The sequence below is a fragment of the Nycticebus coucang genome, chromosome 4 (genome assembly GCF_027406575.1).
Source record: "Nycticebus coucang isolate mNycCou1 chromosome 4, mNycCou1.pri, whole genome shotgun sequence".
NCBI classification, from domain to species: domain Eukaryota; kingdom Metazoa; phylum Chordata; class Mammalia; order Primates; family Lorisidae; genus Nycticebus; species Nycticebus coucang.
In genome coordinates this window covers 118,359,777-118,503,955 of record NC_069783.1, presented here as the reverse complement: position 1 = coordinate 118,503,955, position 144,179 = coordinate 118,359,777, and the positions used below count along the sequence as shown (strand labels likewise).

Here is a 144,179-nt window from a genome sequence, read left to right as displayed (position 1 = left end):
GATTAGGGATATTAGAACACATTCCATTTAGTGGATGTATAATCCTTTATTTAATCCATCCTAAATCTGGAGATTGGCTAGACATTGCCCATCATTGCAGAATTACAACTGCTCTGTGGCAAATAAAAAAAGGCATTTTCAACTGTGCAATTAATTGAATGTGAAATATTAGAACAGTGAATCAAGATGTGTGTACCACTAAATCAAGGCACCATGGAACCTAAAAAGAATGATTAAAATCCAGGCTAAAGAGTTAGTATATATATATATATATATATTTTTTTTTTTTTTTTTTTTTGGTAATCAATAAAAATATGAGAGACATTTTTTAACGATTGTTTTCCTCCAATAAGGATTCGGTGTTTCAACTCATCCTGTGCAAATAAATTATTTATAAATTGCATTCCTCTCTTTTAAAATAAACACCATTCCTCCAGAAATTTAGATAAATAAAATGTCATCTATTATCAAATTGACTCTTCATGCTTAATAACCCTCGGCCTCGCTAAAGGAATTGTTATCTAACAGCTAGGTCAAAAGTGCAAGAGTCCAGACTTATTAATGCTAAGCCTAACCAGGCCATTGATTAGCGCTGTTGAGGGAAGAGGGGGAGGAGGGGTCTGTGGATATTTCAATTCCCTGAGTCTTCTCCCCTCCTTAGATGATACAATTTCCCCTGGCCTCAGCTTGTGTGTTTAACAATGTTTGTGTAGCACTCAGATAAAAGGCACAGGGTGAGACTTAAGTGGTTGTTAAAATTGTCAGCCCCAAAGTCATCAGAATTCCGATTGATAACCCGCACTTACAGTGAGAGGAGAATTTGTTTTCTTAGGGAGGTTGATTTTCCCTTTTTAATGACTTGGGAAAAGTTTGAGTCCACTTGCACTTTGGAGCATTTTTCTCCAAAATATTAATTCTTTTTTTTTTTTTTTGAGACAGTCTTACTCTGTTGTCCAGGCTAGAGTGGTGGGCATCAGTCTAACCCATAGAAACCTCAAACTCCTGGATTCAAGTGATCCTCCTGCCTCAGCCTCCTGAGTGGCTGGGATTACAGGTTCCTACCATCACACCCTGCTAATTTCTCTTTCTATTTTTAGCAGAGATGGTGTCTCACTGTTGCTCAGGCTGGTCTTGAACTCCTGAGCTCAAGGCATCCTCCCACCTTGGCCTCCCAGAGGATGGGATTACAGGGTTAGCCACTGTGCCAGGCCTTTAATTCTTTTTTCTGTAAGTGCCTTCTGAGCTAATGGAAAGCGCTCATATTCCAAAATGAGAGATCATGAAAAGTAGGCTTCAGGAACATAGGATGCACATCTCAGAGTGATGTGGAAACTGAGGCCTGGGAAGAGGGACTGGATTGCCCAGGCTGCAGAATGAGTTGGCGTCAGCTCTGGGATTAGAACCCAGGCTTCCTGGCTCTTGTCCACTCCCCTTCCCCTTAGTGATTTCTTGAATCATCTCCTATTTAACCCTTGCTGTACCACTCTCAAAGGTCCATCTCCCCATTCTACAGGTAGGTAAACTGAGTAAGGAACGACTGCACACAAATTCAAGTGTAATATCCAGAATGCCTGCTTTTATTCTCCATCATCTCTGGAGTCCATTTCCACATACTGCTGGACTAAAAGCCAATCAAGGGTTTAAAAATATCTGGCTACATGAAAGAAATAATACAGAGTTTTGGGCTAGAGCCGGAAAACAGCCTCAGCCCTTACATTATTTCCTGGAGCATTTAGAGGTTAAGACATGGGGTCACTTCCTGCCATCCCTATTTCTGAACTCTGTAACCATGAAAAGTGAATTCTCCAGGATTCATCTTCCTAGTCTATAAAATGGAGAGAATAGTGACACTTTGCCTTACAAAATTATGAGAATGAAATTTAAAAATCTGTGTGAAGGTAAACTACATGGATTACGTGTCATTTTATAAAAAGCCATGCCTAGCACACTGGCTGACTCTGAAGGTGCCCTCAATAAACAGCAACTGTTGATGCGATTGCTGCTGCCACTGTTGTGATGTTGTTGTTAAAAGGAACATGACTTTGGGAAAGTCATTTCACCTAAGCTCCACGTCTCCTCCTGTAAAATGCACATACTGTCCACATGAAGGAGTCATTCCGAGAATGAAATGAGGTTATGTATATAATTCCCAGCACAGCATCTGACACATCATAAACCTGAGATAAATAATAGACACAATATTTATCTGTGATATCACAAAATGAGTGGCAAAAAATATTTGTATTTATAGGACTTTCTAAAATTTACACCCTCTGCCCCCCACTGTGGTCTCGCACAGGTTAGCAAGGTGTAAGGTGGGCTTAGAAGCCTCTAGAATCTAAAATCCTTGTTGCTCTAGTGGGAGCTCTAAAACAAGAGCCCTGAAGGGGAAATGAATTTGAACTATGTCTTTTTCACTTAATGATATAGCCATACTCCAATTGTGGGAGGGAGGCATGAGAATGACCTGAGGTGATTGTTAAAATTATACAAGCTGCAGATCAGAATCCTGATTTGATGAGGTTGGAATGGGGCCTGGGAATCAGAGTTTGTAACCACTAAGTCAGCTGATAGGGAAGTCAGGTGGTTATAGACCAGTTATGTCATAAAGGTGGGCCAGATTGCATGAAGCCAAAAATGTTAATGAATTAACTAATTTCTTCCTGCACAAAGTAGTTATTATTGATATCTACTGTGTTCCAGGCACTGCAAAGGAGATGATCACCCAGAGTCAGTGGGAGGCCCTTCTTAATAGCTGATGGGCTGTGGCTCTGGTGACTAAGCCAGCAGGCTCTGGGGCTAGGTAGCCACTGTTTTCCATCTCATCTGTCTTCTCTCAATAGCCAGCATGTAGGTTGGCTGCAAGCTAGTAGGCAAAAACATCTCCTAGGGGTTCCTTTAAAGATTTGGACAAGAGATGGCAATAATTAACTTTCTCTAAAGGGACTCAGTGCCTAGAACCTCAGCCCTTTTGTTATGGGAACTTCTATCTCCACCCAACCCCACTGCCCTAGAGTCTCAGTGGCCTGGCTGAAGGGTTTCAAAGACCATTTGAAATGACTTAGCCCCAGGGTCATTGGGCTTCTCTCTAAACTGAATTGCCCAACTTTCTCATTTTCATGCAGCTTGGCTGGGTTTGTTCATTTATAATAGTAACCAAATGTCCCCCATGTCTCCACTAGCCTAAAAGGCACTCCTTCCAGCTCCCTTGGGTGGGAAACCTCTTTGTGTTAACTCCTGGCCTCGCAGGATAACTTCCTATTACAAACTTTCTTCTTTGACTTCATCGGATGACACCCCCTTTCTGGTCTTTGCTGAGTCTTCCTGGCCTACTCATTGCAGAAAGTGGAAGTTTGAGTGGGCAGCACCCTCGCCCTCCCGCTGTGGTCCTGCTCAGGTTAGCAAGGTATAAGCTGGGCTCATAAGTCCCTGGAATGTAGAATTCTTACTGGGTTTGGTGGGAGCTCTAAAACAAGAGCCTTGAAAGGTAAATAAACTTGAACTATGTCTTTTTCACTTAATGACATTTACAAAAAAATTGTGCTTAATTGTAAACATTAAAAATATCTTATTACAGAAAAGTCCCAAACATACCTGTATACAGAAGCAGAAAGAACAATATAATAAACCACCATAATTGCATCATTCAGCTTCAAATGTAGACATTTGGGTGAAGAATATGGAAAGGTATGAACCCTACAAGATTCTGTATTTCTACTTTCTAGTGTTAATATATTGATGTGTATACACCAACTTTTTAATGTCTATGCAATATACACACAGGCATACACATCTGTACACACAGTACTTTCTTCAATCTACTTCACTCACTTAAAATTGGATATTTAATGCCTATATAGCATTCTATTTCTAGATAAAATGTAATTTTGCCAACCTATTTTTGCTCATCTGAATTCTTAACTTTTTTGTTGTATATATTTCACGGTCATAAACATCGATATGGATAAATATTTGCCCAAACCTCTTTCTTTATTATTCCTTTAGAAAACTTTTTCGGAAGTGAAACCAGCCACAAATGAATGTTAATAAACTGCAAAGTGCCTCCAGTGAGGTTGTTTCTATTTACAGTCCCTCCCCCCATGTTGTAAAAGGGACTTGATGTTTCAGTTAAGATTCAGTCCCCCCAAACCCTTGATTGGAAGGTTCTGGAGACCTGACATGCCAGTTTTCATTATAGAGTTCCCTCCCCAAATAAGAGAGCTCTGCAGAGAGAGAAAAAGAGGAAATGAGAAAGGGGACCCATGGCTGCAGTGAGACCGGAGAAGAGGTAGAAAAATGACAGAAAGGAGAGAGGAAAGAAGAGAGGAAGGGAAGAAGGAAGAAAATGCGGAAGGGAGAGAGGGAAGAGAGGAAGGCAGGGATAAGGGAAGAAAGAAAGGAGGGAAGGAAAAAAAGGAAGGAGTGGAGGAGAGAGGGAGGGAGAAAGGAAGGCTCACACGGGGCAGAGAAAGAGATAGTAAGAGTCAGAGAAAGTGGGAAATGGAAGAGACCAAGAGAAAGGGCAGGTTGTTACCCTTTGCTAAGAGAACAGAACACTGGGAGACCAAGAGACACCGAGAAGTGGTCATTATTCTTCTGAACAAGGAACCACACAGCTACCCTCTGCCTTGTGTTCTGGCCACTCCAATTTCTCTGAATGGATTCCACAGGTCCCAGGGAGAGCTATACTGGCCATTCTCACCTGTTCCTGGGGGGACAGCCAGGGCGCCTTCACTCTGGAGCTGCACAGGTATTTCTAGAAGGCACTGCGCTTAAAAAACCATATGAAGGACAAGACAAATACCAGTGGGGAAAATACCTTAGTGTCAATTATTTGAACTAAAAGGGGGAATTTTAAAAAATGTAAGTGGAGACTGTTGAAAGCAAGGAATGGACAAGATGATCCCTTGAATTTACTCCACCCTGGCAGGGAAGATCACGTGCAAAGCCAGGACGAAAATAGGTAAGGTGCATCCCCCAGTTCCTGTTGTCCAGGGAGTCTGGTGTTGCTCAAGCCACCGCCCCCAAAGAGTCCCTGCCCCTCAGCACAAAATGGAAAATGAACATGGCTCTGCCCCATCTCTGAGAGACCATTTAAGGCTTTGAAAATCTCCTGCAAGTTGAGTGACACCCCTGTGCCAAGAGCAGATGAGCATGTTTTGTTCCTGGGACATCTGCTATCTCTGATTGGAATGTCAGAGATGTCTGAGCTTCCCCGACTTCCTCTCTCTCCACCCCAACTCCCTCCCCCCGTCTCCCTCCCCCTCTCTTTCTTCCTGCCCACCCCAGTTTTGTCCTTACACCACTACCATGACCCTGAGCAAAACTTGACCCTGCACCATCCTTAAAAAACCCAGCCCCAAACAATGCCCACTTATTTTGTTTGGGAAAATCTCCTTTTATGCACAATACTTGGGGATCAAAAGTCCATACTTCAAAAATGTTATCATCAAGTTAACCAAATAATAAAACTGCAAAGCAGTTGGTATTATGAGCTCCACTTGCAATTTAAATGGGATGGCATATATATTCTATATATATTTATACACACATATGTAGAATATAAACAGATACACAAAACACAATCTTTGATATCAGTGGCTGGGGGAGGGGAAATGAGAAGCATGGAAGGCAAAGATCACCACATATTCTTTTCCTGTTTGATTATTTTTTTTCGGTCGTGTCATGAATACCACATGATGTTTTTTTAGGCTTTACTTTTTAAATCCTGTGAGTATTATATGTAAGCTGGTGGATTTAAATCAAATCTTGCTCTCCCACCTACCAGCTCTGGGGGTGTGGGTATATGTGTTGTAAAAAGAAGTGATTGTATTATCTGCCTTCTAGGGTTGTTGCAAAGATCAGATGAGTCAGCTGAGTGAGCGCATGCCAAGCTCTTAGCACAAAACCAGACAAGTGTGGTCCATAAATCTAGGCCCCATCATCATGATCATCATCATCATCATCATTAGTGTTATTGTCTGTGGCTGTCAGCCTGACCTAAAGAACTTGGATGATTGTTTGTTTGTTTCCTGAAAGTCAGGAAACCCTGCAATATCACTAACCAGGCTGTTCTTTGAAGTAGGGGCTGCTCCGCTCTACCCAGGGAGGGAGGGAGCCATGTGCTTCAGTCCTGAAGGATATAGATCTTTCCCCAAAGATCATTAGGCTCACGTTTGTCACATTTATTTTAAGGAAACTGGTAGGGAGAGAGTGGACGAGGTAATTGCTCTATGGATTCTGGCAGCCCTGTTCTCCAGATGGGGAGAGGTTCAACAAAGCCTGGTGTGACCCCAGAGGCCTGGCTGAGGCTCCAGCTCCTAGGCCTTTCTTTACAGAACAGAGAAACACAGGACTTGCAAAGAGGAAAGGAGGGGCGGCTGGAGCTTAGGCTTTCGCCTCTGGGACTCTGGCAGGAAAACCCAAATCGTTTGGTTGCAATGTTTACCAAAGTTTGGGGAAGCACCAGACTTCACCTACTCTGGACCAGGTCCAGCCAAGTCCCCCTCCCAGGGCCAGTTAAGAGTCATTCTGTTTGGAATTTTTCTCTGGCATGAATCATTTATTTCACAAGGCAAGGAAGAAGCAGTGGAGGGCAACTTGGTTCTGACTCCTTATTTCTAGGGTGGCAGACTGCTCTCCAAGACCAGCTAGTGGGGGCCCCTTCTCTTTCCTTCATCAAGCTTCAGTCTTCCCATAAACCTTTACCACAGACCTACTGTGCACCTGGGTGATGTCCCCATGGCTATGCAACTTAGGGCATCACTTTCCCCTTTGAAGCCTCCAGTTATTCATCTGCAGAAAGAGGAAAATAATAGTTTCATCTCCTAGATTGTTCTGAAGGATTAAGACACATAAACACACCGTAGCTACTATACGATTATTGTTGCTGATTTTCAGGCTAAGAGTCAAAATTATCTTTTAAGAAGCCATAAGACCTTCATTTTCTGAAAAAGAGAAAGCAAATCAGCCCGCTCCACCATATGCTTCATTCCTTCCAGAAAATAATCAGGAAGACACAGAGGTCCCTGGCGGACGGGGCGGGGGAGATACACCTAACTCAAGGTTGATTTTTCTGACCACCGAAAGTATTCCTTTTTACGGACCTGCTGGGGCTCCATACATAGATTAACAGCCTCGCCGGCACTCATCGCCTGCACCCCGGCAAATCTCCCCAGCCAGGGAGAAGGTGTGACTTCAGACTTAGTGGTAAGGATGAGGGGGTGGGGGGCGGAATGCAGGCCGTTGTGTGAGGTGATTGTAACCAGAAACGCCCCGGCAGGCATCTCGCTTCTGTCCTGAGCCGCCCGCTGGCAGGCAGCCGGGCGGGAGCTGGGAGCCGGTCCGAGGTGCCCGGGCTCTCCGATGACCGCCCCTCCTGGGCCCGGTGATAGCTTATCGGGCCCACTTGGGTGCCGCCCAGCACTACAACCGGAAACGCGGCTGGAGGCCAGTGGATGCCTGCGGAGTCTACTCGTCACCCGGTGCGCTCCAGCGAGTGCAGGCCTCCATCCTTTCTCCAGGTAAGGCATCAGGTGGTGGGGGGCGGTTGAGGCGCCTTCTCCCACGGTTCGTGAAAGGCTGGTATTTCATGGACACTACGGGGGCAGAAGGGGAATGAAGATGGGGGCCAATGCAAGGTTGCGGGGGGGGGTAGTGTCACCTCTAGGCGCGAGGACCTCGGTGACAAGAGCGCAGGCTCAAGGGAGGAGATTCTGGGGCGCAAGCTGTGCACCCCAAGTTGTCGGTAAGGGTGCGCAGTGCCTGTAGAGGTGTGTCTGACCTTCAGCGCACGTTTTCACTTTCCCACAGCTCAGCCTGCTAAACCCCGGGGCTCAGGTGAGGTGAGGCGAGGCGTGCGCTCTTGGTTCTCCACGACGCCAGGACGCCAGTACGCATGCATAGGGTTGCCTTGTGTTGGGTTGAGAGAACCTGTTGTAAGAAGCTGTTTATGGTGCAGTGAAAACAAAAAAAAAAACAGAAATGTGAAGTCTGAAAGACTGAGCTGAGTCCAGGCTTTCCACTTCTTACTACTGTGCACTCCTGGCCTGGTTGTTTAACCTCTCTGGGCCTAGCCTCATAGTGAAGGGAAAGAGTCTAATAACAACTAACTGGGTTGCTGGAGTTCAGTAAGATGAAGAGTTGAAAGACTGTTGTAGAAAGAGCCTTGTTTGGAGGTGGTCTATTATTATTAGACAATTTCTGGAGTGGAAAGGAAGCCCAGGTGGGGTCAAACAGGTTGAAGCATGACTCTCTCTTACCTGAATCAGTGACCCAAGGCTAAGGAAGGACAACTGGGAGGAACCGCAGAGGGAGTCACTGATCAACCAAGGGTTGCACGCATCGGCCACGTGCTCCTTCCAGGACTTTCATCTCAGGATCCCAAACAAGTGGCTCAGGACTGGGAGAGCTCCCTGGGAGATGGCAGCCAGTTTGTCTCTTCTAGGGTGTGCCCTCACAGGGGTCCAGCCAGTGCAGAGTATATATAAGGTTCACTCTAGCATCTGGGTACCCGTGAGCAGAGGCTCAGACACAACAACGCCCTGGTGCCAGGTGGTTTCCGGAGACTGAGAATCAAAGGAGGAGCACACTTCTCTTGCCCTCTCTCCGTGCTCTGCTCATCCCTCTGGGAACACTGAGCCCAGTGGAGCCCCCCAGCTCACAAGGCCTGGAGCCCTGAGATTTCCTGGGGCTCTTTCCTGAGTCATTGTCTTGGGTTTATGAGGCATCTCTTGCTCTTTGAAAACAGGGCCAGGGAGCGTCACTTGGTTAGGGACCCAGAAACATTGTATGCAAAAATCACTTATTTAAGTGTTGTTGTGTTTTTTTTTTTATGTTAGGAGTAGACTGATTTTTTTATCAGCTTCTCAATGTGATCTGTATTTCCTCAAAGGTTAAGAACCATCCACCTCCACCAGGAGTATAGGGAGTCACCCTTGGTGCAAGGTGGACCATTACAAGACCGTATGATCTTCTACATGTACCCCTACACAGTTGGCTGAAAGCACACATACTCTTCAAAAATGCACCTTTCACAAGGGAAACTGAGGCCCAGTGAGGAGATGCTACTGGCTCAAAGTCATTCAGCCTGCTAGAGGCTGAAAAATTACTTTCACAAATGCAAAACCAGTGTGAAGAGCTTGAGTGGAGTGTGCAGGCTGCAAACGGCATGGAAAAATGAGAGATTCTGTTCAGCTCTCTCCTTAATTAGTGGGTTTTTAACCTTTTGAATGGCAAGGTAGCCACGGAGAAGCTGATGAAAACTGTAGACTTGTCTCCAGAGGGTACGTCCAACAGATAGTACAATTCTGAGACTAGCATCAGGGCCCTGAAGACCTTTGACAGCCATTCACATAGCCACGATAAAAAAAAAATCTCCACTCGATCTGACCTTAACATCATATCCTGAGGCCAGTTAGGAGGCTCTGATCTTGGACCTGTGACTCTGAAGAGTATTGTCCCAGGTAGTACATGGAACCCTCGTCCACACATGCACACACATAAGCCCTCAGCAAACACACACAGGCACACCTCCCAGTATCCTCTGATTCTGGCAACTCCCTGGCAAAGTATCTCCAGCCCAGCTGAGAGTAGCCAGGAGAAAAGTTCAAGTCTCCAGCTGTAGTGGTCTTTAACACCCCCTCCGCCCTCTCAGCCTCACTGTTTATCCATTTGAATGGCTCCCCTTCCTCAGCCTACTCCCACCTTCACTCCCACCTTCCCGGGTTGGCTATAAAAATAAACTATTTTTCCTTGTTAATAAATCTCCACCCGGCGCCCTCTTTTAAAGAACTCAAAAAAAAAAAAAAAGGAAAAAAATCCCTGCGTAGTGAGCAGGGAGATTAATCTCAAAGCAGGATTTATGTGGCGCGGGCATCCTCAAACAATTGGAGTCATAAAGTGAAATGAGATTCAGAGGAGGGTGGGGGGGAGGGCCTCGAGAACCACAAACACGTTTGTGTAGCTAAACAATGTGGAAACTCTTAAAGACCCTTTTCTGCAGACATCTTGCAGCAACGGGCGCTTCCCTGTCAGCTCGCGGGAAAGGGAGAGAGATATATTAACTGAAGACACAATCTAAAATTACTTAGGGGTTTTAAACATGCGGGCAATGGGGGCGGGGGTGCTGATAAACTGTTGTCCATATTTCCTTCTCTCGGTGTATTATTTCCAAAATATTTCACCCCCTTCTCAATGTCTCCTTCCTCCTCGCCCCTTCTTTTCTCTCTCCATTCATTACTTTGACTAGGGAGCAGTGGCCGAAGCTGGGCGGGACTAGAAACCGGAGGGCAGGCTCTGGGTTTGCGTCCACGCGACTGGGGAGCAATTGAAGCTGTGCGTAAAGACGCTGGTGGGACGCGAGGTCTAGGGTCTTACGATGATCACATCCGCCTCTGGAGTGACCTTTCTCAGGACCCTTCCTGTCCTCTATGTGCTGATACGCTAGGTTTGATAGGTTCTTAGGACCGTTGGGAATTCTAAGCAGTCTTTTTCATGCATAGCCTTGGGCAGGAAAATGGGCAAACCCTTTTCCTCAAGAGTGAGTGCACAGGAACACAGGTGCCCAGCAGGTCCTGGACCCATCCTGGTGATCTGGCTGAAGAGCGAGGCTCCAGGTACACAGTTAGGGAGAAGTGGGCTAAGGCTGCTCCTTCTTGCTGTTGGGAGGACATGGTGTACGAATTCTCCTTACGTCTGGCGATTTTGAGACCACGGACTTGGCACACATAGTGCCCCTTTGCAAGGCTGCCACTGACAGAGGACAGGATTCACAAAGTCATCAAATGCCCGGCAGGAGCTGTGTGATCTGAGTCAGCCTTGTCTGTAAAATGGGAGTATAGTGGTCCCTGCCCCTAATGATAGTGGGAAATTAAATGACTAAAGCTTGCACGTAGAAGAATGTAGGTAGTCAGTTATAGTCAGATGTTTTTGTAGTTATCACTTATTATAGTTGAGTCGTAAGAGCATAGCAGAAGCTGAAAGACTGCCTCGTTATTCTAGAGATGGGGCCCGCGGGCCAAAGGGAGACATTTGGGGTCCCACAGTGAATAAGGCTCATATTAAGATTGAAGGCCTGATCTCTGGGTTCATTCATTGATTCTATGAATATTCCATTAGTTTCAGGCTCTATGCTGAGCCTTGGAGACCCAGCTGTGATCAGGAAGGTCCTCTGCCCCGTGGAGCCCGCCGGTCAGCGGGAGAGACTGATGTTGAAAACCTACAGAACCTCATTCGGTGCCAAATTCCTGCCCTCGCGTTTCCTTAATGCCTCTCTGGTCACAGCTGGGGTGCTGCACGCTGCAGGCAGACCTCTGCCCCTGGAGGCACACAAAAGTGCAGGGGGATGGGGGATAGGGAAGAGAGAAATCCGGAAAGAGTAAAGACCGAGATTCTACTCCACCAAGAACGCCCTGAGAGCGCCGCTCCGCGCCAGCCTGAGACCAGCGGCGTGGCTTCGCCAGGCTGCCGGCTGCCGCTGCCGCTGTCGCCCTCGCGGGGCACACGTCCAGCAAAACACTTCTGAACGTGTCTGGGCCCGATTCTGGAGTGTGAAGCAATCCCCTCGGCCCACGCTGCCGGCGGACCCTTTATTTAGTTGCGTTTCAGCCGCGCAGCCCTCGTCAGCGCCACTTATGTCACCGTTTCTGGGCGCGCGGGCAAATTTGCTCCTTGCAAGCCTACCGACCCTCCCCTCAGAGTGAGCGGTCTCACTGTGGGCCCGCTGAGAGCCCAGAGATTTGCTTGGGGTGGGCCCCCAAAAGTGGCCACCAGGATGGGCTGGTTTCAGTGGCTTCCTGAGTGTGGCCCAGGCAAAAATTCTAGCCTCGAACTGTCCATTTTGAACGAAAACGGAACGGAAACACGCAGCTAAACTAAGCCCCTTTATAGTGGCTTGAATTCGCTCCCTAGTTACAGATTGCCCCATCGTATGTCTCTTGAATCATGCAGGCAAAATTGCCAATCACCCAGATGTTATACTGACTTGTCCAGATAGTCCTGGATTTGCCAGGCAGTCAAAATCTACTTTCATGGGACAAAGGTCCAGATTGTATTGGCACAAGTGAAACGATTACTTCTTCAGCTAAATCTCGGAAAGATCCCCATTTCCTAAGTTTTTCAGATGCAGTACTTCTGCGTTTGTTTTTCCTGCCAAATTCTTGGTGCTCCTGAGGTGGGAATGAGAAAGATGGGTGGGGTGAGCGGGTGTGATGGTAAGGGTTACCTTGGTCTTTGTGTGCTTCTGGGGCACTCGTGGCCTGAGGAAGTGCTTCAAAGTTTGCTCACCATGTTTTCCAAGTGTACGTGTACTCCCCTCCCATACACACCACCCCTGAATATACACAGAGATGGGGAATTAAACTTTCCTCAAATACACAAGTAGTTAAGTGTATATGGGAGAGAGGGAGCTAGGCCAAAATTTCCAAGTAATTTTCTAATTTTCTTTCCTCTCCATTCTCTCATGAAAGGTGTAGACTCCTTCCTTTTATCTAGAAAGACCAAAGAAAGAAAGAGAAAGAAAACAAAACTAAACAAAATCCTGTATCTGTTTATTTTAAACTCTCTTCAGCTCGGCTTTGTATTTCTCAGTCTGAGCCCAGGTCACTGGACAGCAGCAGTTGTCTTTGGGACAACTTCGTCAAATTTTTAGTTTAGAAAACGTCTTGCCCCAGAGGTATCCTATTTTCTTGAAACCTAGGACAGAGCTCAAGGATAGAGGCTGGCTCTATACTAACAAATTCCTGTGAATTTATCCACAAAGTTTGCCTCAACCACTTGGGTATTTGGAAAGAAAAGGGTTTGGTCATCTGGGACAGGAGTCTGAATAATCCAGCTGGGCTGGCTTTTCTTTTCCTCTCCATTAAAAAGTGGGCAAAGACATGAACAGAAACTTTTCAAATGAAGATGGCCAACAAACACGTGGAAAAATGCTGTTATCAGGGAAATGCAAATCAAAACCACAATGAGCTATTGCCTAACTCCAGTGAAAATGGCATTAGGAAAAGTCCCCAAACAGCAGATGCTAGTCTGGATTCAGAGAAAAAGGAAGGTTTATACACTGTTGGTGAAATTGCAAACTAGTACAACTTCTATGGAAGTAGCTGGGGCTGGACCTTCATCCCTTGCCCTTACTCTCACCAGTGTAGTTCACTACGTAGGGGTGGGAAAGTCTGACAGGAGATCCAGAATTCCTATCCCTGAGAGTTCCTTGAGGATTGTGGTTGACAACTGTCCTCCAGTTGTTGGGGATATTTGTGAGGGCACAGTGACCCCTGACCTTTGCAGCTGGAGAAGGAATTAAACCGCCGTCCTGTGGTTGTGTCCAGTATGTGCAAACTCTTCTTCCTCCTGCAGCACCCAGGGGAGGGAAGATTGGATTATGTGAAGGATTCATCTTTTGCCCTCTTATCCAGGAGGAAGCCTGAAGATCTCCAGCCAAGTTGCAGGTCTTGGACCTTGATCTTGATTCTAAAGACTTTAACTGGGGTTTACAAACTGCCTCCCCTTTGGAGAGTAGATCCAGAGATTTTGTTGCATGCCAAGGATGTTCCAGACTTTCAAACATGAAGACTATGCTCATCCAAACTATTCCCCACCAGTGGACGGTCTCCCACCAACTTTCTGACTCTAATTAAACTGGAGATGGACACTTCACGGTGGGGTCAAGAAGGTAGTTTGCAAAATCCAGGGCTCTGAAGTCTGTAAGACTGAGGCAAATCTCTCTCTGTCTTCACTTTGCTGAGTGATGCTGGGCAAGCAATTTGACCTCTCTAAACCTGGGTCTCATCTGAGAACTGTGAGGAGAACAGTACTTCCTTCATAAGGTTGCTAGGAGAAACTCATAGAGTGGATAGAAGGAGGGAACGGTGGATCAAGATGGGGCTCAACTCCTGGGTAGAACTGGAGGCCTGTCCACTCTGGAGTTCTCAGTTAGGGAATTGCAGAGTGCAGGCTGGTGGAGCTCCTCTTAGCCAGATGGGGAGAATGTAATCAAACAAATATTATGTATATAGTTGTACTATTCCCGAAACAGCGGAGTGTGGTGTAGGAGACCCTCCTACTAGAGTTGTGTAAGTGGATGTCTTCTTTTCCGCCATTAGGGCTGTAGGTTCCAGTCCAAATCACTGTCCCTTTCTAGTTGGACAACTTTGGGCAGGTGCCTTCTCCTCTCTCTGCGGCTAGTAGCAGTGGCAGAGTCAAATCCTGCTTTACTGAGTCCTTGTGAGGATGAAATAAGTGAGTAGGTGCCTTGCACGTGGGAGTGGATGGAGAGATACAGTATCACATCACACGGTAACAAACACATAAGCACAGCCTAACACAGTATGCACGTCCTAATGGAAGGTAAACTCGGTATAATACCCTCTATTACGATGTGTTATATTGTATTATAATTCTGGGCACACGTGTGCATGCTGGGAGAGAGTGCCTCAGCCAGGACAGGCTTCCCCACTTCAGTGCCCGTGGGGAATACAGGGTGTGCTATCCCACTGACTGAGGTTCCGAAGTGCGAGCCAGCGATTAGCAAAACACAAGTGTATCCCTGTGGCGCTGCTCCGGGCCCACTGAACCGAGCCAGGGAAGGGTCTTGGTGGCACCCGGGCACTGAGAGATCTCGGCAGGCTCCAGCTGCCCTGTGGCAGCAGCTAGAAGCCTTCAGGCACCAAAGAAATTGTGGGTCTGGGGGAATTTGCAACTGAGCGGGAGAAGTGCTGCGCCGGAGGGATGGACTCTGTAATCGGAATGTGGGGAACCTCCGTATGAAGCTTGGGGGAGGCCAAGAGAACACCTACCCCTCATTTCCCGCTCAGCTCTCCCTTCAGCCGGGGCGATCAGGCCAGGCGGTTCCGCAGGGAGGCCGCGTGGTTGGGAGCCAGGCATCTTTTGCTTTTGTCCGGCTACTTCCCGGGATTCAGCCAGGGCCACAGATGCGTGAGCTGACCAGCCATAGAGAAATGACTCCTCGAAGCCCTTTCTTCAGCCCTCTAAAGGAACCCACGTAATTGTTTTCAGAGGTAGAATCATTGAAGCTCACCCCAAACCACTTGCGCAAGGAACAGTTTGTCCACAGAATTATATGCACACGGAAGTACAAGCGCACAATTACCAAATCGCACGTGGGCACACAATTATTTGCGCATAGATAATCGTTTGTGTATGTTGTTTGCACTTTCTGGGCCACGGGGAAGTTACAGATAGCTATCTGTAGACAGAAGCATTATTTGCAGCCGCATACACTTCATTTACATACACGTAAATTAAGGATACCACCCTGGCAATGCTCCGGAGCGGCTCCTCACACACCCACAGGCGCAGACATTGGGGTGTAAAGAGGAGTTCTGCTTTTTTCATCTTCTGGGGAGAGTCCTTGAATTTAAAGGAGAAAGCTTTCCTGAGTCCGCATTTGTTCTTTGTTGTTGAAATTTGAATTTTGTTTGTCGTTTTTGTTTTGGCATAGATCGGATTCCCGACAATTTTCCTGCTAAGAAAGGCAGAGAGGACAAAGGCCAGCAGGTCGTTCTGTTTTGAAAAGAGGTCCAGAAACAGTTTTTCCAGGGTTAAGGGCAGCGCGGTAAGCAGCAGAGTTCCCGGTGCGGTCTCCCCGCCTCCCCCAGGCCCCGAGAGCCAGGTGGGGCCGGAGAGACCCGCAGCCTGCGCTCAGAGAGCCTGGGGAGCTGTGTTTATTTTCTAGTTATTCTTGGCCGCCTTCCACGCGATTATTTGTAGCAGCGTAGGGAACTTCAGGGAGAGCTGGGGCCTTGGGGGTGGGGTGGGGGTCCCTTTGCCAGGCCCCACGGATTTTATGGCATCGGAGCTCGAAGGGCAAATTACAGGCGGAATCAAAATGTGCAAATTCCAATATAATATATAATATAATTATATATAAAATATATAATATAATTTAATGTGTAAATTATAGGTTAGTGTCGTAAAGAAGATTAAGGCTGGTCGCTCCAAAGGCGCGGGTTGTGGGTTTCTAAGCTGACTCGCAACCTGGGCGCCTTGCGCGCGCCAATGCGCCCTGGGCGTTTGCAGCTCCTTCCCCGGGCTTGGGCGGCCGGGCGCTGGGAAGGCGGCGGAGACGCAGGCCTGCGGCTCTGGCCCAAACCCTGTGGTCGCACCAGCCGTCTAGAAAGGGAACTAGGCTGAGCCTCCTGGCCTCGGGCTGAGCTGGGACCCCGACAACCTCCAGTACCTCGCAGAATCCTCCGGAGCGGGGCCTTTCCTCCACTCCCTCCGCCGCCCGCCTTGACCTCCTCTTAGTTCTCTCTCCCTAATTAGGCTTAATCGAAAATACCTTTATATACGTAGCCAAGAGCTAAAGCTTAAGAGGTATATTCTGCCACTAAAGCGTGACACAGAGGTGCCTTGGAAAGAATTTCGGAAACATTACGGTCCAAAAAGCTCCCTTGCCTTTCATTTCTCATCATTTAGCTTTTCCTCCGTGTCTTTTTTTTCCATCTTTTTCATTTCTTTCTTTCCTCTGTTCTCTCCTCCTCCCCTTCCTCTCCCTCACACCTTGCTTCCTTCTTTCCTTTCTTCTTTCTAGGTTTTCCTTCCCTCCCTTTTCCAATTTTAGACCCAATTTTCTTTCTTCCTTTCTCTCCATATTTGCAATATTTTTAAATCTCTCCTCCTTTCTAGTGTCTTCCCCCGCCCTTGTTTACACTATTTTGAAATCTTTGCCCTCCCTTTCCTCAAATTCTCTTCTTTTTAAAATTTCTTTCCTCCTTCCTTTCCCTATTCTACCGTTAGTTTTCCACTTCTTGGCTCACAACGTGGTGCAGCTGAACTAAATTTTTTATTATGGCAAATCCAACTAAAACCAGGTCACATTTACCTAAAGATAATCAGAAAGGGACAACATTGTGATAACAGCATGACAAAGTCCTGCATTCAGTTAGCATGAGCCTCTCCAGGACTGGATATGTATTTGAGAGGTGAGGGAACTGAAAGACTAATAAGAGTTCAAACTTTCCATGGCCCAGGACTTCAGTATACATGTACGCAAAAAAAAAAAAAAAAAAAAAAAGAAAAGAAAAGACAAACTTTCCACGGCCAATAGGACTTCCCTTTTGAAGGGGTGGCATATCCAGATGTGGAAGTTTCACCTATATATTGTCATTCATGTGCGCATACCAAGTTCTGCACCTATCAGCTGCCCATGTGACTCCATCTTTATCTGTTCTGGGAGCTCAGGAGAAAACTTTGCCAAGAGTTAGCAAGAATTTCCAGAATACAAACAAACCACCCAAGATTAAAATCCTTTTTCAGACCACCTAGCTCCCTTTCTAGATGACAGATTTCTATTCCTTACCCCTGCCCCCTTCCAGTCCAGGTCTCCCCTTCTCAACAGCTGTTCATCCATTGTTATATTTATTAGGTAAATATAAACCCATAAATACACCTGAATGAAAAGCTTCATGTTCCATAATATGCTGTTCAGAGCCAACGACATTCATCTTCCAACCATTTCACTTCTTTGGTTTGACAAAGAGTGAAGGAATTCTACACTCTTGCCCCTTTTCCTAAGTGATGAGAATATTAACATCTGACTACCCTGCCCCCAGGAGTAGCCTCTGGCTCTATCCACCTTTCCAAAACTTCCTTATTAATAAGAGGTCATTTCCTTCAAGGCCTTCAGCTCAGCCTGCAACTCAGGAGACAGGGGGAAAATGTTGACACACCTGAGCCAGTGGCAATATGGGGTGATTATCCTTATAAAAGGGAACAGCTACCTGAGGATCCCTGCTGGGGACCTGCTTCTAGAGATGGGAGAAAGAGGCAACCCTGTGTGGAGATGTGGGGCGTGGCCTCAGGAAAGAAATCTTGGCTGCCTCACAGCTCATTTTCCCCCAGTATATGCACGTAAAGTCTAGAATGACCCAAGCAGATAGCTTCTGAGCCCTCTCTTCTAGCCTTGGGCTGCCCAGTTCTTTTGAAGCTTGGAAGAAGATTAGTACAGAAGAAAATCTTTAATGAACACACAGTGCTGGAGAGGACCTGAGAATCAGGCATTCTCAAACATAGGTGATCAGTGAGTACATGGTTACAACCTTTATGGGGGGAGGGATGTATTGTAGCCATCAAATGAGGAAAGTCAACCTTTTGACACAGCAGTTTTCATTCAAGGTGTTTATCCTGCAGATGTGCTCACACATTTGCAAAATCACATGTACAAGGATGCTCCACACAGCACTGCTGTAATAACAAACGTTCAAAAATGAATTGATGGGTATAAAGGGAATTTGGTTATAATAAAGTGAGCAGAGATATATTATGCAATGATAGAAAAGATTGAAGGGGCTCTGTATGTACAGATAAGAAAAGATCTCTAGATAAAATTGGATAATAAAAGCAGCAGACAGGGTGGTTTGTAGAGCATGCAACCATTTGTGTGTGTGTTAATGCAGAAACTTCCAGAAGGGTATACAAGACATTGCCACCCTCCAGAAAGAGCTAACTGAATGGTTGAGAGAGGAAAATTTACTTTTCATTGTACACATGTACTCTTTTGCATTTTAAAGGTCCTTTTGCCTTTGCATGCCCTGTGTGTGCTGGGCATCATTTTTCAATGAATTTTAAAAATAACAAAAAATGGTTGCTGTCCCCAGGGTCTTTTTCTCTGCAGCTCCCATATTGTTACCATCTGATAAACACTTAGCACACGCAAAGGTTCTGCTGCCACCTTAAAAACAACATCTCACTTCATCCTCACACCACTTCTGCAAAAGAGGCGTCCTTAGTCCCATTTTACAGGTGTGTAAACTGAGGTGGAAATCTCCTGCCTAAACTCCCATGTCTAGTAAGAAGCTTTCAACCTAGAAAGTCTGTTTTCTAAACCACATAATTACAATCAAACTGACTCAGATGACTTCAGCATCCTCCTCCTCTTCTCCATTTCTTCCTCCAATTCTTCCAGCCCTTCTCACATCCTTAATTTCCAAATCATCTCCTACTACTCGCACTTGAATAAATGAAAATACAATGCTGGGAAGAGAATGACTAAGTCCAGACCAAAGCAAGGCAACTGGTTCTAATGCAGATTCAAAGATAATTTGCTGGAGCACATAGCATGAAAAGGTGGACTTGATGGGGACAGAAGTAAGTCAGGCACATCGCTCGGCTGTGCCTCAAGACAAATTTGGTCCCAAGTCCTGTCCCTTTCTCCAGCTCCTGCAGCAGTTAATCCTAGCAGGTCTCCGTTTCTGTGGCCGGCTATAAGCCTGAAAGGTAATAGGGTGTGAGAATTTGGCTTTGGAAAAATCCTCGGTTAGGATCCGGATGTGGGGCCAAGATTCCTGCAGAAAGCCCTTAAACTTAGGAGCGGGGCTGTTAACCAAATTTCCTCTTATCTGAGCATTGGGCTACTGCAGGTGATGACTTCAAACTTCAAATGCATTCCTCACTACCAGAGCAACACCCCAGGAAGATACAAGGAATCTTATTTTTTGACATGTGCAACTAACTCAGGGCCAAGTCAGCAAATTGCTCTTGAGCACCTAGGATGTCCAAGGCACTGCACATCCAAAATATTAAAAACGCGTGTTTTACATACACTTGTATATTATAAAAATACGATTCCAAATCTATTTTTAAATATGTCTCCATCTCAGCCCCTTTTCCCAGTCCTCCAATTTCTTTTTTTCTGAGGCAATTCATCAGAAATTGTGAACACTTTCTTGGACATTTTCTGGATAGAATCTATGTGTGATTAGTTTTTTTTTTATTTGAACTGTAATCTTTTAGACTCCACATATAGCCACAGCCTAGTGTATAAGAGCCCAGGTGGCTGGTCCCACATACTGCTCCATGATTTTTGATCTCTGTGAACTTGGACAAGAGTTCCTTACCTTCTCTGCTTTAATTTCTTAACCTGTAAAAGGGGAATGATACTATTGCTTGCCTGAGAGATTTCCTATGAGGATTAAATGTGACCAAATATGTGAAGTATCTAAGGTTGTACTTGGCACAAAGAAAACACTCAATGAACAATGAATGTTAGCTGTTACTATTTTAATAAATAGTTGTGCCCTCTTACCTCCATGTTGCTGTAAATTTTCCCTCATCAGGTTCCCTCCTGATGCAGCACAGGTGACAATGTCTTAGACCTTTGCTAGAAAAATAACTGAGGAATTAAGTTTCCACCATTGGTAGAAGTGCTTTGCAACTTCAGTGTCTGAAAAGGGAAAATTTATTGAAATTCTCTCATCTTAGCTTCTTCCAAATAGAGGGATTGAAGGTCATGCTCCACAAAATAGAATTGTTACTACTCTGTGTGAGCATGCATGTGTGTTTATGCCTAAACCCAGAACCTGGCCACTCTGTATGTGGGTAGACCTCAATAAGGAAGGAAATTTGCATTAAACTTGAAAACGTTTGTGGTCATCTTAAAAAGTAAGGTGGCATTTACAAATTGAAGGCTACGCGCAAACTGTAAAATATTTATCGACTTTTGAAATGGATTCTTCTGGATAAAAATTCATTCCCTTTTAGAAGTGTGTTCAAATATTTTTTTTACTCAAATTGAATCCTCACTTTGTATGAAATATTGGGTGGCCCTTGGAAGATGATATTTCCCCTGCATTCTTCTGTGGTCTCCTTGGTGATGGAGGACTTTTGGACACTCTGGGTCGATGGTTTAGGGTGTGGAATGAAGGCTCTTGTACCTTATGGATGCAACAATGAAAGCTGGCCTCTTCCCTTTCTTGGAGATGGGTTTTGACAATGACTTCATAGCTCTTTGCAAAGATCATTGTACAGTTACACAGTAAATGATGATTTTTCTTTTTTCTTTCTTGGTCATAAGCAAATGAAATCTATCGCTCCTCCCTGCCAGGAAAAAAAGCCAAAAAAATAGATAGCAAGATCACAGATATGCTGAGTGTGAGCTTCTCATAGCAACATAAACATAAACTTTGTGGGTTTTCTTTATACTTGAAAAAATTGTTTAAATATAGAAAGGTACATAGATTAATATGTCAAATGCTTATGCACTCAAATGCAGAAAAAACATATTAACCTGTGGTCATAGTAACTTCAAAAATATGTTTTTAATAACTGAAGCAAAATATTATAAATCGAAGTGCTTTTCCTTTCCTGCCCTCATCCTGCTGTCTTTTCCGCCATCCTAATTTTGATAATTATTTTCAGTCCACTTTCTTATACTTTTGTAAAATCTGCACTTGTTCATAAGCAATACACAGTCTTGGTTTGTGGTTTTAAACTTGCACAAACACACTCTATATTCAGCTCTGCAGTTTGCTTTTTTCACTCGACATTCTGAGTTTTATATGCATTGGCACATAGATAACACCTAATTGCAAATATTATGTAAATATATTTAATTCATTCAAATTGCTACATGGTAATGAATTATGTAAGAGTAGCTAATACTTGCATACCGCTTTCCGTGTGTCCTGCATAGTTCTAACCATTTTATAGAATTAACTCACCAAGTCCTCACATCTTTGAGCTAGTTGTTATTGTTACTCTCATTATCCCTTAAGAAGACTGAGGCACACAGAGTTAAATAACTAGGCTATACTCACTTTCTCTGCTTTTAGAGCTTTACCTTGGTTTGTTTACCTATAACAACCCCAAACAATGGTACTGTGAGCTTCTTTGTGTTTGCTTCTCCAGATACATCATTGATTATGCCATGTGCAAGAGTTTTGAGTAGGTACCCCAAAAGTAGAATTGCTGGAAGTTGGAGTATGCACACTGTTAACTTTACTAAACATTTTCAATGCTGATATTTGCATGTGTGATTTGGGGCAACCTTCACTTTGCTGAAACTCAGTTTCTGTTCCTTTGTAACATGAAAACACAAGGGCCAGCTCAGAAAGGTTAAGGTGGAGATTAAAGATTAAAGATTAGACATGGTAAATGTGCCGTAACTAGTAGCTGTTCTGTGTTGTCATAAGAACATTATTGTTGCATTATACTGTGACAACGTTGGTCTGACCCTCATCAAGGATAAACATTCTAAAGTTGAAAGATGATCTTTTGGACTGAATTGAATGATTCTTTGTAGTTGTTGTCACATTTTATAGCCTTGAAAATAAGCAAAAGGAACCTCTGTTAAGTTTTTATATCAAACCACTCCAAACAACCCAGAGGAGGTAGAAGGAAGCAGAGAGTTGAAATATAGAACTGAGCCACCCTGAACCGCTGACAACTGCTGAGTCTCGGCAGATCCTTTAGACTTTCTAGGTATCTCAAGGAAAAATAATGACACTTTCTTGCCTTGCAAGATAAAGCTGTTATGAAGAAAAAGATGGGGGAACTAGGTGAATCTTTTTGAATTATTGAAAATAAAAGTTCTAAAGCAGGTTTAGAGATATTACTTTTTTTCTGGCCAGACACCCAGCAACTATTTTTTCTGTTGCATGCATACCTGAAACATTTCAGAAAATGTTAGTCTTAACTTGAAATTAGTTTGGTTTAGGAAGGAAAGAAACATATCAGATTATTGTGTTAATGGAATATTTCTCATTGGTGTGCCAGAGTCATGTTTCTGAAAATATTAAGGCTTTGTTTACTTGCCTGAACTGATTTAGCTGACCTAATGATGGGAGAGAGGGGGAAACACACAGATGCAACTCCAAGAAACAGTTGTTTTGCAAATAGTTGGTTACTTCATGGGATTGAATTAGTTGTTTTCAAAATAACTTGCATGAACAAATCCAGGGTCTTTTCTTTGTCCCTCTGCCACCACTGCCAAGATATTAAAGCCCAAACTAACTGTGTTTAAAATTTCTTTAATCAGTTATCAGTTAAATTCAACTTCTTTTTATGTCAAAAATAGCTCACTGGTAGCTTGAGAAAAGTCAACTGGCTTCTCTTCAAACTGGTTTGTCTGAAGCTGGGGCCACAGGAAATGCTCTGGTCCTGCTCCTAGCTGAGACCCCATTGATGTCAGCTGGAGTTGGGCCATTTTCATTTGCTAATAAAGCCCCAGAATCCATGGTGAAGAACTGATGAAAGATGTTGGCTGCTGTTGGTGGCAGGGAAACAATGCAACATATCCTGGGGGAAGAGAAATAAGTGGTTCGAACCTGCACTTTCAGCCAAGTCCTAATGGTATAATGGCTGGCTTACTTTTGCAAAGGTTGACGGTATGGGAATAATAGGGCTGGAGAGACAGAGAGAGGTAAATGATGAAATAGGTACTATATATTATATGTATAGCTGATATATATCAGCTAGGAGGAATGAGCATTACTCAAAGGCATTACTAATCTTTGAAAAGATTAATAAAATTGATAAACCCTTGGACAGACTAGCAAGAAATAGAAAAGTAAGATCTCTAATAATTTCAGTCAGAAATGAAAAAGGAGAAATAACAACAGGTACCACAGAAATACCAGAGGTCTCAATGATTACTACAAAAAATTCTATGGCCAGAAATAAAATGTAGAGGAAATGGACCAATACCTAGAATCATGCCACCTTCCTAAACTCAACCAAAAAGAATTAGAAGGGAGTTTATCTTGTCTAGCTATTTTTGTTAAGAAAAGGTTTACCACATTTTCAGCTGTATGTTGGGTAGTTGTACCACACTGGGGAGAAGTATGATCTTGTTATTGTCTTTAGTCAGAAATTAAATAGAGTTTGAGGAGATGAGTTTGTTTGTATAGTTGACACAGGGTAGACTGCAATGGCTTTTGTAAGGTGGCTGTATGAGTTTGTATATTATGGAAGTCGTTGCTTCCCCAAGTTCTGTTTTTATTAAACTTGATTGATAATTTTTTGTCATATCCAAGCATCATCTATTCCATTTTCTCTTTTCTCATAGACCTAAATATCTACTTTGGCTTCATCTGAAGCCATTATCAGTTCAGGAGGTTGTTATTCTTTTTTAAAAATATTATGCACTGAAATAAATATATAAATATGAATATTTTCTTCCAAACTTCATCTGGTTACATTTAAAATCATCTTAAGAATGGCCAGAGAATGGGAGATGTCAGGGTGATTGTTAAGAATGTAGGGTCTGGTGTCAATCAGATCCAATTTAAATCTCAGCTCTAACACTGAGCAACTGTGAAGCTGGGTTCAAGCAACTTTACCCCTTTAAGCCTCAGTTTACCCACCAGTTAAAATGAGAGTGACAGTGACATCTTCATGGGGCTGCTGTGAGAATGAAATGAGATCAGGCACATAAAGTGTTCAGCACAGGTCTGGCATATATTAAGCGCTTCAACAAGTAAGTCAAGCTTGTTATGGGCTGACTTGCTCCCCCCCAAAATTCATATTTTGAAGTCCTTACCCGCAGTACCTCAGCACATAACTGTGTTTAGAGACAGGGCCTTTAAAGAGGTAATTAAAGCAAAATGAGTTCATTAGGGTGGGTCCTGATTCAATATGACTGGTGTCCTTATGAGAAGAGGTGTTGAGGACTCTGACAAAATCACAGACAGAGGAAAGACAACATAAGGACATGGGGAAAAGTCAGACATCTGCACTCCCAAGTGAGAGGTCTCAGCACGAAACCAACCCTGCCAACATCTTGATTTTGGACCTCTAGCCTCCAGAATCCTGAGAAAATAAATTTCTATTGTTTATGCACTCATCACCCACCCTTGAGTTTGTTGTATTTTGTTATTTCCTTTGCCCTGGGAAATAAGGCAAAGTATATAGAGTCCATATCCAGAGACTCTTGTGCATGCCCCTAGTGGTCAGCCACGTGCAGGCATGGGCTTGGGCACTATTTAGATCCCAGTTTCAGATGATGACACAAACCATTAAAAAAAACAGTGGAAACTCAATTGAAGCAGGGCCTCCTTGACGCCTTTTTGGCAAAATCACAGAAATGTTGTCATCCAAGAATAGAGCTATCACATGGGAAGGGTGACTAATCCCAATGAGTCTGACCCATTGTAATTTTGACATAAGGATTCTAGGATTCTGTGAAATGCTGTCATTTTTTTTTTTTTAATGAAGCTAAAATGTTCTACATTCATGGTTTCAGATGCAGTTAACATTGTCAGATGTTTAAGGGTCTATTAGGCCTGAGAAATTAATGTTCATCTAAGAATTTGTTTTCAACTATTCCTTCTTGGAGAAGTCATTCACCTCCCACCTCACTACCACACACACTCATGCACAGCTTTTATCCAACCACCAGCGCCATTATTGATAAGGTTTAATGCATTCCCCAAATAATTTTTAATTATTATGATATACCAGTCTCAATACACTGTATTCTGAATGAACTACGAGTACAGTTGGCACAGTAGGGCGTGCAGAGTTGTTTACCATGTCTCACATAAGTGGATATTTGATGGTTTAGTTTCTATGAAAACAGTGGTTTATGATGCTCATAAAGGAGTATTCACCTGGGTTGGCCCCTGAAGGATGAGAATGTAGATAAGCAGAGAAAAGGGAGATTATTTCAAGCAAGGATGAGAGGTTGAGAAAACTCAGATGATGCTGCATGGGTTGAATATCCCTTATCAGAAATGCTTAGGGCCAGAAGTGCTTTGGAGTTTGAATTATTTGTTGATTTTGGAATATTTGCAAATGTATAATGAGATGTCTTGCGGTAGGACCATCAATTGCCCCAATAATAAATTGTCTTCGTAGCTATCCCACTCCCCTACCCCAACCAACTCAGCATCTAAACTCAGAATCATGAATTTGATATTTACTTAAAATGTTTTCTACTTTAACCTGGAAATGTTTCTCAGTTTTTCTCTTTCTTGACTTTGACATTTTTGAAGATTATTTTGGAAAACATCCCTCTGTTTGAGTTTATCTCATGTTTCTGCATGCACTTTTTTTGTAGACATGATATTTAATTCTCTGGAAGGTGACTTCTGATTCACTAGACACTTAATATGGAATTCTGTCAGTCTGGTCTCTGGAGGAAGCCTGTCCAGTTTCCTGTGTCCACTGGCTTGCAGTTCTATGAGGTTCATTGGCCAGGCCTTTGTGGGCACTATGGTTTTCATGGGCATGTGATTGTTCAAAGCTACCTCAAGATCACAGTCCTTTTTTTTGTTTTGTTTTTTTTTAAGACAAAGTCTCATTATGTCGCCTTGGTAGAGTGCCATGGTGTCACAGCTCACAGCAACCTACAATTCTTGGGCTTAAGCGATTCTCTTGCCTTAGTCTCCTGAGTAGCTGGGACTACAGGCATCTGCCACAATGCCTGGCTCTTTTTTTGTTGCAGTTGTCATTGTTGTTTAGCAGGCCCAGGCTGGGCTCAAACCCTCCAGCTTCAGTGTATGTGGCCGGTGCCCTACTCACTGAGCTACAGGCGCCAAGCCCATAGTCCATTTTAAGTCATTTTCAGCTAGGCGTATGTCCATAGTTTGCTTCCAGATTGAGTCATTCTTTTAAAATTTATTCAGGAAGGCAGCCTTCCCATAAAAACATAAAGGCTGGTGATTTCCCTCATCTCACCATTTATACTCAAGCCACTCCCAGTGCCCCATATTCTAATAAGTCTGAATTTATTTCACACCTTTAATACATTTCAATGATTGAGATTTTTTTTTTTTTCGTTTTTGGCCAGGGCTGGGTTTGAACCTGCCACCTCTGGCATATGGGGCCGGCACCCTAATCCTTTGAGCCACAGGTGCTGCCCTCAATGATTGAGATTTTTCTCGCAAGCTGCACTTACACACACCAAATGTAGAGGCATTCTAAAGCATTTCTTTATGAAATCAAATCACTTGTATTCTCCAGCCTTCTGTGTTCTCATCCATAAACAGCACTCAAGAAGAGTATCTATTTTATACTCACGTTGTGAGGATTAAATTTCAGTTCAAGTAAATTGAATATTTAATAAAATGTTTGATATAATATCAGTGCTCACAAATTATTTTCTGTATCACGAGCTATGTATTTGTATATATCTCTATGTATTTCTTACTGTGGGTAGATTCCACCCTTTGTATAGCAAATGAAGATCTACAGGCCTGGTCCTTTCCAGAATGACATTTGAAAGAAAGTGAGGGATGATGTAGTTGATAATTGAATTGTATAAGCCTTTTATTTATTGGTGGCTAGGCTGGGCATTAGAATATTCCCTTCTCGAGGGCAGAGGTGTTTATTTGTTTTGGTTGCTGCTATAACTTCAATGCCAAGAATAGCTTTGAGCATATAGTAAGTAGATAGTCAATATTTATTTAAATTACAAGACCCTGCTTGGTAGCCTTAGCAATTGATTTTAAAATAAGATCTTAGGGCATTAAATTAAGTGCAAGTATAGCTCAGACCTATGTCCGCTAAATCTCTTTGAGTTGGTCCAGAGAAACGGAGTGGAAAAGATGCTCTCAGCCTTAGACCAGTAGTGCATTAACTAAGTGCCCATGTTTGAGCTGAAAGGGAGCGTTGGGGGAATAGCAGTGAATTAAGGCTGGCAACTTCAGTCCCATGGGTTCCTTGATCTGATTCACCATTTACGATTGAAGTTATGCCTGATGCCCGGTTACTGTGTTTGTCTACTGTGCCAGGCTCTCTGCAAACCTAACCCCTAATTCTTGCAATACGCCATGGTGGATGTCCACAGCTTTAACTTTTTCAGGTTGAAGAGAGACGAGGAGCAACCTATTCAGGATCAGCTTTTTTTCCCCCATAAAAAAACCTAAAGTTTTTTTTTGTGGGTTACATTTTCTTAGTTCTTCACATAGAGCCCACAAAAGGATAGCAGTTTTAGTACAATGGGTAACCTTCCATTGGGAGTGTGTTAAGTGGTATACACGAGTGTCTTATTTAATCCTCTTAGCAATTCTTTTTTTTTTTTTTGTAGAGACAGAGTCTCATTGTACCGCCCTCGGGTAGAGTGCCGTGGTGTCACACGGCTCACAGCAACCTCTAACTCTTGGGTTTATGCGATTCGCTTGCCTCAGCCTCCCGAGCAGCTGGGACTACAGGCGCCTGCCACAACGCCCGGCTATTTTTTTGTTGCAGTTTGGCCGGGGCTGGGTTTGAACCCGCCACCCTCGGCATATGGGGCCAGCACTCCCTCTTAGCAATTGTATAAGGTAGGTCTTGTAATGGCCATTGTACAGAAGACAAAACTGAGGCTTGGAGACATTAAATAACTTACCCACAGTGACTCAAGTCTGCCCGTCTATGCTCAGCAAAGGACAATCCAAATACAAAGTTTCATTTAAAATGTGCTTTAGTATTGAAGACTCTTTCTCTACCTACCCTTCCCCCAAAGACCAAGGGGAATTCGGCTGTTTTTACATCAGCCTAGAGCAGTGGTTCTCAACCTTGCTAATGCCGCGACCCTTTAATACAGTTCCTCATGTTGTGGTGACCCCCAACCATAAAATTATTTTTGCTGCTACTTTATAACTGTAATTTTGCTTCTGTTATGGATCGTGATGTAAATATCTTATATGCAGGGCGTATTTAGGCGACCCCTGTGAAAGGGTCGTTCGACCCCCCAAAGGGGTTGCAACCTGCAGGTTGAGAACTGCTGCCCTAGAGCTTGCTAAAAGCTTCACCATTTCTTTCCTCCACTTTGATGAAATGAGACATTGGACAATGCATAAGCCCCAAAGTGTTGCAATTTGGATTCCAAACAAATACTCACTGAATGCAGGAGTGGCCTTGAGAACGTGCTTCCAGGCAACTCTGCCCAGGGCTGAGAGGTGTGGGAACTGGGCTGTAGCTGGGATGAGTGACCACCAGCTCAATCCTCCAGCAGCCCAGCTCCAAGCAGATGATAATGACTTTCAGCCAGGATGTGGACACAAAGATGAAAAGCCCCTTTTCAAACTTCCCAAACCTTGAGCAAGCCACTTTGGGTTTAGGACCACCCTTTGAACTCCTTTCATGATCCAGCAGGAGAGAAACTCTTGGTTAGCTCTGAGCAAGACCATCCTTCATTACTGCTTAATAACCCCCCAGGGGTTTCCTGGTATACTGCAGCCCTGTACTGGTTGATTTCCCTCCTGGCGGATGTGGAAGAGGAAATAAGGCTTTGACATAAATAAATGGAGACTGACATTCCTGGGAGAACAGGATGTTGTCCTGTGGCCCATGTGGGCTACACTAACTTCTTTGATTGGAATGTGAGTTGTTCCAGGTAAATGGCCGAGAGCTCTCGTAAGAGATGGGTCAAGGCACATCCATTCATTGTTTCTTCACATACATTGAGACATGACTACTTTGTGAGCTATGGGGGTGGAGCAAGGGTGGGGAAAAACTGGACTGAAGTAGCCTACAGCTGTATTCTCATGAAACAGTGGTAGCTCTACCTCCAAGTGTTTGAACCAACGCCCTTTTTGGATGGCTTTGAGCCTCTGAAGACATTTTACAATCTCAATTTCTGTCACTGCTACTTTGCAGACACTTTCTTGGGAAGGCATCAGGAGCTGACATGTTATCTGGAAGCTTCTTCTTTCCAAAAATCATGCCCCATCTTTCCCCGGAGACTTGAATCCAGTTATCCATAGCAGAAGTTTTGGGTGATTTGTTTTGTTTCACCAGTTTCAGCTCCAAGGATGTGCACTATATTGCATATGCCCTCATCCATTCTTTAAATTTGGGATTTAATGCAAATATTAAGAAAAAAAATGAAGGAGAAATCAGTAACATTTATTGAGCACTCACTATATGCCAGGCACTGTACCTGACACATATTACTGCCATTCAACTATTTTCTTATGATGTGAATCTTGTAATTATCTTGATTTCAGACATGGTGGGAATGAGGTTCAGAGAGCTTGCTAGTCTACCAAGGTCCCACAGTGTGTAATTGTCAACACTGGGGCGTAAACCCAGATTTATGGATGCTCCAGATACACTTACTACTATCCATATGAACATGTAAAACATCACACACACATATGCTCATTTTTAGTTATAAGCTAAATATAGATGCTGGTCTAGATCAATGGTTGCACCAAATGGATCAAAATAGCTAACATGTATGGGTCGCTTCTTGGTACTTTTTATTTATTATCTCACTCAAACCTTCACAACAATTCAAATAATTATGAGGGGACATAATTATTTCATCTGTAAAAAGAGGGAACATCCTCTTTTACAAATGCTAGAAGTGATCCCTAGAGATGTCAGTTCACCTGCCTGTTTGGGCAGGCTCTCCCCTTGTTGTAAGATGGGGACCAGTTCCTTTCTGTACTTAAAATTCTAAGACCAGGAGAGAGAGGCCTTTTCTTCCAGTATTTCTGATAATGATCCCGCAATAGCCTCTGATTGGACTCATGCTTTCTGTTCAACCAATCGTTGCAGCCTGGGGATAGAATATGCTAATTGGCAATCTACTGGGTAATGAAAATGAGGAAGGAAAAATCAGGGTGCTGTAACCAGAGGAGGAAATGGATGCTTCTTTATGGCATGACAGAACCTACAGAAAAACCCACCATAGATTTCAGAAGGGGTTCGCCTTTATTCTGCCTCTCTAAGCCCAGGTTTACATATTTTAGATTAATAAAGAAAGTGCTTCAGTATAGACCTGGCCTTACTGGAATTCTTTTCTTCTTTTTTATTTAATAGAGACAGGGTCTTGCTCTATCGCCCAGGCTGGATTTCAGTGCACGAGCACATCTCACTGCAGCCTTGAACTTGTGGGCTCAAGGGATCCTTTCACCTCACCCTCTTGTAAAATTCTTGTCAGCTCCAGTTTCTATGGGTTTGAAGCCAGAAGCTCTAATCTGTTTCTGATGCTTTAAACAGCCAACACTTGACATTAAAGTCAGGGCCTGAAGTTTGCGATTGGAACGTCAAAATTCCCCTCCTTGCCCCAAACAGGAATGGGGGGCCAGTCAGGGCTAGATTTAGCTCAAGGCTTTACTAGTTACCTCTATTATTGTAATAATGCCACATAACAAATAACCAACAACACCAGTTGAATCATAGTAAAATTTGCTTTTGCTTATTAGTCTGTGGGTTAACTGGATGTGTCTGCCAGTTGGGGCTTATCAGGTGTTTGTGGTCAGCCGCAGTTGACCCAAGTGGGTGGCTTTGCTGATCTTAGCTGGGATTTCTTACTTATCTAGGGCCTTGGCCATAACAACAAGGTGACCTTAGCCGTGTGTCTCATCCTCTAGCAGGCTAACCCAGAATCATTCACATGGAGAAATCAGAGGGACAAAAGAGTAGACACATACAAGGTGTTGAGGTTGTTGCTGTCTCCCAAAACAAGTTACAGAGGTCATGTCCAGAGTCAGCCAGGGAGGGGGTTGCTGAAGGGCATGGGTGTAAGGTGGTATGTAATCTTGGGTTGCTAAGTGCAATCAATCTTCCATAGGCTTCTAATGTATATTCTTTATGATGCCATAACTAGGAGGAAAACTGAACCCTTTCATGCCAGGCTGCTGCTCTGGCCTCATCAAAAAAGCCAGAGGCTCAAAGTCTGTCATTGGGATGTTTACTCAGTGAGCATTTCTTGATGATCTGAGAGTCAGGAGACAACCATCATACAGTTCCTGCCCACGCCAAGGGCCGTCTGTTATGGGAAGTCAGTGGTTACAACGGAGGTTCTTTAGCGCTGAGCAGAGGTATGGGAGAGGGCCACAGCATCCCATGGAGGCCCCTGCCCCAGGATTATGAGGCTACAGAACAGCCCCTCCTCTCCCTCCGCTCCCACCTCGGGCCTGGGGTCAGGGGTCTGTAGACCCTTCAGATGAGGCTATGGGCATTTCTTGCCTCCTCTTTCTGGATTCAGAGTCCAGAGTGCTAACCATCATATCACAGTCTTGTCTCCACTCTGTCTTTACCCTGCCTCCTCCTCCTCAAAAGTCTTGATCAGAAGAGGCTCAGCTCCTCCTTCCAGATCAGGTGTGCTCAAACGGCGGCCCGCGGGCTACTTGAAGTGGTGTGAATTGTATTTGTTCCCATTTTGTTTTTTACTTCAAAGTAAGATACGTTCAGTGTGCATAGGAATTTGTTCATAGATTTTTTTTTTTTTAAACTATAGTCCGGCCCTCCAACGGTCTGAGGGACAGTGAATTTAAAAAGTTTGCGGATGCCTGTTCCAGATACTAGTAAGTTGGTACTAATGCTTTCCAGGGGACCAGTTACACATCAGGCTGCTGAGTCCTGCCCTACCCTCTTCTCCTGCCATGGGCTGGGCCCTACCTCTGCTTGTCTTAAGAGAAATGGCATTTTTTAGAAGTGTTAAGACCTACTGTAAGCCTGTGCCAGATGTTTCACATATACAAGCACGAGTCACTTGATGCTGGAGATGTGTTCTGAAAAGAGTGTACTTATTGCGATGCAAACATTGCAGGGTGTAAGTGCATAAAGCTAGATGATAGAGCCTAATACACACATTCAATGCACACTACAGACTATTGCTTCTGGGCTATAAATGTGTATAGTATGTTGTACTGAACTCAGTAGGCAGATACAACACAATGCTAGGTATTTGTGCATCAAAACCTGGAGAAGGGGCAGTGCCTATGGCTAAAGGAGTAGGGCGCTGGTCCCATATACCGCAGGTGGCAGGTTCAAACCTGGCCCCAGCCAAAAAAAAAAAAAAAAAAACCTAGAAAAGGTATAAATACGTTATTATAATCTTGTGGGACTCCTGTTGTACATGTGGCCTGTGGCCTGTCATTGACTGAAATTTTGTTATGTGGCACATGATTGTGCTATGCCATGGTTTATTCCTTCACAACAAGCACCTGGGGCTGATACACACATTCTTATGAGGCCCATTCTACAGATTGAGAAACTGAGGTTGAAAAAGGTTAAAAAGGCTTGCTCAGTTCATACAACTAGGAAGTGACAGGCTGAATGCGTGGCAATGTCTAAGAGCTTCACCGCAGTGCCCAGCTTTCTCTCTGAGCTTTTTCCACTTCAGTTATCTGCTTTCTTTGCAATTACCAGGCACAAAGTGGGTTTAGAGTAGGCTCAGGCTATAATACAAAAACATCCTTCTCCATGAGCCCAAGAGAAGGAAGTGGAGAGACTGTATTTAGAAAAAATTGGCTTGAGAAGAGCCTGGCCGACCGATGCTCCTTGTAAGTCGACTTTTCTCTCGCTTCCCTAAATCTTTCCTCCGACCAGGAACCCAGTTCTTCTCCCTACTCCTGGGAGCCTCCACCCTGGGAAAACAGGAGGTCAGAGTGTGGGCAATCAGCCAGCAAAATCAGCTAGAAACAGCTCTTTCTTTTCTGCCAGCGACGAGTCCACACCCTGGATGCATAAATCCTGTATTTTATTTTTATTATTATTACAGCTCAGGGTCTAGCATGGGCCATAAACGGATTTAAGAGGCTGCTAGAGTGTAGAATTTAATATAGTTAGCATCATTAAATAGTGGCACAGTGAGCCCACTTGGGGAAGTCCGGACCCCTCCTTCCCCACTGTCCCTCTCCCCATCTCCTCTCACCTCCTTCCTGGTTCCTCAGATCCTCCTGGCAAACGATTTTTGGGGGGGCCAGGGGAGAGCAGCTCTCCCCAAGGGGAAAGGGCAGAAGGAGAACTGAGCAGAGGCGGGAGGCCAGGGTGGGCTGAGTCACCTTTCCCAGGGTGTCTGCAGCCCTGGTAGAGAAGGCATTGGGCAAATGACCAATTAGGGACACTTGGGGAGATGGGACAGAGCTTCCTTGATAAGGATGGGTTTTATCAGCCTATAAAAATACCACTTTCACTTATCTGCTGGCTCCTTCTGCAGGCTCCTGGGAAGAGGCAGAAGAGTGGACAAAAGAAAGACCCAGAGGACAAGGGGAGGGACCGCAGGGACAGAGAAAGCACCTCCAGGCAGTGAGGCTCAGAAAGCTAAAAATATGCTGCCAAGAGGTTTATTTCCCCTCCAAACTTATCGCCACTCTTCTATTCTTATTTTTATTGCATGGAGGGAGGAGGACTCTATCGTTCTGTGCACTTTATTGATTCCTTATGCAGATGGTTCCCAACTAACGATAGTTTGATTTATAGTTTTTTGACTTTACAATGGGTTTATCCCTGTGTTAAGTGCATTTTTTTTTTTTTTTTTAGACAGGCTCTTGCTCTGCCACCCAGGCTGGAGTGCAGTAGCATCAGCACAGCTTGCTGTAGCCTTAAACTCCTGGGCTCAATCCTCCCAAGTGACTGAGATTATAGGCATGCACTACCATGCTTGGCCAATTTTTCCATTGTTTGTAGAGATGGGGTCTTGCTATGTTGTTCAGGCTGGTATGGAACTCCTGGCCTCAAGAGATCCTCCCTCCTTGGCCTCCCAAAGTACTGGGATTACAGCCGTGAGCCACTGTGCCCCACTTACATTTTTGACTTAATATTTTAGACTTATGATGAGCTTATTGGAATTTGGCCTCATCGTAAATGGAGAAATGTTTATGTAAGTTTTGTATACCTTGGTTCTGAGTCTGTCTGTTACAATACCATCATATGTTTCATTTAATACATGAGTCTTGAGTGTGGATTACATGAAAGACTCAGCCCTAGATACTTGGGATGCTGTAATGAATAAGACAGCCATGGGCGGCGCCTGTGGCTCAGTGAGTAGGGCGCTGGCCCCATATACCGAGGGTGGCGGGTTCAAACCCAGCCCCGGCCAAACTGCAACAAAAAAATAGCCGGGCGTTGTGGTGGGCGCCTGTAGTCCCAGCTACTCGGGAGGCTGAGGCAGGAGAATCGCCTAAGCCCAGGAGTTGGAGGTTGCTGTGAGCTGTGTGACGCCACGGCACTCTACCGAGGGCCATAAAGTAAGACTCTGTCTCTACAAAAAAAAAAAAAAAAAAAGACAGCCATGACCTCTGTTTTCAGCAGCTCAGAAGAATCTGGGGTCAAAACATAATAAACAAAATAACAACTAATGTTTTATGTCACCTGCAAAGCAAGTGTTCTTCTAAGGGCTTTACCTCTAGAAACTCACTTAATCCTCACAAAAACCCTACAGGGGGAGCACAGTTAGCCCCATTTCATAAGTGAGAAAATGAACTAACACACGAGCAAAATAACTTCTGATAGTGCTCAATGCTATGAAGGAAATAAAACAGGGTGATGGTATAGAGAGAAGGGATTTTGATGGTCAGTGGTCAGGACTGGCCTTGCTAAAGTAGCCACAGGGGAGGCAGCAGTGACAGCTGGGAGCAGGGGCAATGGCATGTGCAAAGGCCCTGAGGTAGAAACAAAGGCTGGTACAAATGCGGACTAGAGAAAGAGTCAGGTGGAAGGGAGAGGCAAAAAGGGGGGCAGGATGTAAGGGGGGAGAGGTAGGCAGGAGCCAGCTCCTATGAGGTCATGATGATATGGGAAGGAACTGAGATTTTATTCTAAGACTTTTAAGTAGCCCTTTAGTGGGTAGTCAGCAGGGATGGGACATGCTCTGATGCTGCATTTTTGGTCAGTGGCAGGTAGCTCACAAGGATGTGGGCCAGATGGGAAGGACGGTGGTGATGACAGTGGTGGCGGTGCATCAAGGAATCCCCCAGAAGTCACCAGAGTGAGGTTTGCATTGAAGGCAGAAGATGGGGTCCTGCTGTCAGCTCTGCTCTGAAGTCCTAGGGAACATTAGCAATTCCCTTGTTTTCCTTTGCACTTCTCAATTTTAGTTTCCCCATACATAAAATTAAAGAGTATTGTTAAGGGCCCACTCAAGTCCCACTCCCTGGGATAGGTCTGTGTCAAAGCCCTGGAACTTGACAGGTGCCTATGGAGAGAGTGGGCTGAGGGTTGAGGCTGCAGGTGGAGACAGGCTTTTCTTCTGTCTGCCCAAACCCACATGTCCCTTACCCTCCTGAACTGATGGGTCCTAGTCTGGATGGGAACTTTTGAATCAAGTGGTGAACCTCACCATGCCACTGGTGTCTCACCCAAGTACTTCTGCTGGGCTGGGCAGGGGCTGCCTGCCTCTGAGTGTGAGTGTCTTGGGGCTCACGCCACAGAAGAGGAGACACCAAGGACCAAGGCTGGTGTGCAGTGGATCCTGGTTTGACACAGCGACTGAGGGAAAATCACCCGTGTGTGTGCATGAGCTAATGTGTGTGACTCAGGGAGAGGAATCATGAGTGTGGCTGGTTTGTGAGTGAGTGCGATCTTGTATACTGTGCGCACAGCTAACTATGGGTGAACATGAGCTGCTCCAGGGGGCCCTGCTTGTGTGGCTGTGTGTGGCTGTGTGTGACAGTGGGCCACTGGGAAAATAAGTATGACTGCTCGTGAGTATGAGTATGTGTCTGAGTTGATATCCACATGTACATAGGTGTGATCCTATGGGTGGTTGTGTACGACCAAGATTATGTGTCCAACTTGGTGTGCATCCATGGGAGTGAGTCTTTCTGCGATGATGAGTGTGAGAGTATGTGTATGTGACTACTTATTTGCCTGTGTGAGCTTGTGTGAAGCTGAGTATGGGAGTGTGGATGTGTGTTTGTGGGTGTGACTGCACCAGTGTGTTCCCTGGTGTGCTGCTTAGATGACCAAGATGAGGGAGCAATGTGACTGGGCCACTGTGTGTGTATGTGAGAGAGACAGAATTGCTGCGCCTGTATATGCAGTGTGCACCGTGTGTGGCTGTGTGTACTAAAAGTCACTCCCAAGTGGCTGGGTCTGGGGTATCTTGTTACTTGACCACTTGGGGACAGAGGGCCAGGGCAGCAGCATCAGTGAGGGGTCAGCCCAGCCAAGGCAAGGGAGCCACTTTCCTTCCAGTGCCACCAGGGCATAGATGGCCAAGCCAGACATTGCTGCCACTTTCTGCCACTGGCTGGCAAAGGGACCAGCTCAGCAGAGCAGAGAAAGATTCTTCAACCCAGGAAAGATTTGCTGCAAGCAGATGTCTTCGACCATGCCAGCCTTGGCGCTGTCACTCCAGCATCTACCAAGCAGCAGGTGCAGGCCCTCCCTGCAGCCCACCAGGTCTGGGAAGTTGAGGGACAAAGTCAAATGCTGCCTGGGGGTGAGACCCTGTGAGCAGTTAGGCTGGTGAATCTGATCCCTTGGAACTGACTTCCAGGAAGTAAACATAGTTAAGGCTTAGAGTCAACACTCCTGTCCTCTAGGACTGGGGGACAATGTGCACAAAATGGGTGGGGGTGCTCTGTGGGCCCACAGGTGAGCAGTGCTTGTGCACAGTGACCCGCATCCTTAACTCTGTCCGTACAAGAAACTGATGTGTCCGCGACACTGTAAGGTGTGCATTTCTGTCGTGTTCGTGCTCCAGCACAGATCGTGCCCCGATACTACAACTTACCAAGAGTGTGGGGATTTCCCCTGAGTGCTGGGGGACAGAAACACTGTCCCCTCCACTCCTAGGAGCCTTTCACCCAGTTCCCAGGAAGTGAGTGTGGAATTTGTTTCTAAATATAGAGTAGTCGCAAGGCCCAGGCTGCCTATAGATTGTCCCTCTGGCTTCCCAGGCTGAATGGCAACCTGCAGTTGCCTTCCAGGAGGCCGAGGCCTCTGCTTGGAGCTGTGGGTAAAATAATAATCATAAAAGTGGCCAATAAAGGGGGGTGGGTGCTGAGCCCTAGGTTATGAGCCCAGGAAACCATCTGACCTACCGTGATGTTTGGATGGTGGCTGCCCTCCAAGCTAATTCCCTGCACACACACACACACACACACACACACACACAGTGCCTTCCACAATGACACAGAGACCCACACAAGGTCACACCACACACACGTAAGCTCCCTCCTCAAGAGGCACACAGGCAAGCAGCAATGAATACTCAAGGATAAGGTCATATTCAGCCACAGGGACAGCAGACACACAAGCTCATGTCTCCAGGTGGGTAGTCTGAAACCTCTAGCTTTGTGGGAAGATAGGGACTGGGAGGGGACAGGGCCACAGTAGGACTGGCCCTTGTTTCTAAGAGCTGGGCTCCTGGGGCCTGGGCACTCTCCAAGAAGCCCTGAAGAGTCTTGGGCCTGAACCAGCATGCGAGACCCTGAGAATTCTGCTGTCTAGCTGCTGGCACCAGGTTGGGTTGAAGGGGGCCTAGCTGGGGGTCCCAGAGATGCGGCAGGATCATGTGATGATGCCTCAGAGAGTGCGGTTTGCAGGGGTGGGGTGGAGTGGGGGGTAGGAGGACCCAGTCCCTGGAAAGATCCCTCCCCATGCAGGGGGGACGGGGCAGAGAAACTTGAAGGGAAGGAAGTGAGAAAGTGGGGTCCCCACTTCAGGCATTACCTGAGGGCTTTGTATCTCAGAGTCCCCCACATTTCTAAAGAAGTCCTTCCCTTCCCAACTTGGTGTTGCGGCAGCCAGCGCGGCTGCCAGGACCAATCGGCGGAGGAAGGAAGAGTAAGAACCAGGGAAGCGCAGGGCTGGCCTGCGCCTGCGGAGGCCGCAGGACCCGCGCCAGAGGCAGGTCCCTCCCGGCCAAGAGTCTCGGGGAGCCTCGGTGAGGTCTGGGACCATCCTGTGACTGCCCCCATTCCCCAGCACACAAACGCATGCTGGGACCTTGAGGCAGCGGGACTCCTGGTGTGCGCTCTTCTGCCGCTGAGAACCGAGGGCGTGGGAGACCCACGGGCCCGTGGCGAGCTCCACCACGCTGAGAAAGCCGCTGGGTTGGTTGGTTGGTTGGTTTGTTTTTCGGCTCTACCTAAAGGCACCCGAGACCAGGGAAGGGCGAGGAGCAGGGTACGTTTCCAGAAGGGGCTGTTTGACCACTTCCCGAGAGCCCTCACCCTCGCTGAGCCTATTTGTTTAAAAAAAAAAAAAAAAATGGAGCCGGGCACATCTTCTCCTGCCCCTCCAACCCACCCATCTCCCTCCCTCCAGGGGACAGTGTGTGCAGGCTTTGAGGCTGTGATGACCAGGGGCCAGGATTTGAGGAGAGACCTGGAAGGCTCCGCGTCTTCCTGTCCTCCCGCCAGTCCCGATAAACCTGCGAGGCGGGCCGTTTGCCCCAGGTCCTCTTCTGCGTCCCTCTGCTTCCTCCGTGGGAGAGGACAGGGGACGAATCGGGAAGAAACCCGAGCCTTTGCCCCAGGACTTGGAGGTGCTTTTACAAGTTTAGAAAGTGCCCTTTACACCCACACCTCAACAGGCCTGTTCCCCATTCCCAGTCCCTGGCTTGGAAGAGAAGCCCTGGCCAAGAGAGAGGAGCTTCTGGGCTCCGTAGTCAGATATCTGGGTTCAAATCCCATCAAAGCTCCAGAAACCTCTTCTGTAAAGGTGGGGAGAATTGAGCCTCCTCCTCATTGAGCTATTTACAGCTACATGTGTGAGTGGAACCATGTTACACCAGCTCTTGCGGGGCCTGCCGTAAATGTTATTAAACGTTAGCGATTATTGTGCCTCAAATGCTAACAGGTTTGTGAGCCTAACATGCCCACATTTCTCTCCTGGTGGCTGTGTAGACAGAAGCAGGACTCTTCTGAAAAGGTCAGTGCAAAAATGTACAGGAAAGAAGAAGATGGGGGCTTGGGTTAGGGAAGGGGACCTCTGCAGGCTGCTTTCCGGCTCTCCAAAGGCAGAGGAATGGATGAGAGCACCACAGAACCAGCCAGGAGCTTTGGGGACATTATATGCCACATGGGAAGTGAGGTGAGAGAAGCTAAGTTTTGTCTTCCCTGATCAGTTCTGAGATGAGTATGGTTGGGATTGGCCGCAGAGTGGAACAAAGCTGGGGGGACCCAGAAGAGAAGTTGCTTCCAGCCCGTGCCCACAAGCCTCTGCCAGCACCCCAGGGGCAAGGACACCTTCTCTCAATTGCCCTCTGTCCTCACCCCCTTGGTCTGCCAAGCTGGGCAGTGCCCTGATGCTTTCTCAGAGCTTGCTGTCTCCAAATTGGATAAACTGTATGCAAAAATATATACATATATCAGCCTATATTGTCATCCTCCTGTCCAAATGCCAAAAGAAAAACCGGGCACTTTCCCACCCATGTAGAGTAAAAAGAAAGCAATGCTCCAAAAAAATACTAGTTTAATGTTATTTCTATTGTATCTACAATGAACAATTTGCATCTAAAAGAAGAAGAAGTGTGTATTTATTCTTTCCCTCAGTAAGCCCTTGCAGACATCAATGTCATAAGTTCTAGTGCCCAACTTTCCTCTTTCCTTTTATAAGAACTTAGTCCAGACAAGCTAAGATTGCTTGGATAGTGAACGGCTCCACCTACACAGATGGAGTAGGGACCAGATTTGAACAGACTTGCCACATCTAGGCTCAGATGTTCCCCTGAAGAGGCTGCAGGTTGCAATTCAGGTGCCCCTTTGCTGGCACACACATTTCTAAGATCATCCTTATGACTCCAAAAGGCAGCTTGAGACCAGAACCTACCTGGTACTAACCCTCAGCTTTCTCTCTGTGTATAAAGAGGGGATGTTTTAAAATCCCTGCTCTGTTAAACTCTCTGAGAAGGCTTACGAAGGGCAAGAGTGTCTGGCGGAAGTGCTTTCCAGGCTTCAGAACGTGCAGCAAAATTTGAGATTGTCTTCAGGCGGGTGCCCCATTGTTGAGAGCCTTGACTGGTGCCAGGAATTGCTGTAGTGACCAGGAAATTCTGGGCTTTTGGAAACAATTGCCATGAATTTTTCTACCACTAACCCTCTGTCACTTGTTTCTCCCAGCAGTTTTTTGTTTTTTTTTTAAATGTGATTTGGGGTGGCGGAGTGAGGCTCTGGGGTCCAAGATTTAAAACTCTTCTATCCCTCTGCCCCCAAAGGCCAGAAATCCAGCACCAAAGGGCCAGAGGAGTCTGGATGAAGGGGAAGAAAAATTAGAGGTCTCGACCATGCAATCCTTTCGGTGACAGATCTTTCCAGTTTGGGGTTTGTTTGCCCTCATCACCCACACCCCCACCCACCACCCTTCACCTCCTCCAGGTCATTACCAGAGTTTTCACTTGCAGCTCCAAGTGGGGTGGCCTCCTCTGACCCCTCCCATGCAGCCAGAACACCTCTGGAAGCCGGCCTGTAGCTTTCTTTCCAGAAAATAACTCCCCAAAAGAGAGGTGTGAAGGATGCACAGATTAGCCCCGCAGATTAGGCTGGCAATTCTGGCATCAATAAAAACAGTGTTTTCGGTGCTTTTGACCCAGGCAGGCCCAAGTCTGAAAGCCTAACCAGATTTAGGAATTTCCAAAAACAATGGCCTGACTCAGTTTGACCATAGCCTGAATGTTGCCCGAATTACTGGGTAGATTCAGAAGATCTCAAGCTGAGTTTTCACAGAGGGGGCAGTTATTATCATAATTGCCATCTTCTTGGTTTTTGTTGCAGCTATGAGTTTTGAATCTCCGTAGCATAGACTCTGAAAGAGACCTACGCAGAGACCTACGCCCCTGCACCTTAAATAAAAGGCTTTATAAAACATGGGATCTAATTTTCTCCGGTGGGGATGCCTTGCTCTGCAAGGCTGGACTGGCTGGAAAGAGGCCCATGGGCAGCCAGAACTGGAGTCACAGTTTTAGTCTCTGGTTTTGAATCTGGCCCTTTGAACGCGCTTAACACGTGTGGATTTAATTTCCCTTTCTTTCTTGCTTTCTTTCCCCCCCCCCGCCCCCCAGGAGGGAACAAGAAAAATAGTCTGCCCTGTCGACAGTGCGACACCGTTCTGTTTGCCAAAGAAAATTTGTCTTTCCAGAGACTTGGAAAGCGGCAGCTCCCAAGTTTCCAATGCACCCTTTGGTTGAGGGAGAGTTTGTCCAGACAAGTCCCTCACCTGCACCCCAGATTTAAAAGTATTAGTCTAAGTCTCTATCTTACAGGCTTAGAGCCCTGGAATTTGATATATTTTTAGTTTATATTTTGGGGGAACACTGATGGTGTAGACTTGGGGACTACATGGGGAGGCCTATCAGTGGGTTCTGGGCCACTGACTTGGTGGCAATTCCCAGGCACAGTGTGGCTCACAGTGACTCCAGGTTTTCCCAGCTAGAACCCTCACTGGTCTACACAGGGTCTTCCAAAATTGCAGGCGGCGAGAGCAGTCGCTTTGCTATCTCCTACCGCCACTCTCTCCCGGCTTTCTAGACTGTACAAATCCTTAGCATTGGTATCCTCTCACCTGGGTCTCTAGAATGCCACTCCTTCCATTTCTTATTTTATTACCCTGAACAGAAAAAAAGAATTCTGATTCACCAAACTCGGGGAGTGTGGCAGGAATAGTTCCCACACGTGAAACAACACCAACATGAATAAGGATAAAGAGTGATAATAATTCTTGTTGGAAGTATTGGAGTAGGATTTGGGATATTCAACAATGATAATAATAACACCAGTAATTATCTCACATACTTTCATCAAAAAAGGAGGGGGGACTGGGAGCTAAATGAAATATTGGAAACAGAGATACTGTGTCCCTGGAAAAAACATAATCATGCCAGATTTAACTAGATGAGAGGGAAAGTGACCCCCTGAGGAAGGAGAGACTTTCTCAGCCTCAGATTGACCTTTTTCTTTCTTTTTTTTTTTGAATCTGAGTTGGTCGGAGTTTAGTTTTGTCATCATTACTATTGTCATTATAATTCTTATTAATTTTCTCAGCCACCTCCACACTTCTCTCTACGTTTTGCCCCCTTTCCCCCCCCCCCAAGTAGCACCCAGGTCAAGTGGGGACAGACACATCGAAAGAGAAACAGGTGTATTTTTAAGCGAGTTCTCTTTTGGAAAAAAAAAAAAAAAGCAGTAAGGTAGTCTTGAATGTGACTGTTTTAAAAAACGGAAGGAGAAAGTGAAAAATAAGAAAGATCAACAGCAATAGCTCTTTTAATTTGGTTTTGACTTTAAAAAATAGGAACCTCTACTCCCTCCTCTTGGCGGTAATAAAATTAGAGTAGGAATTTTGCAAAAATGAGAAAAATACACTTTGAGAGAAAACTGAACTGGGAGCCAGTCGGGGAAAGCGGCAGTTCTCAGAAAGGACTTCGGTGGTGTGAGTTGTAGCCAGCTCTGGGGGTTACTGCCCGAATTATTAGGGAAAAGAATGGGGAATCTGAAATGGAGGAGAGGTCTTTAGCTTATTCATGAGTGGTGTGGGCTCTGGAACGTCTGGAGAAGCTGGGTTTGCAAAACCCTTTGTCAGCTGGTCCAGGTGGTGGAGGGGCCGGGACCGGGATTCGAGAGAAGGGAGCCAAATGGAAACAAAACGGCTGCGCTGGGAGGTTTGTCTTTCCTTTCCAGCCCCGGCGGGGCGATCAGGCTCAGGCCTCGGTTTTCTGGCCCACGTCAGCCCAGAGGTCATCTAGGAACCCAACTCTTCAAACCCGGGTTTGGGCGAACAAACCAACTTGGATCTGGGAGGCGCTGTCTTGACAGAGGCTGGAAGAAAGCCTGGCCTACAGGGGTCTCTTTTGGGGGCTCCTTTTCAAAGACTTCCTTGACATCTGGGAACAAACTCTACAATGAACTTGAGACTCACTTTTAAGGGGGAAGATAATTATTAATAACCTGGGAAACGAAAGCGAAGCTCAGGGAAGCCACTGCGGCCTGGCAGAGAGGAAGGACGCGGGTTCTGCGCTCTGAAAACAGCGGGGTCAGCGGCCCGTCTGGCCCTGGCGCCCAAGGCCGGCGCTGAGAGCCACTGCCCGCGCTCTCCCCGCGGGCCTGACCTTGGCTCCTACAGCTGCTCTGCTGATTGAGTCCCTGCGCGTTTCGCTGCCGCTCCAGTCCAGGCCTGGAGCCAGGCCATGCTCCGGAAAGCCCTGGGGGCTAGGGGATCGAGAAACCCTGAATCAAACCCGGAAGCAGGGGGCAAGTCCAGATTCGAATGTCCAGCTCCCCCTGGACCCCTTGCCGAGGAACTTACCCTTCCCGAAGGCCGGGTGCTCTCTGCCTCTGCGCCGGGCAGGCCTAGCTCTTCTCTTGGCGCCGCCAGGGGCGTCTATGCCGTTATGTTTTGCAATCGAACCTACTGGGCTCCCAGCTGCGCGCCAAAGGTTGCTTAGAAATTATGCCCATTGATGAGACTGAAAATAATAGTTGTCTTATTAGGAAATAAAACCAAGTACCTCTCTCTCTCTGCGGGCCGCCGTGCTGTAATTTTTCTCCGAAGAAATCAGCCTTTCCCACCCCCACTCCCACTCCACCACCCACTAGCACCCCGCCCCCACGCCGGGCCACTCTGGGACGCATTGTATTCCTGGACCTAGTTTCAGGAGCATTCGCAGAATGGTCTTTCCCTCAGCAAGAAACATTGAGAACAACTTTCTCTCCCTCTGAATGTCTGTCTCGTTTCCCCTTCACGACGGCCCAGTAATTATTTCTATGCAGGTCTGAGAACAGAGCACTGAGTTGTTCTGTCCCACACAAAACCGGCTAACGTGGAGCCTCGATATTCATCTGCTAAGACCTGCTCCTCGGAGGGGGAAATAATTTTAAAATACTAAGAATCCCATGCCTCCTGCAAGAGATCTCATTTCCCCCAGAACAACTTGGTTTCCTTCCAATCGGGGTCTGGGACAGACGGCGGCTAGCTGCTCCCTCCTTTCCCCCTCCCTAAGAAAATCGATCTTGGCTTTATTTGTGTCTTACGTTCTCCACCCCCATTCTCCCTCGAGAGTCCTGGGTTTGTTTATCTCTTTATTTATTTCCTGGGCCGAGGCGTCCCGGACTTGAGCCTGCTCAGACCAGGGACTGATAGGCGAAGATGGAGAGAAATTAACCTCCTGCCGCTGCCCCCCAGTCAAGCGTGACAGCTTGCGGCCGGGTTGCGTGACTCGTGACGTCTCCAAGTCCTATAGGTGCAGCGGCTGGTGAGACAGTCGGTATCGCCTGGTTGCCTCTTTATTTTATTGGGGTATGCCTGGTCATAAACAGTAATATTTAATTTGACGGAGACCACAAACCAACTTCGAGCTGGGAGGCACTGTCTTAACAGAGGCTGGAAGAAAGCCTGGACTACAGGGGTCTCTTTTGGGGGCTCCTTTTCAAAGTCTTCACCTGAACCCTCCTCCCCGCCAGGAGCACTCCTGGCTTCTACACTGGAAAGAAGAGGTGGGATTTTTGGAGGTGAGTGTGGCTCTGGAGAAATAAGTGGTGGGGGGGAGGATAAGTTTCTCTTTGCACTTTCCCTGCCCACCACTCCTTTGCTTCCCACCCCATCTTGGTCCTGCTGACCCCCCACCCTGGGGTGTCTACTTTTCAAGCAAAATAAGAATGCCTTCGTGAGTCACCTGGCAGAAATGGATTCTCATCAAAGGTTTAAAAATCCAGATCTGTGGTTGTCCTTCGACCATCTCAGCTCCCTGAACTAAGTAAATTTGGCTGGGCTGTTACTTGGAGGAGTCCAGATTGTCTCTCTCTGGAGGGTTCTGCAGGTTATTTATGGGAATTAATTTTATCCACAAATCTCAGAGAATTTAAAGGGATTGGAGAGGTCTTTCTGGATTTCCCCTTCCTTCTACCAGAGATACAGAGATTCAAGCCTATCCTGATGCCATATTTGTTTTTCTGTCTTTGCCCTGGGGTGGCCTTGTTAGTAAACCCAAAGTCTTTCTGAGCTCACTTGGAGGGTGAGGGTGTTTTTACAAATAAATAAATTGACTTGACAAAGGTCTGTCTGAAAACAAACCTGGAAGGTGGAGTGAGAACTGTAGCAAAGGAGGTTTGGTTTTCTCCCTGGTTGCTTCACATTTACCTTTGGACAATCCACTTTGGCATACTGCAGGTGGCCTGGCCAGGGATTTTAGCCGAGCAGCTGTACAGGGTTAGGTGGTTGCTGGGACATTTCTCCTCCCTTCATTCATCTCTCCAAATCTTGGTTTGCAGGCCCAAGTCTCTAATCACAGCCCCAGAAAAGATCAGGGTGAAGGGATACAGGAGGTGAAACTGGGAAACAGAGGGGGACCCCTGACATTTATTCTAAGCACCAATACGTTGATATCCCAATCTGGGTCTACTCAAACTGAGACCTGCTGACTGTGTTTATGCTTTTATTGACCTCTTCAACCCACCCTCAAAATAACACATTTCAGAGAGGGGAAGGGCAGGGAAAGGAGCGAGTGGAGAAAACTCTCGCCAGTCCCCAATGACTGTTTGATTATTTTAATAAACTGGGCACTGCCTCGTGTACACCTGGAGCAAGGGAGGTCTGGTGGCTCGAGTGGGTGGGGGCTGGGGCCCCACAGCGATTTCTTGGCAACTTTGATCTCAGCCCTCATCCTGACCCACCTTCATCCTGCCTTCATCCTAGACAACTTGAGAGTGGGAGAGTGGGGGGGCGAAGAGTGGGGGACGAGGGGAGATGTCAGGGCAGTGAGCGCTGGCCAGGCGGGGTCATGAAGCTCTCTGGCTGGAGGTCAGCATTGGAGGGAGAATGAGGGAGACTTAGAGGCTGCAGGGGCCCTGGGGGTGTGTGCTCGCCTAGTGCATTCAGGCTCCGTTCTTTGCACTGCCCTGCCTGAGTCACGGAGATTAGGTTATGGGCAAAAGTACTGAGCACGTTTACCATGATTTGTACTGATTTGTACTGGAGTTTTTGCAGCCATCGCTTGCTCAGAGGAGCAGAGATAGATGGAGGTTGGAAGCGAGGTGGAGAGGAGGGGGTGATCACAGGTCTAGGTTTCTGAGTTGGAGATTCACTGTTGGGATTTGAGTGTTTGGGAAAATCTATTGGAAAAAATGGGGGGGAAGGGAGAAAAGGGGAGAGAGAGAGGTGTGCAGAGTGCAGTCAGAGCTAACTGGATAGGCGATTTCAATACTTTGTGAGCATCAAGGCAACCTAACTCACTGTGCTCAGCAGAGTTGGCTTGTATTTCAGAGAGAGAGAGAGAGAGGCTGAGACTCTTACCTCAAATTCAGGAAGTGTAACCCGAAAGCAACGCTCAGAAAGGACTTCCACCATTCACAGGGCTCCTCTTGTATTCCAATTTACCCTCTCTGGGGGTGCTAGGGAGGAACGGGGCACTGAGATTATATGGTGGCGGTGCACCCAGAGGCTGCTGTTTTTTGTTCTTTGGAGCCCTTCTGGCGCCTGCCAACTTGGAAATATTTAGGAAGAGGAGCGCAAAGCGGAGGAGGTGTGTGTTGGAGGTGGGCAGTCGCAGCCGAGGCTCCAGCGGTGGGTGCGCCCCTGTAGGCAGCAGTAGCCGCTAGTCTGGGCAAGCAGTCCCCCACCTAAACCCGAAGCCACCATGCCTGCACCGCCGCCTCGCCGCCAGCTTCCCTGCTAGGAGCAAGAGGGTGGTGAATGCACCGGCTTCACGGAGCGAGGTAACCGGCCCCGCGCACGGCCCGGGAATCTCGGGAGGGACCGGCTGGCCGAGTTGGCCGAGGGCGGCGCGAATGGCGGGCTCCAGCCGAGCCTTGAGCTCTGCAGAGCCCGGCTTGCAGAGATTTTGCGCGGCCCGGAGCTCCTCAGCAAGTGGAGTCCGGGAGGTGGCCCTGGCAGGGGAAGCGGCGCTGAGGTATGCAGGACACACGGCCTGGTTCTGTCAAACCGCATCTTGTTCGCCTCCGCCAGCCCGGACTCCCGGGGACTCAGGCGAGGGAGCCGGATGAGCTTCTCCCCGTGGCCGGCGGTGAATGGGAGCATATGGGGGCGCCAGCCCTGCTTTCTTTTGTTGTGAGTAGGCTGCGAGGCTCACATCACTGCCTCCCCGAAACCCCAAGGGCGACGTGAAGAAAGCTGCTTAGGAGTCGGGCCTCAGAAGCTGTCCTTTCGGCTTCACTTCTAGATCTCCAGTCACTGCAGACCAGAGTGGGATCCAGCTTTTTGCTTAATCGGCAAATTTTGGGGACTACAGCTTGCGCCCGTTTCTTAAATCCTTCTGAATTATTTTTGGGGGGGTTCCTGTGTGAAAACTGTGAGGACATTGGAAGGAGATCGGAGAGCAGGAGACAGGCTCCCTGGACCTGCCTTGAATCATTCTGCAGCTGTTTGCATGTTACTACCTCACACCTTGCGGACCTGGGTGGCTCTGAGTATTGCGGGGCACCCAGGTGGTCGATTAGGTGCCTGTAGCTGAGGTTTTGTCTGAGCCTGGTTTTGTCCTCTCCAAGCCCTAGCCTGGGCCTTCAGTTTTAGCGAGTCAGGCCTGACTGAAGCTCGGAGAAGCTCCCCTCGGCCTGGTCGCTAGACAAAATGCCTGTCACCCCAGCCAGCCGCTGAATATTTGCCGGGTGGGGGGCACCCAGTCTCGAACCTCCCTCAAGACCGTTGCACGGCTGCTTTCCTCATTGTGTCTTCTGTTCAGCTGTTTTTATTTTGTAAAAAATCATGTTTACGGTTGGAGTAAAGGAAAGGACTTTTAATTTTAAGGCCTGTAACTGGTAAAAGATATACACGAATTCTCTTTTGAACCTAGAGTCCCAATCTGCAAATTTTTCCCAACCTATGTTTTTGATTTTGCAAGAGGCGGGTTATTTCAGACATTGGCCTGCTGCAGGAAACGATTCCTCTGCTGAGGCTTAAGAAAAGACACTCTAATATTCCTCTGTAATTTGACTAAGAAAAAAAATTCTCCAAAGGACACTAGGTTTTTGTTTTGTTTTGTTTTTGGTTTCTACCCAATGACTTCCAAAAATACCAACGCCTTATCTTTATTGGCTCTTCCAGAAGTCCAGACAAATTTGACTGGCAGCTTGCTTATCACAGAGAGCCTGAGCAGAGGAGATGTGGGCTTCACTCCTCAGGGTCTGAGTCGGGTCTTTTGCAAGAGGTTGCCTTGGTCGTAAAGTAACAGTAATGACAATAATAATAGAACCTTCAGCAGCCTCCTTCATTGGGGCACGGAGGTGCTGGCAGCTGGAAATTGGGGGCCAAACAGCTCCCTCTCATTAGAACTGAGCTCGCCAACCTTTCTCTCTGTCTCTCACTCCCTGCTTCTCCTCTTCAGAGCAGAACTTCGCCTGGGCACAGGGCGCCTGGTGCACCATGGCCGACGCAGACGAGGGCTTTGGCCTGGCCCACACGCCTCTGGAGCCTGACTCAAAAGACCTGCCCTGTGATTCAAAACCTGAGAGCGCACTAGGGGCCCCCAGCAAGTCCCCGTCCTCTCCACAGGCTGCCTTCACCCAGCAGGTAAGGCGACATGGGAGGGGGCCCTTTGCAGAGACTCTGGGATCAAGAAAAAAAAAAGCCCACTCCCCCTGCCCATTATTATCTCCTTTCCTTTTTATTCCCACCCAATTCCATCTTTCTCTGACCTGTTTCCCCCAATACTAGTATATTCACATCCACTTTATTGTGATGATTATCTTTATGGCCAGAGGATTTTTGAAATTTATTTAAATGGTGGGAGAAACCTCAATTATCTGACTGTTCGGGGTCAGCTAATGCTCAAATAATTCCTTTCCTGCGGCACTAGGTGTAGCATCGGCCCCAAGCGTCTTAATAAGGGTCGGGTCAGCGGCCGCTTCAGGCGGGCATGAGCGATGGCTTGACCCCTCTTCAGATCTTTCCTAGCCTCCGCCTCCGCCTGCCTCCTCCGCGCCGCCGCCTGGACCCGCGCGCCGCACCATTTGTCTTGCAGTCGGCTGAGGCCTGGAGGGCTGGCGCGCCGGCTCTCACCGGCCGCTGGGAGCGCACAGGGCTGTTCCGAGAGGGCACGATGGGCCCGGGCTCGCCTGGCTACCAGCTGTGCCTGAGCAGAGGGAGGAGCCTCTCCTTGGGCTCTGAGACCTAAACGCGGCGGGCACATTGGGTGCTCAAAGAGGCCCTTGTTGACTCTGATCATTTTAAAATAGGGTGACACATGATTCAGAACCGGGTGACTTGACCCGAAGAGATACTTGAACTTAGCTAAGACCTTTCCTTGGGGTTTCAACGTCCTTCTTGACTTTTTCATAGCTTCTCTCCTTTGCCTTCGTGTTTCCAGAAAATGTGTGGATATTTGTACAGAAGCAGAGAGCATAAGCCCAGTCTGGGCAACTTACAGAAATCTTTTTTTTTCTTTTAAGAAAAAGCAAATCCACTTTCTAGATGGTTGCAAATCATTTCAAAGTGAAGACTTGGTGTGTGTGAGTGTGTGTGTGTGTATATATATATAAATATATTGCATCGGTTTTGTGAAATAACTTTTAGTAGAAAGCAGAAAGAAAGGTTAAACGGCTTCTGCCCTGCCTCGTGATCAAAATAACTCAAAGGTAACAGAGCTAAGTGTAGGGAGAGTCAGGAAAGTTTATTAATATAACCGTTGAGAATTACTTCATTTTTGTTCTGGACTATGAGAACATACGATCATATAAACATTCTTAAGTTTAAAATTTCACGTATGTTCATATTTGAAACCGCCATGATCAAGAATAAGCCAGCACATGTACGGTATTTGCACATCTGTATGTTTTGTGTGTGAGCATCCAGGTGTCCACATAAGAGTATCTTGAGTGGGTTTTTCTAGATCGAGTTGGGTTTTCTTTTCCAACTATACTTTGGTTAAAGTGGATTGAAATTGGCCCCATGTTTCCTAAGCGTGGTCCTTGCTACTGACGTTCTGTAGCACTCTGAAAACTGGTGATTATTCTTTAGCCTTGCATTGGTGGTTGGTGGCATTAGGAGACACCATACCACTGTGAGATCAAGTGGCTGCTAGAAACCTCCTCTGGGACTGTGCCTACAGAGGGATTCCTTGCAGAGAGCTCTGCAGTGGGCTGGGGCACTTTCCCACCCTGAGCCCACAGAATTCAGGAGAATGTGTTTTACAGGCATTTAGGGAAGGAATAACCACGGCTGCCAGAGCTTGGTGTGACTTTTGTCTCTTTACTGCAGGGCATGGAAGGAATCAAGGTGTTTCTCCATGAAAGAGAACTGTGGCTGAAATTCCATGAAGTGGGCACGGAGATGATCATAACCAAGGCTGGAAGGTGAGGCCATTAGTTGTGTAGAAGGAGTGCAGGGAAATTGTGGGAAACACGAAGAAGAAAAGGTGGTTTCAGAGTGCAAAGAGAAAGGACAGGGTGAAAGGGGAAAGGACAGAGAGAAAGAAGAGAATAGAATAAAAGAGAAAGAGAAAGACAGTGAGAATATATTTTGTTTGGCCCGATTTTCTTTAAAGAGGTAGGAGGAAAATTCTCCCTTGGTTTTCAGCAGAGTAGGAGTATTACTCCAAATGTTCGACTCCGGAAACTGGGCATTTCTTCCACCTCGTATATAAAAAGACTAAAGAGCCTGGGAGGCCATGCTATCTGCATGGATTAGTAATGAGAGAAAGAGAGAAGAGAGAGGCAGAGAAAACAGACTTGAGAAGGGCTTTGGGTTTCATAGGTCTTGGACTGGATACCTTGCCTTCCACCCCCATTCCCAACCTCTCTGACCTTGGAGTGGTTCCAGGGTCCCACCCAATAGCCAAACTCTGAATTGTTGAACTCATTTTGCTACCTCTTTCAGTGTTTATAGAAAGCAGGCGAAGCCTTTGAAACTCAACCAGGGCTTCGGTGGGGCTCTATATACAGACACTGATAAACACCGCAGCTTGGCCAAGACACCCCAGAGTTCATCTTAAAGTTTGATTGCAGGGAGTTTTAGCAAGAACTGCTAGAATTCTGAGGAAGGTGGTGAGACAATGGAACAGAGCTGTGTTTTGGTGTGTGCACGAGTGCCAGGACCTCGCCACAACTCTGCAGTAGTGGGTGCTGGACTGGCTTGAAGGGCAAAAAGCCCAGGTCTGCCCAAAGCAGGCGCGGTGTGAAGCCAGAGGCCAGTAGGCCCAAGCCACCACCGAGGGTGTGAAGGGGGAGGGTGGAGCTGCCTTTCCAGACACCCCCTGATTCTCCAGCTGAAGACTCCCTCAATAAACTGACAACAGTGACATTTATTATTATTTAAAATTAAACAATGTCTGCTCCCTGCTCGGCCCAAGGCCTGAGTGAACGAGGAGGCTCATTCTGTTTATACCAAGGAACTGCGGTCCTCTTCTCATTCCCCCAGGAAGGAAAGACACAGCCAGGCTCCTTTCTTCCCCCAGCCTGAGTTGAGAGGATTTAACTATAAAAGGCCTGCGGAGTCTCCTGCGCCTCCACCTCCAGGCGTGCTCACTCAGGCAGATAAACACTACAGGGCTTCAGCTGGCTTGAACAGAGACCGCCTAACGCCCGTTCCCGCCATCACTGAGCCAGCCAAGATCCAGCAATGTGTCCTTCCCCCTTAGGCCAACCTTGAGAATCTTTGCTTTCTGGAGCTTACTCCTCAAGAACAGAATAGGAATTTGGAGTTCGCGCCCGAATGCAGAGAGGTAGCCCTCGGCGCAGTTCCATTCTGTGCCACCAGCTTTCTAACAACCAGATACTAATTCAGGTGCCAACTTTTTCTGAAATCAAATCCGGATAGATTTGGAATTTCTTTGCTGATGGCCAATGAGTTTAGCTCCTCAAAGGAAGAGTGCCAGGCGCCTTGGAGAAATTGTGTGGCATTTATGAATAACCCCCTTCTAGAGACCTGTGTCAGGAATCACCAACCTAATTATACTGGGAACCACAGCTTTCCCTCATCTCTGGGTCACAGCACCAGAGTCAGGACAGGAAGCATGTGCGTCCCTAGAGCACACACCTTGGTGGACTCTTGTCCAGCTGCCCTGCGGTGGGAGGACAGGCAGAAGCACCTGGTTGCACCGGTAAGGTGGATAGCTTGGTACCTAGTAAGCCTCCGCTCCCCCCAAATAGGAGGTGTCTGGCTCTGAAAAGAGCACTTAGCAAGAATTGAAATGGGGGGGTCCCTTTCAGGCTTCTTTGAAAACAGGTCTCCAGAAGCACAGGCCTCCTGTTTCTATTTTCCTCCTCTGATACCTCCAGTTGCCCGCCTGCCTGAGCTTTTTCTCCTCCTCACAACTTCACGGGAAACCCGGGATGGATCCTGGTGAAAGCGGAGCGGGGCCAGTTTTCCCTTCCATGTTTCTGAAAGAACCGTTTTCGTTTCTTGTATTAAGATAAGTGGACATTCTTCAAAACATTGGCATTGATTCCTGTCTCCCTCTCTTCTTCTGTCCCTCTCTCCTAGGAGGATGTTTCCCAGTTACAAAGTGAAGGTGACTGGCCTTAATCCCAAAACGAAGTACATTCTCCTCATGGACATTGTTCCCGCGGACGACCACAGATACAAGTTTGCAGATAATAAATGGTAGGCGCTGGAGTGGCAGATGGAAAGGGGAGGGAGGAAAATGGAACACCCCCCGCCTTCAAATGGAACCAATAAACATTTTTGAGCTCTTACTGTGTGCCAGAGGCTTCTGTGTGCCTATTCCATTGCTTCCTGCTATTGCCCCCATTTTATAGATGAGAAAATTAAGGCTCTAAGGAAATGAGGTGCCTGTATCTAATGGTACACTCCATGGGTTGTGGATGTTTAAAAGGGGTATTGTTACCAAATGCTCGAGGTATTTCTGGGGGCATAAAACCATTTACAGTTATGTTTTATGAGTTACCTGCTTTGAACATGCCTTTTATGAAATTGCAAAGTCTGCCGTGATATTTGAGTTAAACGAGCAGGACAGGAGAGGCCCATTCCTTGGGTGATTGCTCCCACGCTGCCAACAGTGCAGAAGTCTGACAAGGAAACCTCCTTTTGAAAGTCCTCAAGGAGTTTTCAAGACTTATTATATATCTTGAACTTTAGAAACCTGCCTATTTATTGTTTGTGGCATCAAGAGGCTACAAGGCCCCAGGTGGCTCTGGCCCTGGGGGAGGAATAGGTACCAGGGACTCCAGGGCAGCTGGGATTGCAGATGCCTAAGGAAGACTGGAGGAGGGTCAGGCCATTTCCAGATCATTCCCAGCTTAGCAATCCACAGTAGGTGCATGTACCTGATTGATCTGGCCTCAGTGTGCTACCTCTGGGCGACACTGAAGGTGCTGAAACTCTGGTCACACCTCTCCTTGGTCTAGGTCTGTGACCGGCAAAGCGGAGCCTGCCATGCCGGGTCGCCTGTACGTGCACCCGGACTCCCCAGCCACCGGGGCACACTGGATGAGGCAGCTTGTCTCCTTCCAGAAACTCAAGCTCACCAACAACCACCTGGACCCATTTGGGCATGTGAGTACTGACCCCAGGAGTACCGCCTCTTGTCCTCTCTCCTCTGTACCCCTTCTTCTCACTGGGTTTCCCTCTTTGGCTCCTTGCACCCAAGTGCACCTCCTCGTTTTTTTTTTTTTTGTTTTTTTTTTTTCCATTTTGTTCTCTTTTGGTCTCTTTCTTCCTCTGTTTTCTTGATCTGGACTTCCTTCCCCTTCCCGTGTCTTCTGCTTTCTCATCTCTTCTCTCTTTCCTTTTCTCTTATTTCTTTCACCTATTAATTTGGCTTTCCATTTGCTTTTTTTCTTTATGTCCTCCTCGGTCTGCCCTGTTCTCCTAGTCAGATGTCTGCCCCTCTGCAGTCCTACAGGCTTTCCTATGTAACTAAAACTGCTCATTCCAGGCCTGGACACCAGGGCCTGCGAACCCAATCTAGGGCTAGGGGTAGAAGGCTGTTTTAGTCACGCTGAAAACATGAACCCCCTAGTCCACCAAATAACCCTGCAGACTGCACAAAGGCCCGACCACAGTGGGAGCCTATATAGTCCCTACCCCCTTCCAAGTCTTGCCTTATTACTGGAATGTCCCAGGTGGGAGGGAGAACTCAAGTCATCTGCCCCCTCTTTTATAGATGGGGAGTAAGCCCACAAAAGGAGAAGTCTGTTGATGGTGTTCTTTTTTAGCTTGATCCTTTAGAGTGGATTTTTTTTTTATTGTCTGAGCTCACAGGTTCGAGATTTTTTTTTTTTTAATGTCCAGACTTCTCCCTACCCACACTGTACCCAGAGCGAGTAAACCTAAGCCAGCATCCTAATCCTGGAGGCTGGATTGTCCAGAGAGGGAAGCCTGGTGAATTTTCTGAAACTGAATGTGGAATATTCAATAAGCAGCAATCCCTCACAACCCCCCTCCAAGAAAATGTGTAGCTTTTACTGGCATCACTTAGGGACTTCCTTCTGCAGGGTGGGACCCTTGCAAGGGCCTGGATGGAACCTCGGGTCTGGAGAGTGGGACTGCACCTAGCCTCCTTTCAGTTCCTAACCCTGGTTCTTCTGGGTGTGCCTTGGGGGTAACTCTGGGGTGGATGCCCTGCCACCAAATTTACGGGGCACCCCTGCAAATTTCAGGTGTTTGAAGCTGCTTGGAACTGCCCCCGCTGATGGCGATTTTCCACCCCAAACTCCAGATTTTTAATCCAGAGCCGCCCTAATGAAATTAGGGCCCATTAGATCGTCCTCGCGCTGATGTCTCCGCACTGTCCCCAGCCGTCAAAGCAATTTGGCTAAGCCGGGAGGATGGCCGCGCCGGCCGGGGGCTGTGGCTGCCGGCGGGGCCCCACTGCGTCTCTCTGTCGCCACGCCGCCCCGGTCGGCGTCGCTATCGGCGGCCGGAGATTAGAGCCGCACCGGCCACACCGGGTTGGGCAGCCCCTAGGCCGCCGCGAGCTGCTCTCCCCTCCCCCAGCTCGGGTCTCAAGAGTTGGTCCCAGAATCCTGCCCCAGGGTCATGATGCAAATAATCAAAGACACTGAGACAACCTCTGGCCGCTCCAGGTTGCGGTCCTGGGTAAAAAGCTCAGATCGTCAGGCCCTTACACGCGGCGAACCCCCATTCGGTGGGCACTATCAGAGTTCACCGCCTCCCGGGAATCTCCAAACCAGGCGTCACCAGAAAGACAAACCCACTTTTCCTGTGAATAGTCGTGGCTCCAGCAAGAACGCGCAGCCCCGAGGTCCTCCTAAAAGTGATACCGGTGGTTGTAATAACAACAGCAGGGCCACAGCAGTTAAGACCCGGCCTGCCCCGGCGCTCCCCTAACAAGAGAAAGATAGGAAGGAAGGAAAAAGAGATTATTCCCCCCAAAAGCAGATGGAGCAGTTCTGTCTGGGGCCAAGCCTGGAGATAATTCTGCTTGTTACCCCTGAAATGTTGGTAAAGTTGGGGAAAGGGAGCCTCCTGGGACACCCACCCCTTCTTTGGTGGGTGGAGGTGGGGCAGGTGCTTCCTCCCCGTATCCCCCCCATCCTTGGAGGCCAGATGCCTCCTCATCTACTTTTTTTCATGAACTCCACTTTGCTTGTTCTGTAAACAAAGAGCCAAGATTTGAAGTCTATTCACCCACCCAAAGTCTCAGCGGAAAGGCCATGAGTGAACTGGCGATTTTCTTTCAGTTTTGCAAATATTTAGTGTCTCCCCTCTCATCCCTTAGAGGTTGTTTCTCTTTTTGGGGGGTGTGGTGGAGGGTTATTTGTACGTTTATTTATTTGTTTGTTTCTCCCTCCTCTCCCCATTCCAAAATTGCCACCCAGCCTTCCCCTAACTCTGATTTCTTGCTCCAGACTTGCTCAGCTCTTGATGGGGGTGGGAAGTGGCCTAACTCAGGGAGTTAATTTATTAAGCAAACTTTATTAAGAATTCTGATTTACTGCCCTGTGTGCCTTGGGTAGATTCCTGGAATATTACCTTGGCTTTTTTGGTTGGAAATTGTCATTTTTGAAATGTTTCTTTTTAATGAAATCACTGGCTCCTTTTCAAAACAGGAGGGGAAAAAATCTATTTTTCGAGAGCCTCTGTAATGAGGCTAATTTGAGGGGGGTGGGAGCAGGATTTTATCTGGAAACAAAGAGAGTTTTGATTTTCCTACAATCTCATTTTCTTTATTGTTTTTAGATTATTCTAAATTCCATGCACAAATACCAGCCCAGATTACACATCGTGAAAGCGGATGAAAATAATGGATTTGGCTCAAAAAATACAGCGTTCTGCACTCACGTCTTTCCTGAGACCGCGTTTATTGCGGTCACTTCCTACCAGAACCACAAGGTAAGTGCCACACCCTGGAACCAGCGCCTGGGGCTTCGCGCTCTTTTGTGTGAATCTGCAGGGGTTTCCTGCTAGAACTTCATGCTTTAAGGATTCTAGCAAAGTGAGCATGAACTTCCACCCCAGGGGTCAAAATTGCAGCCTAAGGATTATTGCTGTTTGTGCTAATTCACTGGCTCGATGAATGTATGTGCACAACCCAGTTAGAAACAAGCTTGTCAAACCATAGATGGTCACACTCTCAACATAAGAAGGCAGTGCTCATTGCTTAATAGGAAGATAGGTCACCTTTTGCATGGCTCTGTGCTCTGGTAGGGACCTGGGCCACCCTTTTGCGGGGGCCAACTTTTCTGTTTGGATCAGTTTCTTTTTTCCTTCACTCTATCTTTTAGATGTATCTCAATTGGCAGCTAGGCACGTGGCAAAGTTGCTGGGCTTGGACTTTCTGGATGCCTTCCTAATTGTTTCAGTAACTGCTGACCCCAGACCACATTCACAAGCAGAGTTTGCCTTGTTAAAACAAAAATGGAGTAGCCTATCTATGCCTCTGGCAGTCCCAGGACTTAGATGACTCTGGGGAGGGGAGTTGTGGAGCTTACAGAGCACATAAATTATTTGGGAGAAGGTGGCTGCAGTTTGGTGGAGAGGGGGGACCGTTGCCAGGTAGATTGTGTAAATGTCAGATGCATGTTGTTCAAAATCAGGGCTCTGATTTTGGCATTTCCAGGTTTGACAATGACATTGGAACTGGCCACCCATAACCACAAATTGGGTGGCAGTATCTTCTATTTCTCCCCTAGAGAAAGAGCTTGTCTTGGTTTGTCACGAGTCACCTCTGTTCTTTAGATACCTGAATATATGTGAATTCATTTTATTGTGGGTGGTAGGAGGGATTTAATGGTTCCTAACACTTGTTGAAAGGATCTGGGATCTGGAGAGGCAAGCAGTAGGTATTGGGGGCAGAACCCCTGGCTTTGTGGGACTGTCAACTGTTGGGAGTAGGCAGCTGTGATTTGGGGTTAGGAGGGCAAAATAGGGGGTCCCTATGGGATCTGCAACTTACCTAGATGGATGTAGGGATAGTGGCACCCCTCCCATTCATAGCTCCTGTTCCCACTAGCAAGGCAGGTGTGGAGGGAAGCTCGCAGGGGCTTTGGAGCCTGAAAGGAGAGGCCAGAGAAGGGTGAGAGGCAGGCATTGCACCCTAAATCCTCCAGACCCCACGAAGGTCATTCCAGTGCAGGCTGGGCTAGCAGATAACACCCCACGGAGGCCAGGGCTCTTACAAAATGCCTTGAGTTGTCTCCAAATCCAGGTTGTCTGTGTTGAGGCCAAGCTATGATGGATGGGGTCCTTTCCAGGCCACAAGTCCTATCTTGGAACCCAAGTCTTAAGAGAGCTTTCTTCCCTCAAAACACAATTATGATTTCAAGGGGAAGGATGAATTTTCTCAGTTCCCCTCACAGTTGAACCAGCAAGAGCCAAAACAATGCAAGTCAAATGCCCTGAAAGGTGCAAAACTATTTTAGGCCAATGTGAGTCTGACTCCTTGAAACCAGTTTTCTTGATGGCTGCTGTAAATCTGTATTCAACTTTGTGTGATGGTTAAAAAATAGCAATCAGAAGGCTCAATTCCCCATGTATATGAGCTTCCAGACCTGACAGAGGATCCAAAAATATGTCAGACTTTTTCTGTTTTCCTTTCCCCCAAGAAAGTCCAGGTTGTACAGGAAAGACAGGAGGGTGTGGATGTACAAAAATGACCTGTCAAAAAGCCATGTGGGTGCTCAGGTTCTTTGGGGGAAGTTCCGAAGTTCTCTGTAGTAATGACTTTGGGAACCATTAGGGTGGCAAGGTCTGGAGAATCTTTCTTTTCTTTCTTTCTTTCTTTCTTTCTTTCTTTCTTTCTTTCTTTCTTTCTTTCTTTCTTTCTTTCTTTCTTTCTTTCTTTCTTTCTTTCCTTCTCTCTCTTTGTTTTGAGCTTTATTGAGGTATAATTGTCACCTAGTAAACTGCAATGTTTGAAGTATACAGTTTGATAAGTTTGACATACATACCCACAAAACTGTCACTATAATGTCTGGTTATACCTAACATCCCCCAAATCCCTATTTTTAAAACAAATTTATTCTCCAGTGCATCCATTTTGTGATCTATGTGCATAAAATTTGTGCCAGCCTGATAGGGTGTGCATATGTGATTTTTTTTTTTAAGCACAATCTAGGGAATTGTGTGTTCGAATGTACATGGATCTAAAAATCTATGTCTCTAAATACACATTTGGATACATATGTATTTGATGACCACACAATGGGTTCATACACAGAAATTTCTGCTTTTTTTGTTTCTTTGCTGGTTGGTCAGGAAGCTCAGATGAGCTATAATAAAGGTCTGTTTCATCAGCCTGACTGATTCCCTGACATCCAGAAGGGGGATTTCGCAGGAGACAACTTTCTGTTCTCCTCTCCTGCTTCTCACTTACAGCATACTGAAAGCACCTATTTTCTTTGTCAGGAGCAAGTCCAAAGCAGTATGATTTTCCCGTCAAGTTCAGGGCCCCTGCAAACCTTTCCTGCATGGATATATGATGTGTGATTTAAATAAGCGGGCCAGGGTTGCACGTGATTTGTGGACTCAGTCTTGATACTTTATTGTCCCACCTGGGCTGAGTGTTGAGACTTCTGACTTCATGGGTAGAAACCAGCTGAGCTCTTACTCTCCATCCAGTAGGGTTAAGGTGTGGACTCTGGAGCCTGACTGCTCAAGTTCAAATCCATTTGACTTGGGGCAAATGACTTCACTCCATTTCCCCATCTGTAAAATGGGGATAATAAGAGAACTCACCTCAAAGGGTTATTGTGAGGATTAAATGAGATAATCCATGGGAAGTGCACAAGATAGGGTCCAGTACAGAGTTAGGGCAGTGTGTTAGGAATGATTGATTGGGTTGTTGATTGACTACTTAACCGATCTGTTTATTATTAATAGGATATATCACTCCAAAATGCAGACTTCAGAAAGCTCTTTCCTACTCAATGTAACTCCTTCCCTGGCTATTTTAGAATCTGAAAGCTTGAGATTTTTAAATAAGTTGTTATTACTGTGGTCGAGGAACAACTGCACATGTTACTCTTTGTGGTTTAGTTGGCTCATTCCCTGATCGTGTCGTCAATTCAAGGACTATTTGTCTAGCATTTTGCTTTGGATAAATGAACAGGGAAAGAAAAGCAATCCATGTGATTAAATGGCTAGGACAATTTGGGAAAATAAGAGCCATCATTTCTTTGGTCAAAGGGCTCAGTGCCTTCAAAATGATCTTTCTCCACTTGGAGGCACTAAGTGGAGGCAGGTATGTGGCAGGGTTCATTGCTCAGGCTGCAGTCAGATACCTATATACCACAGAGCTCCTAATGACTAGACATATTTTCTTACCCCAGCTGTGATCTCAAGCTGGATTTGGGAGTTATTTCCCCAGATGGTTGACAGCTTGAAAAAGATATTTAAAAACTCAAATCTTCCCCAGCGACGTTCATTCTGTGAAACACGTTTTTGTAAAGTTTTCACTGCAGTTGTCAGCAGCTCCAAGGGCAATCCCTAGAAATATTTAGGTGTTAAAAAAAGGTCACGTGGGCATTTCATTTCCCTGTTCTTGCAACAATGGCTGTGTATGCGAGCACAAGTATCCCCCGATATTAACTTACTTTGCCATTAAAAGGCATTTTCCTCCTGCTTAAATCATTGTGTAAGGAGTCTGTATTTATGAGGTATGAGCTCTCTGGTTGGGACCAGGAAATGAACCCTTAATAGAGAGACATAATTAAGATTTTTGGCCCTCGTGAGGGTTTTATTTTTTTATTTTTTTTCAAAAGCAAGAATTCACAACAATTATTCTCATTAATTTTTACAACCTCTGTCTTACTGGTGGGAGCTGGCATTTATATTTGTTTTCCCCCACCCCCAGCTCTCCCGCGGATATCCGGTTTTATGTTGATTTTGAAGGGAGCACATTTGTATGGTGAATAGAAGTTGGTTGCAGTGGGGCTTTTCCGTAGAACTCAGGCAACCAGGTGTGTCAGTTTGTGTACTCACAAGCTACCAGGCAGTGTATCAGGCAGGGCATTTCATAAATAGGGTTATAGTTTGCGAGCGGACATGTACAAAATAAGGCAGATATTCTTCCCTGCGGATAAGCACGTTTGTTGATATTTCTTGATGGTATACAGTAGGCCTGTATACTTAGTCTCCAAAAGAAGTTGTATGTAAGATTGACATGCCTAAGCACACATGTAGTAAAGTGCTTATTGTATGCAATCTTGTTTTTGCAAGCTAAGGTGATAAGCGTAAGAACATGAAGTGTAAGGAATGGGTTTGAGCAAAAGGATTTTGCTGATAAAATAAAAGTCACCCTTTTCTTTTTCTTTTTCCACGGGGGCAATTTCTTATCCTGACTTCTTGGTGGTGCAGCAATATTGCGGACTGGGTGCTAGTTCCACCCTGATACCGTGTCCCCACTGTCTTCCCCATTTGCTTCCCTGACTGGATGAGGTGTGGTGGGTGGTAGTGAGTAAGGATTTTCCCCACTCCTTCATGTTTGTATTTATTTATTTATTTATTTATTTAGAGAAACAGTCTCACTCTGTCACCCAGGCTGGAGTGCAGTAGTGCAATCACAGCTCATTATAACCTGGAATTCCTGGGCTCAAGGGATCCTCCTGCCTCAGCCTCCCAGAGTGCTGACATTACAGGTGTGAGCTGCCATGCCCAGCTAATTTTTCTGTTTTTATAGAGATGGGGTTTCACTATGCTGCTCAGGCTGGTCTATCCTTTTTTAAACAATCTATTTTTTACTTAACTTTTTGTTAGTTCCTTTCTTTTTTAAAGATTTGTGGTCAGTTAGGTGGCATTTTATTGTGACAAAACCTGAGTGAGAAAGAAAGTCCCATTAGCTGATGGGCTTTTAGAATCTTAAAGTAAGAGTGGGTTCAGGAGTGCACAGCTTAGAGACGGCTGCTCAGAAGGATTTGATAGACTTTTTTGCACATTCTGAAGAGTCAAGACAAAATCTGCAAGCTGCAGGAATGGGAAAAGTTTTAAAAAATGAGGGAGAGAGGAATGTGTGTACACACACACAGACACAGACACACAGACACATACAAAATATATACACCCATTGTTCTAAAGTTTCTAAAAAGTTTTTAGAAAACTTTTTTTTAGAGCAATTTTGGGTTCAGAGCAAAGGTCAGTGGGAAGTCCATGAAGTTTCTATACACCGCCCTGTTCCCACACATACACAACCTCTCCCACCGTCAACATCCCCCATCCAAGTGGGACATTTGTTACAATTACCAACCCGTAGTCATATTGTCACCCAATGTCTCTAGTTTACATTAGGGCTCACTCATGGTGTTGTACATTCGATGGGTTTGAACAAATATGCAATGATGGCTCTGCACCTGTGGCTCAAGTGGCTAAGGCGCTAGCCACATACATCTGAGCTGGCAGGTTCAAATCCAGCCCAGGCCCGCCAAACAACAATGACGGCTGCAACCAAAAAATAGCTGGGCATTGTGGCGGGCGCCTGTAGTCCCAGCTACTTGGGAGGTGGAGGCAGGAGAATCGCTTGAGCCCAGGAATTGGAGGTTGCTGTGAGCTGTGATGCCATGGCACTCTACCAGGGTGACAGCTTGAGGCTCTGTCTCAAGAAACAAAACAAAAAAACGAATATGCAATGATGTATCCCCACCATTACCATATGATACTGAGTATTTTCATTGCCCTAAAAGTCTTTGCCTCATCATCCCTTCCTCCCCTCAATCTTTGGCAACAACTGATTTTTTTATATTACTCAGTTTTGCCTTTTCCAGAATGTCATATATTTTAAAAATGTTCATTAGATTTATTTTTTATTGTGAACACACACACACATATACATGTGTGTAGTAATACATTAGTTATAGAGCCTTAGAGTTGGGGGTCAACTCTATCAGTCATCTCTTCCAAAAAACAGAACAGACAAGAATGCCTCCCTTCACATGAAGAAATTAGAGGGTGCATTCATTTGTTACTCCAGTACAGTTTTTCAAAAGTCTATAAACTACTGGATTAGGTGAGATGATTTTTAGGGATACTTGGCTATGATGAAATCACAGAGAAAGTTGTTCTCTTTTCAATTATCTCATTAGCCTTATATCAGAGAGAGAGAGAGAGAGTCTTAGTTCAGCAGTAATTTGCATTAAATACTTCTCTAAAAGTGTCTGTTCTCCTCTTGCAATAAATAGAAGACAAGCTTTAGGCCTCAGTAGAGGCAATTTGATATGTTGCTTTTCTTTTCATTGAATAGCAAGTGATTCTAGTTTGCCATACAGAGAAGTGATATAATGTGAAATAAATTTAAAAAGTGGTTTGATTGAAATAAAAATATTAAGCAAGCCAAGTGTATGGGTACTCAGCAATGATTGTGAAGAAAAACCTTGAATGACTGAAATTTGAGTCACGTTGGCCTGGTGTCTATAACATGACTCCATATATGAAAATTTAGTTCACATGCAATTTTTAGCTAACTCCACATGGATGCATTCTGTCACCTGGGTCTACTACTGTACATTCACGCTAATATAATGTGTTGATGGTTTAAATTAAAGTTCTGGGCCTGGAACCAAAATGTTCAAAAAGACCCTGTTCTATTACTAGGCTTTGTGCACTGCCACACAGATTCCTAAGACAGAACTCTCTCTTCCCTGTCCAGGATGTTAACGGGATCTAGTGTTGTGAAATAATTACAATATATGTTATTATTATGTGTGTTGGTGTTTATTTTATTAGGCACCATTTCCCACCTGAGCTAGCAAACTCTATCTGTGAAACTATGAAATAAACATGCAATGAGGCATTGTAGGATTTTTGAAAACAATAATCACGGCATGTTTTCTCCAGAAACACATGATGGGGCTACCCCTTCCAAATGGAGATTACCACACGGCCGGATGTGCAACGGCGCCAACAGGCCCGACTTTCCAAGGGGACGGGGCCCAAGTGTTGAGGCCTATTGTGTTTGAAACATAAAATGCCAAGATTAAAAAAAGGAAGGAAGGAAGGAAGGAAGGAAGGAAGGAAGGAAGGAAGGAAGGAAGGAAGGAAGGAAGGAAGGAAGGAAGGAAGGAAGGAAGGAAGGAAGGAAAAAGAGAGGGGGGCAGTAAGAGAGAGAGGGAAGGAAAGAAAAAGAGTGAGAGGGAGAGAGGAGGGAAGGAAGGGAGGGATGGGAAGGAAGAAAGAAAAAGGATAAAAAGAAAAAAGGAAGGAAGAGGGAGAGAAAGAAAGAAAGAAAGTTAGTTAGAAACCCAGCCAGAATGATGTGGAGTATGACTCCAATTAACGGGCAAACCAAATCCAGGTTTTTTCCCCCTTTTAAAAGTCTGATGAAGGACATTTTTCAAAGCCTTCATTCGGATGAAGTGGCGGGTCCCGTTGGCGTGCCTAGCTTAATTTGCTTCTTTTGGTTGCCAGAGGTTGCATTTCCATGACATTTATTATTAGCTTATGTCCTGAGGTGGTCTTATGGCAATCAAGTGAAAACCAGCTCCCTCTCCCCCTCTTTCCTTCAGATCACGCAATTAAAGATCGAGAATAATCCCTTCGCCAAAGGATTCCGGGGCAGCGATGACATGGAGCTGCACAGAATGTCAAGAATGCAAAGGTAGGACGGTGCACTGCCCAACTCCCTCACCTGCACACAGCCCCCAACTAACCCAGGTGACCGGCAGCAAGCTGGTACTTCCCTCCACCAGCCTTCCTGCCCGTAGAGTTCCAGGCCCAGAGAAATGGGGGGAGAAGAAGCTCCTTCTTCCTCACTTTCTGATAACCTCCCCGTGTGGTCTATGCCATCAGGCCACCTAGAGAGTGACCCTTCTTGCATGGAGAAGGTCCCTGAATTTGGTGTTCTCCCGCTGCCTAGGGAACAAACCCACGACATTCTCTGTTCTATTTTTGCTGTCTCTTACCCTGTAGTGAAACCTTTTCTCTTTTTCTTCCCTTAAGTCACAGCTGGTGAATGCTTTCATTTTTGGCAACAGCTCTTGGTAAATGAAAGAAATGTTAATGGCTTGATTTCCTGGGGGTAAAATACAGACAAACTTGACACCATGTGGTGTCCAGGGCACTGGAGGATTGGAAGCTGGTGCTAAAAATTGCTCAGTATTTTTACATATCCTGTGGTCATAGTCGCTGATATGATGAATAGAAGGGCTTGTAGCAAATATACTTAGTGGGAATTTGGTCCGATTTGAAAGTATTGTACAAGCATTGCCAATTTTGTCGAACATTTTCTCTACCTCTTGATGTGTTTCCAGAATAACTTACCATATGGCAAGAGAATTAGACATACATCTTGATTCCTTTGACCAAGAAGGGCTTTTTTTCTCTCTTTCTTTTTTATTTCTTTTTTTTTTTTCCTTTTGGTGAGTTTAGTGTTTCAAAATAAAATGAGGTCATTTCGGATGTTTTTCCTTGTCCTTTCCGGAAGGTCTGAAAAGGGAGAGTCAGGAAGATAGACAGACATACTTATTCACAAAAAGTTACAAGAGACCTAAGAAAGAGAAAAGGAGAAAGGCCTTAGCTTTGTGGTTTTAACACTGGATTTCGAAATACATGTCATGGAAAAATTGCTTTTAAGTAGCAGGCTTACTGGGTCTAATTTTGCATGCTTTTAAAGAATAAAGCCAGGCACAGTGGTACTTACCTGTAGTCCCTGCTACTTGGGAGGCCGAGGCAGGAGGATCCCTCTGAACCCAGGACTGTGATTATAGCACACTTCAGTGAGGCTGAAGGGTGCTATAATCACACCTCTGAATACCCACTGTACTCCAGCCTGGGCAACATAGCAAGATCCCTTCTCTAAAAAAGTGTTTGTTTTTGTTTTGTTTTGTTTTTTGGTAGAGGCAGAGTCTTACTTTATCGCCCTCTGTAGAGTGCCGTGGCGTCACACAGCTCACAGCAACCTCCAACTTCTGGGCTTAGGCAATTCTCCTGCCTCAGCCTCCCGAACAGCTGGGACCACAGATTATTTTTGAGTGTGCACACATACACCACACCCCTATGCATTTCTGTGTTCATAATTGGTCTCTCTCAGGGGTGGATTCATAAGGTGTTTTTTGTGGCCAAAAATAGGCAAATTCTTAGATTATTATTTAAAATGTTTTTTTTTTTTTGCTTTTGTTTTAAGCATCTATATTTCAAAATTGGAGTTTGATTTAATCATGTGGTCTATGGAAAAGTTGACAACAAATGTCACATTTTAGCTGAGATGAGTCTAATTATTTATGGATCCCTAGCTAGGCTCAGAGTGCCAAGCTTTTGTTCCCATCCCGTTCTGATGGTTATTTGCTATGGAGGTAGGTTAGTTATTGCTAAAGTCATGTCCCGGTCTTACAGGTCCAGGTCCAGGCTGTGGACCTCTCACCTTTTCCCTCCTTCCCACGAGGTCAAGAGCAGGGAGAGAATAATAGGTTTAGAGTGTCTCCAATCAGCCTCTCAGACTTACCAGTTACCACGTCCTACTGAGTCAACCCTTTTATTTTCTGGTGAGATGGAATTTTGCTCTGTCACCCAGGCTGGAGGGCAGCGGTGCAATCATAGCTCACTGCATCCTCAAACTCGTATGCTCAGGTGATCCTTCTGCCTCCTACTCCCAAGTAGCTAGTACTACAGGCACTTGTACCACACCCGGCTAGATTTGTAGAGATGGAGTCTTGCTGGGTTGTCCTGTCTCAGCCTCCCAAGTGCTGGGATGACAGGTGTGAGCCACTATGCCAAGCTTGATTCTACTGTCGTGGTATATCTCAAAATCTTCCCCCTTGTCCTGCAGGCTGCTAAGTTCAGCCACTACCATCCTCACTAACCATAGCTTCCTAACTGACTTAGACCCAAATTCAGTTCTGTTCCCCTCTGGGACTTTTCTCCAGTCAGCTGCCAAAAAGATCTTTGTAAAACACAAATCAGACAAGGTCACACCACAGAGAGCACTTGGGAGCCCCCAGACTCCTTCATTTCGTTGACCAGGCCCTTTCCGTCTGACCTGGCCACTCCGCCAGCTTACCCCTCACCAGTGTCCCCTAATGTTTCAGTCATGCTAAGGGATATGCTCCTAAGCTGTGTTTCCCCCTTTTTTCTGGCCCTTTGAACTTACCTTTGGTCTGCCTTTAACTCCCTTCCCCTTACCTGACCACCTTCTAACAGAAGACTCTGTGGCTCCAGCAGAAGACTTGGGAGTCTAACAATCCTGGGCTCAGTTCTTGCTCTGCATTCATTGATATGTGACCTTGGGTAGGTGATCTAACCTCATGGAGTGTCAGGGTCCTCATCTGCAGAAGGGACACGGTAACTGTAGCTTCAGCGTTCCAGGATTTCTCTAAGATTTGATGAGAAAACACTTAGAGAGAGGTTGACTCCTAGTCTACATTCAGCAAAATATGCCTCATTTCAGGGAAAACTCCCCCATGACTCCCCATTTTCCCCTCTTCAGAATTTATTTTGGGCTATAGCCCCATCCCCCAGGTTGCAGGGGGTAGTGACAAGAGGGGAATATGGCTCTCCAGAGTCAGCCGTGATAATGGCCCAGCCTGGCAGGAACGGTGGGCTCACTGTTAATCTTGTAATCCTGTTTCCTGTCCTCCACACACCCAGTGACAGCTGGCTCTGGGAGAAAAACAGGAGGGATGAAATTTCCTTTAATTCCAACAATTGGAAGAAGGGAGCAAAGCGAGGCAAGGGAGAGCTAAGCATTACCTCAAAGTCAGTGCACATAAATAACCTTGGATTTGCTTGGTGACTGTCTAGGCACTCTTGCTGCTATCTCTTAGCCCAACTCCCTATGTTTGGAAAATGCAGAAGATGTCTTCATTATTTTCCAACATGCATTTTATGGTTTCTGGTTACAGGAGCAATCACTGGTTATTCTAGAAACACGGCAGCCATGGAAATGCACAAAGGAGAAAATAAAATCATGTAAACATTCTGGCTCTAGCAGACCAATGAAAAGGTGTGCCAAGGTTATTTAGAAAAGTTAATCTGTGGCTGCAAAACATCTTATCCTAACAGCCAAACTTTCTCCACACTGCGATCCCCCTAGACTGGTGACGATGGGGTTGGTTTCAGATGGTGCACACACACATCAGGCCTGTGATTTCACAGATGTTATTGCTTAGAATGAGACTAAGTTCTAAGGAAGACAAGAAGAAAAGAAAGTGGGAGAAATTTAATGCTGATTAAAGAGAAACTATAACCAAATAGAATAGAGCTGATAGCAAGATTTCAGGACCACTGTCAGGATAATATGTGAACAGCAGAAATTTGGAAAATACACATAAAAGCTCAACCACTTGTTAAACAAGCTTTGGGAGCACCATTGCTTTTAGGAACAATCTAGGCCCTGGTTTTTCATAGCACATTCCCGTCTTTGAACTTTGCTTCCATTTTTCAGATGTATCCAGACGAAAGTATCCAGATTGCACGAAGGTGGAGGATGGGATTAGACCCTCCATCAAACTTTTTAAACAGAGGGCCAATTCACTGTCCCTCAGACCGTTGGAGGGCCAGACTATAGTTTAAAAAAAAAATTATGAACAAATTCCTATGCACACTGCACATACCTTATTTTGAAGTAAAAAAACAAAACGGAAACAAATACAGTCACACCACTTCACGTGGCCCACGGGCCGCAGTTTGAGGACTCCTGCTCTAGAGGGCATGCGATTGGAATCTCCTGGGAAGAAAGGTTTTCTGGAAGTCTAGAGGACTAGCTTAGGGTCATATTCTGAAGATCTCTGAAAGCCAGCTGGAGTGGCATTATGACAGGTGCTGCTGTGAGGAGAGTGGCCCCTAGAAAGCATATAGTGCTGGAGATAGCAGGGCTCACAGGAGGCCTCATCTGGCCTAGACTCTCCCTTTTGCAGAAGGGGAAACTGAGGCCCAGAGACTCATTTAATTATGGAGTTTTTGATCTGTTTCTTTATTCAACTGACACATTTATTAAGTGCTTATTATATGCCAGGCACTGGAGATACAGAGACAAATCAATATGCGTAGGAGCAGGGGCCACGGATGGAAAACGGGCTCTGGAGCCAGGTCCAGGCTATTGCACTGAGGAGCTGCAGGGCTCCCCTGCTCCACGGAGCATCTGTTTCTTCATCTGTAGAAAGGGAGGTGATTGCAGAGCCTCCCTCTCGGGCTGTTGGAAAGATGAAATGAGCTAATGCGTGTGTCTGGGTTACTATTGCTGTGTCACAGATGACTCCCAAACTTAACCCAGACGGAAGCCCTGGCTTCCCAAACTATCCCGCCTGCTTTCTGTCTATGCTGCCAAATACAGATCAGCCAAAGCAGGGCTTTGGGGTACCCTACCTCCTGAGACCACTCCTCTGAAGGGACAAGAACTTACAGGCAAGCTCAATCCTTCTGTGAAGACTTCTGTGACTACCGAAGTCCCCAGGTTGCATTCAGTTGCAATCTGTTAGCCCCCAGCAATGTTCCATAGTATTTCTTATGGTAGAGAGACCAGACAGGGCTGGTTCCCACTGTGTGCAAGATGAAGCAAGAAGGCATTTTCGTTTTGTTTGTGATTTGTGAGCCAGGCATTTGGGAAGGACTCAGCTGGGAAGTTCCTGCTTGAAGTCAGGTGTTGGCTGGGTACAAGTATCTGAAGGCAGGTCAGGTGAACAATGTCAGCTTGGCACAATCCTATGACCCACAGTCTATTCTGGCTTTTGGCTGGGATCTGAACTGGCTGTCCACTTGAGCAGCTGAACATGGCTTCTCCATCCAGCATGGCAGACTCGGGATACTTGGGCTCTTCACTGGTGGCACAAGCTGCCTGGACTTTGCTTGGTATCACCTTGGAAATCAGACAGTGCCACTTCCACTGCATTCTGTTGGTTGAATGTGACTCCCTAAGGTGGGCACAGATTCAGATAGGAGGGCAAGGATCCCTTCTCCACCTAAAAGGAGTGTCACAGAAGGTGCCAACATGTTCTAATGACATCCCAGCATCTGAAAGCATTTAGCACAACAGCCGGCCCAGCCTGACACTTGATCACTAGATGCTGAGACATAGTCCATGTCCTGGTGAAGCCAGGTGCAGGTGGCAGCTCGTTCAGATGCGGAGGCCTGTGTGACTGCAGCTTGTTTTCTTCAGAGTGGAGAGAACCTCCTTTCTGCTCTACTGGCCCATTGCTTGGCTTCTTTTAACATGAAATCCAAGAATGGGAACAAGCAGCGGCAAAATACCTCCCCTCAGTGCTTCTTGCTTCACTGGGCACACAGTGGCCACGAGCAATGACTGGTCTTTTCACCCTAAACAGTATTTATGGGCCGTTCTCGGGGGACTAGCAGATTATGGCATGGGGGACGTGGATGGACACAGAGTTCTTCCTTGCTCTTCAGTTGCGCTGCAGATGCATTGGGCCAGGTAGCCTGTGGAGCTGGGGTACCTTGGGGTGGGGTTTCTGCTTTAACTGGCCTGGGCTTTGTGCCATCAAAGCAGAGTGGAATATTCAGAGCCCAGGAAGTCTCAGCTAGACTGAAGCCCGCTTCTGAAGCTCAGCTACGAACTCCTGAACATCAGGGGAAACCTTCACACTCACATTGGAAAATGACCATTCTCACCCACCTCTGCGGGGGCCAATATTCAGTCCCTCCATCTCGTTGCTCTAGAATGGAATAGATCTAAGACCCTCTTGAAAATCCAGTTAAAGCAAGAGACCCTCTTCAAAACTCTTAAAAATAGAAAAAACATTCCAAGAACGTCAAAGGATTTATAGGGTCTTTGACTCCTGAAAGGTTGAAATCTTTCCCTTCTCCTCTATCTCTTCCTTCCTGATTTTAAATTTATTTTCAACTCCTAGCCTCAAGTGATCATTTTTGTCAAACCAAAGGCTTAGCACTGGCCCGCATGTCCTCAGGTTTGTGGTTAAAGGTAATCCAAATGCCCAATTAACAAGAAGTGATTTTCAAGACAACGTTCTGGAGACGGTATTAACGCCCCACTTACTGCTGGAATTTTGCCCGGCCACATGGCTTCCTCCAGAAAAGCATGCATTTATGTCAAACAAGAGAGTGGTTGTGTTTGGGAAGCTGAGACAGCCTAAGTGAAGTTGTACAATCAAGGTTTGTCTGAAGAGATTCTGTCTCAGATCATTATTGTCTGTCAAGGGCAAGGACGCTCAGAGCAGCTCCCACTGGGCTGCCATGTTACCTCTGCCCTTCCTGCCCACCCCCGTCCCAGCATCCCAGCTCTGCAGGGACAGTGCTGGAGCAACCCACTCACTCCTCCACATTTTACCCCCATCTTTATTGTGGCATAATTGACAAAAGTCATAAATATGTGAGTTGTACAACACATTAAAGTTCTGATACGTGTAAACACTGTGACATATCTACCCCAATCAAGCTTATTTATGTGTTTGTTGGCTTAAGTTGTTGCCATTTTCTTTTCTTATGTTTGTGTGTATGTGTGTGCGCACGCGCGTGTGTGTGTGATGAGAACACTTAAGGTCTACAAGTAAATTTTAAGTAAATAATGTATTGTTAACTCTATCCATGTTGCTACAGTAGATGTCTAGACTCACTCATCCTGTGTAATTGAAACTTTGCACCCCCTTGACAAACATCTCCTCGGCCCCTGGCAACCACCATTCCACTCTCTACTGCTGTATGTTTGACGATTTCAGATTCTAATGTAAGTGAGGTCATGTGGTATTTATCTTTCTGTGTCTGGCTCATTTCACTCAGCATAATGTCCTCCATGTTGTCCCAAATGAGAAGATTTCCTTTTTTTTTTTTTTTTTTAAGGCTAAATAGTATTCTATTGTACATGTATGCCTCATTTTCTTCATTCATTCATCCATTGATGAACTTTTGTTTCCATATCTTGGCTCTTGAGAATAATTATACAATGATCATAGCAGCACAGATATCTATTTAAGATATTGATTTCATTTTATTTTGACATAGACCAGGAGAGGGATTACTGGATAGTATTATAGCTCTATTTTTAATTTTGGGGGCAACCTCTATACTGTTTTTCATAATGTTGTACCAAACAACATTCCTACCAACAGTGTAACAAGGGTTCTTTATTATTATTATTATTATTATATCATAGCTGTGTACATTAATGCATTTGTGGGGTACAATGGACTGGTTTTATATACAATTTTAAGTACTTGCAACAAACTGGTTAACATAGCCTTCAAGGTTTCTTCATACCTTCCCCAACACTTGTTATCTTTTGTCTTTTTGATAATGGTCATTTTGACATTCGTGTAGCTTTGATTAACATTTCCCTGATGAGTAGTGAAGTTGAGCATTTTCTCATATACCACTTTACCATTTGCATGTCTTCTTTTGAGAAACGTCTGTTGAAGTCCTTTGTCTATTTTTAATGTTATTATTATTATTTTGCTACTATTACTATTATTTTGCTACGGTTGTCTGAAATTCACCCGTCCACTTTGAGGCAGCATTTCTCTGACCTTTGGTAACTATTACCTGGAGGAGCTTGTTAGAAAAGCAGATTTCTGGGTCTTACCTTCAGAGATGCTGAATCAGTGCCTTCAGACACCTGTCAGAAACCGCCCTGTAACAAATTCGCTCCGGTGACTCTGACGGAGGTGTCCCTTCTTGGGGAATCCCTTGGCCCTAAAGAATGAGCAAGGACATGCAGGTGGACGCATTACCTAATTTTCTGGAAATAGAGTCCGTATGTATGTGCTCAACTCCAGCTGAACATCAGAATTACCTATAAGACTCCCTGCCCCATCCTAGTTTTATTATGAAAAACTAAGACTTTGAGAAAGCGCGGAAGAATTGTATAGTGAGCACCCACATACTCACATACTCATACTCATACTCATACTCATAAATTTTTCTCTTTTTTTTTGAGACAGAATCTCACTCTATCACTCTGGCTAGAGTGCCCGGGCATCATAGTTCATAGCAATCTCAAACTACTGGGCTCAAGCTATCCTCCTGCCTCAGCCTCCCGAGTAGCTGGGACTACAAGCCCACACCACCACACCTGGCTAATTTTTCTATTAGCCTTCCCAGCCCCTCCTTGCCTCCTCTTCTCCACCATAGGCAATATATGTTCTAATTTTTTGGCACTATAGATCAGTTTCTGTCTGTTACAGGATTTTATATAAAGGGAATCATACAGTGTGTATTTTGTGGAAGGCTTCTTTCTCCCAGGGAGCTTTTAAAACTCCCAATGTTTAGGCTGCTCCTCAGAACAGTGACATCAGACTCTCAGACGGTGATCAGTATTTTTTTTTTTTTTAATTCTCCAGGCAATTATAATACATAGTCAAATTTGAAACCCACTCACTTGCCGAGATTTCCACCCCCCCATGTCCCAAGTCTTGTAGTTCATAGCCTCATATTAAAATTTAATTTTTTCTAGATACCCATTCCCCTATAGGTTTTTTTTGGGGAGCAGACTTTTATATTAGCACACAGAACGTTTGCAACTTTGCCTTAGGTTATCACTTGAACCGAAAGTCACCAGGATGTCCTTGACATACTTCTGCTCAACCAGTGACCCCCGCATGATTTCCCTCAGAACAAAGGAGGCCTCAAGACAATTTCTTTGAGGACAGACAGCAGTTTGAGAAATGTCACTGAGTCCAGGCCTTTGGAGCCTCCCAGCTTCTAGAAGAACTGAAGCCAGATTCAGAAGCTCCACCACCCCAAATCATAAAAAAAAAAAAAAAAGTGGTCAAACTGGCTGAAATTTTTAGTTTTATAAGACCAAACTAAAATATTCAGCTGTTAATTCAGTACTGGACATCTGCTAAGACAATTTGACAAACTATTACTGTGAACTTATCAAAAGTTTAGCTTGGATTGACTTTTATTTTTATTTATTTAGAAACTTATTTTTATTTTTATTTTTATTTTTTTTATTGTTGGGGATTCATTGAGGGTACAATAAGCCAGGTTACACTGATTGCAATTGTTAGGTAAAGTTCCTCTTGCAATCATGTCTTGCCCCCATAAAGTGTGACACATTTTTAGAGACAGGATCTCACTCTGTTACCAAGGCTGGAGTGCAGCCTAGAACTCCTGGGCTCGGGTGATCCTCCCACCTCAACCTCCCGAGTAGCTGGGACTATAGGTGTGAGCCATGCACATGGCTATTTTTATGTTCAGCTTGTGTGTAGTTTTTACATCCAACTTTTACCTCTGTGGCTTGCAACTGTTCTGTGAGATGCTCCCCCCCACCCCCAACCATTTCATGAATAGAGAAACTGAAACAAAAGGAGATGTCACCAATTATCTAGGTCAGGACTTCGCCCCATGATTACAGAGCTGCCTCTAATGTCAATCAAAACCCCTTTTTGAATCGCAGACCCATTTTGAATAGCTGATGCAAGTCTGGACTTCTTCCTAGAAAAATTGACCAACTAAATATTTGATATTTGGGGCATTCACAGACCATTCAAAGCTATTGCAGGGTAAGAATATCTGCTCTAAAATATAATAATGTGTGATTTACAAACTATTGTTTACTGAGCAGTATGTTCACAGTATATGCTAAGCCGTCCCTTGCATCCTATCACTTTAGACCCCCAAGAGGTGACTATTTTATTACCTCCATTTTACAGACAGGAAACTGAAGGCTGGAAAAAGGAAGAACCTAGTTTGGACCCCAGGGGCCAGGTTCACGGCTGGATTCTGAAGGAAGGCACATCCACAGAGCCTGACTTCAGAGCCTGAACTTGAAAGCTGCCACTGTGATGTTATATTCTCTAAAGACTTAACTAAGGTGACTCAAAGCCTCAAATCAAAATTGTCATAAGAGATGGGTGCTCGAGGCCAGAGAGAGGGATGCTTTTGAGTTTCTTAGCACCCCTTAAGTCATATAGCCCTGGTTTTGATCCAACACTGGAAAATGTACATAACCTCTTTGTGACCCCAATTCTCATCAACGAGGTGGTTCCATGCCCTTCTTCATCCTGCTGCTGTGGTGTGAGCCGACTAAAGGAGCCAGCAGTTACTTATTATTTGCACTGTCCTAAATCCCGCCTGGGGCATGCTGTGTTCACGTGTGTTAGATCAGAATAACTTCCCCAAGGATGTCAGAAAGTTAATGCATCAAGAAAGCTTTCAAGGGGTTGTATGGCCCTTTGTAAAAATTTTAATCACAGGTTCGGTGCCTGTAGGTCAGCAGCTAGGGGGCCAGCCACATACACCGGAGCTGGTGGGTTTGAATCTAGTCCGGGCCTGCTAAAAACAACAATGATAACTACACCCAAAAATGTAGCTGGGTGTTGTGGTGGGCGCCTGTAGTTCTATCTACTTGTGAGGCTGAGGTGAGAGAATTGCTTAAGCCCAAGAGTTTGGGGTTGCTGTGAGCCGTGATGCCACAGCACTCTACCGAGGGTGACATAGTGAGACTCTGTCTCAAAAAAAAAACCACAAATTAATCATAGATTAAAAGCCTAGTGAGAAGAGGCATTTGCTCCAAGAGAATTGGGACCTTACAGTCCCTAGCCTTGGCCCAGTGTGCTGCTTTAGTTGTTTGAAAAAGGCTGCCGAAAATTGGGTAAGCATCACCAGAGGAAAACCAAACCAAACAACAGCCCAACACACCAGCGTCTCTGCCACCTGCTCCTGTGAAAGGACCAATTCAGTCGGCTGCGGTGGAAAAGGTTCTCCGGGGTGTTCGTTAGTTGAGGCAGGCTGAGGATGCAGTTTGGCTGTGCACTTCAATATTCCCTTGTAACGTTTTACAACCCAGACTCGGCGACAATGGCGTCCTTCATTGCACTCGCTCACGTGGAACAGAAGGTTGAGGGGGCGAACCTGGGAGAAGCTGGTCTGGGGGCTCTGCCCCCCAGGGGAGCTGGGATCCTCAGGACTCCACTTGTGTCATGTGATCAGCCCCAGCTCTGCTGGCAGCTTGTCCCTGGGATGCAGGTATAGCTGGTTGATACAGCAGAGAGCATTGGTGAGATTTGACATTTGGTAAGTTAAAGGTCACAGGAATGGTAAGATTGACCAGTAGATCTTGACATTGCCCTGGTATAGCCAGCATCCTTTATATAGCATCCTTTATATAGGTTGTGTTTGCTGAGCAGTTGGTGTGCAGGAAACAATTCTCTATTGTCAAGAGTTAGTTAGTTGACATAAGTGTTGGAATAGAACTGACAGGGGATGGGGTGGGGGAAGCTAAGCTTTACCTCTTAGCTGGGATAAGTTGCTTAACCTCGCTGAGCCTGCATTTCCTGATGGCTAAAGCAAGTCTAATTGTGCTGAATGAAATGAAGTTCTTGTCAAGATAAAATAAGAGAAAGCAGATAAGTGAACCAGTACAGTGACTGGAACATCAGGAGCAGTATGGACAGCTGCAGTGGCTCACACTTGTAATCCTGGCACTTCGGGAGGCACTTGAGGCCAGGCGTTTGAGACCAGCTCGAGCAACAGCAAGACCCTGTCTCTACTAAATATAGAAACATTAGCCAGATGTGGCCGGCGTCTATAGTCCCAGCTGCTTGGGAGGCTGAGACAGGAGGATCACTTGAGCCCAGGAGTTTGAGGTTGTTGTGAGCTATGATGATGCCACTGCACTGGAGCCTGGGTGACAGAGTCAGAAAGACACTATTAAAAAAAAACAACAAAGAACAGTATGGTTGATGAGGAGGAGGAGAATGAGGATGATGGTGATGGTAAGGATCTAGCTCTCCATTGCTGCCCACATCCCCAGAGACACACAGACTTTTCCCTTTCCCTTTCGTTCTCTCCTGCCCTCATTTCTTCCATGACGCCTTTGAGTTGCAGAGGAAAACAGTTTATCTTCTCATCACAAGGACTTCAGAGATTTCTGCCATATTGGCATTAACCACGTTCCTTTGATTGTTCCCTTGGCTGATCTGTCAGTGAGCTCAGGGAACATCACCCCGCTGTTGTTTGCTTCTAACCTTTTCTCCTCTTGGTTGCCTATAATCTTGTACCTACTGGGGAGTCACTCGACCCTCTGTGCCCACATTTTGGCTCGTGATAGGTGGGCCAGGGGACATTGCATTTCAGGCACTAAAAGAGATGTTCATGATTGATGGCAGGGATGATGTTTCCAAGCTCCTTAGAGAGAAACAAGCTGTGAGGGGCAAGTGGTTATTGGCGTAATATTGCTTTCCCACTTCTGTGAGGGTTAGTAATCAAAAGCAGAATTTGGCCTTTCCAGAGAGTAATTTTGCAATTTGGCAGTGCCGGAGCGGAGAATTCCACAGAGTCCATTGATACATTCTCTTGTAAATTCTCTCAGCCAACAATTTTTGAGGGCTATTTTCTTTAATTAAAAAAAAAAAAATCCTCATTAAAAATGTAAAACCAAAAGAGATTTTTCCCCCTTCCTGTTGGTGCTCTGACAGCCCAGTACTTGAATTAAACAGACCTAAATAGACTCTCCAGCAAGCTTGGACAACTTTTATAATGTTTTATTGTTATAATTTTTCTTCTTCTTTTTTGTTTTTTTTCCATTACGTAGCTTGAACCACAAAGCGAGAGCTATAAAGCTAATTTCATTCCTTTCAGCCTCTTGGCCCCAGAGGGAGATTCTGATTGCTGAGGCTTCTCAGGGTGGTTCCGGCTTTGGTTCTGAGATGGCGCGTGCCACAGGACAGCTGGGCCAGGGGACCCCCGGGTTCCATGAGGGTGTCTGCAGCCTCATGGAAACTTGGCAGATGCTGCATGTCCCCTGCCTGGCCACTCTGACGTGCTTTAGCATGACAAACAAAAACAGGAGCACAGGGTGGGGATGATCACACCCCTGAGGGACACGAGAAATGGGAAGGGAGTCTGGGGCCCTAACCCCCTGGCTCCCCTAAGCATATTAAAAATTGAAAGAAGCAATTAGGAAAAAGTCTAGAAGTAATTAGGAGATGGTTGAGTTTGAATTCTGGTTGTGTCTCTTTTTTTTTTTTTTTTTTTTTGCAGTTTTTTTTTGGCCAGGGCTGGGTTTGAACCTGCTACCTCCAGCATATGGGGCCGGCACCCTACTCCTTTGAGCCACAGGCGCCGCCCTGTGTCTCTTTCTAGTGTTGTGATCTTGGGCAAGTTGCTTAATCTCCCTGAACCTCAGTTTCCCAATCCATAAAATGGGAACAAAACATTCTCTATGTCATAGAGTCACAGAAAGCAAGAAATGGGATAATGTGGCATCCTTCAAAATGTGTTATGTGCAGCCCTTTGCACGTTAGATGATTTTAGGTGTTCTCTTTAATTTTAATAGTTAAACATGTGTTTTAATTGTATTGAAGGAACTGTAATTAGTACTGCAAACTCATAATTTTACAGATGTTATCACTTATGGTGAGGCTAAACTTACTTGGATAAAAGGTTAATTTCAATTACATACTAGGTTAAAGAGTAGGTGGTTATGGGTCATGGCAACAAAATCGACAGACTGAAGTTTGGGATTTACTGGTACAGACTCCTGGGCAGGGGCTCTTAACCTCCTCAAGGCAAGGGCCTCTCTAGTGTGTTGAAGCCTATGGATCACTTCTCAGAATAAAATGATTAAATGCATGAAATAACATACATAAGTTATAGGGGTGGAAGGAGGATGGGAACGACATAATGGGTACAATGTACATTATTTGGGTGATAGATACACTAAAAACCCAGACTTCACCACTGCAGACAAAGAATTCCAAAGTGCAGCCCAGGTGAGAACCTTGGGGATCCTATTGAAATACAGATTATGATCAGTAGATCTCGGTGGGCTTGACCTGCATTTCTCAAAGGATCCCTGCTAACAATCGTATTGCCAGGCACAGTCACACTTTGAGTAGTCAGATCATTTTTTCTCCTTCACATCTGTTTTTGTTTGTTTGTTTTGCAACAGGGTCTCACTCTGTTGCCCAGCCTAGAGTGCAGTGGAATGATCATAGCTCATTACAGCCTCAAATTCCTGGGCTCAAGAGATCCTCCTGCCTCAGCCTCCTGAGTAACTGGTACTATAGTCATGTGCAACCACATCTGGCTAATTTTTCTACTTTTTGTTGAGATAGGGTCTTACTCAGGCTGGTCTTGGCCTCAGTGATCCTCCTGCCTTACCCTCCTTAAGGGCTAGTATTGCAGGTGTGACCCACCACACCAAGTCTCACATCTGTTTTCTACTACCACATTCATGGAAAACATCTTCACTTTTTTTTTTTTAATTTTTTTTTCCTTTTTATTTTTTTATTGTTGGAGATACATCTTCACTTTTTAAAAAGAAACTCTTTTATATTTAAGGGAAAATAGGCAAATATTTCCTTGAATTGGCCTGTGATTTCTTTGATTTAAATAAATTACAAATGGATTAACAGAAATACATGCAAATAAATTGTAATCTTCAGGGAGTTCAAAATAAAGCATAATATTGTAAGAAATAGCATTCTCAAAATTCAGAGAATTTGAGGTCAGTGACTAAATAGGGTAAAGATAGTAATTCAAATTGTGGATTCTCCAATCAAACAAATCTGGGTTCAGCTTCCAGTTTTGTGACCCACAGATGTGTCCCCCAATATCCCTAAGCCTCAGATTTCTATATGTAAAATGAAAGTCATCACAGGGTTTGTTTTATGTATATAGTCAAGAAATATATCCAAAGCCTATTTGATGGCAGGTGCTATTCAGAGGGAAGCAGGGTAGCTGAGAGGCTTACTTATCACTAACTTATAATATCTTTGTAAGAATAAAAGTGATACTGCGGGGAAATTGCTTAGCATAGGGAATAACACAAGAGGGCTGCCTAAGAAAAAGTATGTAAATTACAAAAAAAAAAATCACTTCTATGAAAATGGAGTTGCATTTTGATTTTTCATTTAAATGAGTATGTAACAATATACGCACTTTATAAATGCCATGTCCAAGACTCCTTGTCCCCAGCCCAAATGTGGGGTGTTGGGTGTTGCCGTCAGGCTCATCTCCTCTAACGTCCTTGGATGTCTCTCTCTGTTGTCCCTTTTGTCCTTAAGTTGCCTGTTGTCAACTCCTCTGCAATCCCCACCTTGTTTCCTTTGGGGTTTCTGGTGCTGTTTAGCACCTCTTTCCTTTTTCCCAAGAGAGGTTTCTATTGAAGCTTCTGAGGGAAAAAAATGGGGATATATGGTACGAAAGCTGAGGGTAAGAGAATGTGGACCAGACTTTGAACACTTTTGAGGATGCTGTACATAGGATGTTGAATTTTTTGCATGCCCGAGTCAACACTGAGGCTCCCAGGACTGTGTCATGGATGGACACACAGTCTGGAGGTGATGGAGATGGGGCTTGATTGGGGAGCTGCCTAGATCCCATGCTGTGGCTTTTATCTTTTATCTTTTTTGTCTTTGTTCTTCCTTTTTTTCCTTCCCTCTGTCTCTCTCCCTCCCTCTGTTCTCTTTCCTCTAAAATAATAACAATCATGAGGGCAGTTGCCATTTGTTGAACACTTACTGCGTGCCTTGTACCTTTCTAAGAAAGAAGAAATTAACTCCTTTCTTCTCCCCACTACCATTTGAACTGGAGACACTTCTAATCCATGTTTTACAGGAGGGAACCCCAATGCCTGGGGAAATTAAGCACATCAGTGGCCACAAGAATGACAGCTCTTAAGGAAATTCTAAGTCATAAGTAGCAATCTATTCAGATAAGAATAACCCAGGATCACATCTGACTATACTAGATGGTCAGCTGCTATGTTTTACTAATTTGGGACAAAGATCTTAGTCCTGTTTTAAAAACAGACATCCAGAGGTTAGTTATGAATAACTGCTCAGCACATCTAGCTCTTGAATTAAAAAATTCAAAGATGTATAGACTAGGCTGACATATTTCAAAATGACATGAGGGTTTTCTTTTCTTTTTTTTTTTTGAGACAGAGTCTCACTCTGTCACTCTTGGTAGAGTGCTGTGGCATCATAGCTCACAGCAACCTCAAACCCTTTGAGCTCAAGAGATCTTCCTGCCTCAGCCTCCCCAGTACTACAGGCACTCGCCACAATACCTGGCAATTTTTGGAGATGGGGTTCCACTCTTGCTCAGGCTGATCTCAAACTCCTGAGCTCATGTGATCCACCCACTTCAGACACCCAGAGTACTAGGATTATAGGTGTGAGCCACCACACCCAGTGAGGTAAGAGGGTTCTTAACTGGGGGTGCTCATTTATCTTTCTGCATATGTTCAGAACTATTAGTCAATCTACTCATCTAGTTTAGAAGGCATGATAAGTGCCTAAACATATGGCCGTGAAATATGATGGACATAAATATAACTGGATCAGTTCACTCTTCACAATTCTGCTGGATTCTTGGCCACGTGGTTCAGCAACTCAGGGAATCTCTATTAGGGCATTGATAAAAGTTATTTTTCATTTTTTCTCTTTCAGTAAAGAATACCCCGTGGTTCCCAGGAGCACGGTAAGGCAGAAAGTGGCCTCCAACCATAGTCCTTTCAGCAGCGAGTCTCGTGCTCTCTCCACTTCGTCCAACCTAGGGTCCCAGTACCAGTGTGAAAATGGTGTCACCGGCCCCACCCAGGACCTTCTGCCCCCACCCAACCCATACCCGCTGCCCCAGGAGCACAGCCAAATTTACCATTGCACCAAGCGGAAAGGTGAGTGATCCTCCCACCTCTTCCTTCCTTTTCTCCATGGAGAGAGGGAATATACATTTATTTATTCGATGACATTTATTTATTTAAATGTAGAATATAATTGTCTTAACACAATAACTAAGAAAATGCCAGGAAGGCTATATTAACTAGTGTGATGAAAATGTGTCAAACTGTTTATAAAACCAATGTATAGTGCCCCATGATGGCATTAACGTACACAGCTATGATTTAATATTAATAAAAAAAAAGTTTAAGCAACACAAATATACAGAGAGGTTGTAAGAAATTCTAACCATACAGGTAAAACTAAACATTTCCTTGACTTATCTTCCCCAGCTTCAGTCCCCTCCTTGGAGAAAACTTCACGTGAAATGTCCAGACCTGTTGTGTTCATTTACACATGTGTGTGCGCACACACACAGGCACATAAAGAAAAAGCTTTGTGTGTGTGTGTTTTTTAAACTTTAAACATAGATGCAATCCCACTATATGGATCTTGCACTTTGCTTTTTTTCCCTTTAAACTTGAGAATGTGTTTTAGATACATTTTCATGAACCTAGCCAGCCTCATCTTTTTTTTTTAACTGCTAAGGAGGAACAATTGATGAGGAAGAATAAAACAGAGTTTATTCCCCACCACCACCACCAGCAGGCGGGGAGGTTGGCCCCTGGCTGTACGTGCTACAAGCCATGACACAGGGAACCTCCTTGTAAGTGTAAATGTCTCTTTGGTTTCTCCCAGGTGGGTTCTGAGCTCTTTTTTCCTTTCCAGATCGAAACCAGTAACCACACACAATGCATTTTCCTCCTCATCCCCTCTGTAAACCCATTAAGCTGCTGTCTGATGCCTTTTTTTCCCCTGTCATCTGAGTCCAACAGGGCTATGCTAAAAAAGGACGTTTCTGGTGGCTCTTTTTGCGAGCCAGAATTGAAATGCTCAGCACAGGTGGTGTGGATGAGTTCAGCTCATTGGAACAATTGCCTGGTGTGAGCTGTGGATGGCATGGTTGGGACAGTGCAGGCAGTTAGGGACAGAGAAACATGGGTTCAACTCTCCATTCAGTTACCTGCTTCTTGTGTGACTTCACACAGGTGTCTTAGCCTCTGTGAGCCTCAGTTTCCCACTTTGTAAGTGGCAGTAAATTTCCCAGACCATCTGGTACTTGGTGAGCAAAAGGTAGGTGGCAGCAATGATTGGATAAGGGAGTAGATATTGCTCCCAAAGGCAATAGCCACGAGGGAGCAAAGAGAAGGTTGCTCTTCTAGATCAGAGCTTGAGAAGATGAATACAGAAGTGACAGTGTAGTCTAGAGCTCCCTTCTGAGGTCCACAGAATCAGACAATCCAGGTGGAGTCTACCTCTGCCTTTTTCAAATATTTGTGAGTAGGGACAAGTTGCTTAACCTTCCTAAGCCTCATTTTTTAGACATCTGTAAATTTGTGCTCATGGTAGGAATTGTCTCACGTGTTTGGTGCAAAGATGTCAAGAAAACACGCATGTTATGTGTTGGTTCAGGGTCTATTCAGTAAGGAGTAGCTGTTTTGCTCTAAAGGACCAGAATCTCAGCTTGTCGTATGTCATGGCCTCAGAAGCCAACATGACACCTTTAGAAGCCCAGTGCCCAATGCCCGAATCTTTAGGAAAAAACAACTGGCTGACAAGAACTGATGGGAATGGATGTTTTTTTCTGCAGCTGGAGTTATGTGAGGAAAGTCACACAGTTTGGTTATTTGACATTTATCAGTCTTGCATTTTGAAGGAAGAAAGAGCTGTCATTGGCCTAAGCATGGGGCTGGGAAGCTGACCCAGATGAAGCCTGCCCTCCAAACTCACCTGAAGCACACTCAAACTCCTTGCATCTCGAAGGTCTGAGCAATGTCTCCCCAAAAGGCACCTTGGCCTGACTCCCAGCACGTCCACTGCAGGATGGGCTGGAGACCAGATGCCTGCAAACATGTCTGTCTCCTTAGGCACGAGCAGGAGGTTAAGAACATCGCAGTGAGCACAAGCCCTTGTGCAGAGATTTTTTTTAAATTATTATTATTAAATCATAGCTGCCTTGCACAGAGATTATGTTTACATTATACTTAAAGATGCCCTTTGTAGCTTGTAAGCCATGCCTTTCCAACACTATTCAGTAGGTGCTGATGTCAATCTACTTTAGCAGTGGGGAAACTGAGGCTCAGAAAGTTTGAAACCAAGTGCTGGTGGTTCTTGAAGATAGAACTGGAACCCAAACCTGATCTGGTCTGCAAACTCCGTACATGTCCCTGTGCCCTTATGCCACTCTCTGCTGTCTCTGTTGCCTTGCTTATCAGCTACAAGCTCACATTTTCATCTTCCACTGGAGAGCAGCTTTTGAAATTGGGTCCAACATGCTGATGGAGAGCTCACCAGGTTTGAATTAGAGACCTCCATCGATGAAATTAATGCCAGACCAAAAGAAAGGGATGAAGTTGAAAAGAATCAAGGTGCTCTTTACATTTGGTATTTACAGCAGCATCCTTTATGGCAGCATCCTAATGGCATTCTTGAAGGATGTAGCAGGCAGGCCTTGAATGAAAGGTTCATAAGCCTCTTGGATTATGTGAGCCACTGGCTTTGCAGGGTTCTCAGATGAATTTCGGAGCAGCTTGCCACTGCCACTGGCGAACTTGGAGTTGATGGCTGGTTCTTTGCAAAAATAATCACACACTTGGCAGTTGGGTAATTATGGACATGCTGTTTCACCTTTCTGGATTCTAACTATCCTTTGTGCAAAATGGGAATAACAATAGGGTTGTGATGAGATGGAATGAGATAATTCACAGAAAGGGGCGCCTGGCATCTAGGATCACTCCCTGCACGCTCGTAGACACCGTCCTGACCTTATGAAGCCCACGCTACTGCAAGCAGGTCAAACATTATACATGCAATTATTAATTGTTTAATTAAAATTGTGATCCCATGGTGTAAAGGAGACATATGAAGTGCTAATGGATATTAAACTGGAGTGTCAGTCTAGGGTGGAAGATCAGAGACGAATTGATACTGATATCTGAGAACAGTGAGTGTTTCACAGAAGGGGAGGTGTGGGTGCCCAGGCACACAGCAAAGCACACATGAAGCCCCTCAGGCGAGGGGGAGCCTGCCCTCCCTGGAGAGTGAACAGAAGGCTGGTAGGTTCCCTATGCCCAGAGCAAGGACAAAGTGGTGTGGAATGAGGGCTAGACAGAAAGTCAGGGTCTAAGCATGAAGCCAGCCCTTAGAAACCATTATAACTGAGAACTTCAGCTCTTACCCTAGCAGCAACGGGGGGACCATTGGATGGATTTAAACCTGTGAGTGACATAATTAAATCGTGCTTTGAAGCAGTCACTTTGCTGTGATAGGAGTGGACTGTATTTGACACCAGAGATCTGTTAAGAAACTACTCTAGGGTCTAAGGCATGAGACAGTGTTTCAGACTGGGAGTGTGGGGAGACGCTGGAGGTGTGGGTGGGATGAGGCCTTGGTGACTGATTGGAGATAACAAGGTGAAGAATTACCCCTTTTCCCATGGATTCAGAAACTGAGGCTTGGAGAGATTGAGAAACTTGCCCAAAGTCACCCAACTAGTGAGTGGCCCATCCAAGATTCACTCTGAGGCCTGTGGACTTGGGGTGCATGGGGTGTGCACCCTGGAGGAGACCTTTCACCTTTCCAGAAACCTCTGCCCTTCTCACCTCCCTCCATCCCCAAAAGGGAGCTCCCAGTGACAGGGAACATTCCAGCCAAGCTCCGTCTGTCCTGCCTGGGAGACAACAAATAGCAATTCATCATCAGCCTCCACATTGTAAAGTGATAAGGAATCAGCCAGGTTTCCTTCCAGTTTGGGATTCCCGTTAAGTGATAACTCCTTGGGTGGCTCCCCCCCCCCGCCCCCGGCTGCCCCACTATCTTACTTCCCCTCATTGTCTGTCTTCTTTCCAATGCGCCCAGGAGTCAGGCCCAATGAAATGTCAAAGGGCCCTGGCAGGCCAGAGGGCTCCCTTGTGTTTGGAACCAGCTGTCTCCAAACTATCTCTCCCGATGGCTTGAGCCAAAAAAGCCGGGATGGTCTTTTATCAATGCCACTCAATCAAATGCAGGACCCCGGGGCCTGGGAGAGCCCTTGTCTGTCTTTCCCTCTCCTGGCCTGACTCTCACCCCACCCCTATCAGCAATGAAAAGCAACCCAAATGAAGATTTTAGCAGAGCTGTGCACTGAACTAGACATTCAAAGGCAAGGCTGAGATGGAGAGGGGAAGGGGGAAGTAGGCATTGGAAAGGGCTTTGCGGGGTGCATTTTCTCAGTGCCGCATGTTTTTAAAAGCAATTCTGCATCATTTCCTGCCTGGCGTCCCCACAGCAGTCATTGACCTGGGAGAGCTGCTGTCCATCCCCGTTCTTCCGAGGGCAAACAGAGGACTGGGAGATGGGGTTAGATTCTAAGGCTGGTGAGTGACGGATCTGGGATGGATTCATCAAATACATTGTATTAATTAAGCTCTTAGTGTGCGTAATGGGCAGTGTGCTGGGTGCTTGGGATAAGTGGAGGACAAAGTGGAAAAGGCTACTACTCTCGTGAAACTTGTATTCTCACAGGGGGGAGACAGATGATAAGCTAGGTAGTGAGTGGCCAGGTATTAGCTAAACCTGGGTGCCGGGATTTCTAGTTGAGGATCTTCCCACAATATCATTCTGGTCCTTCCCACTTTATGCTAAGAGCTAAGAGCAGGGGGCATGCCAAAAAATTCCATCTATATATCCATACAGCTGCTTATCCACCCATCCCCCTGCCAACCCTTTCATCTCTCCTCCTATTCATCTCTCCTCTCCTCTTGTCCATCCACCTACTCACCCATCTAACCATCCATATCCACTCGCACACTCACCTATCCACCTACCCACCTGTCCATCCATTCAGGCATTCATCCTCTCATCCACTCACTCACCCATCCATATATCCACCCACCCCTCTGTCCATCCATCCGTTCACTCATCCAGTCATCCACTTCTCATCCATCCACCATGCCCATCCACCCATCCATATGTCCATCCATCCATCCATTTATAAGGGTCAGAATCTACCTTTTCATGTTGGCTGAGCACATAAGGCTTCATGAAAATGGAAAGCTTAGAGCTATCTGTCAGGATAAGCAGTGTTTTGTGAGTCAGAAGGCCTGAATTATAACGCCATCTACTTCTGCCTTCCTGTCCCACCCAACCCCCTTAAGGTTACTCAGCTAGAGAGTGGCCACTCACCTCTCTGAGCTTCAGGGTCTCTGTGAAGACTCAACAATGGTCTTTCATCTGAATAAACTGAACTTGCCAAGGGAATGACCCATCTGAGAATGCGACATGATTGTGGGGTTACTGATTTGGAAGTGGCTCTGTGAGCTTCCCAGCTCTGGAATCTACCCAAATACCTTCGAGTACTGGATGACTTTCAAAAAGCCATCTGTCTAGCCTTCCAAGGGAGAAAGAAGGGCAGGGAACAGACGTGCGTAATTTGGACAGACAAGATTAACTTTATGTGGAAGGGAGATAGAAGCTCAACAGCACTTAGCATTAGCTCAATTAAATTTCAGAAAATGTTTAAGTATTATCCCCATTTACAGTCAAGAATGGAGATTGAAGGTTCCAGTGACTTGCCCATGGTCACAAGGCCAATGAGCATCAGAACCCTAAATCTACACTTCAATATCTGTCTTCTGGATTCAAAACTAAAGTCACTTTATCCAGAATTGAAATCATCTGGAGAAATCTAAAGAACTTAGGACTTTGGCCTTGGTAGCTGGTTAGAACCAGGAAGAACTTTGCTGTTATGCAAGAGACTCAGGCGGGTTCGGGATCGTTGCAGTGTAACTGGCCACTTCCCAAAGCTGAGTTGTGGACGCATCTATCTCATCAGAAGACTAGATACTTGACTATGGCTCATTTTCCCAATCATGAAACTAAACATGGTTTGGCTGGAGGGCAGTCTTCACTGTTGAGCAGTTATCAGACTCCCAATAAAAAGAAAGAAACCAAGCCATAACCAAAATAAACACAGAGATTACATCCAGAGCGTTTATCATGACTGACCTGAAATTTGGATCCTTCCTTTGGAATTTCTTTACAATGTGATGAGGACTGAGAGGAATTTGAGAATGCTCAGGATCTGCTTTCATCAATAAGCCAACACTGAGTTTTTCTTAGGGCTCTGCATCAGATCTTTGGGGTATTAAAAACTGGAATGTATAATTTTACGATTTTCCAAAATGTGTTCCGGCCTTTTTCTTATTATTCTTCCTTTTTTACTTGTAACAAATCTGGAAGGGGATCAGAAACTCCAGAATGGTTAGTTTGCCTTGCTTTTTTTTCTCTTGCCAAGGGTACCCTGCAGCTGTACTTTCTATTATTGAAAAGGGAACGCCTTGGTTAAACGGAAAACCCAAAGGTTATGATTCCAGCAACAATGGAAACACTTGGATTTATGAATTGGGGGGTGAGGGTGGAAGAAAGAATGGAAGAGAAGGGATCAAGGGAGGAGGCAGTAAGGACAAAAAAAAGTTGAGTGTAGCAATGTCTTCAAGACTCCAAAAGGGAAAAGAAAAACCACCCGGTTGAAAGATGAAATATATGGCCACTCATCTGGATGTCTTCAGACATCTGCATGGTTGGCAGGATGCAGATAGAACACCTGGAAGAGTGTGTTTTTCACTGTTTTTTTTTTTTTTTTTTTTTTTTTGTACAAATTTTTGGGCATCCTATGGGTCCCAGATTTGTCCCGGAGGGATTCTAGCTAAAAACAAATTCACTTGCTGATGAGTGGGTATAATCCTAACACATATGTTTCGTTTATGGAGACTTTTGGCTTACCTACAGGTGTCACTTGGAAAATTATGCACATAGAAGTGTTTTGCAGAGGCCAAACCCAGGCTGCTCAGTTTGGGGTGGGGAGCTGTTTTTACAAACCAGTCCAAAGCAAAAGGGTTTTCTGTTGGGTGAATGACTTAAAGCTTCATATCTGAGAACCACCTCTCAGTCACAGAGTGCCAGCCTCTGTCGCTTACAGACTGAGGGTGTGCATCAGGGACAGGATCACATCTACCTGGTTTGCCATTCTATTCCCAGCATCTGGCACTGTATCTAGCACTTGGCAGGGGCATTATCCATAGGTATATGGAGAGCTGGAAGCAAGGTGTGGTAGGCAAAGGAAGTTAGATCCGACTTTAACTCCAGCTTCTGTTCCTTCTCAGCTGTATGACCTTGGGCAAATCACTTCCCTGAGCTTTGGTTTCTGCCTTTGTGATAGGGGAATGGCAGCTTACATCTTAAGGCATTACTATGAAATTGGAGTAAGGTAACTTAGTAAGTGCTCAGCTATTATAATTTCTTCTCATGATTTAGTTCAGCATCCTGCCTTCTGGCCATGGACCATCACAGTGAGTTCCATGGATCCTCCAATGCATCATTTTTCTTCACATCTCCAAAGAGAGACAGAAGTAGGTCACTACGAAAGTTTTGAGACAGACTGTGTTATGTCCATTATTTCACGTCCAAGAAACACAGTCAATAGCGTCCTTTCTGATTCACCCGTGAAAACTTCAACTTGCTAAGCTAATTGGTTTTCTGGGAGGACTTCATTTGTCTCCCTCCAGGTGGATTTTTTAATATTTGTTTCACATTTATTGATTAGAAAGTGATGGGGAGATGAGGAAAGATTTCCAGTGTGGAGGGTAAAATGCCATCTAAGGAATAATTCTGTGTTAGGTTTTCACCTTGGTAAATATTCCTAAATACTGCTTCCCCCTGAAGAAAGTAGCTTCTCTGCTGTGTGATGGACTGGTGGTGTTACCCTTATTGCAAGAGTTACTCTTTCAATGATGGATATCAGGAGATTCATTTATTTATTTATTATTTTTGAGATAGAGTCTCACTATGTAACCCTAGATAGAGTACTGTGGCATCACAGCTCACAGCAATCTCAAACTCTTGGGCTTAAGTGATTCTCTTGCCTTAACCTCTCAAGTTCAGGGACTATAGGCACCTGACAGCTATTTTTTTGTTGCAGTTGTTATTGTTTGTTAGCTGGCCTGGGCCAGGCTTGAACCCCCCAGCGTTGGTGCATGTGGCTGGCTCCATAACCACTGTGCTACGGCGCCGAGCCAGGATATCAAGAGATTTATATGCTAGATCTTATTTAATGCTTAGCCACCCAGAGAAGTATTACTAACTTTGATTCAAGAAGATGATGATATCTCTGAGGGCAGAGGCCCTGCTAGTATCACCAGACTTTAAGTACAAAAGCCAGATACAAACCCAGACATGTCCAGGCTCCTTGATCTGGGTTCTGGGTTTTAGGGAGTCCTTAAACTCCCTGAACTGTGTGTGAAATGTTTTGTGCACATGCAATTTTTCAAAACATTGTTTTAGTGCATTTTTCCAGGAAAGAGCTCAGTGTATTTGTTAGTTTCCAAAGGTGCTAATGGCCCTAAAGTGGTTAAGGGACCCTCTTCAGGAGAAAGAACTATGTCCACTATCATACACTAGGGGTTAACTAGTACACAGAGGAGGGATGTGACCTGTTCATCAAAGAAACGGCAGTGGGCATTAACTTGTATGGACTCGGCAAATATTGCTGTGCTTGCCTAAGGAATTAGGAAAGGATTTGGGGGTTCAATCAAGCTGTCACTCATTTGCCCACTTGTTCATTCATCCATCCACCCATCCCTTCATCAGTGGCACAAATATTTATTCCATGTGTTCCCCATGTAGCATGGCACTGAAAAGCAAAGACTTTGTAGTCAGACTACCTGGGTTCCGACCCCAGTGTTTATCAGCCACATAACGCACGTTTCTTAACCTCTCTGTCTTTCCCGCTTCATCTATAAGATGAGGATAGTAGGAGAACCGCCTTTTAGACTTGTGAAGATCAAATGAGTTACCTTATGGAGAGTGCTCAGAACAGTGCTAGGCAGAGTCAACACTTTATGTAATTGTTTCTTCTGGTATTGTTGATAATATTGTTACTATTATTTTTTAGTAGGTATGTACCGGGGTTTGGAAATACATTGATGGATAAGATAGACAATATCTTGTATTCATGGAATTTACATGCTGGAGAGTAGAAAAGATGACAATAGTTGCTATTTATTTATTTATCTATTTTTATTTATTTATTTTTGAGAGAGAGTCTCAATCTGTCACCCTGGGTAGAGTGCTGTGGCGTCACAACTCACAGCAACCTCAAACTCTTGGGTTTAAGAGATACTCTTGCCTCAGCCTCCCAAGTACCTGGGACTATAGGCGCCCGCCACAACACCTGGCTATATTTTTTGTTGCAGTTGTCCTTGTTTTAGCTGGCCCGGGCCGGGTTTGAACTCTACAGCCTCAGTGGCCAGCGCCCTAACCAATAATTGCTATTTATTGAGTAATTCCTTGTACCAGGCTCTGGCCTGAGTGCTTAACATTTATTTTTCTATTTAATTCTCAACTCTGGTCTTTGTAGAAAGTGCTTATTATCACCCTTTTCATTTTTGCAGGTGAAGAAACTGAGCTCGGAAAGGTCAAACTGTTTGCTTAGAACTCCACAGCTCATGGTTGTAACCATCACAGTCTGCCCCTTCTTTTCTTCATAATAGAGGTTGGGGCTGATAGTCTCTCAGGCTTCATTCTTCAGTCCTTTGGCCAAGTGGCTGTCTCTGCTCTTAGCTGTCTGCTGGTTGGTCCTGGCCTCATTGGTCTCTCTCCTCCTGTCTTCACAGATGAAGAATGTTCCACCACAGACCATCCCTATAAGAAGCCCTACATGGAGACGTCACCCAGTGAAGAAGATTCCTTCTACCGCTCCAGCTACCCCCAGCAGCAGGGCCTGAGCGCCTCCTACAGGACAGAGTCGGCACAGCGGCAGGCCTGCATGTACGCCAGCTCGGCACCCCCCAGTGAGCCGGTGCCCAGCCTGGAGGACATCAGCTGCAACACGTGGCCCAGCATGCCTTCCTACAGCAACTGCACGGTCACCACGGTGCAGCCCATGGACAGGCTACCCTACCAGCACTTCTCTGCTCACTTCACCTCTGGTCCCCTGGTCCCCCGGCTGGCTGGCATGGCCAATCACGGCTCCCCACAGCTCGGGGAGGGAATGTTCCAGCACCAGACCTCCGTGGCCCATCAGCCTGTGGTCAGACAATGTGGGCCTCAGACTGGCCTTCAGTCCCCTGGCACCCTTCAGCCCCCCGAGTTCCTCTACTCTCATGGCGTGCCAAGGACCCTGTCCCCACACCAGTATCACTCTGTGCACGGAGTTGGCATGGTCCCAGAGTGGAGTGAGAACAGCTAAAGCAAGGCCTGCTTTCCAACAGACATTTGCCAGAGAGGGAGGAGAGAGAGAAAGTGAAGGAGAGAGACAGTAGCAAGGAGAACCCCCATGGACAAGATTTTTCATTTCACCCAAGTTTTACATCTGCACTCAAGGCTGCTGGACGCTGATCTAATCAGTACCTTGAAACCACAATTCAAAAAATGTGACTTTATCCTTTTGTCTCAAAACTTCAGGAAAAAAACAACAACTCCCAACATACAAGAAAAGAGTCCTGCCCCCCCACGACCACCACACTCCTCAACCAGCCACATTAACACCCCCTCCAGCTGTCTGCCCCGATTCCTTCTTTTGTGCTTTAGAAAGTCTTGCCTCATTGAGTGTTTTATCCTAGTGCGTGGTAGGAGTCTTTCCCTGTCTTGGTGTTAATGTCGACGTTGTTATATAATAAATAATAATATATTTTTTCCCTTTCAATTTTCTTAATGGGACCCAGTCCCTTATTTGGGGGAGGTCTGAGACAAGTATATTTCAAAATATATACTTGTGGGATTCCCCTCAAATAAACCATCCCTCAAACCTGAATTCGCCACCTATTCCTTGAATAAGAAAAGTACCTACCTCTGCCATATGATGTTTCTGAAAAAGCCCCCCTAAGTCCCAATTTTCTCTGATCTTTGTCCTGCCTGCCCCAGCATGATGGCACTCAGACTTGTCTCAACTTACCAACGGAGTCAGGACAACGCCCACCCCTTACCCCCACTCCCACCCCAGTGCGGCATCATATCCTATTCAGCGCTACTGTCTTCCCAGCTCCACGTCTGTCGCTAAAACGTGGCCTATAGCTTCCTGTCCGGAAAGCTTGCTTTGAAAAACTTTAAAGACCTGGCTTACATTCGGGCAGAACCCTGATAAGCAGGGCATAAGCACTGTGCTGACAAGAGCTGTGGAAAAGAAGCCAAAGTAAATAGTCTTTCGGATGATTAAAAAAAGTAAAAACAAAGCCAGCCCCACGCTCCAAACCTCCAACACTAGCAACCCAAATGGGATGCAGACAAAATCCACAATTCCTAAAGAAAGAGACAAGACATGCTCGCCGGTAATTCTCTCCAAAGAGATCACGCCAACAGTAAATGCAAACACCAAACTGTTTATTGAAAGCAGAAAACGGTATTAAAAAAAAAGTGTGTAAGTAAAGTGTAATGGTAGGGTTCTTCAGATGTAATATTTTACTGGTACTATTTATTTATAAATAGGAATTCTAATTAAGTAATAACATGGGATGAAACCCAGCACGAGAGCTGGCCAAGAGGTTTTAATTTTATTGATACTCAAAACCAAGTTGTGTGTTTTTTTCTTTCCTTCGAATGTGCTTTTGCTTTTTTGATTTAAAAGATTTTTTTTTAAACAGACCCTAATAAAGAGAACAGGGTAAGATGTGAGGCTGAGTATGTCCAAGTATGTGAGAGAGCGTGAGTATGTTTGTACGTGAGTGTCCCTTATGTGATTATGTCTTTTTATGTTGCTAAGGGGGGAGGGTGAGAATTAAATACCCGTGCCTTATATTTTTGTGCCAATTAATGCCTAATAAATACCATGTGCTTAAAAAAAGTACAAGGGACTTGAACACCCATTTTTTTTTCCCTGTTATTTCTACTGACTGAATGAAGGAAATACTAGGTGACGGAAATAGGAGCTGTCTTGCATGTGAATTTCTCAGCCCATCTGCCTTCTCTTTCTGATCTCAGGGGTATTTCAGATCTGTTGTGCTGGGAAGTGATGAAGCTGAGTATGTTTACCCACTGGTCTCTATCCCTGGAATCAAGTTATTTGTTTGAATTTGTGTCAGCATTGGAAAACAAAATGATTTAGGAGTCCCAACTGATCTAAAAATGGTGTGGGTCATACTATCCCTAACACCTCATGCCTGTTTTTTCTGAATGAATTGTTGGAATCATGTGTTCTGGGAGGCCCAATGCAAACAACTTTATGGACTCTCAGTGGTCCAGATGTTTATTTAATTGCCATGAATTTAGGATCTGTGAGGGTATCCTCTCTAAACACATATGGAACAGAACAGGGCAGCGAATCAGTGCTCAGTTAGTGCTGCACCATTTTCCCCCTGTTTTTATAATTTTTGTGCCTACACTCCCAAATTATCCCAAGTCATCAAATATGTTACAACCACTTGAAATAGGAACAATTGGCTTGTTGATTACAAATTATTCACTTAATCATGCCCTCCCTCTCCCCCCGAGGGACCTTTCTGAGGCAAAGAACCCCTGAGAAGTGTGAATTAATTATAAAGAAATGACAATTCAACTTCTTCCAAGTGCAGTGGAAAAACTAGGTCAATGGGTTTCCTGTTCCCCGAGGGATCAGATTAGTAAAGTTTCACTGAACAAGTTCTGACTATCTTCTAAATAGATATTTATTCTGATAGGTTTGATTTTTTAAGTTGGCCTTTGAAGAAATTACCTTTGAAATTAATTTTAACAACTAAACATGACACTGAGTTACTCTTATTCTTTCAGAAAAACATCATCCAAGTAGCAAATTAACATCTCCACCCTTACTGCTCAAACAGTTGTCGCCATTGGAAAATCATTAAAATTATGTCCACGGCAAGTTTCATCAATCAGACAAGGGACATCGTCATTTTATAATTGATGACAGATTAAACTCTTTGGGTCCAAAACAATGGTAATAAGAGATCTTTTTACTGAATCCGTGGAATTAAGGATGTAGTATCCCAATGTTCATGTGGTTTTATTATTGTCTGATGTTGAGAGACACAGCACAGATTGTAATATTTCTAGAATATATTTAGGGGACACTTGCTCTGGAATGGATCTGTAGTAAGCACTGGGCACAGGGCAGTGAACAAGATGATAAGGGCTATGTCCTCCCTAAACTTATGGTTTCATCACTTGCAGGGGTGTCCAACCTTTTTTCTTTTTTCTCCACTGCAAATTGGAAGAATAAGAGTTGTTCTGGCCACACATTAAATGATGAGCTAAACAGAAGGTCTGTGCATACTTTCCCTGATGTCCAACACTATAGGTAAGTAGAACGGCCCTCAGAAAAATGAGCATGTGGCCCACAGCCCAAGGTTGGACAGCCCCAGTTAGTGAGCTTACTAGTGAGATCACCCCTTAGGTGTATATTTGGGTCATTGAGGAATTGAATGGTGGGATCACACCTATGGTGCATATTGCAAGGGTACATGTCAGATCTATTAAGTATAGAGTATAAATGTCTTAACACAATAATTAAATACATGAGGTGTGGGATATATTAACCAGTAGGATGTAAGCATTCCAAATTGTATATGAAATCAGCACATTGTACCCCATAAATGCATTAATGTATACATGATCTACCTCTTTATGATTTAATAAAAATAAAAACAAAAAGCAAAGAGGTAATAACAATAATAATTACATAATCTTTCAATATATAAGTGATTCTTGGTGCCAAAAAATTGATAACAAAGTGCTTATACATTCAAAAAAAAAAAAAACAGTGGGAGGAGCTGCCCCATAAAGGGATATGACCAGGTTCCTTACCTGATCTAGGGGAGGCGACTTTTGTGCATAGCCCTAATGATGAGTAGGAATTAATCAAGTCAAAAGTTGAGAGGACGTGCACTCCAGGCAGAACAGCTCGTGCAAAGGTCCTGAGATAGAAATTGTGATGGAGGAATGAGATGTAGGTTCATACGTGGGTAGTGATCACCTAGTCCACATCCACTCATTTATTCAGCAAACATGCATGAGGGTTCTACCAGGTGTGGCAGGTACCTTTATGTGTGGGAGACCTCCTAATTGTGTTCGGTCATTTTCCAGTGAGTTCCCGCGGCTGCACAGGACAGCCTCTGGAGGTGGCCAGCTTCTTTGTATTTGGGAGAGGAGCATTATGTCATCCTCCCAGCTTGCTGGTCCACTCTAGCATGGGACTCAAAGTTAGGGGGAAAAACCTTCAAGAGGGTCAGCTCATTAGTATTCTTGGGCTCAGAGGAGTTGGGAATTCCCTCCAAATCACACAGCTGGTGAGTGGCAGAGCTTAGCATGGAACTACTGAGTCTAAGACTTAGGAGCCTCATCCTCTGTTAAAAGGAGATATTGTACCTGCTTCAAAGGACTGTGAAATAATCTCTGTGGAAATGTCCAGTAAACAGACAGAATCTCCTACTTAACATCAGAAGGTAATAAATGCTTGAAAAGAAATACTTGAATCAATGAAATGCAAAAATATAATATTTTAACCCAGTGACTTAGCAAATGTATATTTAAAAAAATAATGATACCCATTGCTGCCAGTTGGATTAAATAAGATAAAACCTTTTGGGAGGAGAGTTTGGTAAAATATTTCAAAAGTTGTATTGTGTGAATCATTTAATCAGATAAATCTTCTTTGAGGAATTGGTCCTAAGGAAATAATTAGAGATGTACATAAATATTTACTGGGAAATTCATCGTGACTTTTAAAAATCATGAAAAATTGGAGATTGCCTTAATAATATGAAGGTGATTAAATAGATTTGTGAATGTCCATATGATGGAATACACATGGCCACTAAGACACCCATTTTGTGAAAAAGATTTTATTTTATTTATTTATTTAGTTTTTTGAGACAGAGTCTTACTATATTGCCCTTGGTAGAGTGCTGTGGTGTCACAGCTCACAGCAACCTCCACCTCCTGGGCTTAAGTGATTCTTTTGCCTCAGCTTCCCAAGTACCTGGGACTACAGGCCCCTGCCACAACACCCGGCTATTTTTTCATTGCAGTTGTCATTGTTGTTTAGCAGGCCCGTGCTGGGTTCGAACCCACCTGCTTGGTGTATGTAAAAAAGATTTTAAAAAGATATTTGAGAGGCACTTCAAGTAAAAGAAGCAAGTTCCAAGTAATTTGCACAGTAGCTTCTTAATTTTATTAAACACCATGATACTCATTTATACTTAAAGGATAAAAACTCGGGACAATAACAGTGGTGGGATTGTGGATGTTTAAATTTTCTTTGTGCTTTCGAGTTATTTCCCCATTTTCTTTGTGATGAAGGTGAATTATCCTTTGTAATTAGGAATAGAATTAGTAAACTCAAGTCTAGCTAGTTTTTTGGTCATTGATCAAAATAAGTTTGTGGGACACAAATGTGAATAAAATAAGAATGTGGGACACTTCTGCTTATGTTGAGGAAAAAGGGATAGTGCTCCCATAGTGGGTGACATTGGCCCCGCCAAAATACTCCATTGTCATCTCAAAACCAAAGAGAGGCCGAGATATTTCTCTTTGTCTTCACTCTTTGGGGTTGCCACTTGTTAGCTTCCTTGGTCCCCTGGGTGAGTTAGGCTGTGGTCCTGGGGTTAGTTAGTAATTCGCTTTAATAAACACACGTGTTGGACCAGGCACTTACTTATCTCACCTTTGTTCTCTAATTGACTCGGGTTATAAAATTCACCCTGCAATTTACTGCTTCTGTGACCTTGGGCCAGTCACTTACACTCTTTGAACTTCCATTTAATCATATGTGGGATGGGAGTAACATGAGTCCTTTCCCCAGAGAGTTCTGGTTCTGGTGAAGACTCCAGACAATGAGCACAGAGCCCCCTACAGAGAAAATGCTCAATGACTGTTCGCTAATCAAAAGATTAACTGGTGTTTACCATCATTAATTCTTTTTTTCCTTCTCTTCCTCTTTCTTCTCTTGTTGGGAAATCTGCTCCTGTGATCTTCTATTATTTTTATAAGACATGTAAGCTCAGCAGTGGGGGGTGGTGGTAGAAAAAGCACCACCCACCATAATCATTGTCACCTTCAAAAATAATTAAAGCACAGCTTTCCCACACAGGCATCATCTTAAATATGATTTAAATAGATGGTTTCGTAAATGAGCATGAACCCTACGTCTCCATGGCAATAATTTCTACATCCCCAAAGGTGCTAAGAGTCATTAGCACCTTTTCTTTTCTGACATGAGAATGCACTTTCATTCCACTTAAAGCAAGGAGTTGTGGTGTTATTCCTAGGGAGAATGTTGATGTAAGCACACTGGGTCTCCTAGCTTAGAAACAGTGAGGTAAAGTCTCCATCTTTCTTTAAGGCTGCATAATATTCCATGGTGTACATATACCACAGTTTATTAATCCATTCGTGGATCGATGGGCAACTTGGGCTTTTTCCATGACTTAGCAATTATGAATAGGGCTGCAATAAACATTCTGGTACAAATATCTTTGTTATGATATGATGGCAGAGGGAGGGGGATTGGTGGGATTACACTTGCAGTGCATCTTACAAGGGTATATGTGAAACTTAGTAAATGTGGAATGTAAATGTCTTAGCACAATAACTAAGAAAATGCCAGGAAGGCTATGTTAACCAGTGTGATGAAAATGTGTCAAACAGTCTATGAAACCAGTGTATGGTGCCCCATAATCACATTAATGTACACAACTATGATTTAATAAAAAAAAAGGAACTATATAATGTAAAAATTACGGTAAATGACACATTTTGTAAAGTATACAAAACACATTTTTTAAATAAAAGTTGTGTGGTTAAAAAAAAAAAAGAAACTGTGAGTGTTAGGATAGGGAAGACAGCCTGGTGTGCAGGTTGAAGGTTATTCCTGACAAAGCTTTCATATTTGACTGAGGTCCCACCTACTATTGATAGCAGTATTGGTAATAGTAATAATAGATCTCATTTATGCAGTTGTGTGCCAGTTCCTATACCAAGCCAGTTCCCATGGTGACAGTACAAGGCCACCTGGCTTTTGAGTGGTTCTTTGAGTGTTTCCCCGTCGTTCCCTGCTGCTCAGACTCCCTTAGGTGACAGACTGATGCATGCTGTCTCTGCCCTTTCCCTCAGGCCTAGAGAAGAGAGGAGGGAGCAGGGAGATGGTGGCCGGACTGTGCCAGGGTGTTCTACGATTTAGGTGTCCTCTCCTTGGGGCCTTCTACCTCAGGAAAAGTGAAGGAATATCTGTGCTTTTGTGGCTGATGAACAGCTGCCTTGAAAGGGCAGAACCTTCTTGCTTCCTGGTCTCAGAAGCCTAGCTAAACCTCTAGCATGTGAACAAGTTATTTACTTCCCTAAGCCTCACTTTCCACCTCTGTACTGCTGCAGCTATAAGATCTGCCTCGCAGGCCTGATGATGTAGTGATTATAGCAGAGAGTTTATGCACAGTGCACAGTAGGGCACCTGGTCCTCTCTACACATTGGATAAACAGAGGCTTAAAAACCATCTCCTCCCTCAGAGGCCTTTGCTTGGCTCTATGGCAGCGTAAGGAGAATGATTCCTCACAGTTGACCCTTCTCACTTCTTAAACCTCAGGTCTTTTCCTGGGGCCAGGAGAGCTTCCTGAGAGCAGGGACGTGTTCCAGTCTTTCTTGCTGGTCTTTTCGCCCTGGTAGGTGTGCACTGGCTTCTCACCTTGAGCATGGAGCGCCAATCTCTACTGTTCTGCAGCGGAGCTTGGTCTGGAAGCCAGGTGGCTCCCCGGCATGAACACAGGACATTCCAGATAAAATGACTGGGGATACCCTCAGTTATGGGGACTGGAAGTTTGTGGACAGAGGCCCCAGATTCCTGTCCTTTGGAGGGACAGCATGAAGGTGTGTTCTGCACGGTTTAAGACTAGAAGGTCCTCAGACAGTCTGCACTCTGGTTGCCCACAGTGGTAATCAGCTCAATAACTTAATAATGGCTTTTCTTCTTTGCCCCCCTTATTTCCTGGGATCACCTTCCAAATCCTCCCAAATCCTGGGCTCAGAGCGAGTCCAAACTAAGTCAAGGCCTCACCGTCTCTGAATAGGCCTTTCCTCTCCAGCTTCACAGTTACTCGCTCTTTCTCTTAAAGTTTTTTTTTTGAGGTAAGTGTAGATTCACATGTAGTTGTAAGAAACAACACAGAAATCCCATACGCCCTTCAGCGATATGTCCTAACACCTTCCAAGGCCTGAGGATGATATTGCAATGAGGATATTGACACTAGTATGATCCACCAATGAGAATCAGAATTCTCCAGCTGATTTGTACTCACTCGTGTGTGTGCGCGCGCGCGTGTGTTACTCCCTTCTGTGCAGTTTTATCAGTGTAGGTTTGTGTATCTACTACCGCAGTCAAAAGACAATGTCTCCATCACCACGAAGACCCTTCATGTGTCTTTTCATAACCACATCTGTACATCTTTCCCCTCAACACTGTCCTTAACCCTTGACAATACTAATCTTCTCTCCATTGTTATAATTTTATCCTTTCAAGAATGTTGTATAAATAGAATCATATAATACATAACCTTTGGAGAACTGGCTTTTTCCATTCAGCATAACTCCCTTAAGATTCCTCCAGGGTGTTGAGCGTATCAATAGTTCACTTTTTGTTAATTTCTGAATAGTATTTCTTGGTATATAAGTACCTCCATTTGCTCATTTATTGAAGGACATCTGGGTTGTTACCAATTTTAGCTATGAACATTTGTGGAAGGCTTTTGAGTATGCTCATGTTTTTGTCTCTCTTTCTGGGATAAATGCCCCAAACTTCAATTGCTGTGTTGTATGGTAATTGCATATTTAGTCTAGTTTTTTTTTTTTTTTTTTTTTAGGAATGTGCCAAGCTGTCTTCCAGAGTCGCTGTACCATTTTACATTTTCAACAGCTATGTAGGAGAGATCCATTTTCTGCTCATGCCCTGAAGCATTTGTTGTTGTCCCCATGTTTAAAACTCTTAGCTATTGTGATATATACACACTTGTATATAACAGTAGCGTACCCCTTTGCAGAAGGAAATACTTCTTAGGAGGGAGCCAATGAAGAAATAGTCATGATTCGTGCCACAGTGAGAGCTGCATAGCAATCAACCACAAAACCTCAGTGGCATACTGAGGAACATTTTATTTTTGCTCATTAGCCTCTAAGTCAACTGAAAAGCTCTGTGATCTGTGTCAAGTACAGCTGGTCTGGGCAGGACCCAAGACTCACACGCCCATGATCAGCCAGTGGACCAGCTGGGAGCTGGTTGGCATATAGGATGCCTGGGGTGCGATGGCTCGGTGCTGTGCCCTACAACTTCTTGTCCTCCACAGTCCCGTGCTCTGCACTGGTACTGAAAGGCAGAATGTGTGTGGTATGAAGGCAAGTTACATAGACCTTTTCTTTAAGAAGCTGTATCAAGCAGGCTCCCATCAGAGAAGCAGAGCTCATATGAGCTATATAGGCATATACTAACAGTTTTATTGCAAGAATTGGCTTATGCAGTTTTGGGGGCTGAAATCCACAGCATGAGCCTTTAGGAAAGGCAGTATATGAGTCAGCTCAGGCTTCCATTACAAAACACACAGACTGGATACCTTAAACCCACGGTCCCCAATCCCTGGGCCACGGACTGGTGCCAGACTATAGAGAATCACGGCCTGAGCCCCGCCTCCTGTCTCATGCGGCGCTGCCACCATCCCCAGTCTGTGAAAAATTGCCTTCCATGAAAATAGTTTCTGGTGCCAAAAAGGTTTGGTCCATTGCCTGTTAGGAACCAGGCCATACAGCAGGAGGCGGGCAGTGGGTGAGCAAGTGAAGCTTCATCTGTATTTACGGCCGCTCCCTGTCAGTCACATGGCCACCTGAGCTCTGCTTCCTTCTCCTTTTCCTCCCCACCCCATCGAGAAATTGTCTTCCACAAATTCAGTCTCTGGTGCCAAAAAGGTTGGGCACTGCTGCCTTGAATGACAGTTTTTCTTCTCACCTCTCTGGAGGCAGGGTTGGTGTCTGGAAGGAAGCTTCTCTTCCTGGCTTATGGGTGGTCTCTTCTCTGCTTGTGGAGAGAGAGAGAGCTTGTGAGAGATCTATCTCTGGTATCTTGCCCTTTTTCCTTCTTCTTTTTTTAAAATTTCAAATTAATATGAGGGTACACTTTTTTTTTTTTTTCTTTTTTTTTTTTTTTTTATTGTTGGGGATTCATTGAGGGTACAATAAGCCAGTTACACTGATTGCAATTGTTAGGCAAAGTCCCTCTTGCAATCATGTCTTGCCCCCATAAAGTGTGACACACACTAAGGCCCCACCCCCCTCCCTCCATCCCTCTTTCTGCACCCCCCCATAACCTTAATTGTCATTAATTGTCCTCATATCAAGATTGAGTACATAGGATTCATGCTTCTCCATTCTTGTGATGCTTTACTAAGAATAATGTCTTCCACTTCCATCCAGGTTAATACGAAGGATGTAAAGTCTCCATTTTTTTTAATGGCTGAATAGTATTCCATGGTATACATATACCACAGCTTGTTAATCCATTCCTGGGTTGGTGGGCATTTAGGCTGTTTCCACATTTTGGCGATTGTAAATTGAGCTGCAATAAACAGTGAGGGTACACTTTTTTTATTGTTTGGGATTCCTTGGAGGGCACAAATTTTTAGGTTACAATGTTCTCACTTCCAAGGTAAAGTTCAAGTTGTACAAGAGCCCAAGGGGTGTGCTGAATAAACTTGCACTGTGCACATTAGGTGAGATCCTGCCAAATGCCCTCCCTCCTCCTGCCAATCACCTTCTCACCCCTCCTCCTTGCTAGACTACCTTTGTGTTATTGATCGTATGAGCATGTAATTGTTTATATTTGGTTTCCTATTGAGTACATTGGATATTTTTTCCCCTTTTTCTCTTATAAAGACACCAATCCTATTGGATTAGGGACCCACCCTTATTACCTTCTTTAAGCTTAATTATCTTGTTAAGGTTCTATTCCGAATAACCTTTACACATTAAAGGTTAGGACTTCAACACACAGATTTTGGGTGGAGTGTGGCAGGGGGATGCAGCATAGTTCAGCCCACAAATGGCAGGCAGGAACTCTCAGATATGACTGAAACTGCTGTCCACAGGCAGAGTTTCTTTTTCCTCTTTAGGGAAGCCGCAATTTAGCATTTAAGGCCTCACATGAACTCTCCCACCTTAGCAGGTGAATTCTAAGCTCAGCAGTGATATGAAGTCTGAATCTCCTCCTGATCAAATTTATCAGACACTTAGTGGACACATCACACCAAAAAGCCACTTTCTGGGCCTTTGCTTTATATTACAGCCCTGAAGCCACCAGGACAGGAGCCCCCACTTTTATCCCTGAGGTCTAAGACCTCTGGAAGTGTCAGATGTTAATATTCTACACACTTGTGAGAAGGAGAAACTGAGGCCTGAGTGTTTCCAAAGCCCAGTTGGGGGCCTGGTCAAGGCCATTGTGCTGTTCAGCACTGCATTTGTCCTGGAATCCCTGTGTGATGGCTTTGGGTATCTCGTGACCTCCCTGCATCCATTCATCCTTTTCTGGAGATGGCATGCCATTTGGGGGAGTACATTGGACATTTTTCCCCTCATTTATCTCTCTCTCCTTGTGTCTGATCTTAACAGATGTAGCAGATACTGTCGATACCTAGTCTTATGCCTGGGCCCATCTTCCAGGTCACCTGCAGCTTTGCCGAACAGTGTCTACATATGCTAACGGATTCTTACCTCCAGTATCTGGTTTTCTGCTTGAAGAGTTTCTCTGGCCACAGGTGTATGCTTGGCTCATATGTGGGTCAGGCTGTAAGTGTCCGGGAATTTAAGTCTCCTAGAGTGTTCCCTAAGCAATGAGGGTTGGGAGTTGGGATGTAGATACCCAAGCCCCTTGTCTCCTTGGTGGGATGATTTTCGGTATGTTCCATACCATCTTTTAGAGGGTACCCAGCTGGAGCCTGCCTCAGTTGCCCGCAGAGATCACCTGACCACTAACACATTAATACATGAACACACTGGCTATTTATTACCTTTCTTCCTCTTATTTCCCACCCCCACTCCATTTGGATACTCCACTACATCCAAATCCTCATGTCACAGTCTGCTCTGAGGAAGATGCAGACCAAGATAGCAAAGCTGTTAGTTCGCGCTTTCTTCCCCTTAGACAAGGGAGTGCAAGTACTTGACCCACAAAGGGATTATTGATTTTTTTTCTCCCAGAGAGAGAATCTTGAGTGGAGAAATGAACAGACCAAACTTGCTGATGCTCATTCAGTCTAGTCCCTGACAAAATACTTTTGTAGTTCCTTTCACCTAGATAGCAAGATTATCCCTTTATTATAATTAAGGTTCTCCAATCTTCCCTTTACTTCCATGAGTTCCTTTTCAAAGCTGCTATCCACAATTGTATAGATTGTGCACAGCCCACCCTAAACGTGCACCATGCACATTGATAGTCTGACTAGTGCTTCTTGGAGTTGTGCAGTGCACAACCTGCCTAACTGTTCATGGTGTTCCTTTACCATTACACCCTTAGCACATTCTTTTCTTTCAGGTACTGTAGCTAATGAAAATTTGATATAGAATTAACTTCATGATCTTCTGTCCCAGCCCTCTGCCTTTAGCAAGAGAAATGTCTTAGCCATGGGCAAGAGATAGTTTCATAGTAGTTGAGTCCTACTGAAACAATTCAGGTATTCTGCACATTAATGTTTGCTCCTAAAATAATAATAGTTTGAAGGAGAAAAAAACCCTGCCATCCCAAGGGAAATGTGGGGCATAAGATTTGACTTGTTTTTTTCAACATCAATTGTATTACAGGGTCAAGACTTATATTCTTGTTACTTTAGTGTGCTTGAAATCACCAGTCAAAAGCCCAGTGATCACCAGTGGCCTCTCCCAGCTCTATCTACTACCTGCCCCCTTTCCCTGGAGAAAGACACAATTGAAAGGAGAGAAAGAGAGTGAGATAAAGAAACTCAAGAAAAGCTTTTACATTGCTCTAATTTCTGAAACATAAAAGCTATTCTTTTAGAGTAAATCCATTTTCCCTGCTGTGGAATTACGGATAGAGAAATTCCTAGGAAAATAATTTGTCAAGTCCTGACTGATCAAAGATTACATATGAAAGGACCCCACTTTTTTTCCTTCCCTAGGAAAAAGACAGCCCCCATCTAAGCTCAGAATGAATTGGCAATTCATTTACTGACTGACTGTCAGATAAAGTAGCACAATCCCCATCACATCTTTAACGGGGACAGGACCAGAAGGAAGCAATTCTGTGCCCACCGAGTGTACAAGCTGGGGGTATGTTAGTGATTAAGGGATCCTGGCCTGGGGGAGGCAGAGAGATATGACTCAGATTCGCCAATGCACCATAAATCTCCCTCTTTTATTCAAAATGTGTGTTTTATAGTCGTTTCCTGGCCGATTGCTCCCTTGAATAAATATATAACATATCTGGACTTAGCTTTTAGGCCCAGAGCTGGAGTTTGTCTTGAGGGCCAAGTATTCTTCATATTTCCAAGAGCTAGCAAAGAGCAAATAATGAGGTTCCCTTTTCTTCCTGACTCACCAGCCACATCCTACATCAAAAATGAAAATAGAAGTCAGTGCTAATTGGGCCAAGAGAGATAAAACAACACCTGGCTGCTTGCACTAACATTCTGCAAACAGGCTGCCATTCCCACCTGCTTACCCAATAATACCCTTGAACTAGGCCCACACCGATGAGGCCACAACCACCACGCACCCTTGACTGTGGTTGGTTAGATCCACCAACTCAAACGTTTGGCCATGGGATTTTGGCTTGAAGGATCAAAGGTTTACAAAAATAGTTTTTAAGGAGATTTCCATTTGTTCTTAAAATGCCAAACCCCCAATTTCCATCCCCATGCATTGAAGCTGCCACTTTGAGAGGCGGGGAAGGGGAAAGGCCAAGATTTCATTCCCTCCTCTTCTTCCTCTTGCCCTCAACTGCATTGGCCTTCTGGGCTCAAGATGCAGAGCATTTCCAAAGCTCTGTTTATGGAGGGCTGGGTATGTGCTAAGCATTTTATACGATTACCAAGCATAGGCCCCAGACTGGCCTTTGGGATTTTTAGAAGTGGAAGCAAAACGGGAGACCCCACTCAGTTAACAAGATGCCCAATGTAGCCCTGTGAGGTATACGGGAAATGTTCACAGGTGAGCATGGAGTCTTGGAGAGTTTCACTTACTAAAGGTTTTATTCCTGGAATAGATAGACGCTTTCATTTTTTTCATTCACAACGCTAGGCACATTCTGTAACGTGTGCCAAACTACAAAGCCAAAATGACGATGGCCCCTGTCCTCAAGCTCTCAGTCCAGTGTGACGCTGAATGTCTTGTGCTTAGATTCCTGAGATCTAGCTCAGTGCCTGGCAGGAAGTGGGCGCTTGGAAACGTTTTCTGCCAACTTTCCATCTGGTTGGCTGATCTAAGTTGGAGAGAATGTTAATTTTGATATATAAGCAAAGGTCATGGAATTCTCTCTTATTTCCCAGAGAATGTTGCATTTAAGAACAGCTTGGTGGTTAGGGGAGATATTTGGGGGAGGAGAGGGCTGAATTTTGTGTAGCCTTTATATCCCGATATAAAGGACTCTCAGTGTGGAGTGAGCCTCGAAGGACCAGCATGGAGGTGCGTGGGTGACTACCTGGGCAGAGCGCCATCAGACTACCTGGCATCCAACCCCACTTGGATGCTTCTCCATGATGCCAGATCTGGAAACCTCATCAAGTTCCTGTGCTCCAGTTTCTTCACTTGCAAAATATCCATTCAAGCTTGTTTGTGAATTAAGTGAGTGAAGATACCAGGAAGGAATCATTTGCACAGTGCCAAGCACATTATAAACGCTCAGAACACGGCATTGGGCACAGTCGTTGCTTACTTCCTGCCTATTTCCATGAAGGATTTGAGGTCGTTTGCAAAAATACAAGCAATCCACAAAGACAATTAAAGAAATGATAAAGCCAAGAGTAATTATCAATGACTTTCACTTGATGCTGTGTTTGACATTGTATTTTCTAAAAGGGCCTTAGCAATATTTTTTTCCCTTGTTCTCTTCTAGAATTTTGACGATGCTTCTACCAAGAGGTGGAATCTGATTCTCTCCTTGATTGGGGGCTGGACCCAGCAGCTTACTTCTGACAAATATTAATAGAACACTCTCTACTGCTAAGGGCTGAGCTAAAAATACACCAGGAGCAGGGTGGGGTACCAGAGGGTTGCATCCTCAGTCAGTAAACCTTCTGAGGCAAGGTCATAAAAGGTGGTACATCTGCCTACTGGAAAACTCTCTCGAAACCTATCTGCTGTGCCTTGAGAAAGCCCAAACTAGCCCACAGGGAGAGGCCACAGGAGAGGCCCACGTGGATAGGAGGTGGAGCCTCCTGTCTAAAGCCAGCTTCCTCCTCCAGCCACGTGAGCAAAGAGTCTTCAGATCTTTCTAGCCCCAGCTCTCAACATCCCAGCACAGAGACAATTTATCCCTGCTATACTCTGTTCAAGTTTCTGAACCCCAAAATCCAGAATCATACTAAGCATTTCATAGTTGTTTTACACCAGTGAGTTTTAGGGTATTTTGTTTCTCAGTCTTCAGAACTGGAATATCCTGTGTAGTTCATAGTAATATATTTGGCTCTGAGCTTTCTAGCTGCCAAAACAAGGAGAGAATTATAGTCAGCTACAAGAGCCTGCAAGTTCGTAAAAGGTAAATAGATGGAGATGTTTGTTAAAAGCCAGGAGGGAGGCGGGTGTGGTGGCTCACGCCTGCAATCCTGGCACCCTGGGAGGCTGAGGCAGGAGAATTCCTTGAGCTCAGGAGTTTGAGACCAGCCTGAGCAAAAGTGAGACCCTGTCTCTACTAAAAATAGAAAACTTACCCAGGCACAGTGGTGGGCGCCTCTATTCCCAGCTACTCAGGAGGCTGAGGCAAGAACATTGAGGTTGCAGTGAGCTGTGATGACACCACTGAACTCTAGCCTGGGTGACAGAGCAAGACTCTGTCACAAAACAAAGCAAAAACAGGAAGGAGTTCTCACTTTACAAAGATGATGCGGTGCTGTGTGATTTTTTGGTGAAGCATCTTCATGACACCAGCATGGTAAGGAAAGATAGGACTGTTTCTCTTGGGTTTCCTTGATGTCCTACAAAATTCCAAATCACAGTTTGGCAAGAGAAAGTGTTGCAGTGGCCAAAACGATAAGGTCTGATTACCAAGGTTTCTGCAGATTTAGCTTTCATCCAGGGAGTCATTTTACAGAAATCGGAAAGCAATGGAGGTGAGGCTTTCCCCAGAGAAGAGCCTGGCACAAAAGTGATGCTGTTTTTTTGCAGTATTTGTTAAGTGAATATAGAACAAGTGTCTGTTCATTGTCAAAGAGATATGGGTAGGGACCTCTGTGATGGGATTTGAGAGTGGGAAAGAGAGTGGGCCTAACTGTGAGTACAGCATGGGTGGGTGGGAATTAAGAGCCAAGGAGCAGATGGGGGATCAGTGGACAAAAAATGATTAACAGGAGACACCAGGGATTCTGGATAAACCCACCAAAGATGATTCTTGGTGAAGACACTCCAGGATGATCAGACATCCTGGGGAATGGAGGAGGTAGAGAACACGATCCGATTTCGAGGGTGGGGGGGTTCTGTCTAAACTGACATAGCAGACTTCTTGCTAAAGATGGATTATACAAGGAAGTAGACAGATGGGCCGAGGGAAAGGTTCAGGACCCTAACTAAAGTTTAGTCAAGCAAACAATCTTTGTCAACATTGATTCACACCATTGTTGATCAACATGATTTCTTTGTGCAGAGGACTTGTGTGAAATACCCTCAGTAAGAATGTCAGAAGTCAGCTTTGGAACTTAGAGAAATCCAAGTCCTAATTCCACCAACACTTTGATTAGCTGTGTGACCCTAGGCAAGTTACTTAACTTCTCTGAGTCTCACTGTTCTTATCTCTGAGACACTAATTGCACTCATTTCATAGTATAAGTACTTATGAATTTTTACCCCCAGAAAATACTTTCTTTTTCTTTTTTTAAATTTTGGATTAATAGAAGTACATATGTAATACATATGATTAGGTTATAATGTTTGCATTTGTAAGGTGAAGTCCGAGTTGCATTTGAGTCTCACTCTGAATTTTTAAATGATCAAGGGGCAGGAGAGCCGAGCTGGGTTTGAGCTCTGGCAGAAGGCCTTTCCCTTTTGCTCACTCTCTCTTTCCTTGTTCTCACACTGTCCTCCAGCCACTTGAGAAAGACAAGTTGCAGTTTCAAGTGGTTCCATTCCACTGGGAATGGGGCCCCAAGTAGGGAGCCAGGGTGAGACCATCTTCCTAGCACTCAGGGCTGAGCTAAAAACAGGCTAGACCCCCGGGGGTGTGTGTGTGTGCAGAAATGAGGTGACCTCCTCAGTTTGCAAAGCGCCCCTGCTCTCCAGGGAAGCAGGCCAGCCAGGGTGCCCTGTCCTGAAGGCCCCACTGCCTCCCCTCCCCCAGCATCCCCACATCAGGCCTCCTCCTCCCAGGAGAGGACTGTAAGTACTTTAGACAACAGGCTGATAGTGTCAGAAGAGATGGATGGGATGGCGGCTTATCTTGCTTAAAGAGACACGGCTGGCCGGGCCCTGTCCCTCCTCCTCTCCTCTTCCTTCCCAGCCTGTGAATTTAACTTTCTTTTCGTCACACGCGGACACAAACACTCACAGAGGCCCGGAAGTTTCTTTCTGTTTCTCTGTACAGGTTATCTTGTCTTCCTCCCTCTTGCCCACAGATTCTCATTACTTACCCAACTCACAGAGCAGCTAGGACACAGGTGGTGATCTTAAAGAGACTGAGAATAGATTCTGCTGATCTGAGGTGGGAACAGCAAGAGGGAAGTAGAAATACCAGCACAGACTCTCGAGGATGAAAGAACAAAGAAATGCCCGGAGCTTTGTTTGTTTGTTTTTTAATAGCAAAGACTGGAAACCACATAAATAGGCATTGATAGGGGACTGGGTAAATGAATAAGCTGCACCTTACAATCACCAGGGGATTATAGGACACAGAGGCCCAGCACATAACCCCTGGTGATTACTGTGCAGCCAGGTTGAATAAACTGGGTTTTGCCTGCCTTCAGGAATGCTATGCCACAGGGAAAAGAATGAGGCTGTTCTATAGGGTCCGATGTAGCAGGATCCCCAAGTCACTGAGCAAAAGAAACCAGTTTAGTGTCTATGTTCAAGATGATCCCATTCAGAGAAAAAAAAAAAAAAAAAAACAAGCACAAATCAATACATGCCGACTGAAAAGTCCACATTTCAATATACACACATGGGTGACAAGACTGCCCATTGAATGAGGCGCAGGGGATGTTAAGCATAAAGTGAGTTCTGGAAAGAGACGTATATCCTAAACTGCTGTTAACCGCTACTTCTTGGGACCAAAGTGGAGGTCAGGCTCCCCGTGGCCTTATCTATAGGGCCAGGCATGGAGAAGACAGTCACGTATTAATTACTTAATTAAAACTTAGGCTGGGTGCAGCAGCTCTCACCTGTAATCCCAGTACTTCGGGAGGCCAAAGTGGGAGGATCGCTTGAGGCCAGAAGTTTAAGACCAGCCTGAGCAATATACTCAGAGCAATATACTCAATATACTTTAGACTCTGTCTCTGAAGAAAATAATAATAATAATTTTTAAAAACCTTAATGAAAATAGGAAAACAGGAGAAAATGGGAATGTAGTTGCTTACAGCTGTCGAAACCCGACAAGATCGAAGAATGCTAAGTGCACTGGGCATTTCTCAGCCAACCAGTTTGCTCATGTCATCAATATCTGGAGGCAGGAGTTTTTCACTCCCCTCCCTAATTCCAGTTTGGGGTCCTCTTGAAACTTCCATGTCTGCCCCAAGCAATGGATAGCTGAAATGGAGCACAGACTGACAGCCGCTCCTTTTATTATAAATGGCACATCAGATCCTTCCTTCCTTCCTTCCTTCCTTCCTTCCTTCCTTCCTCTCTCCTCCCTTCCTTCCTTCCTTCCTTCCTTCCTTCCTTCCTCTCTCCTCCCTTCCTCCCTCCCTTCCTTCCTTTCCTTTCCTTTCATTCTGTCCTTTCCTTTCTTTCCTTTCTTCCAAAAAGCCTCCTATCCATGATCAAAGCTGCCCTGTGTCTTGGCTGGGGTGGGGGAAAGCTGAGGGGGCTGGGAAGGCTGTCCTGTGACCAGGTGGCCGAGGATCCCCACCTGGATTCAAGAAGGAAAGGGACAGGCTCTAAGCAGATAGTATTTTGAGAATCTATTTTTTGAGTCATTTCCCCATTTGTTACACACCTACTATGTACTGGGCCCTGTTCCAATGGATAAGTGTAAAGGAATAAAAGGCATAATTTTCTCCGCTTTTGGTGAGAGAAACAATCACTTATCTATTTAACAAATGTTTGTTGTGCACCTACTATGTGCCAACATTTGCTAGGTCCTGAGACCATTGAGGCAACAATAACAATAATACTGATTCATCATGATTCCATTTGGGCGGCGCCTGTGGCTCAAGGAGTAGGGCGCCAGTCCCATATGCCGGGGGTGGTGGGTTCAAACCCAGCCCCTGCCAAAAAAAAAAATAAATAAATAATACTGATTCATTATTATCATTATGTCACATACTTATATAACACGTAATATGGTAGGTGCTGTGTGAAGATTTTAGTATATATAACTCATCTAATCCTTATAATAATCTTATGAAGTAGATTTCATTCTTATCTTTGTACAAATGAGGAAAGTGAGGCAGACAGAGGTTAAGGAACGTGCTCAAAGTCACATTGCTAGTATGTGTGTAGCTGACATTTAAACCCATGCAGCCTGGCTCCAGAGGCTCTGCTTCTAATAACTTCATTAAGCTTTTAGCAAGATACAGTGGATATCATCCCTGCTCTCTTGGAGCTAAAAGGCAAGTGCATGGGGGCATGGTGTAAGTAGGAACAGACTCAGATTAACACCTGCAAATATGGTTGATTTGTGTCATGCCGTGGGGAAGCTGGGAAGGCTTTTCTGAGGAAGTGTTCTTTGGGCTGCAATTAGGAGACAAGAAGGAATTAACTAGCAAAAACAGGGGCCAGTGGTTCTTCAGGCAGAGGTAAAAGCATGTGCAAAGGTCCTGAGGTAGGACCAAGCTCAACCAATTCTAGGCATAGGAAGAAACCAGTGTGCCTGGAGCACAGGGATCTGGAGGAGACAGGATGCCCAGAGACAGTGGAGTTGATAGGGACCAGATCATGAGGGCCTTGGAGGCTGGCTTGTAGAACTTGCTCTCTGCTCTTCAGAATGTGGAGAACCATGCCAGGGGTTTCAGCTCAGGAGCATGCTGGCAAGTTCATGCTGGCCTCAGTCAGGAGCGGACATGGAAGATTTCAGTATGGGAAGTGTAAAAGTGGAGACAAAAGGTGGAGTCCTTAGTCCAGGCAGGAAGGACCAGAGGTCAGGATCTTCTTTCTTTTCATCTAGTCAACATGTCTTATTCCTGCCCTGTTTCCATTCCCAGAAGCACAGCCACTCAGTGCTCAGGGCTCCGCTTCTGCCCCATCTTCTCACCTATGCCTACACTTGGCCTAAGACTGCTGCCCGCACGGCTGTCCTGCCCCTCCGAGTGGACTGGGGTGTGGATGACTGGAGACCCACCGTTGAGGCCTCTCTGGCAGACACCAGCAGTTCCTTCCCTTAAAGGCATCTCTTTTCCCTGCTCTAGTCAAGGCAGAAGGAATTTCTATTCCTTTTGGGTTTTTTGTTTGTGTTTTGCTTAAGTACTTGCTTTCCCAGCTTCTCTTCAAGCAAGAAGTGGCCACATGATTCAGTTCTGGTCTAAGAATTACTGAAGAGTCCTGTTGGGGATGTTTTTAGGAAAAAGGCTTCCTTATTAAAAGAACACTTTTCTGTTGGCCCTTTCCTTCCTGATTTGGACATTGGAGTGACATGTGATATTCGGTGCTCTGGCAGCTATCATGTGACCATTAGTCAAGAAGGATGACACTGGAGGCCAACATGTTAAATATGGGGAGTAAAAGGACCGAGAAAGTTAGCACTGTTGACAAAGTTGTTGAGCAGCTCTGTACATTTTTACCTTCAGACTTCATGTTAAATGACATTTTAATACACAATATATTTTCATATCACTATGTTTATTTGTCTGTTATTTGCACACGCTAAATGACAGCACATGACAGGGAGGGTGGGGGAGTCGAGAAACTATTTCACTCAAAATGCCCATGTTGGACAAAAGGGAAACCAAGGCTCAGAGAGGGTAAGGCCCTGGCATAAGTACACACAGCCAGTGGCAGAGCAGGCTCTTGGTCTAAACGGAAACCTAAGATATCCTAGGATGGTACTCTTTTTTTTTTTTTTGAGACAGAGTCTCACTTTGTCACCCTTGGTAGAGTGCTGTGTCATTACAGCTCATAGCAACCTCAAAATTGTTGGTCTCAAGTGATTCCCTCGCCTCAGCTTTCCTAGTAGCTGGGACTACTGGTGTCTGCCATAACACCCAGATATTTTTAGAGATGGGGTTTTGCTGTTGCTCAGGCTGACCTCAAACTCCTGAGCTCAAGCAAACCACCCACCTCCACCTCCCAGAGTGTTAGGATTGCAGGCATGAGCCATTGGGCCTGGCCCTGGTATGATACTCCTACTTGTCCTTCCATGGGAAAGTGGCAGTGGATGACGGGAACACTCAGGATGTCCATTCTCACTCCATTTCCCATTTACAGAGACACCAGGCACATCAGGGTATAATCCAGAGAAGTCTCACATCTTGTGTTACTCTTGACATAGAGGTAATAAAAAGCCTTTAAAGTGACCAGGCACAGTATGTTAGGTTTATGAGCCAGGATTTGGAAAACATCAGACCTGGGTGTAAAGATATCAGGATCAAGGAAGGAAGTGTTGTCAATCATCCATCCATTAATCTATCTACCCACCCACCCATCCAGCCAGCCAGCCAGCCATTTATCCATTCATCTCTTATTCCCTCCATCCATCCATCTACTCCCTACCCACCAATCCATCCATCTATCCACATAACCACCCACCCACCAATCCATCCATCCATCCATCCACCCTCTACACACCAATCCATCCATCTGTTCATACAATCACCCACTTACATCCATTCATTCACTCACCCATCCATTCATCCTTTCCTCCCTCTCTCCATCCACCCATCCATACATACATACCACCATCCATCCACCAATCCATGGGCTGGGACCTACTTCCCTACAAAGAGGGACACTTCAACAAGAAACAAGTTTTTTTAAAAATTAGAGTTTTATCAGCAAAATGCAAAAAGGAACAAGCAGGTATTGCATAGATGTTACAATTTTGGCTCTCTGAAAAGAAGACCTGATATGGAATTTAGAGAGCTGCTATGATTTGAATGACCCCCCAAAAAAACTCATCTTGGAATTTAACTGTCAGCATAATGGTATTAAGAGGTGGGGCCAGTAAGAGGAGATTAGGTCATGAGGACCTTCTCCTTATGAACGATCAATACTATTATTGCAGGAGTGGCCTCTTGGTAAAAGGATAAGTTCAGGTCCATTTTTATCTTATGTGATCACTTGCCTTGCCATCATGAGATGACCCTCACCAGACACCAGCATTGTGCTCTTGGGCTTTCCAGCCTCCAGAACTGTGAGCCAAATCAACTTTTATTGTTTATAAATTATCCAGTGTGGTATTCTGTGTAGCAGCAGAAAATGAACTAAGACAATAGTACTCTTTGGATCAACAATCATGGAAGGGAAGGAAAGGAAGCAGGTGAGGACAGAGGGAGGAGTGGGGCTGTGATGCTGTCTACATGAGGACTTCAGCCCACCCCACAGGGAATCCTGCATTTGTTATCTATTTATATGTAGCTCTTACAAACTTAGCAGCTCAGCATAGCACACATTTAGTCTCTCACCCTTTCTGTGGGTCAGGAGTCCAGGAAAAGTCTTTTTTTGTCCTGTAACTCAGGGTCTCTCATACACCTATAATCAAGGTGCCAGAAAAGGCTATAGTCTTATCTCAAGGCTCAGTAGGGGAAGGATCTGATTCCAAGCTCCTGTGGTTGCTGGAAGAATTCAGTTTCTTGCACATTGTAGGACTGAGGGCTTTTTTTTTTTTTTTTCCAGTTGTTGGAAGGAGGCCACATTTAGTTCCTTGCAACATGGTCTCCCCAGTATGGCCACTTATTTCATCAAAGCCAACGAGGGAAAAAGTCTTCTGGCAAGTTGGGCATTACAGTCTGAGGGGGCATAATCACAGAAGCGATATCCTCTCCTTTGCTGTATTCCATTGGTTAGAATCAAGGCACAGGTCCTGCCCATGTTCAGGATGGAACAGGATTATACAAGGACAAGAGAATTAAGAGGCAGAGATAATTGGGGATTATCTTAGGGTCTGTTCACAACTTCTGAAGCTGTGTGGCCCTTCCAGGTTGTCCCGAGTTGGGGACAGGGGGCAAAGGAGGCCCTTATATCTCTTTATTAAGCCATAACTGGATATGAGCTGTCCCAGGAAAAGACCGTGAGCCTGGAAAAGCTAGATTTCTGCTGGTGAGGGAATTTCTGACAGTTGAGGGCTGTAAGCTGGCAATCTTTCTGGTGGGGAGTTGATCCTGCCAGAGGCATCTAGGAACACAGTAACTATCACAGTGTGCAGCAACAGTATTTGCTACAAATACTGTCCTTTGCAAATGAGGAAGCTGAAAGTCAAGCCTCACCCAAGTTCACACATCAGTGTCTGATTAAGCCACATTCAAACCCAAGTCTGCCTGATTTCCAGAGTCCATGTGGCTTAATCGCTGTTCTTTGATGGAATTTAAAGTCTAATTGTTAGGCGAACTGTTACCTGATTTGCAGTAACCCCAGCAGCTGATGTTCCTTGCCACCAGATATATTGCTAATTATAGCTGCCATTGTGAGGTATGCAAGTGTGTTGTAGTCATAGTTTGCATGCTGAAAGACTTTTTAATCTAATCATATTAGTCAGGGTAGGCTAGGTAATACTGCAGCAACGAACCCCTAAAACTCAGTGGCTTAACACTCTCACTTTCATCATAGTCTGATCTGGGTGGGGCAGTCATCTTTGGCAGTTTTCTTCCAGGTAGTAATTCAGGGATCCAGGCTCCTTCCATCTGGAATATACAGCCTCCTAGGTCATCCAGGAAAGGGCTAAAGATTATGGATATTTGGGTAGGGGGTCTCATGGCCAAACCTGAAGTAGTGGATAAGCTTTCTGTTCTCTTCCCATCAGCCAAGACCTAGTCATCATATGTCTTCAACATAACTAGGGATTGTGGGCAATAAAAGATAGACATGAGCCCTGGGTCCCACATGAACCAGCATCCGTGGGGAAGTGCCCCCCAGAATTTTGTGAACACACGGTATTATCTCTGCCTCACCCACCAGAGTGCCCTCAAAGGGAGCAGACAATATGATATGGCAACTCTCTAAAACAAGCAAATATTACAGTTGGGTTTGGAATATGCAACACTTTTAGCTTCATGAGCCAGCTTTGGGATTTCTGTTTCCCATGCAGAATATGTGCTGCTGAAAAAATTAAATGTTGGCTGTATTTACCAAGCCTTTGAGCTTTGATAAAGATCATCATTTTGTGCCTCTTAGAGCCTGTTTGACTCTCCCCTGGGTTATTCAAAATGCTCTACAATCTGTGGGTCCTGGAGGGGGGGGTGTCCTCAAATTTGAATCAAGAAACAAATCCTGAGAAGGAAGAGAAGCTTTCTGGCTTTAAACTGTTCCCAGACGAGGAGGCTCTTAGCACCTAAGCCTCAAGGGGAGAGATACTCTCCTTGAGAGACTGTCTGCGCCAACACCTGGAAGAGATTGATTGAGAGACAGTTAGTATGGCCATGTGATTTATGAGGAGGAGATATTGTAGCCAAGGTGTGCGGGCTGTAGGAAGGGGGAGGCCAGGGGAGATCAGGCAATGTTAGGTATTTACTGCCGGGTCAGGAAACACTTGATAAGGCTCCACAGTGGCACTGATTGCTGAAGGAGGAGGGGCAGACACCCATAGATGGTATTTGCCTGCACTAGGTAGGGGCTGTGGGATGCAGCAAGGGGCACTTCTCCACGGATGCTGGTGCATGTGGGACTCAGGGCTCAGCCTTGCTGCCTCACATTCATCATGTGGGTGAATGGTCCCACGTGAAATATCACATCTGTCAGGAGCCCCCCGCTCCTGCTGGAGTCCATCACCTGGGCCTCAGTTCACGTCTGTCCAGAGTCTATTTTGTGCCAAGTGTTTAATTCACACACGTGTCTGAAACCAGACATCTCCGAGAGAGTAAGTGTTCCCCAGGCTTGCTGCTCTCTTGCAACTCACGCTCTTTTTTTCTGAATCAATAAGAACATTCTTCCGCAGAAGTATAGCGGAGCCTTATGCTCTTTTGGACACATTTGTGGCCTTTTATAAATTTCCTTTTAACCATCTGTACTTCAGATTCTCATCTGTAAGACAGGGTTACATCTTGGCCTGCCTCTCCGGGTCTTGCAAGGATAAGAGGCATAATACTAGTTTAATGCTTAAGATCAAAGGTCTTAGAGCCAAGCAGACGTGGATTTGAGTCTTGGCTCTTCTCTCTGCTAGCTGTGTCACCTTAATCTCTCTGAGAGAGTCTCAGCCTTCTCATCTATAAAAGAAATTACACCTCCCTCTTCAGGTCATGAAGCGTGACAATGATGACATAGGTCAGGGGCATACCTAAGAGCCTGGTACACATCAGGAATTCAACAAGGAGACATAGAATAATGACTTCTGATGACTAAAGGATGGATGAAGGGCGTACACAAGAAAGTGTTTACAAACATAAGCAACTGCTCCCACCGACTACACGTCCAGAGATGGCGGCCATTTCTTTAGCAGGTCCCACACATCTTGGAAAGTAGGAGAACAAATCTTGAATCAGTCTGTATTTAGCTGCCCTTATCTAGAGATTATTTCTCTGAGAAGCTTAGTCATGTATATTTTCATAGGTTAGTGGAGGAGACATTTAAATACAAAAAATGGATGAAAATACAGTGGATGAGACCCTCTCATGGAATCAGTACAGTGGGGGCAGTAACCCCAAAGAAGGTGACTGGAGAAATAATTTTCCGGAATGATTTAGAAAAGATTTTCAGGAGGAGGAAAGGCAGACAATTTTAAGGTCTTTGATTACTGAGACTTTTCTGTCAGTCAATGCATAGCAGGCCTATAAGTTTTCTGAGCTGTTAGTTTCACTCATATCTTCAGGGAAGACTGAAAGGTCTCCAGAAATACCTAAGTCCTGGGAAACAGGAGTAATGGAAAGAGAGAGAAAGAAGCAAAATTGTGAACTGGACTTCTTTTGTGCAAACTCTTTGTAGTGGCCCGCTTGTGGTTTTCACTGCCCCACAGTAACCCCTCTCTTCTGGCAGGATATTCCAATTTTTTCTCTGGAGAACCACAGATTCTCTACCACCATTGTGCTTTAGGGAGAGTTGACCCTTTAGCTCCCAGGATGCACATGCATCCTAAGGCTGGCCAGCCAGGAAGTTCTACGTCCAGGTGATAGTGATTGATTTAAGGATGGTTCTATGACAAGACCAGTGCAGTTCAGCCTTGGCACTTTTGCTGGCACTGTTAGGGAAGAGAGGGCCCCTCATTCAGCAGGTCTTAAAAATGGGTGGAGAAATCTATTGCAAAATGTGGTGGCTATCATAATAATGTATTCTTGTAAGTCACTGAGAGTGCATTTTTTTTTTTTTTTTTATTGTTGGGGATTCATTGAGGGTACAATAAGCCAGTTACACTGATTGCAATTGTTAGGTAAAGTCCCTCTTGCAATTATGTCTTGCCCCCATAAAGTGTGACACACACTAAGGCCCCACCCCCCTCCCTCTGTCCCTCTTTCTGCTTCCCCCCCCATAACCTTAATTGTCATTAATTGTCCTCATATCAAGATTGAGTACATAGGATTCATGCTTCTCCATTTTTGTGATGCTTTACTAAGAATAATGTCTTCCACTTCCATCCAGGTTAATACGAAGGATGTAAAGTCTCCATTTTTTTTAATGGCTGAATAGTATTCCATGGTATACATATACCACAGCTTGTTAATCCATTCCTGGGTTGGTGGGCATTTATTCTGTTTCCACATTTTGGCAATGGTAAATTGAGCTGCAATAAACAGTCTAGTACAAGTGTCCTTATGATAAAAGGATTTTTTTCCTTCTGGGTAGATGCCCAGTAATGGGATTGCAGGATCGAATGGGAGGTCTAGGTTGAGTGCTTTGAGGTTTCTCCATACTTCCTTCCAGAAAGGTTGTACTAGTTTGCAGTCCCACCAGCAGTGTAAAAGTGTTCCCTTCTCTCCACATCCACGCCAGCATCTGCAGTTTTGAGATTTTGTGATGTGGGCCATTCTCACTGGGGTTAGATGATATCTCAGGGTTGTTTTGATTTGCATTTCTCTAATATATAGAGATGATGAACATTTATTCATGTGTTTGTTAGCCATTCGTCTGTCGTCTTTAGAGAAAGTTCTATTCATGTCTCTTGCCCATTGATATAAGGGATTGTTGGCTTTTTTCATGTGGATTAATTTGAGTTCTCTATAGATCCTGGTTATCAAGCTTTTGTCTGATTGAAAATATGCAAATATCCTTTCCCATTGTGTAGGTTGTCTCTTTGCTTTGGTTATTGTGTCCTTAGCTGTACAGAAGCTTTTCAGTTTAATGAAGTCCCATTTGTTTATTTTTGTTGTTGTTGCAATTGCCATGGCAGTCTTCTTCATGAAGTCTTCCCCCAGGCCAATATCTTCCAGTGTTTTTCCTATGCTTTCTTTGAGGATTTTTATTGTTTCATGCCTTAAATTTAAGTCCTTTATCCATCTTGAATCAATTTTTGTGAGTGGGGAAAGGTGTGGGTCCAGTTTCAGTCTTTTACATGTAGACATCCAGTTCTCCCAACACCATTTATTGAATAGGGAGTCTTTCCCCCAGGGTAAGTTCTTGTTTGGTTTATCAAAGATTAGGTGGTTGTAAGATGTTAGTTTCATTTCTTGGTTTTCAATTCGATTCCAAGTGTCTATGTCTCTGTTTTTGTGCCAGTACCATGCTGTCTTGACCACTATGGCTTTGTAGTACAGACTAAAATCTGGTATGCTGATGCCCCCAGCTTTATTTTTGTTACTAAGAACTGCCTTAGCTATACGGGGTTTTTTCCGGTTCCATACAAAACGCAGGATCATTTTTTCCAAATCTTGAAAGTACGATGTAGGTACTTTGATAGGAATGGCATTGAATAGGTAGATTGCTTTGGGAAGTATAGACATTTTAACAATGTTGATTCTTCCCATCCATGAGCATGGTATGTTCTTCCATTTGTTAATATCCTCTGCTATTTCCTTTCTGAGGAGTTCATAGTTTTCTTTATAGAGGTCCTTCACCTCCTTCGTTAGGTATATTCCTAGGTATTTCATTTTCTTTGAGACTATGGTGAAGGGAGTTGTGTCCTTAATTAGCTTCTCATCTTGACTGTTATTGGTGTATACAAAGGCTACTGACTTGTGGACATTGATTTTATATCCTGAAACATTACTGTATTTTTTGATGACTTCTAGGAGTCTTGTGGTTGAGTCTTTGGGGTTCTCTAAGTATAAGATCATGTTGTCAGCAAAGAGGGAGAGTTTGACCTCCTCTGCTCCCATTTGGATTCCCTTTATTTCCTTGTCTTGCCTAATTGTATTGGCTAGAACTTCCAGCACTATGTTGAATAGTAAAGGTGACAGAGGACAACCTTGTCTGGTTCCAGTTCTAAGAGGAAAAGCTTTCAGTTTTGCTCCATTCAGTAAAATATTGGCTGTGGGTTTGTCATAGATAGCTTCAATCAGTTTTAGAAATGTGCCACCTATGCCTATACTCTTCAGTGTTCTCATTAGAAAAGGATGCTGGATTTTATCAAATGCTTTTTCTGCATCTATTGAGAGGATCATGTGATCTTTATTTTTGCCTCTGTTAATATGGTGGATAACGTTTATGGACTTGCGTATGTTAAACCAGCCTTGCATCCCTGGGATGAAGCCTACTTGATCATGATGAATGACTTTTTTGATGATAAGCTGTAATCTATTGGCTAGGATTTTGTTCAGAATTTTTCCATCTATATTCATGAGTGAGATTGGTCTGAAATTCTCCTTTTTGTTTGGGTCTTTTCCTGGTTTTGGTATCAGGGTGATGTTTGCTTCATAGAATGTGTTGGGGAAGATTCTTTCTTCCTCAGTTTTTTGGAATAATTTCTGCAGTACAGGAATAAGCTCTTCCTTGAAGGTTTGATAGAATTCTGGTGTGAAGCCATCTGGACCAGGGCATTTTTTAGTTGGAAGCTTTTTTATTGTTTCTTTGATCTCAGTGCTTGAAATTGGTCTGTTCAGGAGGTCTATTTCTTCCTGGCTAAGTCTAGGGAGAGGGTGTGATTCCAAATATTGATCCATTTCCTTCACATTGTCAAATTTCTGGGCATAGAGTTTCTGGTAGTATTCAGAGATGATCTCTTGTATCTCTGTGGGATCAGTTGTTATTTCCCCTTTATCGTTTCTGATTGAGGTTATTAGAGATTTTACTTTTCTATTTCTAGTTAGTCTGGCCAATGGTTTATCTATTTTATTTAATTTTTCAAAAAACCAACTCCTTGTTTCATTAATTTTCTGAATGATTCTTTTGTTTTCAATTTCATTGATCTCTGATTTGATTTTGGATATTTCTTTTCTTCTACTGAGTTTAGGCTTAGATTGTTCTTCTTTTTCCAATTCCATAAGATCTCTTGTGAGATTGTTGATGTGCTCTCTTTCTGTTTTTCGAATGTAGGCATCTAAAGCGATGAATTTTCCTCTCAAAACTGCTTTTGCAGTATCCCACAGGTTTTGGTAGCTTGTGTCTTCATTGTTGTTATGCTCAAGGAAGTTAATGATTTCCTGTTTTATTTCTTCCTTCACCCATCTGTTATTCAACAGAAGATTGTTTAATTTCCATGCCTTTGGGTGGGGTTGAGCATTTTTGTTAGAGTTGAGTTCCACCTTTAGTGCCTTATGGTCTGAAAAGATACAAGGTAAAATTTCAATTCTTTTGATTCTGTTGATATTTGTTTTGTGTCCCAGGATATGATCAATTTTGGAGAATGTTCCATGGGGTGATGAGAAGAATGTATATTCTTTATCTTTGGGGTGGAGTGTTCTATATGCGTCTATCAAGCATAGTTGTTCTAGGGTCTCATTTAAATCTCTTACATCTTTGTTTAATTTCTATTTAGAGGATCTGTCCAGCTCTGTAAGAGGTGTGTTAAAGTCCCCTGTTATGATGGTATTATCAGATATCATATTGCTCAGACTGAGTAAGGTCTGCTTCAAGAATCTGGGAGCATTTAAATTGGGTGCATAAATATTTAGAATTGAAATGTCTTCTTGTTGTAGTTTTCCCTTGACCAATATAAAGTGACCATCTTTGTCTTTTTTGACTTTAGTTGCTTTAAATCCACATGTATCTGAAAATAAGATTGCAACTCCTCTTTTCTTCTGAATTCCATTTGCCTGAAAAATTGTCTTCCAACCCTTGACTCGGAGCTTTAATTTGTCTTTTGAGGCCAGGTGTGTTTCTTGCAGACAGCAAATGGATGGCTTGTGTTTTTTAATCCAGTCAGCCAATCTATGTCTCTTCAGTGGGGAATTCAAGCCATTAACATTTATTGAGATAATTGATAAGTGTGGTAGTATTCTATTCGTCTTATTTTGTGAGAGTCCATTGCTTAGTTTTATCTTTTGCATCAGTGTGGAGGTTAGGTTCTGTCCTTTGACTTCTGAGTTCTTACTTTGCTGCTTATCCATTGTGGTGGTCAGTGTGCAGAACAGGTTGAAGTATTTCCTGTAGAGCTGGTCTTGCTGTGGCAAATTTCCTCAATGTTTGTATATCCGTAAATGATTTGATTTCTCCGTCAATTTTGAAGCTTAGCTTGGCAGGGTACAGAATTCTGGGCTGAAAATTGTTCTGTTTAAGTAGATTAAAGGTAGATGACCATTGTCTTCTTGCTTGGAAAGTTTCATTAGAGAAGTCTGCGGTCACTCTGATGGATTTGCTCCTGTAGGTCAACTGGCGCTTACTCCTTGCAGCTTGTAGAATCTTTTCTTTTGTCTTGACTTTGGACAGGTTCATCACAATGTGTCTTGGAGAAGCTTGGTTAGAGTTGAGGCGACCCGGGGTCCGATATCCATCTGAAAGCAGTTTGTCAGAATCTTTGGTGATGTTTGGGAAATTTTCTTTTATAATATTCTCTAGTATGGCTTCCATTCCTCTGGGGCATTCTTCCTCCCCTTCTGGAATTCCTATAACTCGTATGTTGGAACGCTTCATAAAGTCCCATAATTCTGACAGTGAAAGTTCTGCTTTCTCTCTCTTCTTTTCTGCCTCTTTTACTGTCTGAGTTATCTCAAGAACTTTGTCTTCTACCTCTGAAATTCTTTCTTCTGCATGGTCTAACCTGTTGCTGATACTTTCCATTGCATCTTTAAGTTCCCTAATTGACTGTTTCAGTTCCTTCAGGTCTGCTATATCCTTTTTATATTCTTCATATCGTTCATCTCTTATTTGATTCTGTTTTTATATTTCCTTTTGGTTATTTTCCACTTTATTAGCAATTTCCCTCATTGTTTCCATCATTTCTTTCATTGTTTTCAACATGTGTTTTCTAAATTCCCTTTCTGTCATTCCTAACATTTCTATACTGGTGGAATCCTCTGCAGTAGCTACCTCATGGTCCCTTGGCGGAGTTGTTCTAGACTGGTTCTTCATGTTGCCTGGAGTTTTCTGCTGATTCTTCCTCATGAGTGATTTCTTTTATCTGTTTCCTTGCCCTAATTTTCCTTTCACTTCCTCTTGCTCTTTAAGTTCTTGTGCCTGTGGACTAAGGTTACAGGACCAAAAGGGTGAGAAGGTTGAAGAGCCAAAAAAGGGGATGAAAGAAAGGAGGACCGAGTGATAAGAAAAAAAGAAAGATAGAGTAAGAGAATGGGTGGGTATAAGGAATATTGACAAAAAGAAGAGAGGCACAGAAAGAGGGAGACAGGGTAATATAGGTTTACAGTAGGGTAATTTGACACAACCTTAAAAAACCCCACCTTCTGGGGGTGCCCAGTTGCGTGGTTCCCTTGAGGTCAGCAGCTCTTTGCTAACCTGATCAGACACAGTACCCCACCTCCACCAAGTAGAGAGGAAAGACAAAAATGCTATAAATCAAACCAAAACAAGCAAACAGAAAACTTTACGGGGACAAAATTGGGTGAAAAACCATATGATATCGGTAGAAACACTAGCAAAAATGAAGTTGAAGTTATTAAAAAAGGCAGCAATGGGAAATTATAATTAAACTAGGAAAATTGAGAAAGAAAAAGGGATCTGTGTGGAAAAGATTGAAATTAAAAAAAGAAAAGAACATCAGCAACGTCAAAATAAACAAACAAAAAAAACAACCAAACAGAAAAAAAAAAAAAGAAAAAAATACACAACCAAAAACAAAGCAGTTTGTATATGTTATTGAATATTGTCTGGGCAACACGTGGTCTTCTGGGGTATGAGATGTTAGTCACAGTTCTGATACGACTGGAGGCTGCTGATTTCTCAGACCCCAGCAGGTAGGCACCCTAAATCTCTCTTCAGCCTACTTAAAAGGCACTTTGAACTTGTAAACTTGCTGAGCAGAAGCTTTCCCAGCTTTCTCGCTGGAATCACTGCTGAAGTGGCTATCCATTTACCCAGTCTGCCAAAACTGGTCTCACTCTGCCCCTGAGGGTTAGGGCTGCAAGGCGGCTCAGACCCCACCCTTAGGCTACTTGGTTGCTGGGTTACCAGCTCCCACTCGTTTCTAGCTCTGCGACCCTGAGGGTGGAGCTTGCCGGGGCAGATCACTGACAATGGATCCGTGTGACCCACCGCCAAACACTATTAACTCCGTCTGGCTCAGCGGCTCAGACTGGGGCCCTAGACAACGGCCAAAGTTCTCTGCACTCCCGCTCAGGCCTTCCCCGAGGCAGTTCAACTCAGTGCCAAGTCCAAGGACATCAAAACAGTTCACAGGTAAGGCCTTTCTGGTTTGCAGTCTCGCTGCTACTGAACTTACAGTTGTGGGCGGGTTTAGACGGAATGAACACACGCGACCACTTGCCGGTTTTCCACTGTTTTAGTCCTCCTCTTGGGGTCCAGAAGTCTCTCGCTGACTCCCTGTATCCTCATAGGAGTGATGATAGGCAGTTCCCACCAGCCAGAGATGCCTGGAGTCCTATCTCCCCAGACTCACGGTGCCCAGATGCAAGGAAGCTGTTACTCGTCTGCCATCTTGCTCCGCCTCTCCGAGAGTGCATTTTAAGATTTTTCCAGTGCAAAAATGATGAACATGTGAGGTAATCCATATGTTAATGAACTCAATGTAGTCATTTCACAATGTATACACATTTCAAAACATCCTGTTGTACATAATAAATATGAGGCCTGACAATTAATTTTTCGAACTTGCCACTGTGCACTTACTTTGGCAGTCCTGTACAAACAACTTGTTAAGGTTACATAACCTTGTTATATCAGTGACTCACAGTTGTGTTTGTGTCAAAACATGGTGATGTTTTGCTCAGTGGCATTCATTAATGTTGTTGTGTGTTTTTGTGTGCTGTTGCAAGAATGTTAGAGCTTGAATTAGAGCAATGAGCAGACATTCATAAATTTCCTGTTAAACTTGGAAAGAATAGAAGTGAAATCAGGGACATTTAGTCTAAGCTTATGAGGATAATGCCATGAAGAAAACAGCAGTGTACAAATGAATTAAGTGTTTTTCTGATGAGAGAGAAAGCATCACTGATAAAGAGAGGTCAAGGTGGTCAGTAACAAGCAGAACTGACAAAAACATTGCAAAAATTCATCAAATTATGCATAAAAATCTTCAGCTGATGATGACAAGCAGAGTGGACCAAGTAAGCATCAATAGAGAAACAGTTGGGAAAATCTTAATGAAAATCTTGGCCAAAAACTCACGGCTCTTACATCATGACAATGCACCAGCTTACACTGCATGGTCTGTGAGGGAATTTTTAACCAGGAAACAATAACTGTGTTGGAACACTCTCCCTACTCAGCTGATCTAGACCCCAGGGACTTTCTTCTTTATCCAAAGATAAAGGAAATATTGAGCAAAAGACTTTTTTTTTCTTTTTTTGAGACAGAGTCTCAAGCTGTCATCCTGGGTAAAGAGTCGTGGTGTCATATCTCACAGCAACCTCCAACTTGGACTCAAGTGATCCTCTTGCCTCAGTTTTTCTATTTTTAGTACTGACAGGGTCTCACTTTTTGCTCAGGCTGGGTCTCGAACCCCTGAGCTCAAGCTATCCACCTGCCTCAGACTCCCAGAATGCTAGGATTATAGGCATGAGCCACAGAGCCTGGCCGCAAAAGATGTTTTAATGTCATTCGGGATATCAAGGGTAATACGATGACAGCTTTGATGGGTGGACTAGGTGATGACTTGGTGCATAGCTTCCCAAGGAAAGTACTTTGAAGATGACTGTAGTGATATTCAGCAATGAGGTATGTAGCACTTTTCCCAGGATGAGTTCATAGATTTAATTTTCAGACCCTGTGCATCTTTTATTTGTCAATTAAAATAATAAATAATAAAATGGGAAGGAAGCTAGGTGGATGTGAACCTGTAGCTTTAGGGAGTTTCTATGTAAAGATGGTCAGACTAGGGATAAAGCTTATAGGAGGAGGACAGAGCTGAGCAGGGAAGAGAGACCAAGTCCCGGTGGCATTAACATGCTCTGACTCTTTATTTCATTATTATTTTTTTTGAAACAGAGTCTCATTGTGTTACCCTTGGTAGAGTGCGTCATAGCTCACAGCAACCTCAAACTCTTGGGCTTAAGTGATTCTTTTGCCTCAGTCTCCCAAGTAGCTGGGACTACAGGTGCCCGCCACAATGCCTGGCTATTTTTTTGTTGTAGTTGATTAGCAGGCCTGGGCCAAGTTCAAACCCGCCAGCCTCAGTGTATGTGGTCAGTGCCCTAACCACTGAGCTACGGGCGCCAGGCCAACTCTGGCTCTTTAAATACTTGGGTTACTCTTCTCCTCTGTTGCTTAAACTTTGTATTGGTTTGTATTGGGTTTCTGTTGCTTGCCATCACAGGAATCCTAGACAATATACCATTTGGGCTACAAATGTAGATTAACCCCCAACCACTTGAAAATGCTGCCGTGTTGCAGGTTCAGTTCACTGAGGGGCCAACTCTGAGATGGATACTACTGTGTGAGATGTTTATTAGGAAGGACTCTTCAGACAAACAGCTAGGGAAAGAGAGAGAATGAAGTAAGATCAGGCATCAGGAGAAAGGAGGTGGGATTCATGACAACAAGGCCTCAGCCAGCCCTGCAGGGACTCCTGGATGTGAGAAGGCCCTTCTGAGCTTTCCTGAGTTGCAAGAAGAGGCCAGTCATTGGACATGGGCTTCCCCAAGGAGGAGATGTGACCTTGAGAGAAGGGGTTCCCTTTATCCAAGGGCAATTCCAGAAAGGCTGTCAGCTAAGAGCCATCAGCTGGCAACACTCCCAGTAGGTGAGGGAATGAACCCTTCAGTCCTAAGGGAGGATCTGGACAGGGTGGTACCCACTATAACATGGATTCTGCTCTTAATTGCTCACCACCCAAGGCAGCATCTTTCCAGTTTTATGTGTCCAGTGCACTCTGCTTTGCACATTCTTTAAATATCTGCCACTATGAGTTGGATAAAGAACATGATAGGAAGGAGAGTTGGATGGAGAAGGAAGACTGCCAGAGGAGACAGACAGGTAATGTGTTGAAAAAGGACTTGAGCATCTCGGGCTTCCAAGGAACATGAAATTGAATGCTCCAAGGTGGGGGGACACTAGCTTGCTAAGCTGAAGCTCCCTGAGAGCAAGGATGCCATTCTTCTTGTTTCCTCAGCTATCCCGAGTACCTAGCGCTAGAGCTGGCACATAGTATGTGCCCAATAAGTGAGCATAGCCTTGACCAAGCCCTCTCCTCTACACTCTCACTTTTAACCCTCAAAACGGGCCTTTGAGACAGGGAGATTTCCTGAGCCTCCTTTTGCAAATAAAGAAAGAAACTTGGGGAGATAGACAACAGTGTCAGGGCCCAGACTGTTAAGACTTCAGAGTTCTTGTTTGAGCTGTTCTATGACAAGAATGCTCATCTTAGACCTCTCTGTAAGGAAAGAAGGAGCAGGCTTGAGAATAAAAACAGAAACAGAACAATCATAGCCCAGTTTTCAATGTCCAAGTCCTCAGTATGCAGAGGGAAAACGGGGGTAAGAGAGAAATAAAGCCATTCATTAAAACAAAATTTATTTATCCAACAAACATTAAAAATACCACATGTAAAACATTAAGCCATTTAATAATACATTTCAAACAGTAAAACATTTTATAATAATATATTTAAGACATGAAAATATTTAATAATAAAAATATGCTTAAAATATTTAATAATATTTATATATATATTAAAGCACTTTGTACCGTAATAATACATTTAGGAACTTAAAGCGTTTAGTGATGACCATAATTACTATTAGAATTATTGAGTCTGCAGACTATACACAGCTGTCTCCATTAGTCCTCACATGGACTCTGGAGGGAAGTTCTGTTAGGATCCCCGTTTACTGATAAGGAAGCTGAGCTTCGGAGAGCACAAATCACTTGCTCAAAATCACACATTAGCAAATGGAGTTTGAACCCAGAAAGTCTGACCCTCTGCCCTGTTCATGCCCTTCTCTGTGTTGGCTTTGGGGATAAAAACCAGAGGAAACAATGCCCCTTCTTTCTAGGAACTCAGAATCTGGTGGAGAACAGACTGCTCAGTAAGCACAGGGAAAAGGGCCCAGGGTGGGGTGTGGGGAAGTGGGGTCAGTGTTCATGAAGCTCAAAGGCTGCTGGGGTGTCCATATCCCTTTGCCTTCATCAGCCCTTTCTATCCTTTAGCATTGAATGGAAATGGTTATTCATCTTCCATCTTTCTTTCAGTTATTCATTTGTTCAAGTCATTCATTCAACAAATCTTGTTTACAAGCAAAACAACAGTTGTCTAAGGTTAGAGAAACACAAACGGGAGCAAAACAGATAAGGGCTCTGGCCTCTTGGGCTTACATCCCAGGAGGGTGAAGGCGGGCAGGTGGACACTGGCAACTAGCCATCCAATAGCTAAACCAACAAGGTAGTTTGTCACAGTGAAAAGGAAATAAACAGGGAGATGTGGCAGAGTGTTCTTGAGCAGAGGCTGCTCTAGGTTGAATAATCAGGGAAGACTTCCTGGAGGAGGTGACAGCTGTGTTGAGAATTTGATGGCTGAGAAAGAGGCACCTTGGGAAGATCAAGTGGAGCCTCTGGCTGTGGGACTGCCCACATGCTATCCTTGTGGGAGAGAAAGCTGAAGAAAACAGGCTCCCCAGCTGAGCAGACTAAAGGTAGAGATTATGTTGACCAGCCCAAGAGCAAGGGGTATTAGGTCTTTCCAAGTCAGCTGCTACTGAGGAGCGGGAAGCCTCCCTCTGGTTGGGGCAGTTGGGACCCTTCCAGATGGGCATTCGAGGCTCTGTTAGTTCTTCCAGAGGCCAGCCTGCAGCTTCCCAGAGGACCACAAGGATGTCAGCTCTGAAGCAAAGGCTGGGAGGCAGCACATGGCCACACTCTGCTGGGGCTAAGAGGATTAACTCAGCCGTTCCTCACCTCGGGGTCTTTCACAGAAGGACAGCCAAACCAGGCTCGTAGCCCAAGAAACCTATCGTAAGCTTTTCCCTGCCTCTAGGTAGAAAAAGACAGCTGCTTTTAAACCACTTTGGCTTCTCTGTTTTTATAGGGGAATGAGCTTGCTCATAACTCTAAGCGACTGGAGGGTCATGGAAAGGAGCAGATGCTGTATTATTAGTGCTTGGGTGAGGCTGGCCATAATAACACGCACTGAGTCCTGGTTACCGCCTGTTTGGGCTGCAGGGACTGGTAGTTTCTAGGGTGTTCTAATCTTATAATAAAAATAATAGAAGGAAAGACAAACTGCATCCCACCCAGTGCTGCTGGTCATGCCCTGTGGGTTTTTCTTTCTGGATTCTCAAGCACTATGGTAACTATGGTGACAGTTACTAAGTGATTGTTGGGTGGTTAAAGCTTTGGGCTCTGGGATCCTATTGTCCTAGATTCAAATCCTGGTTCCATCTCTTACTAGCATGCAACCTTGGCTATGTTTATGTAACCTGTCGGAACCTCAGTTTCCTCATCTAAGGAATGGGGATGATAATTATGACTTCTATATCTCATAGGGTTGACAAAGGTACAAATAAAGAACAGCACTTAGCATGGTGCCTGGAAGATAAGATAGCAAGCCCTCCGTAACTGAGAGCTGTGGCTCCTGTTCATATCATTGTTATTACTATTATTATTTTTGAGACAGAGTCTTACTATGTCACCCTCGGTAGAGTGCTGTGGCGTCACAGCTCACAGCAACCTCAAACTCTTGGGCTTAAGCAATTCTCTTGCCTCAGCCTCCCAAGTAGCTGGAACTACAGGTGCCACAACGCCCGGCTATTTTTTGTTGCAGTTGTCATTGTTGTTTAGCTGGCCCGGGCTGGGTTCGAACCCACCACCCTCAGTACATGTGGCTGGCGCTGTAACCACTGTGCTACGGGCACTGAGCCATCCTGTTCATATTGTTATTAATAGTAGTCATCGTCTTTATTAATTACCATCATGAGTAACAGCTGGCCATGTGATAGTCCCAGATGAGGAAACCAAGGCACTTGTTAAGGTAACTTGCTTTAGCCCAACCTTGCCATCATCTGTGTCAATATTGGGCTTTACAGACCCAGACAGTGGGATTTTAAAAGTCTTCCCCATAAATAAATGAGAACAAAGCAATCTCTTGGCCCTGGAGACCACTTCCTAGCCTAGTATAAGCAAGTAAGATATTTACGATGCAGCCCCAATAGAGGGGACATTGTTCTGGTGGGACTGAGCGGGCAGTGGTCAGACCACATCTAAAATGCTTCAGCTGGTTTGTGCTGGGGCTGTCTTTTTCATAAAGAAAGATCTTATTTCCTCAGATAAATAAGAAATTATCCACTGGGATAAATCCAGGTGGTAGCATGGCTCTGGGGGAAGAAAAACCCAGGAGTGTATTTTAAGTAAGGAAGAATTTGGGAAAGAGAGAGATAAATTTTGTACTGTCGTTTGCAAAGAAGGGAAAGGAAAGCAGAGAAATGTTTCTGGGGAACTCTGAGACATAATACAGAAAACAAAGCCAAGGGCCTTTTGGGACATAGTAAAGATGGTGATAGTGATTGAAGTGGGCACTTATGAAGCTCCTACTGTATGCTCTACTCTCACTGACATATTTAGTTTTCCCATTTGATTCTTAAAACAACCTGGCAAAAGAGATACTATTGTAATTTTCTTTTTTGTGGATGAGGAAAAAAAGGCCTAGGAAAGTGGAGTCATTCTGCACCGAGCCCTGGATTCCAATTCAAGCCTAGCCGGCTGCTTCCAAGGCCCATTTTTCCGCCCACTATCAAGCTGCGGAGCCAGAATAATAAATGCAGAGAGGGGAGACTTACCCTAAGGAAAGGGAGGCCAGCTCTGTGGGCGTGTGGCGCATGCTTGGCGCATCCTCATGTGCTGGCCCCCTGGCTAGCTGGAGGAATTCTGGCCTCTGCAATAGTCCTCCCTTCCTTGCCAAGAGGCAAGAGACTGGAGCCTTGCTTGTGTCTCCCTCCTTCTGCCACCTACACACCCACCGGTCACTTCCAAGGGTGGAGAGGCCTTTGAAGTCAGTGATGACGCCGTGGAGAGGGAACTGTGGAAGAGGTGAACACAGGGCCAGCAGATAAGCAAGCTAAACAACTATGAGCACCCTCCCGGCCGCAGAATGAGGAATTTCCGACAGCGGGTCCTCGCCTGGCTTTTGCTTAGTCTAGTTTTTAGAGCTGTGAAGGATGATTTTCCTAAACTCAGCGAAACCAGGAATGGAAGAGGGTATGAACTCTGCAGTAGCCTGTGAGCTTTCCCCAGAGGGGATTTCTTGCCTCAGTTGCTGGCTTACCTGTAGCTAGCTAGCTCTCTCTCTCTCCTAAATCAACTTGGGGTCAACAGACTCCTGGAAGGTACATTTTATGTGAATGTTCATTTTTCTTCTGAGAGTATCCAAAGCTTGCATTGGAGCCTCTGTGATCTCTCCTTGAAAAAGTTAAACCTTGTTGGAATAAACAAATGAAGAAAAAATGCCTCCAGTTACAAGTGAGGTAGAAAATACCAACTAGCTTTCATTGGTAATATAATAATTGTCTTAGATAGAATCCCCCCCAGAAGTAAGCCCCAAGATAAGTATCTGAGTGCCCACAATTTTTGTTTTATGTTGTTTTGCTTTTTGGAGGTGATCCCAGTAGGCACCAGTTGGGGAGAAGAGAAATATGAAGAGCAAGCAGTCTACAGAGTAGAGTTTTTCAACCTTTCTTATCTTGAACCTACAGTTAAACTTGAACCTACAGTTAAACTTCCATGACATACTTAAATTATGTTGATAAAAAAAAGAGTAAAAAAAAGAATATACTGACTGTGCTTTGAACTTCTTTTGAAAATCATTTAATTAGTGATCTTTAAACATTTTCACAGCACACCTATAGTCCTCTCAGAGCACACCAGTGTGCTATGGCACAGTGGTTGAAAATCACTACCATGGACCACGTGGGAATGAGCAGGTTCATGTTGTAGGAAACTAAGGCTCAGTCTTGCTGGGAACTCTGAGACAATCAGAACAGTCTTTGGAGTTGTCCCACTGAAGGGATTAAAAGCGGGAGTATATTAATATATCCTCCAATTGCAGTCCGTTGTCATCTGAGGGCTGTTTCTGGGAGTTTCAACTCCCCGGGACTGCTGGTCTACCCTGGGAGCAGGGGCCAGAGGAAGCCCTCAGGTAAAGCATCGCAGATTCTTGCACCAGAGAGCCATCAGCATGCACAGGAAGGGCGTGTGCTGAGCACACATGCCTGAACCCCCGTTGGTGTCTGCTACATCCATAAACTCACATTTTCTTATTTCAGCTCTGAGTGCAATAACTCACAGGAGACACAGCTCTAAAGATGATGACCTTGGATTTTGGAATAAATTAGGAACAAGGCTCATGTCATATTAGTGATATGAGTAATTACACAAATGCTGTGAGCTTGCAGATGAGCTGCTGGGCTGAAGCATCCTAAGAGATTTCATTGCATAGAAAGTAAATAGGCACAAATGTGGCAGAGGTGCTGAGGAAATGTGACATCAAGGAATGCCAGAATCAAACCAGGTTCCTACGGCTTGCTCAGAGGTTAGGAGTCTGGGTTGAGGAGTCAGATAGTTCAAATCCCAGGTCTGACAATTTGTGAACTTCATCAAGCTGCTTAATCTCCTGGGCTTCAATTTTTTGTCTTTTTTTTTTTTTTTTAACCTGTCAAATGGTAAGAGTGCCTATCATAGATAGTTATCACAAAAGTTAAATGAGTTTATGCATATCGATGATAGTTACAGATTGTATTGTTTGGTAATTGTCCTTTCCTCCTTCTCCACTCTACCCGCCTGTCCCACTGACTTTTGTCTTGCTCATGGACTGGCTTCAGCTAATAGGTGCAAGCAGGTGTAACATATAGTATATTCCATCTGAGTAGAAATTTCAAATATGTTGATATAATCTTGGTTTGTTCTTTTGTACTCCTGCCCAGAACCCTGAGAAGAGATTGCCTTGGGTAACTGATGAAGCTTTAACTTTAATTTTTTTTTTTTTTTTTTGGAGACAGAGCCTCAAGCTGTCGCCCTGGGTAGAGTGCTGTGGCATCACAGCTCACAGCAACCTCCAACTCCTGGGCTCAAGCAATTCTCCTGCCTCTGCTTCCCAAGTAGATGGGACTACAGGCGTCCACTACAACGCCCGGCTATTTTTTGGTTTCAGCCATTATTGTTGTTTGGCGGGCCCAGGCTGGATTTGAATCCGCCAGCTCAGGTGTATGTGGCTGGCGCCTTAGCAGCTTGAGCCACAGGCACCAAGCCATTTTAATTTTAATTTTAAAGTGATGGTTATATAGAGCAAAACTGAATTCATCCACAATTTGAAGCTAAGGCACAGGCCAGTGGGTGAGAAAGAATGGTATTTATGTAAGTCATTGAGGGTTTGGGGCTGTTTGTTCCATAGCACTACCACAACAATAGCTGACTATTACACACTATAAACCAGGGGTCCTCAAACTGCAGCCCATGGGCCACATGTGATTGTATTTGTTCTCATTTTGTTTTTTTACTTCAAAATAAGATATGTGCAGTGTGCATAGGAATTTGTTCATAGTTTGTTTTTTTTTTTAAACTATAGTCCAGCCCTCCAACAGTCTGAGGGACAGTGAACTGGCCCCTGTTTAAAAAGTTTGAGGACCGACCCCTGATATAAATCACTTGGCACAAAGTCTAACACATGGTAGGTACTCAATACATAGCTATTGTTATTGCCATTATTGCTATTGTTGCTGCTATTGGGAAAAGGGGGTATGTTAGGCAAGTATGTTTAGGACAGAAACTTATTTTGTCACAGTTCTAGAGGCTGGGAAGTTCAAGATCAAGATGCTGGCAGCTTCAGTGTCTGCTGAGGGCCTCGTCTCTCTGCTTCTAAGGTGTTTCCTTATTGCTCCCTCTTCCAGAAGGTCAAATCCTGTGTCTTCACATCGGGGAATGGTGGAAGGGCACAAAGGGACTAACTGGCTCCCTCCACCCCTTTACTAAGGTCATTAATTCCATTCCTGGAACCTTCCTTTCTTAATCACCTCCTAAAGGCCACACCTCTTAATAGTATCACATTGGCAATTAAATTTCAACACATGAATTTTGGGGGGCACATTCAGACCCTAGTTACTACCCAGCTGGGAAAGATAACACCAGCACTTGAACAAAAATCTGTCTAATACACACCAGCTGTGAGCATTAAGCCATACTGCTCTTGACATGAAGAACAGTCTGGAAGGTGAACACTTCATTTTTCTTTCTTTCATCCCTGCCACTTCTAAGAGAGCAGGCAGCAATGGAGCTAAACTCTCCTTAAATGTTCTAGGACCTAGAAGCAGATCCACATGAGGAAAGAAGCTATCGCAGGAGGCCTACAGTCCCAACAGTTATCTGAGATGAGCCATAGCTTTCCCGAAGTCGCCTAGCCAATTTGGATCAAAGTGGAGACCAGAAGCATGGCTTTCTGACTCCCAATTCAGTGCTTATTTAAGGCAGAAGAAATAATACAGTTTGAAGCATCCTTGCCATAAGGATGACAAATCTGATATAAGCGGGAGTTATGGAGTGGAGCTTCCAGAGAGCATTTGTCCTTCTTTCTTTCCTTCCTCTCCCTGATATGATGGCTGGAGCTCCTGCAGCCATCTGTGATCATGAAGCAACCCTGGGGATAAAAGCCACTGTGAAGGATGGCAGAGCAGCAACACAGAGATACCGACCAATCACAGAGTCACCTACTGGCCCTTGTTTCTTAACTCCAGGGAGCACCATTTACTGTTTATGCTGTAAATGGCAGGTCCCTGGAGGTGTGCAACATGGTGGCCCTGGATACCTGAGGACTTTATACATACAAGAAAAGATTTACATACATAAATCTCCATCCTGCTTATTCTAGGTCTCTTTGGCTAGTGGCTGGATGCAACCACAGACATGTTATTCCCTAGGTCTCCTTTGTGCCCGGCATCTCCACTTGCCCCTCTCCATCTACTCTCTATCCATCTCCACCCATGTGAGTGCTCTGCACTGACTCCATCACTCAACTCCTTATCTCTGGCTTTCAACTGGATTCAGACAATAGGGGCACCAGTTGGGATGTCAGGGATGGGAGACAGTGAAGCTGAGGGTTTCTGTTTCCCTGGCTCCTGACTGCCTAGTTGTCTAGGGCTGGCAGTGTCTTGACTAAATGTGTCAGTTTTTATGGGAAATCCTTTCCTTCTCTCTATTTCTCTCTGAGATTTGAAGACATTGCCTTTGTTTGCTCCTTTAGGACAAGTGATATTTACGGTGCTGGGCGTCTCCCATGTGCCTCCCCATCCCGTGCTAGTTTCCTTAATCCTACTCACACCTTTACAAATAGCATCTTTATTAAACTCTCCCAGTTACCCTGTTTGGCTGGCCCACCTGTCTACCACCAACAAGTGTCAACTGGATTCTGACTGATAATTTCCCAACTCCTCCTGGCTTGCACTTGCCGTCGCATTCTTTATCCCAGCTTCTCTCTTTAATAGGCATTCTTGAGTCTCTTCTCTCTCCTGTTGTCCTGGAAACTTTTCTACCCCTACACTCTGTCCAGATTCATTATCGTTATTTTAAAAACCGACGTGTTATGAGCATTTACTACATTCCAGGCATCATATATGTCATTTTATGTACATTATCTTGTTTAATACCCATAAAAATAGGTCTTATGCCATTCTACAGATGAGGAGATTAAACTCCCCAGACCAAATGACTTATCCATGGCCACAGAGCTAAGAGAGTTGGGATTTCAGTTTAGGGTTATCCAACACCAATGCTAGTGTTATTAAGCGTGATGCTGTGTTATCTCTGATTTGAACATAATTATAACATGTTGTCATGGTTACCTCTATACATTAGGACAGTCCCAGAAAAGGATATCATGGGGAAAGGTGGTGCATCTCGTATGCCCCAAATCGTGAATACTAACCCCCAACACATGCACATTTAAAAATGCACTCATAAACACTCACGTGCTCACACAGTCAATTGTTTATACACACATTCTCACACATACACACCCAAACATACACATGCACAGTTATTCTCACACACTTTCATGTACACACACACACTCCAGCATGTTCCTACACTCACATGTGTATAGTTCTCTCACATACACATTCACAGATTCAAATATACTCCCACACTCACTCACGTACTCAAGCTTGCCTACTCACCTCTCCATGTCTGAGAGGCCCCAGGAGTGCCCTCCGCCCCTTGGCAGAGGAGGCATGATTCTGTAGCAGGTGGGAGCATTTCTGCTCCAGGCTCTTTTTGACTTATAACTTAAAAATAATCCCAGTGGCTTTAGGCACCCTGGCTCCACCAGTTTCCCCAAACCTCACGCCCTGACTGCTTCCAAAGAAAACTTCACCAGGACTCAGTGAAGCTAGAACACCTGTTTTGTCAACTACAGGGCCAATGGAAACGTCACTTGTGTATTTCACTGGCATTGTTGCGTCTGAGGTCCTGGCTGACACCTGGATCCCTTTTCCCCTGGGTCCTAGGTAAGCAGGCATGAGGTGTAACCGGTTCTTTCTCTGCTCTCAAGCCTGACTAGGTGTCGGAGTAATGAACCAGTGAACATCCACAGTCCTGCATGGGCCCCAGGAAGGACCAAGAAGCCAACGGGCAAGACCCAGGGCATGTTGTTTCAGAACCTGGGCTTTGAAACCAGGTACACCTCCAGTCAACTCCGGCACTAAGGTTGGGCAGCTTTGCAAGGGCCCCATTCCCGGCAAGCTTCTGCCTAATCAATAAGTGGGGACAGTAATAGTGGCTTCTTGTGGTTTCTATGAGGTTTAATTGAGATAATGCACGTGACAAGCTGACGCCAAGACTGCCACATAGTAAGTTCTTAGGAAAAAAGGGGAGTTTATTTCTAAAAGCAAATATGCAGGGAGGAGAAGCCAGACTCCTGGTCACAGACTGCTTGTGGGCTTTAATCTCTTCCAGAGCTTGAGATATGAACAAGAAAGCCTGCCAATTTCAACGTATAGCTACTTTCTGAATTGTGCAAATTTGCATCTGAGGGGCAGCACCTGTGGCTCAACGGATAGGGCGCCAGCCTCATATGCCAGAGGTGGCGGGTTCAAACCCAGCCTGTGCCAAAAGCTGCAAACAAACAAACAAACAAACAAACAAAACCCCCCCCAAATTTGCATTTGAGAAGCTGCTGTAGGCAAATAAAGGACAGGTCACAGCAGCTGTTTAAAGGGTTCAACATAGCTAAGCAGGTGAAGGCTGAAACACCACAGTTCAGGGGTTCTCATCTCCCTTCTCAGCCATGGTTAACTTGGAGATCACAGCACATTCCCTTTTTACTCATTTTCTCTGTTTGAATCAAACTTAAATTTGATGCTCTGCTGGTGGTTATAGGAGGGAACTTAGGTAAGTGACTTCCCCTATCTGGGCCTCAGTTTCTTCATCTATAAAATGGGTAAAAATACCATTTGCCTCACAAAGGAAAGGGGTAAAACATCTTGCACATACGGTGGTCAATGATTAGTTCCTATTCACATAAAGGTGGCTCTTGATTATAGGAAAAACTAATGAGCAGCTTGGAGAAGGCATTTCTATGTTACATAGAATTTCTCTGAGAGAGTCTACTCCTTGTGAACTTGGTCAGAGGTCCCAAACTTTTAAAATCATGCACTTTTACCACCATAGAACATTGAAAACAGACCTGTACAGAGACACATATACATATGTTCATACACTATTAGATTAATATTTTATAAACATCATAACCATATGCAAAAATTAGAAATGAAGAGGATGAACTACAAAATATACGAAAGTTCTGCTATTTTCCCTCACACTCCAAAGGATTAGTCTCTGCACCTCACTTTGCACTCACAGTCTAGGTCTTTGCTATTCCAAGTGGGGGTTCTGGACAGGTGGCCCCAGCATCACCTGGGAGCTTGTTAGAGATGTGGAGCCTCAGGTCCCACCCCAGACCTACGATATTAACTAGAATCCTCAGGTGGCTCAGTGCATGGTACAGTTTGGTTTTGGTCTCAAGAACATAACTGGGGGGACCCCTAAATTTTCTGTTTCCTTATCTGTCTCATACCTTCCCGTTATTTCTTGAAGTTGGATAAGTAAGTTCTTTTTAAATTCTAGCATGTGGGTAATTAGCTGGATTTCTTCAGCTTTGCTCCAGATTCTGTAAAACCTGCCTTGGCACAGACAGCCCCACCCCGAGCCGAGCTTGATGAATGTTTTTCATTTGGCCTTTATTTAGTGGACCAGCCAATTTGGAGACATCCCCCAAAGAAGGACCTTCGGGTCTCCATAGTTTGAAACATGATTGCCGAGCAATTCTGTAAATCTGCTTCAGGAAGGCCCAGACATTTTTGGTGGGGGGGTCAGGGGGTGGGGGTTGGGGGGAGGTAGGGGGAGTGGGAAGGTTTAAAAAGAAAAAAAAGCTAACAAAACTAATCCCTGGCTGTGCCTTGAAGTGGACTCAGATGGAAATAAAATCTTTCCACAAAGTGAGCTTTGGCCCCACTTTCTCATTTCTGGTCCAAAAACGACTTTCAGAGAGCATGTTAACAAGAGCTCTGGCTAGAACTTGGGAAGGCAGGCCTGCACGGAGCTCTGTCACCAGGGAGGCACACTAATGGGCCGGGCTGCACAAACATTATTTTTTAATTCTGAGGGTAGAAGTGACTGTTAGAGAATTCATCAAGCTCTAGACAGGAAAAGGGCTTGATTTCTGCTGTCCTGGCACTGCCCAGAGCTCAGGATGGAGTTGAGTCACCTCCAGTTACTTGGGACACAGCCAAAGACAGGACTCTGGTTACCAGCAGGCCTGGTGGACTTTATGGATTGGGGAGGGCGTGGAAGAGGGTGGCCCAGACCTTGGCGCAGACTGAAGACGGCAATGGGGCTACTACACGGAGACTTTCTGCTGGAGGGGATGGTTGTGCCAGACAGTATGATGACAGAATGTGCCTTTCTCTTTCTCCATCTGAGTTTCCCCTCTTTGGGAAAAGCCTTGTTGAAACGTCAACAAGCCTGTAAATGAGACAAATTACAGAGAAGGACCTCTCATCCCGTTTGTGCCTATTTTTCTCAAATCCATTTCCAGGCCTTCTTCAGCTGTCCTCTGCTGTCTGTTACAGACTATAGTTCCCCATGTCCCTTGCTTCTGGGTGGGATCAGCCAATGGACGGCTGCAGTGGGGAATGGACATGTTGGGGGATGGGATGATGGGAGATGTTGAGGTCGTTCTCCCACACTCACACTCTGATCTGGGCATGGTGGAGGCTCCAGTAGTGGACATACCTCCTGTGTGGTTTCAGCTTTTTCTGTGCCCCTCAGGGCCCAGTAGCTACAGGGTAGCCCTGGCTCCCAGGCAATGCCACCTCTTGCCCTGGCTCCCAGGCAATACCACCTCTTCCCTCAATCCCTCCCGTGGCAGATTTCTGTTCTTGCACATCTCTGATCTGTCTCCCACCTTTCATCTCTTCCAATACCTTTGTTATTGGTGGCCTACATTAAATTCTTACCTTGAACTTCTAGATTGGATGGCTCTGTCTTCCAGACTAGACACTGACCAATAAACATTTAGACTTAAAAAATGTTTTTTCATTTTTATTTATTTATTTTTCCTTTTTATAGAGGCAAAGCGCTGAGGGGGGGAGTTCTCACCATGTTGCACAAGCTGGGCTCAAACTCCTGGCCTCAAGCAATCCTCCCACTTCAGCCTCCCAAAGAGCTGGGATTATAGGCATAAGCCACTACACCCATGTAGACTTTATAGCACTTGAATCACATCTAGCTCCTGAATCACACTGAATAAACACCTATTTATAAAGCACTCTACCAGGTGACAACTCGGTGTAACTTAAACAGTTTAATAACAGGGTCAGTAGTCATCCCAATGATTTAAAAGAAAAATTGAACAAACTCCAAACAAAGAGTAAGTTTCTGGAAGCTTCCAATATCAAGGTAGCAAGAATGAATACCTGTAGAATACACCATTTGAAATGAATCAGCTCCAACTGCTTTCCTCGAGCATTTCATGATACTCGGGATTAATTTCTTAGAAGAGAGAGAGGGTCTCACTTGCGTATCACATGACCACTGGCTGATCAGAAGTCAGAGGGCACCAAAACTTCAAACCACTGGGAGAGGAACTTGTATTAGTTTAGGAATTGGTACAAATTGCTACAAGAAAGAGACCCCTGCAAAATGTCCCTTAACCAGAGACAGTTCATTTCTATTGATCAAGAGCTGGTTTGGGGAAGGTGCATTGCTCTTCTCAGCTCATGACTAATGTCTCATGTCCAGAGATCGCTGCTGCTCCAAGCATGACTGCACACTAGCCAGCAGGAGGAGGACACACAAAAAGGAAGGCCCACTTCTTCCAAAGGCAGCACCTGGAAGTATGCACGCCTCTCTTCTGCTTGTGCCCCATTGGCCAAAGTCGAGTCACATGATCACTTCTGGCTGCATGGGAAGCTGGGAATTATACCCTAAAGGCTGGGTGGCTGTGTGCTCTGGTCCAATTCTATTACTGTGGAGGAAGGAGATAGCAGGTGCTAGACATAAGCCAGCAGTCTACCTTCAGATGCTATTCAAAGGAAACTCTAGGTGCTGCTATCTGAAAAGTCGATACAGTCCACTAAAAGCACATACTTTGTTCAAGACCCCCTGGACTCACAGTTTCACATGGGACACCCTCAATACTCAATTAATTATGAGAACTGCTGTGGACGGAATGTTTTTGTTCTCCCCAAATTTCTGTGTTGAAATCCAAACCCCCAAACGTGGTGGTATTAGAAGGTGGATCCTTTGGGAAGTGATGAGGTCATGAGGGTAGAGTTGTCATGAATGGGACTGTGGCCTTACAAGAAGAGAATGAGAGAGTGTGCCCTTTTCTCTCTTCTGTCTGCTATGCAAGGCCACACACGGAGACAGCCGTCTGTGAGGCAGGAAGAGGACCTTTCAAGAACCCAGCTTTGCTGGCTCCCTGATCCCAGACTTTCATCCTCCAGAACTGGAAGATAAAAAGGTTGGTTTTTTGAGCCACCTAATCTATGGAATTTTATTATAGTAGCCTGAACTAAGGCAGAAACTACCTTTGAAGCATCTCCATATTTAAACCTTCAAAGATCTCCATTGCCTTCAGGACAAGGTCCAAATTCCTCCTGTACCCTACAAGCACCCCCATGACACAAGCTCTGCCCATTGCAGCTTTGTGATCCAGTCCTACTCAACCAAACACATTTCTTAACTGGGCAGGAATATTTCACTCCTCTGCCTATAATCTTCTTCCCGACCTTACCCGCCTGGTGGGCTCTGAATCTAACTCTTCCTTTGAAACTCTAAGTATCAGACCTGGTGTGTTGTCTCACTCCTGAAGTCCTAGCACTCTGGGAGGCTGAGGTGGGGGGATTACTTGAAGTCAGGTGTTGAGACCGGTCTGAACAAGAGTGAGACCCCATCTCTACTAAAAACAGAAAAATTGGCCAGGCGTTGTGTCAGGTGCCTGTAGTTCCATCTACTCACTGAAGCAGGAGGATCTCTTGAGCCCAAGAGTCTGAGGTTACTGTGAGCTATGATGCTACGACACTTTACCAAAGTGACAATGTGAGACTCTGTCTCAAAAAAAAAAAAAGAAAAGAAAGAAGGAAAAAGAAAGAACAAGAAAAGAAACTCTATGAGCACCCCTCCCTCTAGGAACTCTCTGGAAAAGGTAGAATTGACCCTCAGGAGCCCAGGGAGCCTCATAGCTACATCTTCTGTCATAACTAAAAGCACTTAATTGCTTCTTTATCTGTTTTCTCTCTCCACCTTAAAGCCCTTTAGTTCCTCAAGGGTTGTAACACTATGTTATTCACCTCTAACTACTCAGTACTTAACACAGAGACTGGCACACAGTAGGTGCTCAATAATAATTCATTGAAAGACTTCATTAAATTCATCTCGCATGTATCTACTGGGCACTCACTTTGTGCCAAGTCCTATTTTAGTTGCTAGTGATATTGTGGTGATCAAAACAGACAAGGTCATTGTTATAAGCAAGCATGGATAGACTAATGGTAGGGGACAGTCAGTAAGGAAATAAGTCCATAAGAAGTCAGTCGTTAAAGAGGCCAGAGCGAAAACAAGAGCACAGTAAGGACAACAGAGTGTGGCAGGTGTGATCAAGGGTGGTCTTTCTGAGAAGGTGACATTTGAGTACAGATCTGAATGAATTATGTGGATAAACAATGCAGAAATCTAGGGCAGAGCATACCAAGCAGAGTGCAGCAAGTGCAAAGGTCCTGAGGTAGGAGTGCAATCTAAATGCAGGAGGACCATCAGAGGCTAGTATTTCTGGAGTAGGGTGAAGGAAAGGGGGGATGTTAGCTGAAGTCAAAAGATTAACATGAAGAAGTTTCTGCAGAGGCTTGAGGATGGTGGTAAGGACTCTGGATTTTATTTTGAGTGAATCAGGAGCCATTGGAGGTTTTGGGGGAAGAAGAGGGATGAGATAAAATATGTTTTAGATCAGATTCCTGACTGCTGTGTGTTGGGGAGTAATGTAAGATCTTTATTTTCCTATATAGTCTATAATTTACAAATCAGCCAGAAAGTGAGTGAATATTAGAAGGTAAAAGAATGAATGGACATTGAAAGCTAAACAAAACGGTATTTAAGAGTTCAAGACTAGACTGGAAGTGTTGCTCCAGGCCCATGCATGATTTTTTGCCAATTGCAGATAATAGACAGAATTTACTCTGGGAAATCCGAGGAGCAAACACTTTATCCTGAGGAAAGCAGGAAAGGCATGATGAAGGGGATGGGGTTTGTGCAGGGCTTGAAGCATGAGGTGGGCAAACTCCGGTCTGTGCCACTGCAGGAATTCACAAGCCAGGGGGAAGCTCAGGCTAGTTGGGTCTACCAGTCAGTTTTAGGCCAACCAGGATTATTAATCCATCTACCTGTCACGGATGAAGAAGTGATAGATGGTTCTTGACTCTATTAGCACTGGCTGAGTCTGTATCTTTCTCTAGGATTCTGAATCACAACCCTTCTGGCTGGCAGAGTCTGCTTTCTAAATGGAAATGTGCGGGTGAGGCAGAGGGGTCCACAGTAATGAACAAAACACACACGCTCCTTCCCTAAGGAGATTATAGACATATGGGAGAATGAGATGTCTGACAGACACAAAGGACAAATATATCATTGTGGATATTGGTGAACGATACAATGGAAAATAAGGTGTGAGGAGAGGGGTGGAGGAAGGTCTCCCCTGGGGAAGTGACATGTGGGTTGCAATCCAAAGGAGCCTCTGTTTTTTGTGTAAAGTTGGAGGGAAGAAGGAACAGTGGATGCTAAGAGTCCAAGGCAAGAAAGAGCTTTCTTAATTCAAGAAAATAGAAGAGAGCAAGTACCCTGTTTCCCCAAAAATAAGACAGTGTCTTATTTTAAGGTGTGCTCCCAAAGATGCACTAGGTCTTATTTTCAGGGGACGTCTTATCTTTCCTGTAAGTAGGTCTTATTTTCGGAGGATGTCTTATTTTGGGGAAAACAGGGTATGTCAGGAGCCATGTGCAAAAGACTGAAGATTCTCCAGATAGTCTTTATTTTTTTGTGCAGACGGAGGAAAATTAGAGAAGGAGGCACAGGCAGGATCAGGGAAATTTGGGGTTACTTTATTGCAAATCATTATTTCTTGTGTCTACAATAATGTGGAGATGGGTGGCTGCCTGTGAGTAGTAATAGTGATTTCCAGAATTCTCATCAAGAAGTAATAATTTCTGAGCTGGACCAGTGGTGGAAATAAACTTTAAAATTTTACCTTGCCAAGCATGGAGTTTTGCCTTCCTGGCTCAGTGGCTTGACTTGTCTCGTCGGGGTGTTCTGTTCCTAAGGCTTTGGTGGTCTAGACTGTTTGCCTAATTGCTTCTGTCCCAGGGTGTCAGTTAGCACAGACTTTTTCTGCACTATGGACCATTCCAATTTGCCAAAAAAATAATCCCAACAACTCA

The 144,179-nt window shown here is 44.8% G+C and overlaps 1 protein-coding gene across 1 annotated transcript; it reads left to right on the top strand.

Annotated features, from left to right (window-relative positions):
• The first annotated feature begins 46,534 nt into the window (after window positions 1-46,534).
• Window positions 46,535-93,143, top strand: TBX5 (T-box transcription factor 5). The gene is made up of 9 exons (XM_053588467.1): window positions 46,535-47,048; window positions 48,674-48,858; window positions 50,545-50,639; window positions 52,768-52,887; window positions 53,652-53,799; window positions 56,449-56,601; window positions 64,203-64,294; window positions 81,000-81,226; window positions 90,980-93,143. Exons 2-9 carry the CDS (start codon window positions 48,712-48,714, stop codon window positions 91,552-91,554), a joined length of 1,557 nt encoding a protein of 518 aa, XP_053444442.1. The 5' UTR covers window positions 46,535-47,048; window positions 48,674-48,711; the 3' UTR covers window positions 91,555-93,143.
• Window positions 93,144-144,179: the final 51,036 nt, after the last annotated feature.

Bases quoted from the DNA above. Each gene is read 5' to 3' on its own strand.
- TBX5 (XM_053588467.1), top strand. From the start codon at position 48,712: ATGGCCGACGCAGACGAGGGCTTTGGCCTGGCCCACACGCCTCTGGAG. The intron at 53,800-56,448 runs GTGAGTACTGAC...TATTGTTTTTAG, and splicing joins ACCTGGACCCATTTGGGCAT to ATTATTCTAAATTCCATGCA. The intron at 56,602-64,202 runs GTAAGTGCCACA...TCTTTCCTTCAG, and splicing joins CTTCCTACCAGAACCACAAG to ATCACGCAATTAAAGATCGA.